General features: G+C 43.1%; 2 protein-coding genes across 5 annotated transcripts; one reads left to right on the top strand and one right to left on the bottom strand.

Annotated features, from left to right (window-relative positions):
* Positions 1-23624: 23624 nt before the first annotated feature.
* Positions 23625-34037, top strand: LOC137675669 (uncharacterized). The gene is given in 7 exon segments (XM_068421843.1): positions 23625-23802; positions 24780-24926; positions 26522-26617; positions 26620-26670; positions 27455-27534; positions 28873-28992; positions 33909-34037. Coding segments are annotated over 7 exon segments (801 nt in total).
* Positions 34038-44573: 10536 nt separating this feature from the next.
* Positions 44574-101405, bottom strand: ABCG1 (ATP binding cassette subfamily G member 1). 4 transcript variants are annotated; one of them, XM_068422039.1, is made up of 16 exons: positions 101176-101404; positions 99929-100122; positions 97857-98100; positions 65383-65500; positions 64491-64623; positions 63014-63064; positions 59085-59230; positions 58265-58388; positions 57068-57182; positions 56222-56370; positions 55937-56038; positions 53341-53509; positions 52467-52567; positions 51700-51858; positions 50183-50301; positions 44574-48791 (listed from the first exon to the last, which is right to left on the bottom strand). In XM_068422039.1, the coding sequence occupies exons 2-16, from the start codon at positions 99938-99940 to the stop codon at positions 48563-48565; spliced, it is 1971 nt and encodes a 656-aa protein (XP_068278140.1). In that variant the 5' UTR covers positions 99941-100122; positions 101176-101404; the 3' UTR covers positions 44574-48562. The 4 variants fall into 4 exon arrangements, with proteins under 4 accessions (XP_068278140.1, XP_068278132.1, XP_068278129.1 ...); XM_068422031.1 differs by having other exon boundaries at positions 101215-101404; XM_068422028.1 differs by lacking the exon at positions 99929-100122 and having other exon boundaries at positions 101176-101405.
* Between the last annotated feature and the right edge of the window lie 42774 nt (positions 101406-144179).

The following is a 144179-nucleotide window of genomic DNA, read 5'->3' as shown; positions in this document are numbered from 1 at the left end:
GATGGTCACCTATTTAAGGTTTCCTTCACCTCCTGCTTCTTCCCGTGGGAGGGGGAAGGCATGGCCGTGCCAGGGGGAGGTGAAGCCAGGCCCTGCATCCCTGCCTCTCCATGGCTCTGCGTCCCCACCTCCACTCACACCACAATAATCCCCGCTTTTCATAGTACCTCTTCTGCAATACCCCTAGATCCTCTCCACCTCTCAAAACCTCTTTCTTGCCTCACAAACCCTTTGCTTTCTCGACTCCCTAAATATCCATCTTCCCTCTCCTAGTGCCACTGGCTGTCCCTCACGTCCCCATCCCATGGCATTTGGCTGGGCAGGAGACAGGACAACCATCAGCTAAACCCCATGCCAAACCAAAGCCCGAGACCTCCCTGCTTTTCCTTCAGTGGGGACAGTCATTCAGATCTCTTTCTTCCTCCCAGCTGCAAAATTGCCTAAAACTTGTCAGATGTTGGTATAAGTGTTTCAATAGTTTCTCCTCCAGTTTCTTTCTCAAATTTATTTAAAATGTCCAATGGGCTCAGGAGCCATTAGGGGACCTGGAAGCCAGGCAGGAGGAGGACAAATGTGTTGTCTGCTTGCAAAAAACAGGCAAAACCCCACAGGTAACCCCAAGGCATGGGAAAGCTTCAAGTCTTCATTCCCTCCCAAAGGCAGCAGCCTTTCCTCCTCCTCAACTCCTCACCTCCCTGGGGCAAAGCCTCTGGTCACGCTGCCCCCGCACCCTGGTCAGTCCTCAGGCATCCTCATGCTTTTCCTGCTGTACCCATGCAGGTGCCACGCATGGCAGAGCCCAGTCCCCCCGCTCCAGGGAGAGGGGCAACAAGCAGTCTCCCGCAGTGGCTGCAATGTCCAGGCACCGTGCACCCCCCTCCTTCCTAGGGCAACCGCAGCCCTGCTGGCCACCTTGTCCTTTGGCTTTGGGGAATCAAGCTTTCAGGGTGTTTGTCTTCTTGGATGAAGTGGAGAAAAGAATGAAGCCTCAAAAAGGCAGATATAGGCTTGAAAACAAACATAAGCCAGCAAACCAACAAAACAGAAAAAAAAAAAGCCTTGGAAAAGTTGGAGAGCGTTATGTTTGTGGTTTATTTCCAGCATCCCTCCAGGACCTCGCTGCTCCCCCCAGTTCACAGCCACCCTCAGCCCGGGAGCAACCCCAAAGTGTGCATTTGGTGGAGATTGGACTCCACAGAGAAAATCAAGCCCAGGCCAGTGACTACAGAGGCAGAGCATGTCTCACTGCCACGGGTGGCTGCAAGGACCCCCGTGGTGGAGCCCCTGCATCTGTCAGAGAGACTCAGGGCCGTTGCCCTCCCTGCCAGCAGCAGGCAGAGCAACCTGGGAGCATCCCAGTTCACATGCTGCTAAATGCAAGGTCTTTACCACTGGCAGCTCTGCCTGCTGTGTAATGCCAGACATAGTGCATGTGTGCTACACTAGGATCAGCATTTCCCACCTTTCTGAATCTGAAGGCCACAGAGTCATTTCAAACAAAGCTGGGGACCATCTTGCACCATGCAGCCAAAATGATTTTTTATTTACAAGTAGAGATGCTTCTTTATTTATGCTAGTTTCCTTTTTCTGTTCACCCACCTGTACATATGGAGACATGTTCATATTTATAAAGAAAATTTTTACCCCTTTTTTTGGCAGCTGCTGTGCAGATCACCCTCTGGTCTCTAACAGACTGGACTGGATGCTCAGAAATGCTGCTCCAGATGATGAATTAATTCCCCTTCATGTTGCAGTAGGATGGTAAGCAAATGCTGACCGCTGACTCCCATGGGACTTGAAGCTGCTCATCCCTGCCTGAGACATGGGTGAGCTGTAGGGCGGAGTGGCACTTGCTGTTCCGGCAGCCCCCTGAGTGCTGCCAGCATCCCTTCCTGAGGCACCAGGGACGGTCACTGTGAGACTCGTCCTTACGGACACCTGTGTGGTGTGGGGGATTTGTCACTCACTAGAATCGCATGAATCACACACACACATTGAAATGTGAAGACTATGACAGAGAAGGGGCAGACCCGGGGCCACCCCAGGAGAAGGCCAGCGCCCCCATGGAGCCAGGGAAGAGCCCCCAGCCTGCACCATCGACTTCCCCCCCAGGAAGGACTCCTGCAGCCCTGGGAGGGCTGCCTGCACCCAAGAGCTGCTGGCACTGGAGGGCTGCCTGCACCCACCTTGTGCCTGCCTGATGTAACCCCTCTACCTGCTCTGCGCAGCAAACAGCAGTGTCACCCCTTTTAGCGCACAGACGTCACCAGCTCTGCGATGTTGACTGAGCCTTTATCAGTCCCTGTGGATAGCATCTGAAACTGCAGTGAGCGTAATATTTTGAAGGCCTTTCTTTAGGCTCTGTTGAAGTTCCTGGGATGCAACAGAAACCACAGACGCATGCAGGAACCTGACTTCTTCCAGACTGTTTTGCTGCTGGTGTTTTTGCAGCATGAAGGAAAGAAGTGCAGCTCCACGTGACACATAGTCCCAACTTTCCCCAGTGCTACACACAACCTGTGTATGCTAACCAGCAAGGTGGTAAGAGCTGCAGTGGACTGTTCCCTTGCCATTTACCTGGGAGCACATATCTACCCGACACTGTTAAAAGAAAGGAGGGGTAATAACAAGCCCCTCTGCATATCTGTTCGCATTTGGCTCTGTGCTTATGTGCCTTACTAAAGAAGAAACACCATTTCTGGCTTTTTTCCCAGCACTTGCAGCCCCTGTTATTTTTGTCCCTGGGCTAAGCATTATTTGAAGGCTCCCCATCACCTGCATAATTTAAGGAGTAAATAAAAAATATTGCTGTACACACACATAAAAGCATTGACTTGATGATTCACTGCGTTGAAGATGATAACTTATTTTGCAAGTGGCAGAACACGCACCCAGTGATAAACGAGAGCCAGGCTAGCCGTGGTGAGAACAACCAATTTGATGGTCGAAGCTCCCTACCACACAGGCCTGACACTGAACTGGGTATGTTTGCCAGCCTTTGCCCAGGATCAGCTGCCTGCCTGTCTACAGGACACCAAATGTGCCAACAACATGTTAAACAAGAGTGACTAAAAACAATAAAAAAGCAAAAACCTTCTCCTCAGGCAAATGTAAATGAGAGTATTTGGACAAGCACAATTGATTGATATAAAATAAAAGCCTCAAAAGTGACTTTTCAGTGGACACACATGCTGCCTAAAGTCTGCAGATGGAGGATAGCCATGCAGAAGATGTTGCTCTGGCTCCTCACCACCTCTCTGGCTGTGGGGCTCAGCAGCACCCCAGAGAGTAAGCATGGGATTTTTCATATCAGCACCCAGCAGTTGTACTGGGTGTAAAATCAAGCCACCTGAAATTAGCCTGCACTATTTAGGGGTGCTGGTAAATAGCATCTTTCATAGAGGGCTTGCTTCATTATCAAGAAATACTAAACATTAAGTGAATATTATGCTCGTAGTTATAAAGCTATGTGCAGAGGTAAAACATAATTTGGTACAGGATCATGAAAGGCATGATGGACACAGCAAATAAAGACACTTTCCATGTTGTTCCTGTCAGAGGAGGGAGAGGAGAGATCAGGACACCAGTGATTTGTGTTTCTCTTAGCCATGGCAGCACAGTCACAGGCAGGTCTGCTTTCCCAGCAGCGTTGCTTTTTCAGCAGCTCAAAACTAACATTTTTCTGAATCTGATCAGGAATTACTTCAGCTTTTTTTTTTTTTTTGAGTTGGTGAAAAGCAGATTTAGTTTTGGATTTAAACCATTCAGCTGCTCAAAGGGAGCAGCCCCATTCTACTAGCAGAGACTCAGGGAGTAAACATCTAGTTGACATGGTGGTGTCAGGGCAAGGGTTGGACTCGATGATCCCAGAGGTCTCTTCCAACCTGATTGATTCTGTGATTCTGATTCTGTAAAGCTATGTAGCTGCTTTCAGATTGTGTATGGGTGCTCCTCACTCTGGTATGTATGACATCAGGAAAAATGAAGTGGCATTGGTAAAATCCCTAAAGGATTACTTTACAAAAGGTCTAATCAATTTTCATTCTCCAAGTTAAATGAACTCCAAAAATAAGCCAATATTCAGAAATAAAGGAGATTTTCTAAATGTTTAGTTAATCTAGTGTTAATAAAATAAGTAAGATTTATTTAAATAAGTTTTTACGGCATCATCCTGTATAATCCTTGCTGTACAGAGCTCAGAAATGTTCTTTATGCAGGTGCCTCCATCTCCCCTGGCAGAGGAATTTAAGAGCTACAGGGTCAGTCAGGGGGTCTCCCAGGTGGCTGCAGCACGACGTGTACGGGCTGTACTCTATGAAATCTGAAAAAAGGATTTCTGCTGGGAGTGTCAGTGCCCAGGCAGGGTGCGACAAGCTGTTGTGACTCAGACCTTGGGACGATGCAAATAGCTCCAGCTGGACCTCTGTTCCCTGGAGCATCCTCAGTGAGGTGGCTGCAGCAGAGTATTTCCAGCGGATGGAGGTGAAGAGGCCTGGCTTCGCCTGGGAGGGGGCTGACAGCAGGCATCCCACTGACCAAGCCCACCATCGCTGGTGCACATCAGTGCCCTTCGCTTTTCACACAGACTGTCCCTGACATATTGCCCATGGTTTCGGTAGCATCACTCTCACGTTACAGCTAAGTCATACCCTGCTTCATGTTTACACCTAACCAGCATTTAACGCCTGCTATTTACAACTTGCCAGCACTGTCAGCATTCTGTTTCCACAAGGAAGCAGAGCAGCACAGTGTCACCCCCTCGGAGGCTCCTTGGGGCCACATTTAGAGGCATACCAGTCTGCACAGCAATGTTATGGCCGTACACACACATAGGTGCTAGGGACTAACGTGAAGAGAGAGAAATCATTAAACTGTTAAGATTAGCATATTCCACTTCTGATAGCAGGCCAAGACCATAACAGACTTCACTAAGTAGCCCTTTGCTTAGGGGATTGACTCGTGTTGGGTCTGTTTGTTGTGGAAGGCAATACAACCCTGAGTTCACAGCTATTTTTGATATTTGATCAAGAATGTCAAACATCAAATGCAACCCTGGAGTGGCTGCATTGATTAGTTAGGAAAAAACATTTACGTATTGTCTCCGTTTAGCCACACCCAAGGCTAAACAATAACCAGTTGTTCTATTACCCGGTGTCCCCTCCCTGGCCAAGAAAGGGAATTGGGAAAAGGAGGGAGACTCATGGGTTGAAGTTGAAACAGATTTAATAAACTAAGAAACCCAATGCCAATACTAATGCTAATAGAAAAAGCACAAAGTTATACTGATCCCATAGAGTTGTGGTAAGCCCTGCCAGGGATAGGAGAGAGAGCAAAAAGCACCCCTCTATCTCTAGCAGCTTTCCCATTTATAGTGAACCTGATGTTAGTGTTATAGAATACACCTGTGGGCCAGCCTGGGTCAGCTGCCCTGGATTTAACTGTTAATGGCCTTGATCACCATACCATGTCTGGCCACAAACTGAAACAAAATGTAACAGAAAATTGATTCTATAAATTTTATCCCTGCTAAACCAGGACATGTATCTCTATGCTCTTCTATATTTTTATATAAATGTATGTATGTATGTGTATGCATATGTTTGTGTGGCATATAGATGTATATACATGTTGTTTACCTTATCCTTTGCTTTAGAAAGACTGTAACTAATGTGATGCACACCCAAAAGCAAGGGAAAACCGCGGGTTTCTAGACCGCACAGAGTCCTCACGATGCTTACAACGGATGTGTTGCTTTAACCCAACCATTGCAGATGTGCCCTGGTGCTTCAGACCTGTCTCCAGGCAGTCAGTGTCCACCAGAAGCACTGCCAGTTCTCCCCAGTTTTTTAATGACAGACCTTTCTGGCCGTGGCTTCCTCCCAGACCTGCGCTATGCTGAGGGCTCAGCACTGGAACACCTGTGCTTTAAGATCCATTGCAGAATGGGTCCCAGGCTCAAGCAAACATCACACCACCTGCAGCTCTGTTGCTCTCTGGCACAACGCCATGGGTTGAAGGAAAGCGGTATGTGGTATATAGATATATGTCCGGCTATCTGCCAACATGCACAGCAGCAAGGGCAAATACAGCCCTGACGTGAACGGGGGGCCAAGGGGAGGCTGCTCCTTCCCCTCCCCTCCGCTGACAGCAGGGCCCTGTGACGTGCAACCTTCAGGCAACCTTAACCACTGTGTGCCAGCGGCAGAGATCTCCTCTGAGCGAGCACAACTAGGGAGCAAGCACAAGTGCTAGAAGGAGCTGAGGGTCATGCATGCACTGGACCAAGCCAAAGGGAAACAATTATATCTTGAGGCCATTAAGTACACGGACAAATTAGAAACAATCGCTTTCTTTCTCTTGCTGCAAGCTGGAGCACTGTGGGGTGGCTCAGGCATGGGTGTGCTCAGCTGGTGGTGGAGGGAGGGAGGGAGGGGCAGGGGGAAACAGGAAGATGGCCCTTCGGGGCCCCTGGTGCCCAGATTACAGGAACTGTTTAAACAAGCAGCATTAGGTCACCTGTGTGCAGGAACCATGACAGGGAAGACACGCTGAGGGCTGGATTGGGTCGCTCACACCTGGGTGTTGGGTGCCCTGTAGCAAGGCCCCCAGGTCCTGTGTGATACTGACCAGCACCCAGGAGTGTTGCAGATGCCATGGGGGAGTGCAGCCAGCACTAGGGGTGTAGACGACCAAATTGAACCCTAATGCAAAGCTCTCAGGGACTGTGGCATGCCCAAACCCACAGGCAAGCACCATCAGAGTTATTTCCTCAGCACAACCCACAGAGTGGGGTTTCTGCTTAAGGAGACCCTCCTACCGGGGTCTGCACCTAGGCAGCTGGGGCAGGCTTCTGTCAAAAGAGGGGCAAGTGGTCTCCCTTGCAGAGAGGAGCCGAAGTCCCTCCAGGTGGGTGGGGACGGCTGGGGAGAGCTGGGCTGGCGGCAGCAAGGCCTAGAGGGGCTCAGGGCAGGCAGAGTCCCCCATTGCCAGCACCTGCAAGCAGCCTTTCTGCACCACCACCATCCCTCCTCTTCCTCCCCCTGCACACCCGGTCCCTATGCCAGAAGAATCACAGAATCACAGAATCAATCAGGTTGGAAGAGACCTCTGGGATCACCGAGTCCAACCATTGCCCTGACACCACCATGTCAACTAGACCATGGCACTAAGTGCCATGTCCAGTCTTTTCTTAAACACATCCAGAGAAGCTCTTCTCAGAAAGGGTCATTTAGACGTTGGAACGTGCTGCCCAGGGAGGTGGTGGAGTCACCATCTCCCAGGTGGTGGAGTCACCAGATGGAGTGCAAAGCCCACTCACAAAGCAGGGCACAGCACTTTGGAAGATCAGCCTTTCCTAGGTTAAAGCGTGCTCAATTTAAAAAGGAAAAAATAAAGACCCCCTATCTCCAGTAGTTAGATCCTTCATATTTCCTGCTCTAATATTGCTGAAGAAGAAAAAGCAGGAGGAAAATATGGGGTTTGCAATTATTGGCCTTTCCTGTGCAGCCCTGAGGGCTGTCAGGGCAGGAGTGGCTCTCTGGAGCTGCAGCAGCAATCTGGGGTCAGGGACAGCCCCAGGTCCAGGGCTGTGGACAGGCAGGGACAGGCAGGGAGAGTCCAGCCATGGCTGGTGCAGCTTCTGCCCTCCCTGTGGCTCAGTTAAAGCTGAACTTCTGCTGCTTGACCCATGAACACTTGTGTTTTCACGGGAATTGGGGCAAAAAGGCTCAGACAGCACAGGAGCAGATGGATCTGCTGACAGCCCAGAGGTTGGGAGCCTGTGGTCCTGACTGTGTTCTCTTGCAGGCAGCAAGATGTTGGTGCAGGCAAAGGCTGGGGCAGCAGAGCTATGTGCTGGCTGCAGGGTTACCCCCTGCCAAATATGAACACTGTGACACCTCCTGCAAGGATCTTGCATTGCAGAGGGGGCTTGCTTCTATGATTTCAACTCTGGGTAATTAACCCTACCCTAGAGCCCATGAAAGAGGATTTCAAAACCAGTTTTGCTAACTTTTAGGTCCAGCAGGCTTTGTATGGAGGACTAGAGAAGAAAGACATCTTCTGTTTAACTACATGCGAAGGGAGTGGGGTAAAGGACCTGCTGAAATCTGCTTTCCTTGCACTCCTTTCTTGCAGAAGGGGCTTGCTGCCTTGAGCAAACTGGGCTAGGGAAGACCTCGGGGGGAAAGGCTGGTACCTGAAGCTCAGGGCAGAGGGCTGATCCATCATGTGTGACCTTGCTTCTTCAGGAGTGAGCATGAACCCGGTGTGAACAGAAGGTCTTCAGACGCCCCTGCTGCCCCCTGGTTTGTGAAGGCAGGAGAAAAGGTGACTAGCCATCTAAGTCTGGGGCTGCTGTCACATTTCCTGGGACACTAGTCCAGGGTGCATCAAATTAAAAGCCACCAGCCCAAGCGGGAACAAGCCAGCAACATTAGCAAAAGACTGGGCTGGGCTGTTTTCCCCGGTGGCAAGAAGTGGTCACATCAAGCCCTGTGAAGCCATTGCTGGCCCATACTGAGCTTCAGGTGACATGTAGTCAGAGGGGTAACCTGTAGTGCAACCAGGAACCTGAAGCCATTAAAGCAAGTATTCACTGTGGCATGTATATTTTTTATTTTAAAATGTCTATAAAGGTAAAAGAATACTAAGATAAAATTATTTCCTTATCCTAAATATCATTCTCCTTCCAGCTGTGTCATGGGAGAGTAATGAGTTCAAAACAAGAATGGCCTAAATGTTAGTGTAACAAAGCACAAGATTTAAAGCACATCTGCTTTGTAGAGGTCTTTATACCCAGACAAAGCAAAGAGAGAGAGAAATAAATAATATTTCAGGGTTTAGTTTCTCCCCATAGGTCTTACCGACAGATGACTCACACTTCTGTATCACAGAGGAACATAAAGATGACAGATGGAGCATCATGGTCATCCTGTCCTCATACACCCATTTTGCTATGACCACCTCACAGTAATTGAACTCTTTAAGAACACACGTAAACTTGTTTTCTCTCTTTCTGTTAAAAGGTGAAGTGAATGAGGTCAGGCCAGTAGCAGAAAGTTGTTGGCACTTGGATGACCCACCTAACGCGAATGGGAAGCAAATATTCATGCTGAGCTGAAGCTCTGACCCTGGTGCTGTTTAAAGCCAGTGAAACTCACCTTCCCAGCTCCCTCCATGGCCAGACAGGCTCTTTCAGAAAGGGAGCAAGCCTCATCGCCAAGGTTAACCCTCTGCAGGACCTCCCAGCTGTCCTGATAACATCTCCCACTTGAAGTCTATTTGGAAGCTATTTTTTTCAGGAGCATTTTAGCTGAGGGTGTCTCATCAGGGTCACTGCTTCACACCAGCTCCAGGTCTGCATTTCCCAAGGGCCAACAATAAGGATCTTTTGGTTTGAACATCATAGAAAAATCTCTGAGACTAATGTAATACCAAAAAATTCATCAAATTAGCCCTTAAAGTAGCAATAATTTTATTACATCACACAGTCACAATGGCCAAGTTTAGTTACAGCATGGGAAGAAAACATCTGAAAATTTCTGACCAGCGTGTTGGTTCCTATAACTGGGTGGGGAATGAACTAATCTAAGTTTGTATAAAGCTACACTTAGGAATGGCAAACAAAGCATTTACTAAATAATAGGTATTCTGAATAGATCCCAACACAAACATTGGGGGCTGTATAGGTAGCAACAAATACTTTTAATTAAATTACTGGCAGAACTTTTCCTTACTGCTAAAGTAATTTCACTAAGCAAAAGTATTTTAAAGGGGCAAAGGGACTGAGCCAGAGATTTACCTCCAGTCCAGGCTAGAGGAGAGAACAAGAGGAAAAACCCCCATGCCGAAACTTTCAGGTGAGAGCACCTGGCCAGAGCTCCCAACTTCCGAGGCTTCGTTCTGACTCATGTAGTTTCTCTCTCTGTTTCTCCCCTTGCAGGTGGCCCTCCTTAATGCAAACAATTAAATGGACATTTGGTGAAAGTGGCTGATCCTATTGCCTAATGCGAAGGACATTTGGCAGGAAGGTAAGGGCGCATGGCTTGTTGTTCAGAAATCAGGCCCTTTCTTATGGGGCCTCATGTTCTCCACATTTCTAAAGCTCTCCTTTGTTATTGAGGAGATGAATAAAGAGGTTTTGAACCTCTCCAAACAAAGTCCTGCCAGCCCGAGACTAAAACCCTGAAACAGCGCTTGTAGAACAGAGTAACAGTGGGTCAGCCCGAGACTAAAACCCTGAAACAGCGCTTGTAGAACAGAGTAACAGTGGGTTCTAGCAACAAGAAATTCGTCATCCAGTTTATATGTAGTTAAACCTTGCTGGCCCTCCCATCAGCCATGGGTGCTGCCATTGCAACGCCCCTGGCTGCAAAGTGCTATGGCTGTGGGGGCTGGCTGGGGCTGTGCACACAGCTGATCCCAGCAGCATTGTCCACACTCCTACAACGATGTCCTCCTTCAGCTCAGGGTGCAGGTCACCTCCAGCATCCCTATTGCATGGTGTAGCTCCAGGGAAACAGCAGCCCCTGAGCTCCCCAAAAGCTCCTATGGAGCTAGAGCCAAGACAGGCTGTTGGGTGGCTGTGGGGGCGGCCAAATGTCACCGGAGGTAACAGAGTGTCCAGGAGGGTCTGGTGCTGTGTTTTAGAATTTGTCTTCACCTTCGGGAGGGATCTGTGATGTTACCGAACAGTGGTGCCTGGTGGGATGGTTTACTGCCCTTTTGGTTAAGCAGAAAGATGCAGGCCTTTCCTTGAGAAAAGGCAAAAGCCCACAGGACATCTCCGATTCTCCCATTGAAACCTCTCCCGAAGTGGAATTTGTTAGTGCTGACACCAGCGTACCCCCAGCCCTCCCCTTCCTTGCCCTCCCTGCACACCAGCATCCAGCTGTCTGAAACAGTGCCCAGCGTACTGCCTATTTCCCTTTTTTCTCTCTATTCTTATTTGTAGTCCCTTCATCATTAGTTCCCACAGGACTATCAATAGCATATTTGTCTGACACAGACAGTTTCACTGCTATAAATTCTCCACAGCCCATTGAATAGAGACTTTTTAATTAGGTTTTAGAATTTTTCCATTAGCAGAGAGACGTTGAGAATTCAGGTCTCAACTCTGAAAAGCAAAATATGACGGAGAAGGAAGCTGCTTGATTTACTGCAATATTAACATTTTCCTCCTTGTATTTATGGGCATGAATCAATTGCTGTTTTGCTACTGTGGACAGAAATGTGTTTGACAATTTACTTTATTGTGCTACAAATGAGAGATTTAATCCAGTGGTCCAACATGAAAGCATTCCTGGGGTAGTGTATTGTCTGTGTGACATATACAGAAAATGGGAAAAACATCTTTTATCATCAAAATGTGATTGCTTTCCTATTTACACCCAAAAGGCCATATGTTCTCACTATTAAAGGGGTTTTCTGGCTCTAGCTCTCACTTTGTCTTGCAGATCTGAGATAGGGCCTTATATGAAAGTGTAAAAGATTGAGCTGGTGCCACCTCCTTGACAAGTGTGATGAGCAAAGCTGTGCTGCCTTCGGCCCTGGACACCAGCCTCTATGGTCACAACAAAGAGGGCACTTCTAGTATACTCCCAGCTGCTGGGTAGCTCGGATGGATTTTCCCTTCACGGAACTGTTGCAAATGGCTTTTTGTTGAGCTGACAGAGAGCCCTCTTGCTCTCTGTCCCATCCCAAAACACCTTCAGATCAGGAAGAACTGTCACAATTGTGTTTCGCCAATGCAGTCCTTGCAGGCATCAAGTTTCTATTTCAATCTACTCATCCTGACAAAACTTTATGTCGAGCAAAATCTCAGCCAACTCTAATGAGCAATGTTTTAATCCTGCTGGGTACATTTGATCTAGTTCTTGCACCTCAGCTATAGTCCAGTGTGTTGCATCAGCTTTTTGTTGGGTTACACCAGGTAAGAAGGATGCAGCAAGGGCAGCCTCAGGTGTCACTTCATCTGCCATGGGATCCTTCATCCCAGCTGGAGACCGCCAACACGCTCATCTAGACCTTCATGGCTTCTGCAATGCTCTCACCAGCAGTAATATATTATAAAAACACAGTGAAGAAAAACATTCTTATTAAGATTTTTTAGTTTCGAGATGAGGAATATATTTTTTCCCTTTTCTGATTCTTGCCCAAACTTTACAGTTCACCTGATATGCTCACTCTCTTTAAAATTTCTAAAAGGAGAGTTTCAAAGGAATTTTATAGCTAGCCTTCTTTTTCCTTTTGAAATTCAAAAAAACAAATCTACTTTTTTCTCTCACTATTTTGTTAACTCCTTTCAAGAATTTATCTATATAGAGATGGTTTTCCCCAAAGTAGCTCTCCAATTAATTCTCATATACTCTTGCTAACATTAGAGCTTAATATTTCTCCCTCTATTTTTAACCACATTCAATTGATACAGAAGAAACCCTTCCTGGCTGGTATTTCCTCCACTCACTATCATCAATGAAAAGGGCAATAACTGAAACTTGCTAAAAGCACCAATTTTCTTGACTCCGCTCTGCCACCACAGTCAGTAATTTTTGCTAGCAGCTCAGCTGAGCCACTGCAGGTCACTTTCTGCCCTCTAATTTTTTTACCAATCATGCCACGTCGTCCCTCCGTCTGAGCCTTCTCCAGTCCTCACTGTTATTTGGAGACAGCAGTTTAGGCAGTATCTTTTTGCTACCCGCTTTTGAAACGGCTCGGGCAAAGCTTCTATGAAATGACCTTTTCCTCCCCCATGATGTCTTAGGCTCACTTATTATTTCCCAGGTTTCCCAATTCTCCTATTTCAAGATTTTCTCATTTGTATTTATCTCTTTAGCTATTTGTGCCAGAAATAACCTTACAGCCCTTTGCCTGTGTTGCCCGCTTTTCGAAGTTTTGATCACCCACTGTTCCCATAGAAGCAAATGAGAACTACGGATTTTTTTTCCTCATGTGTCCTGAATAATATTCAGTCCTTGACATGTAAGGTGAAAAACCAGAGTTCACAACCTGCTCTAAGAAGCTGCAAGAAAACTCAAAGGGGAACACTGACCTTTAGCTTGTAGGATTAATGACTACTAACCCTGCATGCTCCTATTTACGTTACCACCTGCTCTGACATTAATGAACGACTTATGCTAAAAGGATAAAATATAGGCAATATTTATCAGCTGCTCCATGCCATTGCCCTCAGCACATCAGTGTTTGGAGCTGCTGAACAGTCTTGGTGCCTCTTTGTCCCCTGTTCCAGGTGCAGGTGAGAGGTGTTAGCCTGCTAGTACCCCTCGCTGGCTGCACCAGGGGTGATGCATTTCCCTGCACCTGCGAGCATCCTTCGCTCCCTCCTGCCAGTCACTGTGGGAGGGAAGTGACCCAGAAACCCTCCCTACTTCACAAGTGGTGCTAGATTTGGGTCTTTCTTCCAGTAATCACAACCGATCTGCTGGAGTGGGTTTGCTTTGGGTTTTAGTGAGTTTCAGAAGCATCCATGAAAATCCAGCCATCATAGCATTTTCCATTCTCCAAACTGAGACATTTTTACCAGATTTAGTATTAAAAACAGACTAGATTAGATTATCTTGGTTTTGAGCTCGAAACTTTCACCAGATGTTTAAACTCATCAATCCAGGGGAGCTTGAAGAGGTGCTCCTAAGAAATGGTGAAAATCAAAAGATGCAATGATAAAATCATAGGATCAGCCAGACTAAATGAAATCCATCCCTAGCCCAGTTCCCCATGCCATGCCTGGACAGTTACAGGTGCTTACAGGAAAACTTCAAGAAGGAGTACAGAGAATACAGCCATACACCATACTCTTCACATTTACCACCCTTGCCTCATCTTTTCATTGAATGCCTTCTGGTTGTTGTATTCTGAGAAATGAGGAGTAACAATAGCTCAAGTCTAGCCAGCCAGTGTCCTGTCCTCAGGAGTAGCAAGAGTAGTCAAATGGACAGCAATGCTTTCCCAGAATATTCTTCCAACCTCCAGTCGGCTGCAGCTTAGACATTTCCTGAGACAGATGTATAGTTTGGGGTTTAATAGCCCCAAACAATTTTTCTTCAATAAGTTCATCTAATTGCTTTTCAGACCCATGTGAAGTTTTAGCATCCACAATGTCCTGCAGAAGGGAGCTCCACAGCTGAACTGCATCATACCCACATGCTTGGTGAGGAATCATCTTCCTTCACATGCTTTGAATCTTCCACTCAGGCGGTCTGACTTTTATATCATGTGAGACAATGAGCTCTGACTCCTGTGACCTCTATAGATCTCACAGCCTGGAGGGACCTAGTGCATGTGGTCATTCCTGGTGCAGAGGCTGTCCCACACCACCGTCCCCATCACGAGACCTTTTACAGGCTGGAAATTGAGAACACGGCATGAAAAAGTGGATGTACTGTGGGTTTATAAGATAGAATAGCAGTGTTCTCCATGGGGTTCTCTATCCCTTCCCTAATAATAGTTAACCTGCCATTTGCTTTGCTCACGGTTGCTAAGCACTGAACTGGTGTTTTCATAAAACTGTCTGTTATCCTCCATATCCTCATGTCATACTTTTACATCTCACTTGGGCATACCCAAGTGATCAGAATCAGCTCAAGGCCCATAATTTTATTTGTAAAGGTAGGATTTCTCCTTTCCCAGGTGTGTATCATTTTATATTTATGGACATTAAGCATCACCTGACATCTTATTCTGCAGCCATTCAATATTGCACCATCTATAGAATCATAGAATGGTTTGGGTTGGAAGGGATCTTAAAGATCATCTAGTTCCAACCCCCTTGCCACAGTCAGGGACATCTTTCCACTAGACCAGGTTGCTCAAAGCCTCATCCAACCTGGCCTTAAACACTGACAGGGAGGGGGCAGCCACACCTTCTCTGGGCAACCTGTTCCAGTGTCTCACCACCCTCACAAGAAAGAATTTCTTCCTAAGATCTAATCTAAATCTACCCTCTTTCAGTTTAAAACCATTCCCCCTATTCCGATCACTCCATGCCCTTGTAAAAAGCCCCTTTCCAACTTTCCTGTAGGCCCTTCAGGTACTGGAAGGCTTCTAGAAGGTCTCCACGGAGCCTTCTCTTCTCCAGGCTGAACAGCCCCAACTCTCTCAGCCTGTCTTCATAGGAGTGATGCTCCAGCCCTCTGACCATCTTTGTGGCCCTCCTCTGGACTCGCTCCAACAGCTCCATGTCCTTCTTATGTTGGGGGCCCCAGAGCTACCCAAGCAATTGACTCATATCTGCACCACCACAGAAATAATGTTTCATCAACAAATTTTACCCTCTCATCTCCTCTTCCAGATGGTTTATGAGTTTGTTAAGCTGCACGCATCCCAGCGTAGCTCTCTGCAGGAGCTTCTTCGTGACCTCTCCCCACAGTGAAAAACCATCCATTGACTCACGCTCTCTGCTTGTTACACCATTATTCATCCAGGAGAAATCTTCCCCGTCTGTCCTGTGACAACTTAGTTTCTAAGATCCTTACACTCTTCAAAATCTTTTTTCATAGCTGATTGCTCACATGAGCCAGAGGGCTTTTCTCAGCAACTCTTCTAATTACACTTTCTCCTTTTTAACGTGGGGCAACCAGAACGTCACGAAGTGATGCAGGCATGGGAGCAGCAGGGATTGCGGCGGTATCAAAACTATGTTTTCTGCTTTGTACTCAGTCCCTCTCCTAATACCTACTGTAACTCAATTTGCCTTTTTGACACGTTGAATATTCAATTGCCATATCCACAGTGATGCAAAGCTCTCTGAGTGACAACAGCTAATTTGCAGCCCATCTTTGTGTTTATATAATTAGGTTACTCTTCCTCCATGCACTTTACTTTGCACTTACCCACTCTGCCTTTCATTTGCCATTTATCACCCAGTGACTCAGTCTTGTAAGACATTTCTGCAACTGTTCAGTTACCTGCACTTTTGAAACACATGAAAAATAATTCTGAATCATCAGCATATTCATCGCCTCATTATTCACCAACATTTCCTGATCATTTATGAGTATGTTGAACAACAAAAATCCTCTCCTCTCCCTGATGATATCTGACCTTTGTCTCCTATCTTAAAAGAACTTATTTGTTTACCTCTTTATGATTTTTCTTTTCTGCAGTTTGGTTGGGTTTTTTTTTGTTTTCTTTATTTGGCTTTGAAAAATAGTCTTTTTTCTTTCTAGTAGCATCCTTTACTCTGCCATTTACTTGTTCTGGGTCCATATGTGTGCCTGAGGACATCCTTTTAATATTTTTTGTTTGGTGGTAAATATTTACTGTGAGTCTTTCATATTGTGTCTTTAAATAGCACCCTGCTGTTTGCGAGCATTTCACCCATTTTACTCTTCCTTTAAGTTCCATTTAATAAGTTTCTCTGGTTTATATATTTCCCTTTTTAGAAAGTAAAAGAACAGGATTTGGTCTTTCTTGTTGCTTGGGGTACGGTAAACTGGAATACATCATGAGCACTATCATACAGAGGCCCTTCAACGGCCATGTCTTGAAACAGATCTTCGGCATTTTTCAGGCCGAATTCAAGAGTTTCTTCCCCTCTCTGTGTCACTGCAAAGGCTGATGGGGTCTAGAAAAGAGATTAAGACTACATCTTTTCCTGCCTTGCTGGTTACAGCCAGTGTGCCCTTTTCTCCACAGGCTAGTCCCCACCTCATCTCAGGAATGATAAGCATTTTCTGGTGTTCCTTTCAAGCAAAAAAAAAAAGGCGAATACTGGCAATGCAGGTATCACGTGTTGCTTGGAGAACCCAGCAGAATTAGGAAAAATAATAGGCTCGGATCTGTATTTCTAAATTGGCACTGAGCTTTGCAGTTGCAACAAAAACTTTTTGCAAAGTATTGGATGTTGAAATTCAGGATTTTAGGTCTGACTCAGCTCTGAGCTATATATTTAATTAAGTTCAGCTTAATTATTTTTTTTATTTTACCTTGTGCAAGGATGTCGGCCACAGAAATGTGACAAAAACCCTCCTCCAGCACTGCCTCTGGTTTGTAGAAGTGACATATTCTTTTACAAAATTCCCCTGAAGAAGCCTGTACACACCAGGTTGAAGTTGGTTTTGACACCTGCATTAGGATATCTCAGGTAGGTACGTTTATCAAAGTGATGGATCTCAATGGTTACTTTGAACTGTCCATTCCCAGAAGTAAGATGTAGGGTTTTCTCTATTTTTTGAACCCACAGTGTTACTTGGTAGATAAGCAGATAACATCCTGAACTGATGGCTTTGTGTGCTATCTCCTCTAGTTAAAATGTGGGAGGCTAATGGCCCTCTCCCTCATTTACATCAGAAATGCCAGGGTTTTCCCACTGCTCCCAGTGCATGGATCAACACATCTTACACAACAGGTCACCGGAGACCATATAGTACCTCTTAGCCCTACTACTTTCTTTTTTTTTTTCCCCTTTACAGCTCAAGGCTTCTTTCTCTTTGTGTAGTTCCTTCTCCAGACCTGTTCAGTTTTTAATCCCACAGAGGATGAGTTTAGCAGCCTGGGGAAACAAGAAGTGTGGTGGGACACTGCCTGCCACAGTAACCTATATCCAAACTTAGGTGTACATGAGGGTCAAAGAGTTCATCTCTGTGTCCATTTTCTCCTGACTCCATGCCTCCCCTTTTTTCCCTAGAGACATATATCTGCCGCTGCTCTGTTGTCTGATATTTATATGCAACAGGTTTCTCTGTAGCATGGTTTGCAAAAGTAAGCCAGGCAGCAACCATGCAACTGGAGAATTGCAAAACCTTTGGATGGACTCCAGGGGCTTACGTATATAAATGAGTGTTCAAATTTTTCCAAAATCTCACCTGTCCCCTATTTCACCTGTGTTTAACAACATGCACACTTTCAAGCTTTAGAGTCTCATGCACTATAGTTATGTCCGGCTGTGATTTTCCAGGCATGGTATTTTTAATCTTCCCTGTGAAGCGCGGCTTATAGAATCATAGAATGGTTTGGGTTGGAAGGGACCTTAAAGGTCAGCTAATTCCGGACCCCCCTGCCACAGTCAGGGACACCTTTCCACTAGACCACGTTGCTCAAAGCCCCATCCAACCTCGCCTTGAACAAAGCCAGGGAGGGGGGCATCCACAGCTTCTCTGGGCAACCTGTTCCAGCATCTCACCACCCTCACAGTAAAGAATTTCTTCCTAAGATCTAATCTAAATCTACCCTCTCTCAGTTTAAAACCATTCCCCCTCTTCCTATCGCTACATGACCTTGTAAAAAGTCCCCTTCCAGCTTTCCTGTAGGCCACCTTCAGGTACTGGAAGGCTGCTAGAAGGTCTCCCCAGAGCCTTCTCTTCTCCAGGCTGAACAGCCCCAACTCTCTCAGCCTGTCTTCATAGGAGAGGTGCTCCAGCCCTCTCATCATCTTCGTGGCCCTCCTCTGGACTTGCTCCGACTGGTCCATGTCCTTCTTGTGTTGGGGGCCCCAGAGTTGGATGCAATACTCCAGGTGAGGTCTCATGAGAGCAGAGTAGAGGGGCAGAATCACTTCCCTCGACATGCTGGCCACGCTGCTTTTGATGCAGCCCAGGATACGGCTGGCCTTCTGGGCTGCAAGTGCACATTGCTGGCTCATGTTGAGCTTCTCATCAACCATCACCCCCAAGTCCTTCTCCTCAGGGCTCTTCTCAATCCATTCTCCACCCAGACTGTATTTGTGCTTTGGATTGCCCTGACCCATGTGCAGGACCTTGCACTTGGCCTTGCTGCACTTCATGCAGTTTGCACGGGCCCACCTCTCAAGCCTGTCGAGGTCCCTCTGGATGGCATCCCTTCCTTCCAGCGTGTTGACCACACCGCACAGCTTGGTGTTGTTGGCAAACTTGCTGAGGGCGCACTCAATCCCACTGTCCATGTCGCCAACAAAGATGTTAAACAGGACCAGTCCCAATACCGACTCCTGAGGAACGCCACTCGTCACTGGTGTCCACTTGGACATTGAGCCGTTGACCGCAACTCTTTGAGTGCAACCATCCAGCCAATTCCTTATCAACCGAGTGGTCCATCCGTCAAGTCCATGTCTCTCCAGTTTAGAGACAAGGATGTCATGCAGGAGCTTGGCGGATTGCTTCTGTAATGGGGGCCACCCTGAAGGAAAAAGAGAAAGCCAGTCCCAGGCCATGCCCAACAAGGGTGACCCAAGCGACCAGCACAGGTCGTGCTCTGCACGGGCACCTCCAGCTGCAGCACACTCCTGCCTGCTTTGTGGGAAACAAAAATTTTGAGCATGTTTTACAACAGATCTATATCTAAAACTAACATGGTTAGACACCTCCCACACAGAGTTAAAATACTGAACTTTAAGCTTCAAAAGCACAGGGATTTCCTGTGTGGGCTAGAGAATAACCTCTGCTAGGGAAGCCCAATGCAAATCTGAGACCACAGTGCTTGTTACGGGCGTTGAGCTGCGAATCTTACTCAGAACCTCTTCCTGATGCTTTTGCTTCTGTTCGAATATACAATTCTTCACAACACCAACAACCTTTCTGGCCTCTTGAAATTCCCATTCCCAGATGTGTTTGGCACAGAAATAAATGAGTACAGGCTCAGAACAGGAAGGAACATTAGGAATTAGCTGCAACATCGCTTAAAGTTTCTATTACAAATTTTTCACCTTCCAGGTAACTCTAATTTACATCAGGGAATGGGGAGGACTGGGATGATGTCTGCCATTAGCCCAGGATCCCTGCTGCATGCAGAAACCTGTAGCTCCAAATCCAACCCCCTACTTTATTTATCTTCATTTAATTTTCTGTAGGTGTTAATAGGAACAGCAAGGAAGCTCATCACTGTACCATGCCTTGCAAGGACAAGCAGCACGTGGGAATGTGCTTATTGAAAACACGAGGGTCCGCAGGACAGTAGCTGGAAGAGACCCACATCCCTAATTCCACAGCATCTTGTCTAGAGATGCACGCTGAGATGAACATCCTGCATTGGGAGCCCAGACCCTGCCCACAGATGGGGCAGCTGCCCGCTGTGTGGGTTCCCTGTGTGTACACATACATAGACAGTTTGTGTTGATGTCATGCTGTGTGTGGTCTGCCCGTTCCCCTTCTCACCCACTCTTCTGGGCATCGCTGCCACGAGCTGTGTGTGGGGATTGCCTCACCTCCTTATTGCACAAATAAGCACCAGGTCAGAGTTACACACCCGCTGCGTGAGCTGGTGGCTGGGACCTCCCGACACAGGGAGAGGATGAGCCCGGAGTGTAGGCATAGTACAAAGCCTGTGGTCAGGACTGCAGCTCCCTGTGTGCAATGCTCAGGAGGGACGGGGACCCCTGGGAGCTCCAGCCCCTCACTGTCCCTGCCCTCGCTGGTGTCCCTGTCTCCCCCTTTGCACCAGGACAGGGCCAGGTGCCTGCAGTCCCTTGGGGATGCTGTGAGCCTTCTCAAAGGGTCGCCCAGACCCCACAGGGCTGCCACAGGCAGAGTCGTGTCAGCCTCTAGTGCTGCTTTCCTCCTCAGAGGGGTCATCACAGGGACCCTGTGATGAGATATGCCCCTCTGCCACTCATGGTTGAACATTAAAAATTCCATAAGCAAACTGCCCATGTAACTCATCAGAGTAGAGTAGCCCCACAACATGGTCCTACAAGTCCCATTGGAAGCACGTCCTGAAAAATACACCCTTTAAACATTGTGGTCCTACAGGCCATACTGTGGGGGAGAGTAGGCACCTGGGCTGCCTGTTTCTCACACCACCCGCCGTGTACCTGCAAATGGGATGGAGAAAGAGATATAGCAGGGCACCAGTGGCCATTGGAGCAAGGCAAACAGTAAGCCTAACGATAAGGGAGGAGAGTATTGCTCACTTCTATGGTTTCTGGAAACACTCCCATTAAAACCAGTATTGCAGTGAATGAGCGGCATGTAGTGAGGTTCACCTAAGTAGTGTTGTCAAACTATCCCTGCTTCAGAGTCTCTCCTCCTGCTGAGCACCCCTCACAGCTGGAAGAAGCAAAATTGCTGAAGACTCCTCCTTCCTTTGTCTCTGATTTTTGTCTCTTTTATGATGATTTATTTTAGGGAGCACTCAAAACTCGGGATTTATTTTGCAGGCTCACATGCATGTGTTGGCCCAATGACAGATTTCTCAGGTCAGCACTCATACTAACAGCTACCACAAAAGGAAATTCCCTTTAGGACAAAAAACTCCCTTTAGGATGAAAAACTAAGTGCACTGTTCATTGCTTGTTCTTTGTTTTTAGCTGAAAAGAAAAAGAAAAAACCACCCATATCCTTTAAATGTCCTGCAATATCAGAATAAACAGTTGCAGCCAGTTACTGACCTGCAGCAAGAAGGTCCGTACCAGCCATGGTGATTTCTCATTTCCTTGCTGGGAAGGAAGTGAGAGCACCACAGTTCACCTAAAAGCCCCATGGGACCAGAGAAGAGTGGTGAGGGAGGACAGAGAGGCTGGAGAGGAGGAAGGAGCCCTCCAAGCCCCTTCTGGCGCTCGCAGAGCCTGCGTGCCCTACGCCGAGCTACCAAAAGGAGTAGGTAGGTGCCAGCCTCAGGGAAGGAAACACATTTACAGGGAAACCACAGATAATTTTCAACGGTTTGCTTTATAAACATATTAAAGATCTTAAAGTAATCCGCTGGCAGAAAGCAAGAAGGTTATTTCTTCCGGTGTGTTTGTTTTAAGGTGCCAATCAAACGCTCTTTCCGCAGCAAAAACTCAGTGGCGTATTTACCTTTGTGCATGCAGTTGGGATCGGGCCCAAGAGGTGACAGCCAACAGATAAGGGCTTAATTAATGTCCAGTAAGAAGCAGGAGGGATGAATGTTATCGGCAGTTTCACCTGACTCACGTGATGGGCTGATAATCCATTGACAACTCCATGGAGGTCCGAAAGCAGCACGGTCACCCCCTTGGGATGGCAGCTTTCCTCTTGTGCATGGGCTACCTTTCAGCCAATCATCTCACCCCCTGCATCGTGATATGAACTGCTGAGCACTGGAACAGAGTCCTCTTCTCCCTGCAGCGTGGTATCTTCTGAAATGAAGGATACACAAAATGTCTGGTTTACGAATCATGACTTTCAATGAGAAGTGCCATCAACATATTAAATAGGAATGGACATAAATTAAGTCCATAAAGTATTAAATAAGTTAAACAGCAGGAAAATAAGCCCTATTATTTTTCCCCTTGTAGACCAAAATCCCTCCCACAGGGTTCAAAATACTTTCAACAAATAAATTACCTTCAAAACACAACTACAGAAGTTAACAGTTCTCGCTTTGAACTTTGTCAAGGGAAGAGGCACAAAACAAATTTGTATATAATAATCAAAGGCTTGAAGACACAATTCTGTCAAAGATCAAAAAAGCCCAATGAATTCCTTTTTTGATGATGAACAGGAAGAATTCCCTGGTGGTTTTCCCGTGGGAAAATGGGACACTGCAGAGCACCATGGGGGCTGCGTCCAGCCCTGCCCGCTCTGTGGATGCCTCCTTTGGGGAGGGTGCAGAGATGGTCCCACCATTCTGCTGCTTGTCTCCCCCTCCCTGGCACTACTCTGCTTGGTTCAAGCATTGGGAAGTAGCTAGAAGTTAAGAAATGTCACAGTAAATGGTAGAAAAATGTCCAAAAGGGAGATTAAAGCTTGATTGGGCAGTCCAAGTCCCAAGGCCCGTTGTTCTGAAACAGACTAAAGGCTGTCTTAGAGGCCACCTTTGAAACTAGGAGAAAAGCAATAAGGAAATTAATAGGTCAAATGTGGTGCTTCAGAAGGTTTTTTTGGCAAATCACGAGCCCGTGGTGTTGGACGGGTTGCGAAGCAATATGCTGCTCTGGGGACCAGGCAGAGGGGATGGGGGCAGCCCCTACTGCGGGCTCCCCTGGGACAGGACCCACAGGCTGGGAAGGGGTCTGCTCCAGGAGCCTGACCTTCCTCCTTGAGCAGGACAGCAACTCCAAAATATCAGCTGGGGCACTTGGGTCTGATGCCTGGACAAGCACAGTGCCTGTGGGTCAGGCTGAGATCGTATATAAACTCTCCTTTCTTCTTTTGAGTCTCTTTATGCTGTTGTCCCTCTTGTGTTTTTTTTCCTGATCTTACCTCCTTTTCCCATTCCAAACTGGTGCAAATTGCCTCACGTGTGGAAACGAACGGCTGCCTTAGCCGGGCTCGTTTTTTCACGGTCACACCTTCCACTTTCTGTGTTTGTTTCTTCAGGTGCACGTTTTGCCCTGTGGACTCCTGAAGCTTGGAGGTGTCACACCTCCAGCCCTCCTGCCTTAACCATTTCAGAGTAAGCATAACAAAAACCTTAAGGCAGAAAAGATATACTTGTATAAGAAATATATGTACATATTTTTCAGTAGTGGCAACCATTTAAAGCTTCCCAGAGCTCTGAAATACTCTAATGGCAATGAAATCATCTGGGGCTGCCAGAAGCACCCAGAAGCATCCATTTAATAGAACATGGGATCATGTAATAGATGTGTATCTATAGGTACAAAATAGATACGTGATCAATAGCTCACAGGAGCCTAGAAATTTATCTTGGGGATATCAAAATATGCATGGTAACATTTCCTAATTAAACAAAAGAAAACCCAACCTCTGGGTGAAACACTGGATGGAACAATGTTATCAGACCTCACCAGGCAAACACGAGGAGCGTATAAAACAAGCTCCTTCCACGGAGAGTGGCACCTCTCCGCCACCTGCCTTCGAAGAGCAATGGATCTCAAAGCGATCTGTGTGCTCTCCATCATCCTCGTCATAGCCCTCAGCACCTTGGCAGAGGGAAGGATGTTACCAAGTAAGTATATTCATCTGCTGTTGCCTTCACAGGTATGTACGTGGGCCTGATCCTACTGACTGTAACTGCAGCAAGAACATGTCTCCAGTTTACGTGTCAGACAGGGAATGTCTTGCTCTGGTACTATTACCGAAGCTGGAGTCTACTTTTTAATTTTTTCAGAGAAATCTATGGCACAATAAAAAAGACTGCAGGTGAATTCTTGCGTTGATGGAATAACCAGGAACCTGCTGCAAAAGCAGAGGGACAGACATGCCCAGGACCTTGCTAGAACAGGACCAGGACCGGAACAGGAGCTAGCTTTGTCTAACTAGTCTTCTGCCATCATTTGCCATGTGAATAATTTCCAAAGGAGTCTATCTGCCTCCTCAATAAAAGACAAGTCATTTAGACAACTTAAGAAGTGGAAAGCAAGTAACTCAATGACAGACACCTAGGATCATCTCCAGAATTTCTTGGTTGTGGATGACTCTGCAGTAGACTTAAAATGTTAGAAGTATAGCCACAACTATTTGCACGTAATCCTATATTTTTATAGTCACCTGATGAGAATGCAAAGATTTTGTATCTCTACACCTGTTTGAATATCCACGGGACCCTTAACTCTTTCTTTCTTCACATGAGGTGGGCAAAGCATCAAACATTTACTAGCATGACTTTGAAGTTATGGGTTTTTACCATTTGATGTGTTCTATTTGAAGTCCACAGACCCCAGTGTGCTGGGCTGGCTTGGCTGCAAGTGAGACCACAGATTCTCAAAGGGTGGAGTACAACCCTTACTGAAATCAGTGGGAGTTTAAAACCAGGTTTTAAACCACACCAGTTCTGATCTTAGCAAGCGACAGAAAAGGCATGCTTGCAAAGATAGGCAGAGTCTAGGGAAAGATCATTGCTCCCAGTGGACATATGATAAATGCACCCCTGCTAACGAGTGTGCAAACTGACACCCTGTAACTTGCTACTTCTGTCCTGAACAGCCAGATGCCAGTGTAAAATGCTCCCCAGGGAGCGGAGGAACTGCGGCTACCCGGGAATCTCAGCAGTGGAGTGCAGGAAAGCTGGGTGCTGCTTCAACGCTTCAGTCCCCGGAGTTCCCTGGTGCTTTGCTCCTAAAGCAAAGAGAGGTAATATCTCTGCCAGAAACACTGATTTACCTGGTGTTCGATTGTGCAGAAATGTGTACAACTGTGGAGCAGCTCTGCTTTTCTTCTTAGGCCAATGAGCTGGGCACAAACCTCTATTAGAAGACCACTGGTAGTAAAATGCAAAGTCAGATCTTGCTTACCCATCAGTGTTTTGTCTCATCCTCTTCACACAATGTATTTCCTCTTCCTTCAGGCTTCTAGTTATCAAATAACCCGTGCTGATTATTTAAAAACATTTCACTGCCATTTGTGGTCTTGTTCATCAGTAGAGCAAGGGATTCTCAGCACTTATTTAAATGGGTTTTCTATGTGGCTGAGGAGGACTTTTGCACTACATGTCAAAGTCCTGCGTAGATGAGTCCCTCTGTAGTTGTTTGACACTTGTGCAACAGACCACAGGCATCCTGTAACTTTCAGGTTCTTTGCTCTTTTCTCCAGCCTGTGTTGGTAATTGCCACTTCCCTCCTCTCCTGCCTGTTTCCCAGCATAATTACACTTAGTGTTTTTTTTTTCTCTCCCATTTTTTCTCCCAGACTTCATTCAATGAACTCTCCAAAATATCCCAGGGGAAATCCTTTTCTCTGTTAGATTCTTCCTTCTAAAGCTTCTAAGATCCTGCTTCCATTTTTTGCCTTTGTTTTCTCAGAGAGGGTAAGAGCTGCTCTCCCAGTCGTTTAAGGACTGGGTGTATATTTTACATCACTGCTGCATGTAAGCTATATTAGCTGGGCTGACTGCATGACTCCTTCTTAGAACTTCAGGGCAATCTCAGCAGTTGCACAGGTGAAATGAAAAGAAGTGAGGGTGCAAAGGCAACGTTACCCAATAAAAGAACTTGATATGAAACAAGATTGGTGAAAAGGGGTCAGAATTGTTGGAGAAAAAAAAAATTGCTTTTCAACACTGCTTGCATTTCATAAAAATCTTGAAAAACAAATGGCAGCACTTTATAGTGCCATTTTCATAGAATCTCTTTTCTGAGCAGAACTGTTTCAGGAGAGGAAAACTGAATTATTCAGGACGGGTGGTATAACCTTTACCTGTGATTTTACTTTAAACTGCCTGGATGAGCTGTGATTTCATCCTAAATGACCTACCTCCTTTCCATAACTCAAGTTGGCATGCAGAGAAGGCTGGGTTTACCTCTCCTCGCATTAGCCAGACTGCTCTGGGGTTAGCACTGGGTCAGGTCATGAATATACCCTGGTCAGAGGCCAGTGTCTGTGGCACCATTATGGTAGACACAGGGCTTCTCACCCCGTTGCTGGATCTAGGAAAGGTAAAGCTGGGTCGCTGCCTACCAGACACTTCTAGGGGAGAATTTTTCCCCCTCTGGGCCCTGGGGCACAGCAGCAATTCCTCACCCCTTGGTCTTTAGGTCTGCCTAACAGGCGTGGTAAGGATTTGGGCCAACCTGCTGCCTGAAATTGGTATGGAGAAGGTCATTGTGGCTGTCACATCTGCTCACTGACCTCACCTCCGTGGTCTGCCTTTTATTTGTGAATTACACCACCAGGGAAATGAAGCATAAAGTAACACGGCCTCCTTCCTTCCTTCGTTTTTGCTTTACACAGTTAAGAAAGTATGTCCCGCCGATCCTTATGCCAGGATAAACTGTGGCTTCCCCGGCATCACGGCTAAGGAGTGCGAAGGAAGGGGTTGCTGCTTCAGGCACGTCCCGCTGGTGTCCCCTGGTGCTTCTACCAGCGCGTGATGGAGGAAGGTAATGTCCTGCCACGAGGACATTGTCCCCTGTGTCCCTGTGGACGCACCACAGATCCTGGCCCATGTTGGCGTGCTTTGCCAGCCCAGCGCGGTGGGAGGCCACGCTTGAGGGAGTGAGCAGGATGGGGTCTCCCCCCCTTTCCCAGTGTGGGTGAAGAGCTTCCTCACCCAGGATGTGAGTGGCGAAGAGGTGGCTAAACCCTAAAAAGACCAGCTTCTTGCACAGAGGGGTGGGTGTTGCTGACCTGGACGATTCCAACCCACCCCACAGTGTATTTTGTACAGGAAACAATTCACAGTAATTCAGTTCTACTGATCTGAATCATAGTTAGGAAACACATGTACAGACAGGAGGGGAGGGCAATTGCTAAAAAATTGCCTTTTCAATGTCTTGCGTCTAGGCAAACACTTCCTTGCATCTTGTATAAAAAGATTCGTGGAAAAAAACATATCCCTTAACTTGCTTTTAACATATCCCTTAACTCTTTCCCTCCCCAGCTTGTTAAAGGAGAAACTTCCGTAAAGAACGTTGTGATCTTTGGACCTGCTCCAACGGGAAACAACAGCCGGAGGCCCCAGCTCAGACTTTATAGTTTGCAACAGCTATGATTTCTAGGTCAGTTTTACCTTGGATTGACTCCTTCTGGTGAAAAGTTACTTGCAGCTTTTATTCTTTCAGTAGGCTAGTACTGTGCAGTTTTTCACTGTAATAAAAGAACTGAGACAAAATTCATGAGGTCTCTGCTATCTTTATTTTAAAGCTGTGTATTTCTGTTTCCCAGGAAATTCGCATCTTAGCAACCTGCCGATGAGCGAGTGGTCACTAACACTTCCGAAAGGAACATGGCACTCAGTTCTTCGTGTTAGTTACACTTCACACTTGCAAGTGGCTGCTTGCATTTGTTTGCTGATACGTGGCTTCACACAGGTCACTCGCTCTTCTGAATACTGAAAATATTCAGTGTTTCCCTTTATATAGCTACACCTGTGGGTTTGTTTTTTTTTTTTCCCCTTGAGACATAAGGAAGGGTAACTTTGTTAGCTGACCACCGAGCTGGTCTGACTCAGACACCTCCAGCTCTCTGCATCACCATGTCTCTGGTGCTGCCAGTCCCTTGGTGCTGCTACCAGTGGGGCACAGAGTAGCTCAGGAAGGCAGGTACCCACTTGGTACCCTGCCTAACCCAACATGGGCCCCAGCTGCTGATGCAACATGCAGCTGAATCACCAGGCACTCTCCCTATTAACCAGCGACCCCCACAAGCATGTCCCACGGATCATGCTCAGGAAAAGTCTCTGCAACACTAAGAGCAAGACACAGGGCCCTCTGGCCCTGACCTATACCTGAAACAGAGCCTGCTGTGTCTCGCCAGACACAGAAGCTCCTGGTCTCCAGGCGAGTGTGGCTGCTTTCTCCTGGGTGCCTTTAATGCTCGGTACAGCAGCTCAAATGCTTCCCTGCTTCAGCTGAGTGAGAGCGCTATAAAGAGCCTCTAAGAGCACCACTGGGAACAAAACGGGTAACGCAGGAGTGCTATGGCAGAAAGCAGTGCTCAGGGCTTAGCAGGAGCAGGGTAGTGCTGCACGGAGAGAGAAAATGGTGGAGACACATTAGAGATTTCTCCAAGTACGCTTTTGTGATGAGTAGGTTTATCCAAGCAGGTAAAAATTAGTCATTCATAAAACTTCATTATCTTGTACTTACAATAGGCTCAATAACGTGATTGAATGTGGTAGGATATTGATTGTAATATGAGCAATAAACTGACAAGTCTTCTGAAGGTCTTTGCTGAGGAAGGTTTTATGGTATAGCCCAGGTGAGTTTGGAAGGCCTAAGCACAGAGTAACCACAATAATGCTGCATTACTAGATTTGGTGCAACAACTAGCTGCATTCACCAGGTAACGGGGCCTTTGTAGGCATCTTGTTGGGAGAAGGAATGAAAATGCAGCCACACTGAAAAGAGTAACCCTAATTAATGCTGTGGGAAATCATCTGCAGGAACTGAAATTAGGCTGCCGGAGTAAGTGTACTTCCAGGGCAGAGCTCTCACAGAGCCACGCGCACTCTCCAAAAGGCTTTTCCTTCTTCAGAAGCACTTGCTGACATGTGCAACACAGAGTGTAAGGTGGCATGTGGGCATTTCGGAGGGACAGGCTCAGATGGATAACCGCTTTCTACTCTCATCTCATCCTCCCAGATCCCTCCACCGGGGCTGTGCCAGCAGGCGCAGGTCAGTGGTCCTGCTGAGCTTCCCCCGCTACAATGTACTGTGGCTGTATTTGGCTTTGCAAGAAAAATTATTAACAGAAATGTCTCGGTAAGTGGAGTGGTGGTACTGTGGGGTCCTCTGCTGCAAAACCTGATTGGGAAAATCAGCCTGGCAAGGCACAGCAGCTGAAAGCAGTTCCTGGGAACTGCTTAAGCCCCTCTGTTGAAACGGTCTGCATGCTGGCGTGGAGAAAAACAGTGGTGATAGAGCAGGAAAGCCGTGCTGACGGCAGTCTATCTCCAAGGGACAAAGCATGAAGGGCTGAACTTGCTCACTTGCTGTCCCTGGGCATGATGTCCCCTGCAAAAACCATTAACTGCTCTGTGCTGACCAGCAAACCATTCCCAATAGCATGCTAAGCCAAGGCACTGGGTCATGCAGTTGCTCTGGACATTTGAGGTTATAAATCAGAGTTAGTTGCTCATACCACAAAGAATTATGTTCTACGGATTTGTCATCATCAGTAAGTCCTAAGGGACGATGGCTGTTCTGCGAATTTACATTAAGTAAATGCTTGAGGTCTCTCTATGTAGACTGTTATCGACACCCACCCAAATGCACCTGAAAAAACTGCCTAGAATTCTTAAAATTAACATTTTTGGTGAAAAAAACAAGCTGGCGAAAACAGAATAAAAGCCACAGCTGATGAGAATGTGAAGACAGCAGGCAGAGCCAAGGTAGAGCAAAGTGAGATCCCAAAACAGGAATGCACACCGAAGAGGAGTGCACAGATGTGGCTACAGAAGGAGGGACCTTCCTCTCCTCACCTTCAGGCTCACTCTGCAGGCTCCCCACACCTGAGTCAGTCACTATGGGCCCCGTTCACAGCCCTCAGAGAGAAAAGACATCTCTGGGCTGGAAATCATCTGGCTAGTTCAGATGTCCCCAGTAGGGTGAATGGAACTGCCCAGAAAGGCCTCCTCCCTGCCCAGCTCCAAGGGGTGTCTAGACAAGCAGCTGCATGCATCTGCTCTCCTTCCTTGGGTTTTCCCATCAGTGCCTCTTGATGCTGGAGAGAACCACTCAAGGGACAGGGGAGAGAGAGAGAGATGGGGAACACTGCTGCCCTGGCACAGATTTCTGACTTGATGCTGGCGTTCCTAGCCGACCCGGTAGCAGAGGCCCAAGAAAGACAAATCGCTGCACAGGAACAGAGGCATCCTGGCTGCTGGCAACTGCCTGCCTATTAGAGCTCACAGTCTGTCCATCAGATAGACACAAGTAGATATGTGTGGTTCGTTCATTTATTTTGTGTCGATAGATCAACAAGGTTCACTAGCTAAGGCAGTTGAAATAGCTTCACATTATTGAATTATGTGAAGTCTGTCCTTTTCTGTCCCCTCTTCATCTTTTTCTTTTTGTTCTTTTTGCTTGTATGTAACTCTACGCAGCACTAGGAAGATAAATTAAAACAGAAACTTTGAAACTGTTTTTAGTGTTTTAGGCTGGTTACTTTGCCCAGTTAATCTGTATAATGGAAAGAAATCCGAGTGCACCCACAACGCCTTGAGACTGATGGGTGGTTACACTGGGTCATTTCAGATGTTTATCTACCTCTCTGTCCATCAGTGACCAAAAGGGTTGTCTAGAGAGAGGTGCAAGATAAGCATATAACGAGGCTTCTTTTCTAACAAAATGCAGGACTGTCAGAGATGTAAATCAGTTTTAAAAAGCAAATATGAGAAGCCCAAATGAAGACTTAACCTCTGTAACTCTGCAACTCTGCTCGCACACCCACATCACTGTATAATGAGTGCTGAGTAAGTAAACAATGTCCTGAATATTTTTCTGGGGGAAAAAAAAAGTAGGTCAGCTACATGACTTTCGTCAGCAAAGGTGCTAGCGTAACAGGGATCAATGCTCTGTGACACAGAGCATCTGTGCTGGTGAGGCTATTACACAGATAGTGAATGACGTTTAAAATCACGAATGCCTGGTAGTCCTAAACTGTCTGTAACCATGACAGCTGTGTGCAACCCGTGCTTCAGCTTCTAATAAAGGCTAAATAGAAAATGTTTGACATTGCAGATTGATTGCCTGTGTGGTTCTTCAGCGAGTGAGGATATTCTACTGTTTTGTAAAGCAATAGTAGCCAAGGAAAAGGTCTCAGAAATCATTCATTTTGAAGCAATGCAGAAAAGCTGTATTTGGCTGACATGGAGAATTAACAGGTGGGAAAACTAGGACAGACAAGGAGCTCAGAGCAGATGGGTGCTAGCAACAAACATGTAGCAACGTGGAAAAGGGGTATAACTGAAAACACTTCCAAAAATGTGTGTTTTAATATGCCCAGTAACTTTACATCCCATTCCCAAATGGCTCTGGAAAGGGTATGCTTCCTACTACAGCTAGTATCACACACCTCCTCTAGCAAAGCTCCCATTCGGAAGGAAGGTTTCAGACAAGGTGCTAAACCAAAGCGAAAAAGAATACAGAAACTGAAATCTTCCTCTGCTGAGAGCAGCCAAATCGCACGGTTCTGCCGCAAGTCTCTAACAAGCTACTGGGTTACTAAAGCTTGAAAACTTGACCACGATGCCATTAAACAGCTTGGAAAGCAGAAGGTAAAACGCAAGAACCAAATCTGATTCCCTATGTTGAAACCAGGCAGAATGATGATCGTAAGACCCAGATTCAGTTTCCAGGATGTTGCCGTCGCTGCCAGGCTGAGTCCAAAAAGGGGAACTCACTGCTCTGAGGTGCGGGTTGCAAAACCTTCCTTATCAGCAAAGTTCAGGTGAGAGTTCCCCAAGCATCTCTCTATCAGAAACAAAAGTCCTCTTTGGGCAGAACAGTCCATTACTACTCTGTAGACTTCTTTTTCCCCATCTGAACCTTCTTCTAAAGCATTTGAAGGCTGCCATTGTCAGTACACAAAACAGTGAGCTGCCCAACTACCTAAGACAGCATGCATGGTCCCTGTCCCAGTACACTCCACCAGATACACAATGGGAGGATGAGATGACAAACGTGTCCTCAGTACTAGAAGGCAATGGGCAAGCAGATAGACTTTCCTTTAAAGTATGTGTGCTGCAAAGCAATGCACTCAAGTGCTAGCACCAACTAGTAGCACTCACAGATGCTATAGAAGAGGATGCTGTTTTGTTCGAGTGTTTGTTGTCATTTGGTGCTACTGTCCCTGCTAGTGAATGGTAAAATTTCTGTGCCTATCAGAGGCAAGCAGGGTAAGAAAACAAAGTACTTTTCTGCTGGAGACTAGTGTATCTATTCATCTAACTGTAATAACTTCTTGTGCTTTGTGAGCGCCCTTTGTGTACCCATTGTGGTACCCAGAAATTCCCCTCAGGGAAGACAAAGACAGACTCTTTCAGGGTCTTGCTCCCATCTGTCTCTTGAGTTAGGTCTCCCAGGCTTTCTTCAACATGCACTTTGTCTCTGAGTACAATAAAAGGTTGTTTTGGGAAACAGAAATTTTGAAGGATTTAATACTGAAATATCACAATTGAAATGAAACTCTGTAAGTCTTGAATCAAAATATTTCACTGCAGCTGAGCCAAACACCTTATAGAATCATAGAATCATAGAACAGTTTGGGTTGGAGGGGACCTTTAGAGGTTATCTACTCCAACCCTGCTGCAGTGAGCAGGGGCATTTTCAACTAAATCAGGTTGCTCAAAGCCCCGTCCAACCTGACCTTGAATGTTTCCAGGGATGGGGCATCTACCACCTCTCTGGGCAACCTGTGCCAGTGTCTCACCACGCTCATTGTAAAAAATGCCTTCGTTCTGTCTAGTCTGAATCTACCCCCTTCTAGTTTAAAACCATTACCCCTTGTCCTATCACAACAGGCCCTGCTAAAAAGTCTGTCCCCTTCTTTCCTGTAGGACCCCTTCAGGTACTGGAAGGCTGCTATAAGGTGTCCACGGAGCCTTCTCTTCTCCAGGCTGAACAGCCCCAACTCTCTCAGCCTGTCTTCATAGGAGAGGTGCTCCAGCCCTCTGATCACCTTCGTGGCCTCCTCTGGACTTGCTCCAACAGGTCCATGTCTTTCCTGTGCTGAGGAGTCCAGAGCTGGATGCAGTACTCCAGGTGGGGTCTCATGAGAGCAGAGTAGAGGGGCAGAATCACCTCCCTTGACCTGCTGGCCACGCTGCTTTTGATGCAGCCCAGGATACTGTTGGCTTTCTGGGCTGCAAGTGCACTTTGCTGGCTCATGTCCAGCTTTTCATCCATCAGTACCCTCAAGTCCTTCTCTGCAGCCTGTATCGATACCAGGGATTGCCCTGACCCATGTGCAGGACCTTGCACTTGGCCTTGTTGAACCTAATGAGGTTCACATGGGCTCACTTCTTGAGCTTCTCCAGGTCCCTCTGGATGGCATCCCGTCCCTCAGGCGTATCAACCACACCACTCAGCTTGCTGTCATCTGCAAACTTGCTGAGGGTGCCCTTGATCGTGCTGTCTGCTTCACTGATCAAGATATTAAACAGTACTGGTCCCAACACGGACCCCTGAGGGACACCACTTGTCACCTTCATTGCTGAACTTGTTGCAGAAACTCTAGGACATTCCCAGGGTTCAAAGCCCATGAAAGTTAGTTGGGTCTGGCTAAATATAGGAGTGGACTGACGGTTGTTTGAAGGTAGTCATCATCAGTTTGATGATTTTGGTCTGTGGTGTTTCCAAGAAGATTCATGAAAGGTAAATGTAGTAAGTAAACCCCAGCCAGGACACATGTTCCTTTCTGCCACAAAGTAGGATTTCCCCTGCTTGTTACCCTTATTCAGACTTGGCATTATAGCCCATCCAAGGGATGCTTCACCAAGACGTAGGATACGAGTTTCAACAACCAGAAGGAGCAAAACCAAAAGCTTTATTGTAGCTTTTGTTTCTTCTCTAACCACTTTGGGGCTACTTTCTGATTCTTACACTGGCAAAAGACAAAAAGCACCTGTAAGACTCTTGATAAAGCCATGAAATCTACTTAATATTTGATTCTACAGATGCCAGTGGGGATGAGCAAGATGGTCCTAGGAACAGGTGGAGCTTTATTCAACCTGCCCAGCAGAGCAGACGAACTGGCAGTGGGACAAGAGAATGACTATGTGCTAGAAAGAAGTGGGAAAAAATAGTGCAACTCTGAGGGGTGCTTTTGCAGTCAGAGGCTGACAATGGATCAGCTTCATGTTTTGATAATACTTTCCATCCGTGGAAGAGATCAATTATTGACTTCCTTCTCAGACTTCCTATGTGCGTGTGGTAAGACACAAAACTGAAATGTCGGGTATCCCGCAATGCCATCGCACAAAGTTAACAGTGCATAAAAAAATGCACAGATCTTGAAAAAATCTTCAAGGCACAGAAAAAAATAAAAGAAACCAAATGAGGCCACGAAGTTTAAAATAAAATAAAAAAATAAGTTGATGCAATTAGTGCCAATTTGACTAATCCAGCTCTTGACAGCTTTTCTGCCCTAAATAGAGCTTGCAACATACGCTTCCCCACCAAGCCCTTTATTAAGGCTCTCCCGAGGTAAGATGCCAGTGCTAGCGACTGACAGCATGACAGCTGCTCATTGCTCACCTGGGCTCTGCACAGATCCTGGTATCCTCCCCTGCTGAAAGAGTGATCATTCTCACCGCAGCCGCTTCCCTGGCTTCTAATGCCTTTCAACCTGCATTATGAAGCATATTTTAAACAGATAGCTATTAGAAAACAAAACATGAAGTGTCTTTTATTTTCAAACACTATTTTATGAATCCATTTGGAGTATACAGTGGATGGTAACTGCATGTGAGGTATATTAATTTTTTGCAGCATTGCTAATGAGAAGTTTATGGTTGGCTTATTTCATAGCATTAACTGTAATATAAAACACTTAAAGTAATTTACGTTGTCACTCAGGCTATGAAGGACTCCTGTTCCTCCTCTTCCCTTCCTGCTCTATGGACAGTTGGCATGGGGAAGCATCCAGTTTTTGGGACCATAATTCCTTCAATCTAGTATTATTTGCAGGTCTACAAAACATAACATAAAGTATTAACTCTGTTATCATTAGAAAACTGTCTTGCTGTTAGTTCAGAAAATGCAATCCTATTGTGTCCTTAGGGATTTTTTTCCTTTAAGCATCACTACTCATGTTATCTAGGACTGGACACTCAACTAACTTGTAAAAGTTATGGCTGTTATGCTTGAACTGTGGTGACCAACGGAGGTAATTTTGTTGCTGTGGTGGTCAGGAAGGGTGGCACAAGGACAGCGATGTTGTCTAGCCTTGACCTTAAGTCCAATACACAGACAGCTTACTAGCATGAAAAGCCACCGAGCCAAATGAAGTACAAATGAAGTGCAAGGGATACCTACACTGAAACCCTTCTTCTGACACTGCTGCTGTCGGGGCCTTGCACAGGTCGAGTTTTCTGCCCAAGAGTTTCCCTGCCAGTGCAATAGGAAGCAGCAGTCCCAATGCCTCATGGACCATATTTTGGGAGACTCTTCAGAATGGCAGAACCAGTAAGCATGTCATTTCTTGGACAACGTAGATCTTCAGGAGAAACATGAGAGGAAAAGTATTGGCTTTTTAAGCCAGCTGAAGAGACCTTCCATGATGACAGAAATGCACAGGAGGCCACAGAGGAACACAGCACGAGTGTTGTGGCTGAACGAGGGAGAATATGTGTTTCGTAATATGTACAGGTGTAACTGGCAGAATAAAACATGGTTTCTTTTCGTCTGGGAGAAGGGAGGAGGAAATCTATACATTCCAGAGTGCCAAGCAGAAGGTAAAGATGGAATGATCCTTTACTGCCTCCTGTAACGCAAGAGCATGGGGAACATCTGCCAAGACTTGCAGGTAGCATGGTCAAGAGGAACAGAAGGTAAGTCAGTAGAAGAAAAATCCATCAAAGGCAAGAAAATACAAAGATAATCTACTGGCTTGGGAAGTCTTCGAATTGTGTAGGGTTTGTCAGGGAAGCATCCCCTGATGCTTGCCCTGTTCTTGCTCTCTTCCCTGTGTGGTGGTGTTGTTCACTGTCGGGTACTGCGCAATACAGACCTCTGCTCTGAGCCAATGTGACTGCACTTATGTTTTTAAGAATTTTTACTGGATATTTCTGTAACCTACCCGTATTGTGAGTTACCTGAAAGTACCACAATGTACATCTGAAATGGGAAATTTGATGTCCTTGCTGGCAGGCTGTGAAAATGCATCACTACGAACTCACCTGCCACTTCCCTTTGAGAGAGAACAGGGACAAAGGCATCTGTCTGAAAATAATAACACTTTATTTGATTTTTCTTTTGTTACATTATCATAAATGTTCTCTATTCTCAGAAAACAAAGCCCTAGTTTGGAAAATAATGCACATACAAATCTCTTCTTACGGGTATTAAGTATACAGAAATATACGAAGATTTCTCTATTATTGTAATATATCATCAGAATGCCCCACATCCCACATTTTTACTCAGGTCTACTGTACCAGTAAGCATAAACTACAAAGGTAACAAGCAACCTGAAAAAGACATGGTTTATATAACATAATTATACATATGTGTGTATATATATATCTACAACAGTGCAAATATATCACAGCGTGCAGGCAGCAATAGTCTCTAGAGAAGCATAATAAAATTGATTCACTGTAATGCAAATGCATTACAGAAACAAGAGACAACAATGACATATTAGATATGCAGAATATGCACACTTTAGCACGCTGATTTAAAATGATACCTTGCATTGACTCTTGCTTTAAAAACAAAAGAACAAATGTTAAATAATTCAGTAACAGATTCAAGGGCAGTATCTCACAATAAGGTCAACTGATTCATATAAGATGTTTCACAAATTTTTACTGACACAGGTAAAGGCTTGGCTACACTGCAGGACTTGCTGATTTTCTTTTTAGATATATCAATGTAACATTTTCCTTAAATTTCATTTACTTCTACTGTAATTTAAGAGCATTTTTTCAGTATTATTTAAATTGCTCAACAACTAATTCACATTTGTAAAGGTTTGTACAATTATCGCTGAGTCCACGAAAGCTGTTTTTTGGAAGTAATAGAAAGGAGTTTGTATAAAGATTACCCTAAAAGGGCTACTAAAATAAACTACAATGGAGTCGGAAAAAAAAGACATCACAGATGCCACTGAAGTAAAAAACACTGTCAACCTTAAAAGTAAAGACTTCCATGTTGCCTTGCAATCTGCTTAAAAAGACATTTCAGATTTTTTTCTTCTTGAGAGAGAGAAGCCCACCAGAACATTAGGCGTTCGGTAGCTCAAAGAAGTTTAGAAAGTCATCCCTCCACCCCTAACTACCCCGCACTGTTTCCAAGCAGCTCATTTTTACACCCCATCTGGAGAACAAACACAAGTATCTAGCCACAAGCACACAAGCAATTGGTAAGCACAGGCTGAGCTGCATGAAGGCCCCCAGAAAGAAAATGGGTTGACAAAATCTTGATGTATCTTGAAGATAGAAACAATACAGAGATTGCAGGCTGGCAGGCTGAGCCATGGGGATTTCTTGTGCCCAAGGATACGTATTTTGACTGGTCACCCTTTGTTTTCCTGTGCTGGCAATGGGTCTCAACAGAAATCTAAATCTCTTAAAGGAAGGTTCTACAGTTGACAACTGCATAAAGTTTTGGTTCATGGTAAGATTTCAAAATAATCAAAATGCTGAAGCTAGATTTCGTGCTCTACAGAACCATTACTCCTTCACAAACTCCATGTGAAATGTGTACACAAACAGAAATACGCTAACATATGCACAGAATAAAAAGGAAACTTGTTATGCTTGCAGGCTCAACCTGCAACTTTTCGACATGTAACATGCAGAATGATATCCGGGGTTATAAAAACCACTCAGTGGGATACATTACAACTATCTCTTTATACATTATGAAAACAGGTATTTAAGAACAGGACAGTAGGAGTTGATCCCTGAAAATGCTACTGCCCCCGTCCACGAATAGCAGAGCTCATGATTAACTTCAGTGACACTCAGCACTTAATTGATGCACTCACTAGTGCTGTGTGGCAGGATTAATAGGACCCGCATCACAGGCACAGCAATGATCAGCCTGTCACAAACTGCTACAGAGGACATGACACAGTGTCATTTTCTGCCTACTTCCAGTTCCCAGTGGCTTTCCAAAATGCCTTTATTATTATCACACTTTATAAATGGCTTTCCATACAGAACTAAAAGAAAGAAATTCCTGAGCAATTGCACCCTATCGGGCTGTTCTGGTAGGAAAATGGATACACATGAGAAGATCATTTTCTCAAAGAAGAAAGAACACCACGTGGGATGGTATCTCTGCAGCTACCACTGAGATCCCCTCTGCAGAAATACAGACCAATTATCTACCACAGTCAACCTGCTCTGGAGGAGCCCAAGGCTAGCTACTGTCAAAACCAACCTCAGTGTTTTCTACTATTCCTGCTTTTGGCAGGGGTCTTTGCTGCCCTGTGTGAATGTTAAAAGGAACAACAATCCTAACACCCAGAGTTCAGGGCAAAGTCCAGACCTTTTCTAACTTACAGTCGGGCTACAGAAACAAGGTGACTTAAAACATCACATCTACTTGTTAAGTGTGCTATGGTACCCACAATACAAGACCAGTTTTAACAAGTTTCCATTTTAGCAAGGAATTGCTTGAACTTCCAGCTCCAAAGCCAAAGCCTTAAGTTCTAAAGTTTCAATGTACAGGGGCTCATCTCCTCTAACTTGATGTGTCCAGAGCAGGTAGGCAGACTATCTAAGGTACGTTCCTCGGCTCCCTTGATCCTCAGTGCAAGAGTTACGTACCTCCCTGAGGGCAAACCATACATTTTTGTCACATTACCTAATTCCTAATCTTCTGCCAGTGCCCTAAACACATGCCTAGGAAAGACCACAAAGGAGATGCTAAGTTCAGTACAGAGAATTGCCTCTGTAGTTGCCTGTCTAATCCCCATTAACTAGAGAAGGAGCTCGGGAAACCAAAAGAAATGCATAAACTACAGCTCAGTAAGTCCACAAAGCTGAATTACACTGCTAACATTTCAATGTATCCACTTCAGGACTGTTGCAAAAACCAGAACAACGCTGGCAAAACGAGGATCCACTCCTGCTCCAGCTGACATTGCCCTGAACCCCCCCGGGAACAGGCGTGAGTTCAAATGTGGCAACTGCTGTAATAAAAACTTACCGTATGGGCCAGAATTCACGTCACTAGGTGTTGGGGATTGGCTGCATGACAAAGGTCATGGCTCATTGGAACAACTGTATGAGCAGAGCAGATTCTGAGGCGAGCAAGACTAGGCCTCAGGCCCTGGCCGAAACTGCAATTCATGCTGATGATAGCAGAACGGCAAGGATACTGAGACCTTGACAGGGATCGTAAACAACTAACTAAAGGGGGAGTGAGAGCTGTGAGAATGAGAAAGAAGCACAGCTGGCTAACCGCAAGTAGGAGGGATATGCAAAAGTAACTTGTAGAGCTTCAGCCAATCAATAGTTGACTAGCAGGCATAATTAAAATCCACTGTATAAATAGATGCTGTCTGGGCTAATAAAGTGACGCATGCTTTATCACTCATAATGAGTTGTCTGCGTGTTGTTCCTCCGCTACTCGCAAATGGCGCCCGAACGGGGACATGAAGGAAATGAGCAGAAGCAGCGGACACAGAGAAGCACCGGTAGCAGCGACCGGGGGGCCAAGATCGACCCAACGCTGACTGGCGCAGCGTGTCGACCAGCGGAGCCTGAACTGTCCAAAAGGGGTTCGCCGTCTGTGAGGGCTGCCGGGAAGGCTGCATCAACAATTTGTCCTACAATGGAGTGCCTTAACCAAGGAGCACGAGCGCCTTAACCAAGGAGCACGGAGAGATCGCCGGCAATATGGATTTCGAGGTAGCCCAAGAATTATTGCAGCGCTTTTTAGAAAAGTGGGGAGTAGATTGTATCAAACAATTGTCAGGAATAGTTGCCTATGGGAAAGTTAAAGGGTGTTTCCAACAACCCGACTCCTTGTTTGAAGTAGAGGAATGGCGAAAATTCGGTGATATCTTGTGGGACCAAAACCTCCCACGGCCCCGGTGGCTGTACCGGTGGCAGCTCCTTTATCGCCGTCAGTACGGACGGCTCCGAAAAAAGCTGAGGAGCGGGGAGAGAGTAAAATAGATACAGATCCATCAGGACTGATAGTGCGCCCTAAAACACGAACTCGATTTGGACTAATTGATTCAGACGCTGAACAGGAGACTTGGCAGAAACCCCCTCCGAAACCCCCTCCCTCTCATTGATCTCTCTACGGATGAGGCTGAGCAGGAGAACAAGAAGGAGGGTAAACCTGCTTCGTATCCACCTTTACCGGATTCGCTGTTTCCTGAGTCTGTTGAACAAAGTTTACATTCCGGCGCTAAACGACCACCGTTAAGGTTGCCATTTAAGGAGTCAGCAGTACCAGAGTCACAAGGATTTAAAGGACTGTTACCATCACGAAATGGACACGAACTTGACATGACAGAGCTTGGTAGACGACTGGAAGAATTAAAGACAGAATTGCAGCAGCATCGTTAAGCCAACGCCTCGGGACACGTGACTATGTCTCCCCCAAAACCCCCCTCTGTGTTAGGGACAAGTATTAGGGCCACCTCAACCTCCTTTACAACTCCCTACTCCACCTTTAGATCAGGGCAGGGGGGGAGGTTTGCGTCCATCTGGTAATGTGGGAGGTGAGGGAGAGGGTCAGCGTCCGCCCACGTATACAGGGGAAGGGGGGGGAGGTGAGGGAGGAGTGAAATGGAAAGGGGTCATTCGAGATGCGTTATTAGAAGGAGTTATAATTCCACAAGCATATCCGGTGATTGTGGGTGCGGATCCTGAGGGGAGAAATATTTGGCAACTGTTAGATTGGAAAATTGTAAAAGAAGCATTGCCACTATAGTTAGCGAAAGACAACACAGATGAGGACTGCAGAAAAGTTGTTGCAGGGATGGCAAATAGTAATGCCACCTTAACTGAGCCAATGGATGCTTGTGAGAAAGTAGGAACCACCACATTTCAGATGGAGTATTTAGCAAAACTTTTGTGGCGGCAGTTAAGGTAGTTCATCGTTGTTATACATGCGAGCAGGAAGGTCACTTTAAGAAAAACTGCCTTAAGAAGTTGAAGCTGAGTGGGAGAGATAACTCTGTTTTGATGTGTCATTGCTGTGGGAAGCTAGGGCATTTTGTGAAGCTGTGCAGGTCTCAGTATAATGCTCAAGGTCAGCTGATAACAACCAGCTGCAGAATGCAGGGTGGGGGAACCGTATGCTGACACAAATGAATCTTCCCAACCAGTTCCAGGCCTATGCAGTTAACTCGCAGCCCAAACCGCAGGGAGCGCAGGACTGGTGTTTCCACACGGGGTTAACCTGTGCGGCTGCCAATCCTTGGACCTGTGGCAAACAGGGATAATGCTAATGCTAATTGTCAAAAGATCATTGAAGCTTTACCTGGAAAAACAGATTTGAATGTTATGATAAAGGCACGTGCAAAAGTGGGTACTGTGGAACATAAGGCTCAAGTTATGGCTGCGGCCGTACTTGGGGCTTACGTCGTCACAATTGCAATCTCTATTCCAATTGTTAGCAGGGGACACAACTTTAACAGCACCACGACACACTACTTCAGAGGTACAGCAACTGATTACAGAAATAGAAAGCAGGCTACGTTCCAAATTTGTACATCATATTGATTTGAATCAGGAAATACAAATTATCACCTTGTTTGATAGGCAAATTCCGTATGCAATAATTGGTCAATGGAATTCAGAATGACCAGATTCGTTACAGAGCTATTGGCACAGATTATTCATCAAAGGACGGATGCGATGTCGGGAGCTTGTGGCCAGAGATCCTGCATCACTAACTGTTCCTATTGCAGCTCAATATTTTGAGTGGTGTGTGGCTAATAGCTTTGCTTTGCAAACAGCTATGGAGAATTTCTCGGGACAGGTTGTTGAGTGCGGAACTTCCAATTGCCACTGGAGTGTGGTATACAGACACTTCCATGGATGGAATTACCATTTTTACGGATGGATCTGGGAACACAGGCAAGGCAGGCCTTCTCTGGTATTCTGATGGCAAGTGGGAATCTATGGTAGTACAACAAAAGGGTTCACCTCAGGTGGTAGAATTACGAGCTGTATTAAAAATATTTCAGAATTTTCCCATTCCCTTTAATTTGATTACTGATTCAGCATATGTAGCTGGCATTATAAAGCAACTGGATAGATCTGTTATAGAGCATATATGTAATCAGTGTGTTTTTGAATTGCTGCGAGCTCTGTGGCAAGAAATTCAAATCCGAACTGCATTGTTTTATGTTTTACATGTAAGAAATCATACTAATTTGCCTGGGTTTATTGCAGAAGGCAATGCTCGACCGGACTAGACGTTACTGGACTAGACTCAGATGCTATCTATTTACCTATCAGAAAGGAATATCTACAGTGGTTAACAAATCAGTCAACTCTTTTTCAAATGGCCTTACAGGACTTTACTGGACCATTGTTAACACATTTATCAAAAGATAAAAGCTACAGTTTATTTGCAAACAGGATTGGGAAGAACAACCTATCAGATCAGAGATACCTGTGACTGGACTAACTGTTTTTACTGATGCTTATAGTTATTATGTTAATTTCATGCCTGTTCTCATGTCTTCGCAAGGATCTCGATCAAATGATGAACCTAGCTCTGCTCATACAAAAAGAAAAAGGGGGAATTGTTGGGGATTGGCTGCATGACAAAGGTCATGGCTCATTGGAACAACTGTATGAGCAGAGCAGATTCTGAGGCGAGCAAGACTAGGCCTCAGGCCCTGGCCGAAACTGCAATTCATGCTGATGATAGCAGAACGGCAAGGATACTGAGACCTTGACAGGGATCGTAAACAACTAACTAAAGGGGGAGTGAGAGCTGTGAGAATGAGAAAGAAGCACAGCTGGCTAACCGCAAGTAGGAGGGATATGCAAAAGTAACTTGTAGAGCTTCAGCCAATCAATAGTTGACTAGTAGGCATAATTAAAATCCACTGTATAAATAGATGCTGTCTGGGCTAATAAAGTGACGCATGCTTTATCACTCATAATGAGTTGTCTGCGTGTTGTTCCTCCGCTACTCGCAACTAGGAAAAATACCTACCTCAGGGAACTATGGAAGTACCTCAGGTCCATTTGTCCCAGAGATGGCCGTTTCTTCCGTTACAGAGAAGAGTAGATGATTAACTTAGACTGGGCCTTAGACAGCTACGGTTCTGAGATAAACCATCTCCAAAAACACTATCCAATTGATGAAATGAAAAAGAATTGAATTTCATTGGCTGAATCATGGTATGCACAGTTAAAAGCATCATGCATGTAATTTCCTCTTCACACCTGGATCCTAACAGGTAGGCCAATGCTGCGGTTGGCCACCTGCACCCCAGGCTTTACCTGTGCATTCAGAAGGAATCTTTGCCTCGCTGCTACTCTTGCAACTGATGTCCCTTCTAACCACATTCACACCAACTCACAAAGCTTGGCCCAAAACAAACACAGGTCAAGAGAACTGTTCTGTTTGAGAAAGCATTCGAGCTTGTGCTTACATCCCTCTCAACCCAAGACAGCTGATGCACTTCAAAATCCTCCCTGAATAAGGATACACCAGAATAGAGCCAGTGCCAGACTGGGACAGAAAATGCTGTGCTCAACCCCCTTGACGAAGACTCCAAGCCAGCTTCTGCTGCGCTAAGATCAAGGAGCATCAGAGCAGATCCCACAGGTATGAAAAACTCCCCACAGCACTAACTTGACCCCAATGAAGAAGCTGATAACCAACCCTGCAGTGCTGGAGGGCTCTCCTGCATGATGCAGGACAAACATGCGTGACCCTCTCTCCCACAGAGCCACCAAATGAGACTGGACCTGAAGCTCAGTGAGCAAAGGCAATGTGGAATAAGGTGCATCAGGCTGCAGAAAGAGGTATGCATGCCATTTGCACCCTCCTCACACACATTTTCTGAGGAGCTGTTTGGAAAAGTCATCATTGCACCTTAAGTCTCTCCCTCTGCCCTTTTTTATCGTTCCTGAACATGATCGTCACAGGGCAGGAGACAAAAGAAGAAAATCATATTCCAATACAAGTTAACACTGAAAAGTAATTAATTAAGATCCATTCCTGCTTAGTTCAGAAAGTAAAAATAAATGCTGACATTGTTCAAATGTAAAGCAGTCCTGAATTGGCATTTCTGTTACAGAATGAAAAAAAATAGGAAGTTAATTTTTTCCTTACCAAAACTATGCAGACAACAAAAGCAATTACGCAAAGCAACAGTAAATATACAGAAAAATATACACTCATCTCCATGCTTGATTTTCATTCTCTGCTTCCCCTCAAAATAAGTATTTTGTGATTAAGAAAAAAGATTAGTTCAAGATCACTGTAAAGCTGTAGTCTCCTAGAGACTAACCCAAAGCAAATGAACTTTTCAGTATAGTCTCTGAGTCTGTTTAGACAGCGAACATCTCAGTCTTCCTGTGCAATACAGCCCTCACCCAGCAAAGCACTTAAGCCTGGACTTTATTTTAAAGACATTAGATGATCCTTTGATTCACATAAGACAATGCAGATGTGAGAAGTTATTAAGATACTTAAGCACTTTATTGGAACAGGGCTTCAAAGGATCCCATCAGAGTCAAAAACATCCATCTAGTGTTGAGTAAACAGGACAGACAGGACCTCCTCTGTGAGGAACACTGGGGTGGTACAGGTCAGTATGTACCACACTTCTTTCCAGAAACAAATGTTTAATTAAACATTAAATTCTGTTACAACATAGACTTTGACACAAAAGAGTAGACTGAAATGCCAGTCACCTGATACATCCACTACCTGGACTCAAGTGTTCATTATCTCCCACTCACATAACCAGCTCTCCCTATTATGTGTATATACATTCCTCTCCTTTAATTAAAAAGATACCTTGGGCTCCAAATATTAAGGAGTGAACAGGATTTCAGCATCAGACTTTCTTCTGTTACTCCCTTTGATCTATAAAGATGAAATTTTCTCAATTTCTTATGTGAGTAGAATCTGCTTTCTAAATTTTTTATTTAATTGTAAATAATAATGTATTAAGTTCTTTTCAGAAACTGTCAGGGTTTTTCAGATTATATGCAAGTTGCCACAAAGAAAAACAACAAAAAAACATTTGAAACACTTAAAAGTCTTAACTGATGCACATAGTAAACCAAAGCAACCTGTCAAAACAAGTCAAAATAATACAAGGGGGCCAACAGAACACTAAAGTCTTCCTGTAATTCCAACAAAGATCATACATTCAGTCAAGAGACCTTTAAAAAACCTTTAGCCTCTTACACAATTCTAGCCGATTGTGACTGGTTCGAATGGTAATAACGGCATTGATTTCAATCTGTTTATGGCTATTTATACATGGCTATATAAATCAAGGATCTGAAGTCTTTAGAATCTTGCTGGCCTCATTGTTCTTCCTCATGAAGTCTCCAGAGCTTCACAATGTGCTTGCTTAACACTACAGCACATGCATGCTCAGTCCATTAACCTGGGAATGCGTTTTATATCAGCCTGTGAGAATTTATTTCCACATAAATAGAAAAAAGCCAAGTTGAGACTAGGTTAAAACTATTTGCAGTATATAAAAACATAATTGAGATGGACTTTAAATACTTCTGTTGCACAGCAGTGGCAAAAGAGATATCATTAGTTAATTTTAGAGCTAAGTAGGGATAGAATGATTATCCCATTTATGTGTAGCACTGAGTTTCAACAGATTTTATTTCTTTACTGGGATACTACAGTCTGGAAGTGTTCCTCAGAATAGTAACTTTCAGCTAAATGCTGACAGCAGATGGCTGGGAAAAAGCATGTCTAACAAAAAAAAAGGAAAGACAAAAAATAGACAAAGTTATAGTACAGGAGGACATGTTGCAGGCTGAAGAGGTAAAATAAGAAAGTCTACAAACAGAGGAATAGGCACAGACAACAAGACAGTATCCAAGGAATTCGTACTGTTAAATTGTCTAGATGGGAGAAGACAGCATTGTCATCGTGTAAGTTAACAGTGTTGAAATGTCAGCTTAGTTACTTCATTTGGTACACTGCAATGGATTTCCAATGTGGTGTTTGGTAAATGGTGTTGGTAAACAAAAAACATGAACCCTGAAGGTATTCAATGCCATGGACATCACACTCTTTCATACTCAGGTAGCTTACAACTGGACCAGCAGCGTGCCACAAAGGAGTAATTTGACACAGGTAGTCTTTTGTCTGCTGCAAACAGCATTTGAACTGCCTGTAATATACACAAATATTTTGAGTCTTGAAATAATCAAGGCACATTGTGCCAAGGGATTTCAGCTTGTGACTTATTTAAAAAGTGTTCACAGTTATGAGTATTATTTAGAATAGCCAAAATTCTTAATTTCTCATATCTGACAGCCGTATAGGTCCATACCTGCTTGTGAAAAACGCCTGGAAAAGCTGCAGAGCTGTATAGAAGCTTTTTGTGAAAAAACAGCAACAAAACTATGCAAAGAGGTTGTGTAAGGATTTGTTTTTTCTACAGTAAAGATTGACCTTGCTTTCACAGGTTAATCTTATTTTCAGGGAAAGTTCAGCTAACCTTCCTAAAACATGTGACTTGACTTAAAGTCTTCCAGAACACAGGCTTAATTCAAGCTTCCTGAGTTTAACAGATACACGCGGTCTATGTCTGTATTGGTAAACTAAACAGAACCTGGGCATGGGCCAGGAAAAATGGGAAACAATTGTCTTCACTGCTAAATGGCAGAGCTGCAGCCCAGAACAGCCAGAGCTTTTCCAGACAATGTTTGGGCTCTGTTTAGAAGTTAGTACAGTACAGGGACCACTCCTATTAGCCCCAGTTGTCTGAAGACTAACAGAGCTGGTCCTGGCACTATTTAGTTTACTAGCATAGACGTAACCACGGAGCCTTTGAAAAGAGTCTGTGAATTGTGACTGCTGGTGGCCAGCAGATGCGCAAGGTCTCCTTTCATCTGCTCTCCTGTCATGAGCTGCTGAGCTCCTGAACGGTTTGCTGACATTGAGCTGCTTCTACAAGACTTCAGCATCCTGATAGGAATAACGCATTTACAGAATTTGTAGGTCTGACTCAGAGGTCTGTGACACTAAGGTAAATGAACAGTAATGGCAGAAGGTAGTTGAATTAATGCAGAAGTTCACCAGGGTGTCCAACATGGGTATGGGCCCCACAATTTCATTTTGAATTGAAAATCCAAACCCATGAAAATCAGTGACAAAATTCACATCAACTTGGAACCAGAATTTCCCCTGCCAAGTTTACAAAGGTGAGATATGCAAAACAAATGCATGCTTCTTTTAATGCTTTCATTAGTGTTTAATCAATTAGCTATGAATTCCCATGTCGCGCATGTAGACTTCGGGATGAGAATAAAACTGCTTGGCATAATTAGACATGCAGTATTACAAGGTCATTTGCATATTTTGAGGAGACTCCTACATGTAGTGTGTTGCAGATATAATGAACACTGTCACATGAGGCAGTCACAAGTGTTTTAACACAATACCCCAAGTTTTGAGCTGTGGATAGCTCTCGCGCTCCATCAGGCTTTAACAGTTGCTCAGGCTTTAGGGATAGATTCTGCTTTCACAATTTAAGAAAAAATGAGCCTTGGAGTGCTTTGATTTTTTCTTTCACAGGAGGTAGATCAAACAGATAATGAGCAGAGTTAGTATTTTAATTATCACAAATACTGAGGATTTAAAAGACTCTGCAAAAGAACATTTTTTCAATCATTCAGCAACAGCTTGAACATGTCTGACTGTCTGTGCTATCTGCTGTTGCTTCCAAATACAGACCACAGGTTTAGTGCAGATTCAGAACCTGCCTTTTCCTCCTACTGTTATGATTTTCAGATATGAGACCAGCTTGACAAGTAAAGCATCAGAATTCTCAATTTAGGCAGAAACAAAAATAATTACTTAAATCACGTTATGTGTGTTTCAAAAAAGTATCCATATTAAAAAGATATCTTTATCTTATTAATTAATACATTTACAGACTTTTGGCCAGAAGGGGTAATTCTGTAGAAAAGAACTGCAAAATAACACATAGAAAACTGCAAAGATGGGACTCTAAATTTAAAAAGATGAAAGAATCTTATTTTCTTTGCATTCCTCATTTTGCATCTCATTACCTTGTCACCTATAGATGACATTACACTATTCTGGCTACCAGGACTAGTATTACTTTTTCTCAAAATTGGTTTTTATAAGGAAAGTTCCTGTGGCCAGGATTTTTATTACAGTTACACTGCCTCGGTATTGATATTCTGTGGTGTAAAATTCCCTTCTATTTCTTCTTCCTAGTTAAAGCTAGAAAGTGTAATGAAAACATGACCCAACCCAACTGGACTGATTGGCTTAACACTGTATGTCCACTATCCCATTGTGGTTCTCTATGGGCTAGGTCATAACAGCATCTAGCTGGGCACTGGCGACTGGCCTGCCACAGTGAGACAATGTCAAGTGCCCTCTACTGCATGTCTAAAGATCTTCCTACTGCATTGTTTTAGCTTTTTTTCCTTTACCTCTCTGCTCGGATTTTGTATCTGAGAACAAAATAGGCAATTAGGCGCAGCGAGAAGAAGAAAATTCCAAGAACAATGAAGTCCAGGTAAAGTTTGGCATTTTCTACATCCAGTTCTCTCAGAATGGCCTCTGATTTTTGAAAATGGCAAGTGTCATCTTTGTCACAATGCAGATCTTCTCGATCCAGTCCATAGATTGAGAGAATAACTCCTTCGAACGCATATCTGGAAAGAAGAAGGATGGATTACAAGGAAAAGTCCTGCTGTTCTCTGTTTAGAAGTACTCCACCAGCGATACAATCCCTGTGAGAGCTTGGCTGCACACACTGAGGGGTTCAATATCTTTCTGACACACGTGTCTCGGGGCAAGTTCTATCCCTGTTACAATCAAGCAAATGACATGTCACTGGCATTTTATGAGACTGAACAAGGACAGAAGTTTTGCCTTTAACTGCTTCCAGTTAGTGTATACCGCAATTTCTCCAAAGGAGAATGTTAAAATATAAAGCAGACTAATTGCACCTCGTATTCAGAAATTCCCCTTTTCAAAGTGACATCGTTAGTTCCAATTTTTAAAACTAAGCAACAGAAATACAATTATGTTTGAAGCTAGGAATATATTAAAACTGGCATTAACCTAGAATGTCTCTTCTCTTTCCTTCCATGCGCTATAGTTTCACTAACAAGGCACAGTTCCCGTGTCTCCCCTGGTACTGGGTGCACTTACGATTTGACTTTGCGAGCAGATACACCATCATGGATCCCATGCATATGACAGCTCCCACTGGCTTCAGGAGACTCCACATGGGCTAGACAACAGTTCAAGGCCTCATCTTAAATTCTAGCTACTAATTCAGGGGGTGTGGTGTCTTAATCTTTGATAGGTCTCTGTGTAAGACCTCATTTGCCAAATGAAAGGATATTTCAGCTTGGGTTTTCTCAGTAACAGTGCAGCTTGGGCAGGGTGGGGAAAAGGGCGATGGGAAAATTCACCGCACCTAATTTCAGCTATGAACATTTAAATGTCTAGTCTAAACTATCCCTCTGTGCTAGTCTCCAGAGGTTTCCTGATGGTAATCATCCCATCTTAAGACAGCTGTCTCAGCAAGAGTGACAGACATAGATAGGATATAAGGTGCCTATGGTTCTCAAAACACTAGTTTAGATTAGAGATGACACAAATCCCATGCCTTTTGTGGCAGTGCTACTGCAAAATTTAAAACCAGGTCTCTATCAAAGAAGTCTACCTAGGATACAGCATTATCTGCCAAAATGAGGTGCTGGCATCAATTTCTCAGTTGGGCATACTGTCCCTATTATTTCAGATATCCACTAGTGCAAAATCCAGGGAGATTTGTATGCTGTGCAATCCCACTGAATTCATGGGGACTGACATGGACTTGTGGCTGATAATCTGTACTGAATGTTCCTATTTATTTCACATCATATACAACAAAAAATGCAGTGAGATAATGTGGTATACATCATATGCACGTTTATACTCTAAAAGAATGTGCTGTGAACGTAGTCTCTTTGGCACCCAAAATAACCAACCAAGCAAAGACAAACAAACAGCATTTCCAAGATGGGAGGTTAATGGCCTCCCTTAGCAGTACCTGACATAGGAAATGTAGGACATCCACTGGAGGTATGTTGGGATGGTATCAAAGCTGACAAAAAACCCAGAGAACAGAAGCACTGGGATGGCAGTAACTGGGCCCACAAAAGTGGCCACCTGCGAAGAGAAGGAATAGACAGTCTCTTGTCAGACAGTCAGAGAAAAAAAATAAAATTAACTTGCTCTTTCATCTGATGTCCTGACCTCCAGTGAGGAAATCAGCCTTCAAAAGAGCAGACTTATGGCAAATCCTCTGTTCTGTGCCAAATCCAAATACGCAGTGCAAACTTACTCTTTAGGCAGTGGGGAGTGATGCCATTCAAGTTGTTCTTATAATGTTACTCCCCAAAATTATCACAGTTCCAAATATCAGGAAATTGCTATATTTTTGACAAGGTTTCTTGCGATGAGGAGGTTAGATGCTGTTAGTGGAGGAAAAGGAGTCCCTATCCTCTTCCTAAACCTTTCTACTAGTTGACAATGCTGCTGTGGTGGATTTGTCCTTTAAAGGACTTGAACCCATCAAGAAGTTTACAGAGCAAGATGGGCACTGTGATTCCCTTGCTTCTCTGGGTATGAGACCCCTCTTCCTAAATATTATCCTTTCTCACTCATTTTCCACTGAGGACACACAGACCTCCTCCTCAGTAACACCACATGAACAGTAGCTTCAACTGGTCCTAAAACATGCTGAAGAGGGTAAGGGACATCTCCAGCTGGGTGGCTTTGGTGGGGGAAGATAGATCTTGACCCAACTCCAGCCTGCCCTCTCTACATTCCCTCCAGGGCAAAGGGCCATACAGGTATCTCTGGGGAGGGCAGAAGCACAGGGATCACACAACAGAGCTATGCTGGTCTCCACAGGGTGGCACAGAGAGGGAATCAAGTCTTCTACTGCAGAAATCTTGAGAGCATCAATGCATATTAATGTCAATATCATCCGTTATCACGAGCACCACAAAACAGTTCTGCTGTGGAATGGTCACCTCAGCACACCTCCTGCCAGGAAGCAGAAGGGAGTTACACGGCCAGCTTCCAGTGTGAGAGTCATGCCAACAGCTGCTTCTCTCCCTCCTTCGGCAAAGGTTTAGTTTCTGGGCAAGCCTTTTCATACCTTACCTCCTGCAACCTTTTAGTATGTGTATGGAAGAACCTCCTCCTGAGCTACTGATCCTCATGGCCTACCTCCACTTTGTAGATACACAGAAATATATCAGTCCTACAGTTTCTAAGACCTGCTCAGCCTGGGATGAATAGCAAGTGACAATCCACTCAAGCAGGGGCAGGCACAGTCCCATTCGGATGGGGAAGTAACTTCATATCCTCACATCCGGTGGGCGTACATGCTGTTTAAGTTGATGCTAGTGGGAAGCATCAAGCAGCTGTGTTAGACCAAGAGAACTTTTTGCCTGTTGCCTCCCAACAAATGTCTTGGGGACATAGCAGCAGTCACAGTAAGCAGTCAGTGTTAGGAGACAGCAGGGTTCCTGTGAGACCGCAAAACACCATCAGCACCTGGAGGGATGTAGAGGCTGCACCTATGAGAAGACCCAGTGACTGAGCCACCAGGGATGTCATGGTTCCCAACGCTGAGAAGAGGACAAATCGAAGTGCATCAGATGGCTGTGAAGTCATCCAGTACACAATGCTGCAGTAAGCCACAGGAAACACTATCTGCAAGGAGATACACTTGGAGTTAGTCCATTAAAGCCAAACATTCACTGTTACTCTGAATAACATAAAAACATGGAGAGTTCTAGTTAATCCACAGCTGTCAGCCTCTCCATTACATGACAGGCATGGCTGAGGAGAATGAATACATCTGGCACAGACTGTGATATCTATCTTACTACTTGGGCATTAGAAAACAGATCCCACTCACTTACAGCCCTTTTCAATTCCCCTTCTGCACAAAATCAAAGATGGTCATCTGTTTATTCAAAAAATATTGGGTCAGGTCTCGGCTTTTGTGAAGTCCTCCTGTTTCTCCACTATTCAGGTGGTAAAACACTGGAACAGGTTGCCTAGAGAGGTGGTAGATGCCCCATCCCTGGAAACATTCAAGGTCAGGCTGGACGGGGCTCTGAGCAACCTGATCTAGTTGAAGATGTCCCTTCTTACTGCAGGGGAGTTGGACTAGATGACCTTTAAAGGTCCTTTCCAACCCAAACTATTCTATGATACTATGGTTCTATGATAAAATACTAGTACTGATCTTCTTGGCAAGTGGACTTGCCATGAACTTAGATGTTTCTTGCTTTACTGAGGAGTAGAGCACATACCTGAAAAGGAACATCAGCCATGGTTTTGGCGAGATAGTAGGCTCTCAGGCTATACCAGTAGTTCAGATGCTCTCTAAGAAATACTCCCATCTCAAGAGGAACTGCAGAGAACACAAATTAGTAAGTTAGGTTGTCAGTGTACAATACCCTTGCACATAGTAACAAAGTTTATCCATATCTAATCCTGAACTGCTGCAGTCCCATAGTGGCACTGAACTCAGAGGCCTTTGACAGGCCAACAATAGTTTCAATGATTTGTAAAGAAATGGAAGAGGTCAACCGCGAGAGTTGCTCACTGTCCAGGATATGTACCAGTCTACTCAGATGACGTGAACCTCCCTCAAGGCAGCTTTTTGAAAGAAAAATGATGCTAAAACTTAAAGAACCCGGTTATTCCTTTTGGTCCAACAGGGAATCCAAAGTAACAGCGCTCCCAGAGGAAGTACAGAACAGTCTATACTGCAAGAGTTTGCTTCTGACACCACATGAACACACTGCTCTCATGCAGAAGTCATGACTTAGAATTCCTAGAGAAATTATTACATCTTCCCTGAGACCATCCACAAGCTCATAACACATGTGAGATGCACTGGCACCTTAGGAAAAGGGGAAATTCCAGTGCAGGACTGTAACAGTGAACTGTTGGGGTTGAGAAACACTGGCAAAACTGGGGAGAGAAAGGTGCCACTGGACAAGCCTGTCTCTGTTTGCCTCTACACAGCAGTTTAGTGAGTGCAAGATTTACCCCCACACCTGTCTTAGAAGTAGAAGCACAAGTAAAATGTTATCTTATATGAAACAGATACACTACAACACCCTCCTAGCTTATTGTAATCTCCTGGTCCATTGATGCAACAGTGTGACTGGTACTCACATGTAACGACAGTTGGCATGAGTGCAGCAAACATAAGAAACAACATGGAAAAAAAGAGGAAGCCAGAGTTGCTGAGCACCTTCTTCGCTTCATTGCCAATACCTAAGTAGAGCAAGCCGATGAGCAGTGCAATGCCAATGTGCGAGGTGATACGCAAGTGTGTCAGGACCTACAAGCAAGGAAAGAGTAGTATTTCTGATCAGAAATTCTGGGCTCAAAAACAATGGCTATATGACTGAAATTAGATATACAGATTGCAGAAAAGGAGTACTTATGCCCAGAAGAAATTACATAGAAATGTTCATTCCCTACAGGCAAATTAGGTGGCTTAAGCTAAGGAAAACTTATAAGCTTCCCAGTGTCAATCAGACACATGGGTATTACAGTACAGAAAATTTCTTCCTGTAATAGAAGGCTGAAACTGCAAATGCTGCAACCTGAAATCTTATTGTCTGACAACATCACGGAGCCATTGGCCCTCACTCATCAGGAGAAGCAGACTTTCACTCTGACTAAAAGATAAATTTCCCAGAGCAGAAAGGAGGCAGAAGAGGTATTTCAGGCTTGTATAAACCAAACTAACTTAATCAGGCATAAATTAGCCTTTTGTGCCTTCTCTGCAATACAGTATTCTTACAAGAGGTACAGAAGAACAAAAGAAATAATAAAATTGGAACAACAGCCAGCCTTCGCAGTTGAGCAGGAAAAAAATCTACGCATCAGAAAACAAGTTACAGTTTCCCCTTGGTGTAAACAAGGAGAGGACATTATGATCCATGGTTAGTGCTTGTACAACTCTTGAGATATGCTCTCCATGTGTACCAGAGACATTCTGATCAGCTAGTTGAGCAACATGGAAAATGTGAAGCTGTATGTATGCTTTGGATTACAAGAGCCCTCCTACATGAACACCTCAATTTATTTTTGACCAAATATTTGTTACTAGACCAGATGTGCAAACTATTCCAGACTGCACGAAGGCAAAATTCAACAAATTAGTTAATCCTTGAATGACAAACGCGCTATAATGTAAAACAGCAAGGGAGAAGAACAAGTTGCGACAAAGAAATGTGCTGGCAAAACAACAAATGGGCATAATATATATGGTCTGAAACTAAGAAGATGGTTCCCAACCACTAGAATTGCATGGTTCTTCCATATCTTCCCAAACAGAGCAGCGGGGAAAACGGCTGATTGCTTTTACTATGGCATTCAATATAGTGTTTCCCTTTCCAAAAGGGAAGGAATACTGTGGTTGTCTGACAGCAGAGGCCTAGACACAACAGTCCATAGGCTTCTTCCAGGCCTGTAGTTCTGTGTGGACATGTCTACACTGGAAATGGTAGGGTCCTAAAGAGATACCTGCCTGGGTGCAGGGCCAAAGCTGTGTAGTTGCAGCATCTGGAGCTCAGTGAAGCTCAGCTTACCCTGTCACAAGGGTAACTCACTCGTGCTGAGCTCCACATGGCTCAACTGTTTTTGGTTTCCAAACTACCTTATCTGAATCTACCACATGCCCACCAGTATAGCTATATTGTTTGGCTTTCCCCTTTTCCAAGTACAAGTATGTCAAATTAATATATCAATATATATTAATGTATATATTGTCCTTTCCCCCCTCATGTAAAGCACTGAAAACCTTCCGAACCTCAGAAAAAGCAGCAGATAAACCCTGCTCAGATTAATCAAATTGCAAATTTGCCACAGAGGAAAGCACTTGGCCAACCAGTACCAATTACACTGTACATGGATGAGTCCCTTGGAAAGGTGTATGTGTAAGGTCTGGTTGAGGAAGCTCACCTCCTTAACTCATGCCTGTTAATGAAGGGACAGTCCGATCTAGAGAACATTTCAAAGCATCAATCAGACAGTGTAAATAATCCTGTCTCTTAAATTCACAAACAACTGAACTACTTAGAGATAAGAAAAACTTTCCTGAGCAAAAAAAAAGTCCCATTGCATTTTGCTAACGCAAATTAGGCACGCAAAACATTTAATGAACTTACGTGATAACTGCAGGATTTCGGATTTTGAAGGGGCGTGTTTATTTTTAAGAAAAAGGTGAAAGATATGTTTTTTTCCTTGGGAATTAAGAGTTTCTTTATGATACTTACTCCATCTTGATTTTAAATGTATGAAAACAGATATGCTCCCTTTTCAAAGAAAGAAAATTTTTATTCATAGATTTTCTGTTTCACAATGAAAAAGAAAGACTTCAAGTATTAATCTTACACCACACTGAAATTATTATCTCTGCCACCCCAAATTTTCTGGAAAAACTTATTTTGTGGCACATCAGTACAATTTCCCACTCATTTTTTACCAGGATAAATATAAGGGACTTGCCAGCACAGAGGGGATGTAGGCTTTAGGTTTTTAGTCCAGATGCTTCTGAGTTCCTCTGAAGAGAACTGTTGTTCACAACGAAGATGGTACATTTAACAAGAAGACTGAAAGATCAGACTCCTTCCTTTGAAATTTGGTGACAATCTTCATGCATGGGATGTTGGACAGGACCTCTGAGGCGTATTACACTACCTCACAACCAACTGAATAGACCTTTTGGCTACAAAAGTTATTACAAAGGCAGTCTTACCGAATCCCTCATGATTGTGAGAAAAGTCCTTTTGAAGAGGATAGAGAACTGGGTTAGGCAGCTGGCAGAGAAGCTGTGGCAGCCTTCTGTGGAGGAGGAATCCTGCAGAAACACATAAAAGAATAAACTTCTTTCTTTGCAGTATCTTGCTTAGTTTTCATTCACAAAACCCCACTCTCATCAGCTGAATGTGCCCAGAAACCTCCTCCATTGACTGAGGATTTAAATCCTCTTCCTCCCCCTCCAACCTCAAGCCATGCCCATTAGTTGTGACATACAAAATACCTCTTCAGAGGGCCGTTGCCAGAGGAAGGGATTCAACTCATTCTCACCACCAACATCTCTCTTGTAGTCCGTGTCACATATCCTCTCCTGTACTGCCCTTACCAGCCGGTCGTTTTGGTCTCCATATTCACCAGATGCTACTTCCATAACTACACAAACCAGAAGGTAAGTTACTGGTTTACACCACTGACTGGTTACAAGCCTTATTATTAGATGCCCTTGATTCTGTTTCACTGACAGAAATACGAGTTTTGCGTAAAACAGGCTGTAAAATGCCACATGCAAATTCATATGTATGCAAACATAATTCACATGTATCTTTCCATAAATCTTCAGAGAGTTCTCTACATCCTGGAAGTTAAATGAATCATTTTAGAGGAAAGGGAGTGAATATGGGATTGTCTTAGTAATCAATAATTACAAATTCTATTTTTGTGGTCCTTACTGATTCTTCAGAATTAAGAAACAACAATGAAAAAACCCTCCATGCTATTAGCTGTACAATACCACAGTGGTATTGTTCAAGATAAAAAAACAGAATACTGGAGCCACTTTGAAAAGTCACTAAGATTAATTACTATGAAATACTAAACAGTATGTTTTATCTTTCATTTCCTGGACCTGGACTTCCACCAGAGAGAATTATTCACTAAATTTTGCCACTAGATGGCATTCAAATTACCTAGAAAAAATTTTAATAATTTTATTTTGAATTTTGGTACATACATGTACACATGCACATAGGTATATATGTACAAAAGTATAAAACACACCATGGTCCCCATTACTCTGAAGGTGCTAATAAAATACATAATAAATTAAATAAACTATTCAAATTGTCCTTACCAAAATCTGCTGGATTGTGGTAGGTTGGGCAACTCAAACCCAAATCTCTCAAGTAAGGAACTAGGTTTAATACCTTCCCACGGTAAATACATTGACCTTGACTTAAAACATAGAGCTGGAAAACAAGGAAAAGAAAAGAAAAAGAAAAAAAAAGAAAAAAGAAAAATGTGAAATAGTATCAAAATATTTGAACCTGCTACCTGTATGACAGCAATCCATGAACCTAATGACCTCTTCTTGTCCCGGTGGGAAGAACACTTTGGGAAGGTTTGTCACCACTTGGAACTACCTTTGCATGGAATTACAACTAATGGAAAATGAAATGCTTAAGGTTTGAATTCTGCAAACATTCCCTCCAGGACTTAAAGCACATTAACGCAGAAACAGACTAATTCCAGCCCTAGGCACATGCTGAAAATAGGCAAGAAGCTGTATAGGTGAGCCATCTACTTTCCACACATTATGGATATTTTGGGCTGGGAGACGAAGCTGGTGAATGTAGGAAGGGAAGGAGAGGTGGAACAGCACAGCAATGGGAAACAGCTTGATTATTCTTACTTTCAGCCACACTATTGACTTTACATAAACCTCTTTGCCAGACTGGCAATCTGCAAGAGCTTGTTCACCTATGTTGTAGCAGGTTTTCTCTTAGCTTTTGTAGGTCTAATTTAAATCTCCTAACAAGATTAAAGTAAATTTAAATCTAACCTAAACAAGCATCGTCCACATTCTGTTGTTAGGTTTGTGAAAAGATCTCCAAATGACTTCATTTAAATTATTATTTCACATGAATAAACTCTTCTGAATTTACACCTGTGTAGCTAGGATGAGAATGTGTACTAGCAACATTGCAAACATTGGTACGAAAGCTCTCTTGCTCCTAAATTACTCTAATTTACTTTACTGACAGCCCTGTGCTCAGGAGCAGTGGTAGGCAAAGGCATGAAAATCAGAATTCCAATAATCATGATTTCACAAACATAACAGCCAGATTCTTTAAAAACATTACATGTAAATAATGGAAATGGGCAGAGAAGAAGAAAAAAACAGAATAAAAAAGTTTATTTTGTGCTTACTTATTTACTTTCTTTATTTGATTTGGAACTAGAATTATTCATGTTTTTACTTAAAGAGTGTAGCCTTGAAAGTATAACCTACCTAAACCACACATAAAGAGAAAGAGTTTGAGAATAATACCTGATCAAACAACTCGAACAGTTTAGCACTGGGCTGGTGAATCGTGCAGATGATGGTCCTGCCACCTTGGGCTAAAGCCTTCATCAGAGAGACAACCTGAAAACATGACGCACTGTCCAAGCCACTGAATAAAAGGACAGAAGCAGCTTGTTATCCGCAGGTCCATAGGCACCACTCAAAACTAGCACACATATTTGCTACTTTGGTCTTTCAGTATGATCCTTTTATACATTTTCTCTGTAGCAGTTTAATTTTATCATATGCCAACCTTATCCTTGTATTTCTCTATCAGTCTTTTAATTAAGTTGGAAGCATGCCTGAGAATGAAAAATAAAGAGTATTCTCAAATCTGCCTTAAGGGACTTCTACATTTTAGGACTGCAGATTTAAATGCTCCCAACTTTAATGAATAGATACATATTCATAGCTCTCCCAGCCTCCTCCTAGACTGATCACAGAATTTGATTCTAAATATGCTACATTCATTACTAAAAGTCACACTTTAAAATGCTTATATTCAAGCTATCTTTGCTTGAAAAAGGAAACTCATACCACAATCTGGAAATAATTTCTTCTCTTCCTTCCTGTTTCAGTTTGTGCGCCCCTTAAAAATTATTTATAGTCCCATGATCTGTCAGTTACAGCAGTGACCCAAGGCACTAAGCACCCAAGTCAAATTATTTCTTGTGGCCTTATTCAGTACTTACAGGTAACAGAAAATGAGCCTTTTCCAAGGACTTACAGGTGACTAGCCTTTCTGCAGCACTGCTCTACTATATCTTTATATCTGGTCTATCTTTAATTTTTGGCCTTGAAGTACCTGGTTGGTTCATCAAAAAACATGACAGGAGGATTGTTCACCAGCTCCAAAGCAATGGCAAGACGCTTTCTCTGGCCTCCAGAAAGACTCCCAGTCCTCGTATTGGCACATGCCAGCAAACCAAGAGCTGTCAATATTTCCTTTACCTAGAGCAAACACAACAATGCATCATTTAAATTTGTTAGCACAAAAGAAAAGCCTCTTTACTGATTTTCCTGGAGAATGTAAATTAGCTCATGACTTTGTTGTACCATTCATACACTGAAGCCTTTTTCCATCTAATGTAGCAAAGGTGCATGTTAAACATTTATTAGGTTCAGTGGGGCTTAACAGCCTACCATTTACTATTTTGACCCAAATTCTACTTGTTTGTCCTACATGACCTGTCTCAGTATGGAAGCCTTGCCTGTGAAAACGAGTGGCAATCAATCAGTTCTATGGCACCCCATGGACATGGCACCAATATCAAAAGAGCTTTTGCAGCATGTGAGGAGTTATTACACAGTGAAACCAAGCAGCTTCTTTCAGTAGAACTTCTAGGCTGTATTTACAAGGGACTGGAAACATGTATAATAAAAATCAGTTGTTTATATAGAGCAATGACCTGCTCTTCTCTCATCTGTTCTTCACAGTCTATACACATTTAAAGTGCGGACAATGATTTTAAGTGTTTTCATTCTCCTCAGAGCCAATTCAGTTGTCACATGTACTCAGATGTTTCAGATTTCCTCAAGGCACAGCCTCAGGAAGGGCACAGCTTGTCCCAGGGTCTTTGGAGCAAAAGGAAAACAATCCCAGTTGCTATGAATTTTTCTGTTTCAGTGATTGTAGATCTGGCCTGGTAGCCCTATATGAGGAAAATAGCTCTTTGGCATCAGTAAAAACATGGACATAAAACTGAGTGAATCCAAGCTACATTGCTCGTGCAATTAAAAAATCTACCAGTTAAAAGGTAGAAAGCCCAGACATTTAATACTTCACTGAAGTACAGGAAAAGGAGCCTGTAGTTGCTTGGATGGAGGGATTTTTCCAGAAAGGGTGGCTAACATCGGAAAAATTGTTTAGACCAACCAGGGCCTGATCCTTCACTTGTCCCGACTGATTTCCAGGAGTTACCTCTCTCAGTGAGAGGGGGAGAAAAAAGAACAAAACCCACTAACCCTTGTTCTCAGAGAGAAGAGCCCAACTACTTCCTTCCCTTTACCTCTGAGAAGGGTCCTAAGGCACATGGGCAGCACAGTCTAGGTCAACTAGAAACATAAACTATGGCTCACTAGAGGATTTTTTGCTTGTCCCTGTTTTAAACAAACATCTGTAATCTTGCTAACACAAGTGCATAAATCATAAAATTTATCTATGATAATCATTCACCTTACTATTCACAACAATAACATGAATGATCTAGTCCAGCACAGGCCAGTAACACTAACCAGAAAATTACTGCCCTTCTACTATGTGTTGAATAAATGCACATAGCACAGTTTTTTCCTCAAAGAGCTGTTTGTAATTACAGTGACAGTGTGAACAAGTAAATTAACTTGCTTGTCTTAACTTACCAAAGTGTAAATGAATTAAGACTTTCAAAGTACAAATAAAATTAACAACTGTTTCTAAACAAATGTATTTTTCAATAAAAAAAAATCTGTGTTTAGCTTATTTAAAAAAAAAGTATTTCACAGAATCAAAGCAATCTTAAGCTACCAAACATATGTTGATTCCTGTAAGTTTCCCTCTCTGGAGCTCTTTCTGATTTTCAAGGATTCTCTGAGATTGAAGTAATGCCAAATGTTCCAATTTGGAAATAAATATGGACAAAAGACAGCCACAAAAATGGCTGCTCTACCTTTGAAGTTGCCATAGTTTCCACATTTCAGGCAAAGGGTATACTTTTCACCAGGTGGGTCAGAAGCAGTTTCACCTTCTCCTTTATAAACCTCTGCTTAAGAATCACATGTCGGTTACTGCCAGAGGCATCTTTTACTAGAATAAGAGACTTCTCTGAAATGGTTAATTCCAACAAGTCAAGTTCAGGCCTCCATCAGATAAAAAAAAATGAATTAAACTGGCGTCTGGGGAAGACCAGGAAGCCTCTCATGTTCCTGAGATAGCAAGCCACAACTTTCTCATATCCATGCTCCACTTCCACTGCCCTGTCCCCTCATCTCCTCCTTCGCCCTGCACAACTTGGTTTCAGTTGACTCCTGCAAAGTGGCTTCTTCCAGTCCCCTGTGTGATTTCCTAATTTACCCACGGAGGGTCTCCTCAGTGCATGGCTTTGGGAGCACAAAATGCACCAAAATTAAAATCTAACCCTTCTGTTTATGAAAAAGAACACTGAAAAATCATGGAAAGCCCAAAATTTGAATTTTACAGGAGTAAGTACAGCAAAAACATTGGGAGGTTCCCATACCAATAGTAACTCTCTTTTCATTGGTGGGACAACTGAGTTACTAAGCCACTGGAAGACTTGTCCAGAGTAACATACATGCCCCTAACAAAGGTGGAAGGAGCAGCCAGCTTTCTTGGAAGGTACATCTCAATGTTAGCCATGGGGCCACGTCATCACATGAGCCCCACTGGCCCTCAGCATAACCCCCATGTAAGAGAGGCTTCCTTTTCAAGGAGGCAGTGTATGAGAGAACATACTGTGTCCTTGTTGCTGCTGTCTTATGCTGGACTGAAACACAGCTTGAAGCCAGAAACAGCTCAGAAACCTCCGCTTTCTGAGCTGTTTCACTTTTCATGACTCTCTCAACAACCTAAACCATCTCTGCTTTCACCAGTGCTGTGATTTTTTGTTTATCTTTAGCTCCAGGCATTATCCTCTGTGGGCATATATGGTTTTGAAACACTGTGCAGCACTGAACTGTTCCTCTCCTAGGCTTCAGCATGCTCTGGTAACTCCACCCAAGCAGAGATAGGCTCCTGAGCTCTGAGTGTCGTTAGGAATACACAGGCCCAGACATTTTAAGTGCAGAATAAATGTGTAGAAAGGACACATTTCCAGTCCTTTAAAGTACAACTGAGGTAACCAAATTCAGTTGAGAAAGCCACCTCGTGCACAAGCTAACACGTCTGAAGCCATTTTGTCTGGTCACACACCTCCAACATTTCTTCTTTAAAAGAACAGCCCTGTGTCAGATCATACGATGGGGAGGAATCATGGCAATCATATGGGTGAGAGGAGCACACTTCCTAGCACAGGTCCAGCTGGGTTATAGGTTTCCATGGGCAAAAACATACCAGGACTTCTCTCCCACTCAGGAAAGTCAGATGTCAGCCGCAGGCAGAAGCAGGACAGTGCAGCAAACGTGCAAGAGTAAATTGTGCAACTCATTCCCAGTGTTTTAGAAAAGATAACGTGCAAGTTTTAGCCTGGTTTCCCACTCGTCCAAACTCAGTCATGCAACACAGCTTCAAAATACATTAGTTTGTATCTTAACTGCAACTGCATTAACTTGTCCAGTGCAACAATATGCCCACCAGCATAGCCATAAAGATCAATGCTTTCAAACACGAGCACAGAAATTTCTGCAGCAGTTACAAGAACTGCTGCGTTTTTCACTAGTCCTTGCAAAAATTAAGGCCTATACTCACCAGTGCCAGACATGACTGATTTATCTCACCACACACAAGATGCCTGAGCCCTCAAGACATGCATGTAACAGAATCTACGATACTAAGGTACATTGAAAGGAATCCTACAAAACCTGTGGATTTATTTCAGCAGATCTTTTACAATTATCTACTCAGTCTCATACTGAAAGCAATTTTCATATAGACTGTAGTAAACATTCCCTCATAATGATACCTGTCAACTTTGAGGTTAGGATTTATTCTATCATTACAAGTGTCCACTTTACAGAGCTCACTTCATGGACCTTTTTGGCACGCCCAAAAATTCTCAGTTTGATGGACTGTATACATACCATTTCTCTTCTGCCTTTGTCTTTCTCCTGAAGTTTCAGATGAGCAGATACCTGGAATGCAATATGATGGAATTTGATTTTGAACAGGTCTGAAGCACAACAACCAGTTACAGTGGTTGTCTCAGGAACAACATCCCAATGTGCCATTTAAACAACTTCTTTCAACCCAGTCAGGAAAGTTTAAGTTGAACTATAATGTTCTAATCACAAGCATCACATATGCCTGTTCAGTAGGTAACTGAGTATAACCTGACTTAACCAATCACTCAAGCATCTGACAAAAAGCGTATTAGAAAGAAAGGCCACTCTGCAAGTCAAAGAGCTTGAGAGGAAGATAGGAGAGTCATGTTTTTTGCATAGCCACTAACTTCCCAGGCAATGCTAGAATCACAGGTTACTTGTGCTTCGTCTGTATCATAAGGATAACCAAAAAACTCTGCCATTCTCCAGGATGTGAACAAATGAGTACAGAAATAAATAATCTTGTGAAAGATGTCATCTGCTGTCCTAAGAGGCAGCTCCACAAAACATTATGATGAACCCTTATTAGAAGCAATTAAACTGTTAAGTAATTATTTTTGTCAGAGCCTTGATTGATTAATTTAGACAGCAAGTATCATCTGGGCCCAATTCTACAAAAGTGTTCCTATGGGATTCTAACTACAATGTTCAAGTAAAGAAAAGAGAAGAAAAACCTCCTCACAGAGAAGAGACTTTGCAGAAAATTAGCCACATAAAAACTACAGTGATTTCTTCTGGCCTTAAAATTTTTGAATTGATGCTGGCATACAGTGTGATCAACCTTAGCCTTATTTTCGTAACATCCTCTGAGAAAAACTGGATCATTTCTCAAACTGAGCAACAGGCACTTCTAGATTGATTGGTCAAGCTGGCAATTAGTAAACTTCTTGATGCTATGAAAAACAGTAAGAAGAATCTACACTGCCTGTAAGTCTTGGTATTATTCTGTTCCTGTTTTCCTGTGAAGAACTGGAAGAGATTTTATACAATGTTTTTATTAAAGAAAAGGCATGAAAGAGTAGAAGTAGCAAAGAGACCATGCTCAAGTCAAAATAGCACTTTGCAGTCAGAACATGGAAGGTGGGGAGAAACGGAGAGACAAGGTTACTCCACCACCATCCAAGAAAAAAAATGGTGCCTACAAAGGCTCATTCTGTGCAGAATTGCAGGTTCCGTTCTCTGGGAGGTCTAAGGAGTACAGCATTAGATCTTCTTCCAAATCATAATGCTGGTCATGAATTGAAAACGATAAAGCTAAAGATGCTCAGACAACTCCTAGAAGGATAAGCCTGAAATGGAATCCAAGGCAGCATCGCAGTCCAAGCACTTTCGTTGAGTGGGAGCAAATAGAGATAACGGCTCATGGCATTACCAGGAGTAAGAACACGTGCACAATACACAGAGATTGTTCCATTTTCTCCCACTCAAATAAATTAGAGCAAGAAACATAGCTCACCATCATAGCTTCTTGGACAGTCAGATGAGGAAGGAGCATGTCATCTTGCATGATGTAGCAGGAGACTCTACAAAAAGAGCGCAGGTCACGAGGCTGTCCATTGATAAGAATTTCTCCTTTCATTCCCATCTCTCTGAAATGAAGCAAGAAAATAACCAGGGGTGAATCTTGCCTTCACTTGTACTGCCACAGGCCTCAGCATGTGGAATTCTTAGGTAATCGTTGCCCACTATGGAATAAATCAGATACTGTGGATAGAAACTAATTTATTTCATGATTATGCTCTCTTTCATAAGAGGCTTCACACAACGTTGCTGAAATTTTCACTCAAAGTTAATATAAAATGTGTGCTGTCTTATACGAATGTCTGAAAAAACATCAAGCGATTCAAGGGATTTTTAGGTTTCTCTATCCTGTTCCTTATGCCCTAATGACAACAACACAGAGACACTTTGTATTTGGCCACACAACAGGGAATCCAGGAAGCTGAACCACAGTCACTTCACACATTGCAGTTGGGTCAAGAAGACACCAACATTATGAAAGTGGCAACTAAAAAGAGCCATTTTTTCAAGTGTTTATAAAGTGTGATTTAAAAAATATCACAAACATAAGACAGAGTCAGATTTGTTACATAGCTAGAAAGGAGGATTTTTTTTGGTGTTTTGGACTTTAAATTGCTTCCTATTTTTGGATCTGACTTTTAACAGACAAATCCTAAGTGATCAGAACAGGACAAACAGAAAAAATATAAGCAATAAGAATCTAATTCAAAATCTGTGAAATACCTGTTTTTCTACAAACACTGGGGTAAGATTTCTTCTGCTGTTTTCTCCAAGAAGCCTTCAGGCTAGGTGATTCTGTCTTACTCAGGATTTTCATTGTTACTGACCTGTATCCTGCCAGAACGTTCATGAGCGTTGACTTCCCAGCTCCTGAAGGACCCATAATTGCAACAAGTTCTCCACTGCTGAACTTCCCTGAAATTCCTTTCAAAAGGGTCTTATAACCTGAAAGGAGAAAGAAAAGTTCACTGAACTCTTCACAACCATGTCTGGCAGGCAATGAAAGTTTATTTCCTCTAAACAATGATGAAAAATAGGCATTAGTAGGTACCTACTGAGAAGCTGATGCTAAGACCAGCACACTGCAATAACTATCAAAAGCCAAATTCTGAGCAGGAGCGACAGCCTGCTCCCACTACAGAAGTAGTATGGTGAGATTACAGGATCACACACTCTTGATTCACTCTAGGAATGTTCAAACAGGGCTAAGAAGCCTTGCTGCTGTTTGCTAAGTGTCTTCTCAGAGTATTTTACTAGGATGTTGGTGTCTCTGTTACCATATCTAATACTCCACAGCTAACATAACTCCACAGCCTTGGAACAGACCGTCCTCCAATCACTGCAGCTTCAATGCTAAAATTCTGCGTGCCCTCTCACCAAAACAACAACTTCTTGGAGAGTAATTGGCATGATCTCAAAGGCAAAGCCCTATGCTTCTGTCCATTCCTTTCTAAAAGCGATATGACAAGAAACACAGCAAAAGGAGATATACAGGAAAAGACAATCCTGCTTCATTCTCTTACCATAAGGACTCTTTTATCATAAGAACTACAAAGGCTTGTCTTAGGCAGGGAGACTGACCACAATAACTCTGTAAAAATAATTCCCAGGGAAACGCTTATTCCAGATTAAGAACATACAGTTTTTTTCTCATTTAGATTAATCCACTTCACAAGCTTATGCCACAGTAAATATGTCCTCAGGCAAAGGTGTCTAGAATAACCACACCCCCAACTTCAAATATCTCACCTTATTCCTGAATAAATTACCTTTGCCAATAAGCCTGAATTTAAAGCCCCAAACTCCATGTTACTCTAGGTGTAAGCAAACAGGACTTCAATCAGAATTCCAGATTCAGACTTAGTTGTATCCATCTGCATGATTCCCATTTTAAGGCATAACGACTGGGTGGGGAGGGTGGAGAGAGCCCTGACCGGCATTTAAACTTTTCAGGATCTCTTTCCCTTTTATTTTTTTTTGCTTTCTTACTTTAATTTAATTACCAGCACTTTTAGTTAAAACTTTTAATAATTAAAAAATGTTAAGTAAGGTGTCAAAAACCAATCTCATATGTTGAAAATGTTTCTGTAATTAAATTAAAACCAAAACAGAAGGGTGGAAGATCCAGTTACAAGCAGTGCTGGGATTTGGCAATCCATTTTGCCATATTGGTGTATATGCAGGCAGCATTTATATGCCACATGTAAACTATACCAGTGCTGTGATTATCATTAGCATAAGTTGTAGCTGGAAGGTTGAAATGCTGTAAAAAAATAACCTTGTCTGCAAGCTCCTAGAAAATGAATGGCGGATTATCTTCTCTTTCTTCCTAATTCCATTATTTCTTGGTTTCCTTTCATCCCTGCTTATGATTCTCCTTAAATTTTCTCCTTTTCTCTAGTCTCCATTCACACCCTTTCAATGCCATGGACAGCAAACTTTTGCACAAAAACATTAACGTAATGCTGCCATGAGATGTCCCAAATCCACAGCCAATACTCTTCTCCAAGCATTCCCCAGCCCAGGAGGAAAGCAGTAGCCACAAAAAAAATCTCTCTAGAAGTATTTGATCCTACCATTTTCACGGCAAATGTCCTAGAAAACAGCAGTGTATTCACATTGCCTGTTTATGGAGCAAATCCTAAGAACAAAAGCAAAGACAATCTATCAAAAGGAGTAGCTATTTCGAAGAGAGAAACCCATGGCACGCTGACAAGGTCTAACAAGTTTGTCCCTCACGTCAATGTCACCAGCCATTGGAAATCAGCATTTGAAGGAAAAGTGCAAGGAAGAGATCAGACCTTTCAAACATGACAATATTTACTAAATGGGATCTCTAGAGACAAAGTCATTCTTACTATCCCTTAAGTGCAATGAGAACCAACTACCTCCCAAGCCTATTAAATTTGTAAGGGACTCAAACATTAGACTTTACCACCAATTACTTGCACTATGCACACACCCACCACACACACAAGTTATGCACAGCTGGGAAACTCTTTCTCACACTGGTCAAAAGCTGGCCAAGTTGGCCTGTCATTAACTTCCACTGGGATAGGATTTCTTTCACCGGGTCCCACATGTAGTGCACGGAGTAAAGTACTCATTGGTGTCTGTCTCTATTCCCTGTCTGCCCCGCAAAGCAGTTCAACATGACAGAACATTGTACGGTAACTCCATTACAACAATTTCTATCATATGGGCTTGTTCTGACCTAGATTTCCAGGGCAAAGGGTTCTTGTCAGAGTTTCGTAGTAGTCAGCCCATTGTGAGTTTCAAGATCAGGACAGTAAATATTGTACAAACTTATAGAGGCGCACAAAGAATGTGTACTGCCATGACTACTGAGGGAGGTACAACCTAAAAGAAACACTCATCGTCTGAAAACATGTATCAACATACATACCATTACCTAAAACTGAAGCCTTTCCTCTCACTATATATGACTGTGAGACCTAATGCTACATCCTTTAAAGGCACTTTTCCAAACATAATTTCACAAATGATAACCAGTTTACCTTTAATTGTTGTATCTTCCCCCTCATTACCTGCACTTGTTTCTGCCCCTCTGATGGAGATTTCCATTTTAAGTATTCTGCACACAATGTTAAATCAGAGCAGGCCACATTTCTGCAACTCATTTGCAATGCCGTAGAGGAACATGATTTAAGAAGCAACACAAAAAACTATGAATTTTAGATCAGGATCCCAATCATTCGCATTTTAAGTTGCTATAAACTCAAAGCCATCTCTTCTTTTGACTGGAAGCACATAAGAAGCCTTTCTATTACAAAGGTTAATTTAGCAAACCCACAAAAAGATTTGACACTGTAGCAGTAGTGTGGTGCCCAGTATAATCCTTTGTAAGGAATTAAAGTCCATAAGTAACCACAGTCTTTTCTTTCAGAATATTGAGGCTAATCTTTAACTGAATCAGGTTGACCCAAAACTTCTATATTGGGCCACATGTCTTTCACGAGAAACAGATTACGCATTTGGAGGGGATTGTATTCGTACAGTGCAGTGACTGTTTGATATCCATCTGCCGTATATGAGAAATTTCTGACCACCTTCAATCCGGGTTTACCTGGCTGACCTCATTTTCCTTAGGCCATCAGTTCATGATCCATGCAGCAAGGAGTTTTGGAACGCCAGAGTTTAATGAAACACTGAACCTCAAAGGGAACTCACCCCAAGATGGATGGATATTGCAGGCCATTCAGTTCAAGCACCGCAGTGACTGTCTCCTTTTGGACTGGACTTACATCACGACCAAGTTTAACATCATGACTTTCAGTTATTTCTCTTAAAACTGTTTTGATTTCCAAAGGAAAATAGCTTGGATCCTTTCAGTTTTCCAACGTCCCCTCCTTGAGTTACTGTGGCCTCACCCTTAAAAATATATTTAGGGGCCGACGCCCATGGGAATCCAAATATCGGTTTTCAAGAACTACTCAAAATATGAATTTATCAACAGGACATTAATACACTATCACCAATCAGAAAAAGCACTCAGCAACCTTCTTAGTCCAACCCACTAAAAACAGAATACAAGAAGTAAGAAATCAAAACTGAAACAGAAAATTCAAGCGATGCAAAATTTTTTGGTCTTAATTTCACCTCACATTACATTCTGGATTTCAACTGCTTCTTCCGAGAAGCAAAATGTGTTTCATTTTCCCGTGTTAGGATTTCCCATTGAAAGCAAACACCAGGCACTGTGATATTAGACAAGACTCATAGCCAGAAACACATGACTGGCCTGAACAGACTCTCATTCAAGAGGCAGATTTCCCTCACTGCCTGGCTGCAGCACAAAGCCCACAGCAGCCCCTTGTTTAATGAGCTGATTGAGGGTGACCTCTTGTATTGATGAAGATGCTAGGGGAGCTCTTGTTGTTCAAGTCACCAAAATTTTTGCTAATGGATTCAGAAAGGGAGAAACGTGTTGATGGTTTTATCTGCTTCCTCATGGGTTCTACAAGGATTTTTGGGGAGATTTGGTTTTATCATTCTCACAAAAATTCTCCCCATACTTAGGGTAGGAGCGCATCTGTCTGAATCAGCACCAAAAAAATCATAACTAGAACTCCTATACTTAGAGTGAATTTCCTCAGGTAAATACAGTCTCTAGGTTTTTGACTAAAATGCTTCATTCATTTGCATTTCATTGCCAGTAATATACTCATTTGTTACTCAGAGAAATGTCACACAGACTCTTAGAAGTTTCTAGGCGTAGTAGCCTAATTCTGCAGCCATCAAGAGCCCATCTCAGGTCCCAGGTAAGCACAGCAGGCTTTCCCTGCTCGCTGCAATTAGAGCAGGATTTGCCCTTCCCAATATATCTGAACGGTTTCTCTTTCATCATGAGCTCTTCCGAAGGTAGGAAATAGCTGTTGGTACCCTGCAAGTACCACTGGCCTGAAATTGCTCAAAGGTTTCTCAGAAACTTCACCATAGCAAATAGGTAACATAGGAAATTTCAACTCAAACAGCTCAAGTTTGGCAGAACTATAAACAACTGAAAACCGAGACACAAAATAATCAGTCTATGCACTTAAATGTCAAAACCAAAGACATCATAACTTGCTCTTTCCACACGCCCCACCTGCAGCCAGGTAGAAGTGCACCATTTCTTTATTAAAAAGGATTATATTTCTATGTCTTTTTGTGGTGTTTTTTTAGATCAGATGTGATATATTCCTGCTCATAAACACCCAGCTGGAAATACAGAAGACACCTCTGGCAAGTACTATATTACTAACCTGCCTTACTTTAATACCTTCAACAAGCAACATACTTTTTAAACAGCAATTTCAATTTAAATACACAAATTTGTTCGTTTACAGTACCATCAGTCAAATTATTTGTTAAATCATGAAGAGAAACCGCAGCAAGTTCTTGGCACTGTATACCAACCCTGTTCCATTAAAGAATCTCCATTGCATTTTCCTATTCTAAAATTTATAGGCTTAACCCTCATCTCATTCCCTCTTGTTTCAATCAAAAAAACTATGCCAAAGTCCAGGGAATTCTCCAACACAAAATCCAAATAAGAGAAGTGGAATCAAGATGCCACATCCATATCTTTCCCCTTGAGGCAGGAGTAGAGAGTCCTCCTATTATGGAAAAATGCTCCTAGCAAATCCATGACTTTGCCGCTGCCCCCGAGATCTACCATACCCATACCTCAATGGGTAAAGACCATTCCCTGAATTACCTACTGTGCAACAACGCAAGTAAGGGAAAAACAGACTGAACAGGTCACATATCATATCAAATGGACAGTTAGTGACTTATGGATGAGAGAAAGAGCTTGCAGAAGTCCATACAGACATGGAAAGCATCCTCATGGTATCTGGCAAACATTTCATTCGTAGACTCTTAAGATTTATATCAGGAAACTGAACAGCTGGGGAATGCTGGCAGAAACTCCACACAGAAGTACAAGATGAGAAATACACACACAGATAACAGCCCAAGGCCAGATTTACACTAGAAATATTTGTAGATATAACAAAACATTAGCTAGGAAACATATTTATCATTTTTACACCAGCAAAAAAGCTTTTTCCATATACCTAGATGTAAATACACCAACAAGAAGTCCTCTTGCCCAATTCTTCTCTAATTATTAGTTCACTTTCTGCCTCTCAACCCTTGTTCTCACTCCTGAGAAGAAGCCACTGTCATAGCAAAACACCTACATTTTTACCCTGGTAGAGACTATGCTGTCCTGCTTCATCTAACAGAGTTTTGTCCCCATGGGGCAGGCTAAGCAAGGAATCATAGAATCGTAGAATGTCCTGAGTTGCAAGGGACCCACACAGATCAGTGGAGTGGCAGCACAGAGATTTACGTGAAGTTCTTGGAGAAAGCTACTCCATATCGTCATCTGATGGGAGTCTCTCTCGGTCTCCTCATGCTTTATTTCCTCTGCCCCTCCCTGCACTGACTAAGAATCTTCCTAAACCCCAGAAGCAAGTATGCACTTACAGAAGACCAGCAGCTTGGCGCCGCAGAACACTGAGGGCAGTGACAGTAAATATCTTGCATTTATTGTTCTATTTTCTGAGCGCACAGTCACGACCACATAGTCTATTTGCACATGAAAAGAGGTGCAGCTTCCTCTTCTTTGCACATAAACAACATAATTGTGCGTGTAAATTAGTTCCTGATGATTTACACTTCCATTTTACAACTCAGCAGTGACACAGTCATCTAGTTTGTGCATGTAAACATGATAGCTGTACGTATGCCAGGAGATGCATGGAGTGACTAGTAGCCATCGCAAGGTCATGGCCCAGTTTGTGGGCCTGGGCTATTAGGAGCATATAGTTTCAGAAGCAGCTGACAGCAACAGAAGATGATTTTGTTACTGAAGGGGTCAGTGCCCTTTGCCCTCTCTTCCCAGGACACTTTCCCTTCACTTTCCCTGAGACGGCTTTCAAACGCGACCACACAACCAGTGAGGAGAGCAAGGCCGTCCACCTGGAAACCATTCCTAGGAAATTAACAGCAAAGAGGGCTTGTTTCCAGTTGCATGGGCTGCAGGACTGTCACTGCCAGGACAAGATGGCATGGTTCACAAGCAGGGCGGGGAGGTGGGACAGGCCCTTCAGCAGCTGGGCACCTTCCAGAAGTTTGTGCCACCCAAGAATCCATCTCTTGAGATTCCTTTTCTTTTCCATTCTGAAACAAAAACAGGACTTAGTCGAATGAAATTACCCCTTATGCACAATTCATGCTGGGCCATTTCATTCCAAACTCGATTGCTTGTTTATTTTAGTATAAAACAAAAATTAAGTCACTTCCCAATGATAAAATGAAGATACTTGGGGCTTCTCATCTAAATCAAAGCCAAGCTGTTTCCCTAAGTTGACATACCATCAGGGAGATGTTTTCTGTGTGTTTCTGACTCTGCTATTAACCAGCCAGGGCATCGTGTTCCCCACTAACAACAGGAGTACAGAACACTATCCTATCAGTGGTATGGACAGGGTTTGCTAATGTTTAAGTAAGAGTTTGTAGATTCTCAGATGAGAGGGATTATCTGTATCAATTGGTAATTATTTAAATAATTTGAACTTAAAAAAACGCTTGATGAGGATTATTTTAAAAGGACATATCTTTCCCAAGCTCCTCACTGAGCTCAAACAGGCTTAAGTCAAAGTCGATTACAGGTACCAATACTTGGGAAGAGGCATCTTTTAACTTCCAGAAAATGTGTGGGACAGAAACCACTTTCCTGACAAACAGAGTAAAAAAAATATATTGCTTTAATAATATGAACTTTCCTAATTATACATTGGCCTGAACTGTACCTCTAAAATGCCTGGGGGGCAAAGACACACTATAAATAATAAACATGTTTAAGGTAACTGTGTACCAAATAAAATCTGTCTGTAAACTCACAGGTCAGTGGTTCATGGTTTCCATGATCATTTGTGTATCACAAGTGAATAAACCTTTTTATGAATAATTTTTCTACTTTAGCTTTAGAATCCACACGTCCATATATTTCTATTCTACTCACGCATCTCTCAGGGACACAGAACAATAGGATTTTCCATTGTCTAAGCTCTGAGCCCTGCTTTAGGACAATTAGGGGAATTTACAATTGTAATGCATTCTTGTACCTTGCCTCAGAGAAACGACCTTCGTTATGTAAATGTGTATAAAACAGCATGCCAGGCACCGAAACATCAGGACAGAGAGGGCAGAAAAGCTAAGTGACTGCTTGAAGGAACCAAATCAAATTCCTTTGCCTCGAAGTCCTTTCCAACTCAGAAATGAGGAATCCACTCCTCTCAACCTAAAAGTATAATAAGCCTTTCATGCTTTACACAAAAAAAAAGAAAAAAAAGAAAAAAAAAAAAGAAATCCCCCTGCACAGCAAAGCTCTTTCTTTGTGGTGGACTCAACTGTATCTCTTAATATAGCCCACAACTAGGCCTTCTTAAACATACGGCTCTTGATCCACAGCCAACTTCCCACTTAGTGATCATGGGACGGATTATTCATAACTTAGATGGAGATCTTAGCCCATGCGCACAGCAAGCCTTGTAGCATTCAATCTACCTAATTTTATACATCTAAGTGTTTGACATCTAACCTAAATTCATTGTTTAGGACCTATTCATTACCAATAGAGAGAAACAGGCAGGCACACCTAACAGGCAATTAATTCTACCTATTTTGCATTCCTATTCTGGGAAGGGGTAAATAACCCTCTGGAAGTGCATCTTTCTTTTAACTATAGTGGGAGCTCAGGACAAATTGGCTTAGGCTATACACCAAACCTCTAGATATTGTGATAAATATCCTTTACCAACAAAATCATGGCTGATTTCAGTATCAGTCACAAATAAAATGGACATCAAGATATTTTCTGTATTTTTTAAATGTCAATTTGATCATGGTGCCTCATTTGCTTGCATGACTGCAGTAATTAGGCACATAAATCTCACACTCAAAATATTCAGGTTGGATTGGCACTCCACATGTTCGAGATGCCTCCTATGAACATATCAAGAAGAGCATCCTGCCCATGTTCAGGATGTACAAATGTATTAGACATTGTATTTTTACTTTATCATTAGTATTTAGCACTTACTTCGCACTCTGATACCGGGGGACAGTTAAAAACTCTACAAATTTTTGCTTCAAGCTATCTACCAGCTCAAGAACACATGACTGTATTGGTAGCACTTGGTTCAAACTTAACCAGAAAATATCAAAGCCTGAAAAAAACAAATGTGCTTTGGAAGATTAGATGTTAATCAAAAGCTCTATCTTTGAGAACAAACTTTAAAGCAGTTTTTGAATTCTGTTTGTGTGAGTGCCTATGGTCTGACTTCTATCAGCACACTTCCTTTGTGCTAAACGTATCAGCTAACTTCCTTCTGTGGCAAGTCAGTAAAACATACAGTTAATTGGAGCCTAAAGAGAGATCATAAGCCCCCAAGCCAAGATTTATAATATGAAATCCCTAGTTACTGTAGGACATGTATAATAAAAGAGAATACATTGATGAGAAGATGGCAAACTAGTTGAAAAACTAGTTCTAGCAGAGGGAGAATCTTAAACCAAACTGTAGATTATAAAGAATCTGAAAAGACCCTTTAATGTCATTGTTCTCTCAGATCCCTGGACTAGGTATTAAACTTATGCAAGACATTGGATCTGACAGTCCACATTGTGCAGTCAAATAAAAAAAGCCCTGACTAAGTAAAGATCTCACTCTTTCGAAACTTCAAAATGAGGGTCATGTGCACCGTGCTCTTTCTGTGTTATAGTGGCTACTCATTCCATTATTTTAGTATCTGAATACTGCTTTTCTTGAGAATAACTAATTCGATATGACAGTCTGTTAGGCTGCAAGATCTGCAACCCCATAATTTCAAGTTTGAAGGTTTAATAGACTGTACAAACTCACTCGCCTTGTCTGGCTGTATCACATCTCCTGGGCAGCCAATGTTTCTCTAAAACAAGAGGGGTTTTATGTACACAGAACCCACACCACCAAATAACAGGAGACTGAAGTGCTTGCAGGTGGACACAGAATTTACAGACTTTCTTGAAACACACATTCCTCCAACAGTATAGAGAAGCAGAACAGGAGTCAGTAGCATTGTGGGCACACCTCCTTGCTCCTGCAACTATTGATTACACCTCCCCACCATGCTGTGAGATGAATGGGTTTTGTGCCAGCCCCCTTTAAGATTATGCTCTTTACAGCTATGACCGGGCAGAGCTGAAGTACATAAGTAATCCTTCAATGCAACCTGAGCCAATAACAGGCCCAGCTAACTACCAGACATCCTTCTTTTTAAAGAAATATCTCATATTGATTGATACAAGTCCCACTGGAACAGCTGCTCCGAGACTTATCCTTGTGTTCACCTTTTCTGTATAGCTCCCTTTAGCTGCTCCTACAGCAAGGTTACAGCCTTCGACTGAGGTTTACAGGATGATTAGGATTACATATGGGTCCCGACTACTCATTTTAATCAGATACATCCATGGCAAGATTCGGTTCTTGTCTGTTTCTCTGTTGAATGTTTCTGCCTGAGAGAGTTAAAGCTGTTCATCTTCCATACGCATGCACATGAAGCCATATGCCTGCAACTGAGGATAGAGAATGACAATTAAATGGGTCAATGAACGAAAGTAACCTTCAAACATGAATGCAAATACATCTGTACTTGCAGCAAGACCTGATGGCTTCAGCAGCAGTATTTACATGTTGAAGCATTTGGAGATCTGGGGCATAGCTTGCACTTTGCCTGCACAGAAAATAGCTACCCTAATTTATCTTCAACCCTTAGGAAACATGAAAGGGAAAAAAAAAAATGTATGAATGACGCACAGCTTCATCTTTCTTCTGAATCTAGTGGAAACGTCTTTTCAAAGCAATATCCATAGCCTAATCCGTGTTTGATAATTGCTTTTTGCTGTCTTTTTTTTTTAATTGCCTTTGTTTCTGTTACTTAAGCACGCAAGAAAGGTCTTTCCTGACAAAAGAAGAGCCAACGCAATTTCAAATGAAAGGCTGACACATTCCCTTGAATGACAAACTGAAGTCACGAGCCTGATACACACATTTAGAGATGAAAGATGTTTACGTATGCCAGTCAGGCAGAGAGCGATTTCTCATAATTGCAGTACCTTTATACCTCAAAGTACAAATAGTATTATTCACAGTCTTACAAACAGATAAAACCAGAACTCTTCGCAACATCCCTTCCCTTTTGAAAAAAATCTTCAAATAGGAGATACTCCAGAATAGCCCAGCAGCTGTTATGAACTGAACTGCCCCGTCTGCCTTCATTTTGAAGTGAAGATCCAGCCGGGTCACTCTGCAACAAAGGAGACAGAAACCCTTCCTTCCTCAGAGAAGATTACTTTGGGTCTCCTGTGTTGATGTTCAGAGTCACCACATTTTTTACTGTTGCTCTCTCCCTTCCTCCTCCCAGCCCGTCCTGACCCACAGGCATGCACAGAGCAAGAAAGCGGGAAGGGGAAAAAAAGCAGAAGTAAAACTTTGGCTCTCTCCTCCTACCTACCTGTATAAGGCCTGGAGAGGAAGGCCTTGGCGCTTTCTAGAGTTACAGCAGAAGCAGCTGAAGCTGGGTCCCATGGCAGTATCTAGTCTGAAGAGCTTGGTGTATAAAGAAAAGCTTTCCCTAGTACTTCTGTATACATCTTTATCACAAACTCTAGGTTAAACTGGAATGTGATGAAATGTCTCCTGCAAACTGCATGGGAAAAAAACATACCTCTTCCCAGACTATTAGAAACAAGAGTTATTGTTTAAACGCAGACTTCTGAGATGATTTACATGTTCACAAGACAAGATTTTGTCCCTAGCCCTTACCCACATGGGGAGCCACATTTCTTGGATTTTGAGAACTGCTTTCAGTCCTGGTCACTGCAATTTAAAAGCTGCCAGAGTGTTTGACCATTAAAACATCACAGTTCACAAGTCAGCTTCAATAACTCAAAATATTACATTTGACTCCAAACAAAAAACAGTTTTTCACAACAGTCTTACTCAACTGCAATAGTGATGACAGTTCACTGCAGGAACTTTCTCTGAAGAACAGGCGACCGGCGAGCACCTCGGCCATCCGACCTGAACAACTTCTGCACATCCTTCTCCTGCTTCTTCCCACCCTCCCAAACCAACTCTGCACTGCAAAGCGCAAGAAGCACTTCCACCTACTCACATTCCCATGGCTCCCATCCCATCCTCTCCCACAAGCAGGCTGAGGAACGTTTGAAGCCAGGAAAATCCTCTGAAATACACTCAGAGGCGAATATCCAAGGTGTTTTAAAAAGTTAATTTTAAACTTGTGCATTGAGTCTTTAATTCTACTATATGCACCCAGGAGCAGAGACATGGATAAACTTCAGCAATTGGTTTCCAGAACTGGAAGAGCTCAGTGAAGGAGAACAGGAGTTGCGTTCAGAAGAACGTCTGAGGCTGAAGAAGCTCCTACAGCAGCAGGACGTCCCTGTGGACAGCCACATGGACGGCTGGAGCATGTGTCCTGAGAGACCTTTATTTTTAGAAATAGCCATACTTATTCTGCCCATTTCTCCTCAACGCTTTCATGAAATAGAAACACAGGATAATATTTACTATATTCTAGCATTAATCTAGTAACAGATATAGCCTATGATCCTGAATGTAAAAATAAAGAAAAACCTGAAGCATGTGCAGAAATAAACTCTGGATTACCTCCAGTTCTCTTATTTTCCTTAGAACAACTGTGTTTTTATCTTCCTTCTTGAATATTTACACTAATGAAGTTGCCCAAATTAAAATACTTTTCGTTGTCAGCAAACTAAACATAAAATTCTCTAAACACCACTGAATTAATTATCATCTTCTGTAGCATGTCAGTGCTGAATATGTTACAAACAAAACCCAACTGCACAGGGCATTGCTGCTTCTGGAACGAAAACAAGTTAGAATAAGCGGCTTTCAGCAGTCTGATTTCTGCTTTTTTCGCAATTCGGAACTGGAGAAGTTGGCAGCCTTGCAGGGACCTACATCCATTGAAATATCATAAACTACTAAATTTCCATCTGTTTTAAAAAGCTGCAGCTGACCTACATTTTATGTTATGGATTAGCTGGAGCTTATAGAGCAGCATGAACAAAGCTTGACTCTCGCTGCTAACCATATATCCTAAGCAATTAAATGTTTTATCAATAATATGTCCCATGTAAAAATGAGAGTTTTCAAGAGGAAAACTCTTTAACATTTCACACTCAAAATAAAAATAATCATTTGATAGATAAACTTAGACTGCAGTATAAGTATCATAAAATTGATTACCTTCTATTTCACATACTACAAAAATTCAAATGTACACATTAAAATTATTTGAAATTTAAAAAAAAAGGCTAATGAACTTTAATTCACTATTTCAGGACATGCTAAAATAAGGCATCAGAATCATTCAGCATTTTGGAAACCCTGTCTTTTCTAAATTATCTACAAAATTATTAGTAAAGCAAGTTGTGAAGCAATAATTCATTTCACAAAAGCATGATTTCCACCTCAAGTTTCCATTTTATTCTTATTCTGATGTGGAGAGAAAACTCAACTTTGAGTTTTGGTGGCAGATTTTTTGTTTGGTTGTGTTTTTTACAAACCATTAACAAGTCATTTCAGAGGCCAGTGGAACACACTGAGATGAGGGTGAACCAACTCTGTGTCCTTGAGTCGGATCAAGAACTCAGACTCGGATGTCTTACATTTTCAAGTGCCCTGGTCATCAGCTTGATTGGGTTTTCTCTCTTCCTAACTAGAAAGTCCTCGACCTGACAAATCTCCATGAAAATGGAGTCAGAAAAATACAGCGAAGAAACATGTTTCTACTCTGATGCACTACCATTTTCCAACAAAAAGAGGGTACTGAAAATTTCCAGATGGATTTTCATTATAGGCTCATCAGGAGACCCTCTGTGTTAACAGCCCTTTCACTTATACTTTATCTCTGCATTGGTTCATTTCCCTGTAACACCTGTAACTTCTTTTGACACTTTTTGTCCTTCTTTGCAATTAGGTTATTCAACTGTTCAATGAAAAAACAAGGGGTATGTTATGGGCAGACTTAAGCTGGACGTTGGCTGATCCAACTGGTCTATTGGGACAGTAAAAACTTGGTAGTGAAAGCAGTTGCTTCCTCCACAAACTGGAAGTACATCAAAAGAAATAAGCTATGTTAATGGCCTGAAGACTCATGTATATCACTAGTAAGAGAGACTCATATAAAGAGTGTTGGTCTTCTCACATCCTTCTAATTAGATGTCCTTGTAAACCATATTCCAAAATACATCTGTTTTCCAAAGTCAGGACAACATGTTTCCATCTTTTCCAAACAACCAACTAAACTGACAATGACATTTCAAAAAAATGTCAGCTGGATACATTACCAGAAAATTAAACTTGACTTGTCTCTTAAAGTTTCTTTATTCTCTTACCAAATGACTTCTATATGACTGGTCTACTTATGCTTAACATACTTCTGTAAGTCATTTATCTATACTACCTATTAACATATCAGTACACACAGGAAAGAAAAATGAGATAAGAGTCCAGGCTTCCTCGCAAATATTGTCGCTTTAAATGAAATAATGAAGAGAGACAGTTAGAACAACATCTGTGTTTTGTTTTGATCCTAAAAACCACAGGCACTCTCCAGACTCAGTGCCTGTAAAACAACACACCACCATTAAAATCAATACAACAGCACAGTTTTACGCTAGTTCAGTAGCTGACACAAGCTAAGGGATCGAAAGCATCCATGTAGGAATACCGACTGATATATCAGGAACTCAAAACCTCAAGATGGGATGTATTTTAACCAGCTGCAAACATCTATAATGTAAACATCTGCATGTGAGCTATTCTTACTGGGTGTAGAATGGTTCTGTGTTTTGGATTTGTGACTAAAACAGTATTGATAACACACTGTGCTTTGGCTATTGCTGAGCAGTGCTTGCACAAAGTCAAGGCTTTCTTTTTTTAGAGTAGGCTGGGGTGCACAAGGAACTGGGAGGGGACACAGCCAGGACAGCTGACCAAAGGGATATCCCATAACATATCACATTGTGCTCAGCAATAAAAGCTGGGGGAAAGGGGGAGGAAGGGGGGACGTTTGAGGTTACAGCATCTGTCTTCCCAAGTGACCTTTCCACGTGCTGAGGCCCTGCTTTTCAGAAAGTGGCTAAACATCTGCCTACCGACGGGCAGCTGTGAATAAACTCCTTATTTTGCTTTGCTTGCACACACAGCTTTGCTTCACTTATTAAACTGCCTTTATCTTGATCCACGAGTTTTCAGCTTTTGCTCTTCTGACTCCCTCCCCTATTCTGGTGGGGGACACTGAGGGAGCGGCTGTGAGGGTGCTCAGCTGCTGGCCGGGGCCACCGCACCACAGCTATTCCTCCTAGTAAACGTGGAGTCACTTGTTTGGCTCATTTTGGATGAAATTAATAGTAACCTACACTCCATTGACCATCAGTGAAATTTTTTGTCTATAAAGAGAGCCTTGGTTCTTGTCTAACTTGGCCACTGCCTCTTACACAGTAGAAGCCTACATGGACTCAGACGAAGTTGACTGTCAAGCCTGTCTCTCACTGCTATGAGATGCCCAAGGGAAAATGTGGTCTACTGTCTATTAGGTATAACCACTCATGCAATCCATGTTTTTAAAAATATCTGATATTTGTAAGGATAACATAAAATCTCATTGCGAGATGAGCAGCTTCATTACACACAGTGATACAGCAATTGCAGTCTACCGGGCTACAGACAGTCCTTTGAAGGGCAGTGCATTCCGCACCACACAGGAGATGCACAAATTCAAAGTTACATGCAATTTTTTCTCAATGTATGTGACGGAGCAAGGGGAAGTAATGACAGCTATAGCCTGTGTGCAAATGGAAAAATGAGCACACCTCTAATATCTTTAGCTTTCATTTCAGTGCTAGCTAAATGCTTTTGACCGTTGGGTGCAAGTGGTGAATGCACCACCTGTGTCTTTGTCTTTTTGCCAAGGGGTGAAATTACATTACAGTGACACGGGCTGCAACACCCTGGGTAATGGCACAAGCACAGAACATTGCTCTGTCATCAGATCACAACATTTTGCAAATATTATGATTTTTTAAAATTCCTGTATGCACGTGTTAAAAATGAATCACCACTCCACTTCCAATGAAGACCTAACAAACTGCTTTTGAGCTCTGCTATCTGCCCCTAACAGATGAGTTTCCACTTCTGTATCTGTAACATTTGTAAGAGGAGTTCTGTATTTCACAGTTGATGTTACCATTAGCACATAAGCCTCCACATGCCCTGGTCAGATTCATGGTCCCATGTTCTTAGTCAACTGACTATTAAGATCAAGATCTTGGAGCAGGGACAGAATCTGATCTACTCTATTCTTCTCTCCCACACTCTCCATTTATTTGCTGATGATAAATCGTCCCAATACAATGAAAGGGTTTGCTACAGTATGTTCTACAAGGATCCAAAGCACTTTTGTAAGACCCTTATACATTAATAAAGTGAAGGTCACACCAGGATTAGTTTCACATAGAGTGGTAAACTCAAAACTTAATCAAACGCATACTTTGGATTTGCCCACAAAAATCCCACCATCTGTTACATTAGAAGAATGCTTGGGGAAACTGCAAAAGACATGCTCTTCTAGAGGGATGTTTGCTGAATCTAAACCAGTAAGTAATTTTGCAACTGACGCAGAACCAAAATCACAGAATCAGGCACAAGTCCCAGTGTATATAAACCCCAAGCATGGGACCTGTGAATTGTGTGGTAACAGCCTCAGCGGCAGGATCTCCATATATTTGAACAATCTTGGCCATTTTCTGCAGAAAGGCAGAGCAACTACTAGATGACAAGAGTCCTTTTTCAGGTAAACGACCTTTTCTGTCAACTGGGAAGAATTCCCTGCTCCCTCCCATTCCCCCTCCATCCAGCTTATCTGAATCACGGCTCCAATCCCCTGCTAAAGGCTACCAGTGCCTGTAATAAAATAGCATGGATGATTTGAAAACAGCAGACCCTCTCCTCAGGACCTGACCCACTGAATTCCAGCAGAGCTGTTGTCTCTGCACTGGCAGCCCAGGGACAGCAAAGGCAAGGGTCACCTGTGGGGACTGTCCAAGAGTCAGTGGTTCAGAGGGGCAGAAGTCTCTTTAACGGAAATGTGTGGAAGGAGAAGATGCAACTACCTTTGGGAAGGTTTACATCTGTCACTTTTTCCATTTTGCAAAGCCGCAAAAAAAATGGGTGTAGGTGGACGGCTGAACATTGCTCTTCTCAAAGGCCTCCTCCTGAAATGAGTGCCTACGCTCTAACACTGACTAAGCCGCAGGGCTTTCCTTCTGATCTAATTAGATAATGATACCGCGATACAAAAGGAGAGGTTAATCTTGACTGTATCTTCAATCTCCTTTCCTTGTGTACAGTTGTAAACACCTTGGAAGCACTTGGAGCCACTTATTCCTATGTGTTTTAGCATCAGCAGTTGCACAGAATGGCTACAAATGTGGATAATTAGGGGAGCTGGAGGAGACAGGAGAGACAATCTTTTAAAACACGCTGGGAAATTCACACAAATCCTGAGGTGTATTAGTGCCAGTCTGGATAGCAAAATAGACGATGACAAAAACGCAGCTCTTGCCACCTCTATTCCACTCCCCTCATCCCTGTGAAGAGGAGATCACAGACCACTCCTGCTCACACCTCTGAGATTTGTCAGATGTAAGGGGTACGCAGCATGGATCCTCTCGAGCCTGACCACAACCAGACAATATTCTCATCAGCCCTTTCCCTTCCCCACATCAGAGGTGCTCAGGAAAGGCAAATGCAGCCACAAGGGAACATGGACAGCCACTGCATGCCCAGAGCTGTTTCTGGGAAGTGCCCTCCATTTGCAGATCTCAGGTGCTCACCCTGTTGTTTGCCTTCCCCGGCGCAGTCAAGGGACTTTTCTAGCCCCCAAGAAAAACATCCAGAAGAACACCTGTACCAGATTCCTGTTCTTTGCACCACTGTCTCAGTGGCTCTTGCAAATCAAACCACACGTTCCCATTAGTTTATATAAAACCTTGGCATTTTCCTTCTGCTCTCCAAGATACACGTTCCTTCCAGTTTTCTGTCACCAGCAAACCACTATTCAAACAAACAGAAGTAGCACACATTTATCTGGTACGTAAGCATACTTTACACACAGCAGGAAAGTGAGTTGCAATAACGCTCAGATTAATAAAAAAGGAAATTCAGACAACAACGTCGCCAGTTATAAACAGGGAAAATTGCCCAAACAGGTATGAACTGGACCCACCATTGATATACATACGAGAGCTCCAACACATTCTTTCTTACAACTTCTAAAGAAAACAAGAACAAAGCACAAGCAATCTGATTACGAGAGAAATCACTGAGAGCAGAAAATTACTCAACTTATGTAATGCAATAAGCCCCTATTGAAAAGCATCAGCAAAACGCTGTCTTTTCTTTATACCATTCTTTACACCACTGGCACTCAGGTGGACAAAACAGCTTCCATTTTACAGTCATTTTTCCTGCTATTTTAGCTTGTTACACTGTTAATGCAGTAGCAACAGACTTGAACCACTTCTAAGCAACCGATACTCTTTTGCTTTTCATTTTTAAAAAAATCAGGTTGTTACTGCTTTTCTATAATTATACCACCTTGTCACTACAAAGGAGGAGGAATATACACCTCTATAAAAATGTTATCTTCAAAATATTTGTTACAGTGATACACAGCTAGTTTTGGTACATAAAATAAATATACCCAAGTGTATGGGTGTATGTGCATATATACACATATATATATGAAAACAGAGATAATATGTATGTATACATATACTCACACACTTATATTTAAACATATCTATATAAATATATTAGATTTATCTATATACACACATTATATTTAATATATATATAAAAAATAAAGACAATGCACATACAATATACTCATAGATTACTAAAAAGAAAATTTGGAAATCTTGGTAAGAAGCAATATATTACTCTTTGCACTCTGAAAGGGGGGCCTCTGATGCTCTTAGACATGCCTAGATTGGATGATGTCTGCTGGTGCATTTCCACCAGCATACAAACATGCCTTGCATTCTCTCATTTGTAATGCTGAATATCTGGACAGGAGTTGGAATCCAAGTTAGGACAAGTTTTCTTAGGTTAAAACTGTGGGAGATGGGAGGGAGTGGGAAAAAGATGAGCTTTGCTTTATTACGCTGGTAGTCAAGTCTAGTTTGGCCCGAACAGCACACTGGTTGGCATTCAGCACTCTTGACATTTCACGTGAACTGCATCAGCTTCTCTATTTTTTAGAGCTCAGTCTTAGCATTAAACCGTACTACTGAGTGAAAAAGTGTCTTTTAGGTAGTAGGCCATACTCCTCCTTCATCAAGCTTTATTCATTTCAGTTAATTTATACCAGGATGAATTTGGCCCAAAATGTACTATTGTAACACAACGGCCCTGGCAGGCTGTCGATACCTATTCCTTGGACAAGCTCTATCTGTTACGCCATTGCGCTGATTTCAAGGTTCATTTGGCCGTGTACTTTTAAAGCGGTATAGTATGAACGTCTGAGCTGAACCGCACATTGGCCTCAAAGTCAGTTTTATTTATTGCAGAATGTGTGCCACTTTCTCCCCCAACTCACTTTCCTTAGCCAGTTTATTTTTGCTACCTGTCAATAAGAAACAAATGCTGAGTATTAAAATGCCACAGCCATGCCCCGTATGGGAAGGCCTGCTTTGTTTTTACTTACCTGTTTGTTTTTATAATGTGTACACAGCATATTTAGAGTACATGGCATTCAGGAGAACAACGCTAATGCTTCTGTTTGGAGGATAAAGAGTAAATATGTTAAGTATTATTATGCATATTCTGGAGTTTCTTTTAGTGTCCCCAGGTGTCCTACTATTACTGGACAAGACACAATCATTCTCTATGAACACCTAATCTTACAGTAACCCCAGGGTTCATGGAATTGTGACTCCTTCAGGTAATGTATTTGTCCTTGAGGTTTACATCGTCATTTTCCCAGACAAGAAATCAAATAGTCAACCTTCTTCAGGAATGTCTGTCAAGCTCCTCTGACTGTTTTTATTATAGCTGCTCGCACACACAGTCATAACTCAGCCTTTAAGACAGCAGAACCTGATTTATTACAATCATAAATGGCAGCAACTAGATTCCCTGTTTGCAGTTACTCACAACTTTCCTGAAACTTTCACACGCGAGGGTAAGAACATGCTGCTGTGAGTTCCACTTCAATGATGATTTACATCACAGGTAAACTTCCCATAGGCTTAAAAAATAGACTGGCCAGGCACACTATTTCATTTGTTTTTCAACAGAAAGCTTAGAAAAATCAAATCAGCCAAGAAGGTCTAAAAATGGTCTTTGGTCAGTTACTTTACAAAGGGCCAGTCACATTGAGCACAGAGACCGAGTCGAGGCTCCGAGGACCAACCCCACTAACCTCCCCAGTGCAAACGCAGCCCCCTGAATCAGCCACTCTGAAGACGCTCAAAGGAAAAGGACAGCACCGCTGATCCTGGAGGAAAGACCAACAAGATGTGTCAACAGGGAAACTCTCTACCTGGAACACCGTGCAAGCGAGAGCAGCCGACAGCCTGCAAGGGAATAGGACCTACTATGCCATGCAGGGGGAAGAGAAGTTTGGGATGGTGTAAAACCAGCCATGGGGTGGGTATGGGAATTACAGAGAGGGAGAAATACTCATCACAGGATGTTTAGGGGAATTGCCAAAGGCAGGGAAAGGGATGCATCAAGGACTGAGAAGGAACAAGCCTGAGAAAATAGATAGGAAAGGGGAAGAAAGAGGCCAGACGCTTGTGAACAGGCAGCTGGTCAGTACACCTATCTGACAAAGCCCTGCCCCTGATCACCGCAGTCCAACCTGTACTCCTGCTAAACACTACTCCCAACTATCTACCGTGTGAATGCACTTCTCGACTGCGAGCCCGTGTGTGTGAATGCTATCAAATATCATGATGGTCTCACCACTGGAGCGAGAGGCTGCAAGCCTGAGGGCTTGTAGATCCAAGTGCCAACAACTGGAGGTGACCAGAGTCTGGGCCAATGATTGGATTGACAGAGTGTCCAAAACCCACTGGTGGAGAGACCTGTCCTGTGTACGTGTACAACCCACAAGCAGCCAGCAGAAAGGAACAGCAGAGAGCAATTGGTGGTGGCCAGGTTTGCACAAGTGCTGCCTGTGTTTAGGTGGGTGCCATAAAGACACTTCTGTGCTTGTGCAGGTCCATATGGCTGTCTGAGTGTATGGCACATATGGACATGTGCCTGTGCCAATTGGGAACATGTGCCCTGACTCGTTACTCACTGGGCCTGTAAATACAGAACTGAGGTTGCCAGGCACCAATTGGGCTGGGGCAGGAGGAATCCATGTGGGTCCTGAAGCCCCATCAGATGCGGCTACTGCCAATAGTCTTGTTTTACAATCATCACAATTAGAAACTCTTGCAAACTTCTTGTGAAGAGCTCACAGTTCCAATTACAAAACAGATCTGACCCAACTGGTTTTCAGAAAGGTCTCTGATCCAGCATCTGCACGCTTAATATTTATCTACTGTCAACTGGATCCTCTGGGGCAATTTCTCCTTCAAAGAATTCTCCAAGATTCAGGGTCAAAACTAAAACCCAAGAAAGTAACTTTTCATGGCCAGCTGTGCACAGATGCATCCCTCAACATTTTTCCTTGTCTTTCTGACTCTCACATTTCTCTGGTAGTAGCATATGACCTTCACCTCCCCAAGTACAGAAGGAAGAGGAACTCAGTCTCAGATAGCCACCCACAGGCTCCAGCTTTATAAGCCTCTAATAGTTATTTTAGGCAGCTGGGCCTCAATATTCATATTCAATAAGCTGGTTGAAGTTCATGGCTTTTTGAATCATAAAAAAATAACTGCACTTCCTCCAAACAGCAAATATTTACCTTCAATCCCCTTCCTTTTAATTGTGTACTCATTTAACAATTCTAGCCCTGCCATGCTGGTGCTATTAGTGTGTTCAGTTTCAGAAGCACTTGAGGCAATAGCTGGATCATGACTAAAAAAGTTTTACTCACCACGCTCTGTCAGTGCAGCCTCATCCACTTGACTGCTTCCACAAGCACAAAACAAATGCAACAGGGCAGAATTTAACTCCACTGCTTAACAAGAGTATTAAAACCTTCAGATTTTTTTTTTCCTTTAAATTTTGTATTACCTAGGTGCACCACTTCATTTGAAATTCCTTTCTTCTCTTGTCTGGCATAAAAGCCTACCCTCTCAAGATCAGCAAGAGACAGAGCAGAGGTCCCATTCCCATTTACCCAGGAACCTGACCACTGCATGCTCCATCTTCTCCTCTCGTGTGTAGCAGATGTACTGCAATTATAAACAACATTTGTTATTATTCTAAACATGCAATGCAGGAAGAAATATGATTCTTACGCAAAAGATGTAGGCTGTAGATACTAGATGAGAGGCAGATGGTAAATTATCTTGTAAAGCCAAGGTCTCTGCCATTTATTTTTCTCTGGAACAGATATGTAATGAAAAACAAACAACTATGTAATTCCACATACTTCTTCCTGATAAGAATTTGGATGGCTTCATCCCTATCCTCTCTGAAGAGAATTAAGTCTTCAGAGTGCATCTGTTTCTCAAACTGAAATCAGCAAAGTCTAAATGAACTGTAAATGAGAATACAAGCCTAACAGCGACAAGAAAGTACAATTGGGAAACAATTACAAAGGTTCCTGCAGCGTGACTCAAGACATATTGCAGCATGCATCTCCAGCCACATCATTTCCTAGACAGAATTATTTTGTCCTCATTCCAGAGACACTTACACAGCACTAGTCCTTCTGTATTTTATACTACCACTGACATTCTGTATCAAATAATCATTCTTAAATCTTCTTTCCTAAGAGACGAAGTATCAAAAGGCCAAATTAAACTCAAACATCTGCACTAAAGCACACAATTCACACGGGAGCCATTTTCAAATATCTGAATCATCACCAATGGGATATTTCAACAGGCTGCCTGATAATTATTTCCGGAACAAATGAAATATGTAAGAACATCTACTTGTAGGAAGCTATTGAGATTCAAATAGTTACTGAAAACAACCAAAATTGCTTGGCCTTCTATGTATGTGCTGTGACCCTTTTCCATCATACTTAACGTGCTGTTTTGGGGATGAACAAGTTAAAGAATTGGTAGTAACCAACAAGTTAAAGAAAAGGGCAGTAACCCTTCATACATATTTTATTATACCGTAACTTCTCTTCATGTATTTGAAAGTTGGTGAAAAAGTGACTACATTTGGATGGATTTGGGGATCCTCAGTCTTTCCATTTCCTAATTAACACAGGCTTTGATATCAAGAAGAAGATGCCTGATACAGCTTGGTCCTGGGCTTGATGAGGACTCTGCCAGTCCTAGGCACTACAGCTGTGCTTTCATACTAGAGAACCAAATTTTCCACATGGTACAGTCTAAGTAAGGGTTGGTGGTTTTGCTGTCCTCTATACCAATGGTGTTAAAAATTGCTAGCTTCTAGGTTCAAAGCCAGCACAGTGGGCAGGCAATCTGAACCACTAACATCTCAGCTTGTTATTGTCCCAACGCTTTTGATAGAGAAGAAAGACAGACCTTGTGTGGAAGTCTCTTGATACAAGATTTGGTAATATAAATTGCATGCGGTGTCTTTTGGAAGTAATACCTTAAAAAAAAAAAGGGCCATTTCGTCATCTTACAAGGATGTCATGGCAAGTTTCAACAAAGCTCTTTTAATAAAAAGTTCTTAAATAAATGAATCTGACAAGAAGGTAGATGGATCGTTCCCAAATGGGAAAGCAGATAAAGCAAGAGGAAACAAAAGAGTAGGAGACAGTGGTCAATCAATGAAGAAAGCTTACCCCTGAGTCTCAGGGAATCTGTACTGGGCTATGTGCTGTTCACCTTACTCCTGAATGATTTGAAAAAGGAGGCAAATAGTGAGGTGACAGCATGAACATCAAAAGCCTGCTTAGGTTCAGAATGCAAGTGAATGGTTTTACAAAAGAAAAATCCATCAAGAGCTAGTAAACACAAAGATACTACACCTGGTTCAGGACACCTCTGAGTTGCAAGCTGCAAGAACCCCAGGAAGTATTACTACACGCCACCCTGTTCTTGAACTCTTCGCCAAGCATTCACCCTGCCTGCTGTCAGAGAAGGGACACTGGGCCACTTGGACCTTCTCTGACTTAGTACAATGGCAAACTGACCTAAACTCCCACCTTATTTTTGTCAAAAAGTCAGTCTTATGTTAGACATATATCCTTACCTACCTCAACAGTGCACAAGCCACAGAGGTTCTGGGGATAAGCCATGGCCTTTTTGGCTAATGCATTTAGGCTTTGCCTCATCTTGAGACTGAACACCCACCCTTCAGTTTGCAATGCTTTCCTTTTAAATCAAAATCAGTTCTTTCCTGTGTGCTAAACTATCATACAAATTTTGCTGGGTTTCTCCTTGCATTTTGTTTGAAGTAAGTCTTGAGATGTTAATTTTCATAGTAAGACCAAACACTGTTTTCTAATAGAGGACAGAGGTAGCCATCAGTTTAACGGGTACAGTTATGAACTATAATGCAGCTGGGTATACCCAGTAAGGGTCTGCCACATTTTGAGTAGTATCATGTTCCTTGAACTCTGTCTTCCCAAAGCCAGCCAGTTTACCTACAAGAACAATGGTATAAGGAAGTGTGAAGTAACTGATATCTTAGAGAACACATAGCTGAACTCTGAGATCTTAAATCCCCTGAGAACAAAAGACCTGCCAGGTAAGTTTAGACTCCATGGACTTCCAGAAGGCACTTTCCAACATGGCATGTAAATACACAAGTAAAAATGGACTCCAACATCATTTTTACTCTTGAGCTAGCTTCTATTCTTGGTTGCTTTTGTGATCTCTCTTCCCTTTTACTGAGGTTATGGAGAACTCTGATCAACCATTTGATGGCTGAAGCCTTCAACTGCAAAATGACTCTTGCTCCTTCTTCCTTCAGACTTCAGATGTATCTTCAGACTATGGACCGAATTCTACTTTGAAATGTGAAAAAAGTACACGCATATGATGGTGCATGCTGTCTCTACCTCCTCAACACCTTGAGCAAGAGATGACTGCTTATGGGCAGAGGACACCAAAGCATTTCATCAAATCCCACTCAGTGTACAGAAGGTTGTAGTGGAGGGCTGTCAGGGTGAGTTACAGCCAGCCCCCAGCACATGCTTACTGTGAGATGGAAACAGTGGAGACCATAGCTCAAACTCCTGACAACTCATCATCACCACTGCCATCACCACTTCCCTGGCATATACATTCCGTAATGTTTTAATTGGGAACTCTCTGAAACTTCCTTCCTTGGCCACAAGTTTTCACAAAAGCAACTAATAAAATTTTTTATACTACAACATTAGCTAGAATGAAAAACAGTCAGGTCATTGTAATGTTTAGTTTCAATAAACAATATGGCAAAGAAAAAGAAGAAAAATATGTTCTACTCACACAAAGACTCAGTGATCAAAACTCACTGAGTCAAACTCAGACACATTTCAAAAAAAAGCTTCAGGTACCAAAAAAAAGCCACCAAAAACCAAAACCAACACAACAATAACAACGGGTTCAACGTGGAGGAAAAAAGCATTGCTGAAGTAAGGTCATACTCAGCAGGGAAACAGCAGAAGGATCAGACAAAGGGGTTGACCAAGACTTGTCCCAAATAACCTCTATTTTATACAACCCATGCAAGAGGATGCTAGGAAGAGTTACATATCACTTAATAAAATGCTGTGAACAATTCCAGTAACAGTGACTACTCAGTGTATTTTTACCATCATGAGACAGCTTAAGTGTTAAAAGAAAAACTGCATGGACTTTATCAAGGTTGAAACACACATTTAGAAATCCTCTGCTAAAAATCATGTTTCATTTTCATTAAGTTTGCTAACATTTTAAGTCACTGAAAAAGAATCCACAAAATATTTGCTTAAAGAGCTTTTTACTAGTATCGCAGTTCATTTCAACCAGCTTAACTCGTTTGTTCTTTCTAACATATGGATCTTAATTTGCATACACCCTGCTCTCCGAGATGAAAACACGCTCTCAGACAAAGCAGGCAAAAATGGACGGAAACAATACAACCCATCTGTCAGAGAAAGGCAAAAAAAAAGAAAAAAAAGAACAAAACACTCAAACCTTCTCTCGGAAAGCGGGTTTTGCTCTTTACTGTTCTGCATCTTTTCCTCCCATCTTAGCAACAGCGCCTGGAGCAGCCAACCAGGGCCCAGGCGGCGGGGCGAGAGCATCACCGCCGGGTTACTGCAGTGCATTGCCCGCCAGTAACCGCGCCGGGCGAGACCCACACCGTGCATGCGGCACCTCTTCCGCAGTGCACCTGCTGGGGATGAGGACAGGCTTTTTCCGACGCCTCCAGCAAGGATTAGCAAATAATTTAGGGCAAATCCTCCCCTCTCCGCTCCCCCCCCCCCTCCACTTTTTCATTTGGGTCTTCGGATATCTCTGGGGGGTGGTGAAATCTTTTAAATGAAGTCACATAAAGGATGCAGCAAAAAAAAAGCTTCACTACATAAAAAGAAACAGGTCTGTCCAAGCACACGTACCAGAACTAATTTGTAACAGAGCACCAAAGCAAATCAGTGAAACCCAGCCTGTTTAAATCTCTGCTGATGATTTGACAGTGGGTTAAGTTTCCATCTCATGCAGAGATCAGTCTTAACATAATATACAGACCTCCTAGCTGAAATGTAGGTATCTAGCTGTTCTGATGACACTAACTCAGACTGTGACGGGCACTTTTTGCGTTTCATGAGTATCAAACAACCTCCCAAAGACTCCGTATTTCCCCATGGGACACAACGGAGCCACCCAGAATAAGCAAGGTCCTTCATTCCCCTCCTTCCACTCCTGCTGTTTAATGTGCTGAATCTCAAAGCTATGAAGCAACAATCTTGAGAGAAAAGACAGCACCTCTCTGGCTGGTTGTTTCCACAGGGTCTGAGCCATTAGAACAAACTCAAAATAACAGAAATACCACATTTTCTGCTGAGCACGAATTTCTGCATTGCTACTAAACGGCTCCATAAAAATACCCGGCTGCATTTTGACCAGCTGGAGCCCGTTCCCTCGGAGGTTACTAAAGACCAAATCCTACCAGAACTTACACTCGAACGCAGCACAAATGAGTCATTATGGTCCTAAAAATAACAACGGAGAAATTTCCAACTAAAATGTTGCCTAATTAACCATGAATACTGACAAGTATGAGAAAAAAAAAAAGTAATCCCTGAGTTGTGGAGTTTTGAAAGCCAATTTATTACTACTTTCTTCCTGGATGCACTCAAGTTATGTACGAACAGTATTTCCATTCCCATCCTACATTATAACAAAACCACCTAGAAACAATAGGACAAATGTCCTTTGGTGGGTATATAGAATGTATTTATCTTTTCAAAGTAAAGCCGAATGAATTTGACCATGACAGAAGGCTCCAAAGTACTTTTTGTGCCCTCTTTGTATTTGGGACTATCCATAATTTTATCCCCAAACCACTCATTCTGTTCAGATTACTTTACGGTGCCTTTAACAAAAATGGCAAAAGCTAAGGCACTGACTTTTCTCCAAAACTCTCTTGTGAACAGTTTCCAGGCAGTCCTAGAATTAAAACCTACATGCCTGTTAATTTTTCTATAAACTGGTAAAACCAATACACGTTTCTGTGGTTTGCATTTCAAACTGCAGTTTAAACAGGCAGTTCAGAAGCCAAGATAAGATTCACTTTCAGATCTCTTTCTCAACTCTTAAAGGCTTTGTGACGAGACACTGCAATTTAGGCCACGGTTTGTTCTCAAGCTCTGCGGATCTTGCTTTTCCTCATTTAAGAAGCCCATACTGGATCTAACAGAGGACTCTCCTATTTTTCTTCCCCTCCAAGCCAGCCAGCTCCCTCTTCCCAAAAGAAAGGAGAAGGCATTCTCGGACTAAGCGGTCCTATTATTTCCTTGTGTGCTGAAGTTTCCTTTCGCTGGCTTTGCCAGTTCATCTTAATCTTACAACACACTGTTTCTGCCTCAGCAGTCCTGCAGCTCTCTTAGGTGGATCTGGAACCTTGCTGTCCTGCAGGAGACCCCTGGCATGTGATTGAACAAAGGCTGGATTCAAAGACTGAGACACAGTTTTGGTTCTGGAAGATCCTTACCCTCACAAGATCTGGATTAAGTCACTTACCAATCTCTTTCCTTCAAAACTGAAGAAACAGTTGATTCTACCAGTTGACTGATTCCCTAAAAGCTTTATGGAGAAAACACCAAAGTATTCTGAGACCTTCTGAAACTTTCACCTCTCTAACCTTTTCCAAATTCCCATATTGCTAAGAACTCCTACTGAACGAAATGGGTCAGATACAGCTGCTTTGATCAAGGACTCACCTGCCAGGTTCCTTCCCTGTTAACACCACTGACTTCAAGAGGAATTACATCATGAATGAATCAGGTCCAGAGTCATATCAATCTTTGCTATGAATTTGATAAAACCTCATTAAAATGAGTAGAACAGCATTTATCATATAAATCTGAGAATGAAAATGCCCTTCCTTATTTTTAAAGAGAAAATGAGATTTAATATATAAATTTGGCATTTTAAGGCTGAGACATAAATCAATGAAAAATTCTGATTTGAAGTCTACGATGTCTTACTTAGCTTCTTTGTTGTTGACAAGCAATGCAAATTCACATTTCTTTGTGCTTTTAATAAAAAGTAAATGATGTTACGTACCGTGAGTTTCTTTGTCTGAACAATACAGCTAAGTACAGAACACAATGGCAGCATTACTAACTATTCCTCCTTTTGTTAATTTAGAGTCTAACCTTAATATTACTTTGCAATACCATTTTTACTGAAGGGAGTACATTTTTTGTTGTTGCTCTTTAGCTGAATTTCTCTCCAACATGCTGGCACAAATTGTCTTTGCAAGGGAACTATACTTCTACTTTTGTCATCCAACACTCATGAAAGGTTTTAACTAATTCATTACAGCCTTGGAGAAAGATGTAGAAACAGCAGAATTTTTTTCCAAGCTCCATTTCAGAATAGAAACACCATTAATTTAAATGGCACATTTTCATAACAGCATCCCTTATCGCTTATTGCCACAACCAGCACCCAAGAACAATGTGAACTGAGAGACATCTCCCACTTGTGCACACAAGTTTACTGTTTTTTAAAAATCAGTTGCATTTCCTACACTGGAATTTGTACCTTCAGGAATGTGTTTTCTGCTACCTTTCTCATAAAAAAGTTAATTTAAAAATTTCACATCACAGAAATGACAGATCTTTTTAGCACAGGGAACCCACAAGACGCATAGAGCTAAAACATCCACCAGTGTTTCAAGGCACCATATTGCCCTCTTGTTGAGCAGAGACAGATTAAAATCCATTGCAACGTCCCAGTTTCCCACTGGAGGAGAAACCAGTATGAGGCGTTCAGCATAGTTTTATGTCTAATGTATTCATCCACAAGCCCACTGGTTTTAAATTGAGATATCCCAAATTGCACACAAACAATTCTATTGCAGAACCACTAAAACGATTCAAGGAATCTGACAGTTAAGTCCTTATCTTCATTTGAGACAATTTAGACAATTCAGTTTTCTATTTCTCTAATGGAAAACCTTTTCTATTAAAACCAATACATTGTGTCAATCGCTGGAGTAGGGAACATGACTGGGAGGAAACTTTGTTTATAGAAGGTTTCTATAATCTGGCTAGCAATTCACTGAATCATAGAAGTGTTGCTTAGAAGGGACCTCTGGAGGTTGCCTAGTCCAGCCTTCTGCTCAAACCAAGATAATCACCAACATAAGATCAGGTCAGCTGTGGCTCTGCCCAGCCAAATCTTCTACAATCCCTGTCATGGAGAAAGCACACTGTCTCGGGGTGACCTGTCCCAGTGCTGTACCAACCTCCTGGTGAACGGATATTTCCTAACATCCATCATAAGCCACGCAAACTGCAATATGTGGCCATTGGCTCTTGTATACCAGCTAGCAGTACTGAAAGGAGTTTGGCTCCACTTTTTCTAACTGCCCTCTAGGTAGTCATACACCAGAATGAGACCATACTCCAGCTTCCCCTTCACTAGAGTAAACAAGCCTAGCTTCCTCAGCCTCTCTTCGTAGGTCCCTTGACCAATTTTTTACCCTTGACAGACCCTTTCCAGCTTCCCAATATCTCTGTTGATCTGGAGGGCCCAAAACTGGATACAGTATTCCATTTTTTCTCTCACCAATGTCAAGAAGAGAAGGATAACTTGCCTCCATCTGGCAATGTCCTCCAAAGCTAGCTCATTATAAGGTTTACCTTCCTTGCAGTGAGAGTACACTTTGTCTCAGCTTGGCATCAACTGTAAGCCCCTCCCCCCCCCCCAAGTCTTTTTTTAGATCCTTGGCTAGCAGAAGAGCGCCAAGACCTGCTGGCAGACAGCATGCCTCACGGGTGCTCAGAGTCTGTTCTTAGTGGTCCAAGGAAAGACATATGGTGCAAGATCAGGTGAGGAGGGAATAGGAACTCCTGCTCACAGTTAGCCAGAAAAGTTTAATCATCTCTTTCAAATCTAAGCGTAGTGACACAGTCATAGCCAGCCATGCCCTAAAGCTAAATACCACAATCGGTCCTTTTCAGCAGCAGGACATTTTGTCAGGATGTGCCACTTTGTTCAAGCCAAGTCACTCAGAAATGTCAGCAAATGCGGACAGAGGTTTTTGGTCTAGAACTCCTCGATCACTTTTGGTCAATAAGAAAGAGATTCAGTTAAAAAGGTTGAGTTTTTAAATCTTACATGAGACACTCTGGCATAGTTCCATTTCTTGGGGGAAAAAAACCTTCAACATATGAGTTTGTTCTGATAAGATAAAAAATAATTTTGAATGTATGAAAGTTGCTGCCAAACCAAGTTGTTCTCCTATGGACAGTATGGCTACATGCAATTTTAATAAAGAATTAAAAGAAGGCGGGTGTGTGCACATACAGTTTTGTATTGAAAAAACCATTAAAGCCTCAAGTTTGCACATCCCTCAACAAATGAATAACTGTATGCACAGGCTGCCCACGTACAGTAGCACTTCCATGGCCATAGATCCAGTGTTTTTCATACCACACATTTTTAGACTACTAAAGCCTTGGCATTGTGATAATGACACAATTTCCAGACAGCAGCAAGGTACTTTGTGAAACAATTTCAAGTGGAACCTTTAAGCCAGTGGATTTATAGATTCAGAGCAAGTGCAGGTATCAAGTATGGCTCAGGTGAGCAGTACATTGGCAGGGGCTTATCTCTTAGAAAGAACTAAAGCACACAACCATATCAAATTATGTTACTAAGAGAGAATTCCTCGAGGAAAAGCAATTATGTCATTTAGTACACAAAATTCTCCTGAAGATTTCAACATTTTCTCTTGGGCTTACTTCTTTTGCTAGCAGGAATCTACTGCACAATCTAATTTTCCTTTCAGAGATGACTAGTCACACACATACAAAACCCCAAAACTCGCTAGGAAACACATGGCTACACAAAGCAGATGAAGGTATAAAAAGAACAAATGCATAGCAGACAAAAAAAGGACAGAGCCACCTTACACCCACCTTTCAGAACTGGAACAGACCAAAAGCATATGAAGAAGAGAGCTGAATATACCCTCCTTACTCCCATCAGTAAATCAGCACCAGAAGAATGGTCTCAGAGCCAGCTAGAAGTGAAACTGGATTGTGAGAGGAAAGTGGTAACACTTCACTTCCTTGAGATACATCCAATATCTGTATCATTTTGGTGTGCCCTGTGTTATAGGCTGTGAACTCTTTGCTGGGTATTATTAGCAAAGCAGCTAGCAAGAGCATCCTGGTCCTTGACTAAACCTCAGGATTCAGTCCTAGCAAAAGCTAGTGATTTAAACAGTTAAAAGAAATGGTAAGCTTAGAGAGACCCATCATAGAACACCAGCAGATATGGATGGGCTGACATCCCTACAGCTCATAGCATTTCTTTCCAAACACAGAGTTTTAAGACAGTAATTTTTATCCTGGTTTCAAATGCCTTCCGAAATTCTGAGATGCTTGCTGTTCTGGAAGAGTACCGAAAAAATAACCATTTCACAAAACTGCGAATTGCAAAAGTAAAAAAAAGCATCCTCTTTCCCCCCCACCCCCATCTTTAAACTACTGCATGCTCTACCCACCCTCAACAATAAATTGCAGACATGCAGGATCACAGGACAGATATTTGGCAGCACAGCAATACTATACTTACTTCAGATACTTTAGAACTGGAAGGCAAAAATAAGGAGTTGTATGAACTACTGTATCTACAGTTTCTTGGAATGCAAGGGGCCTTACACCCCACTGCATCAGGCTCCAGGAAAGTTCCCCGATGCTGGCTGGGGGGCAGTGGGTGTATCAAGAAGCCAAGAAAAAAAACTGTGAAAACATGCTCCCTTTACTCACCTTGCTTCGCCATCCACAACAGACTCATTCCACCTATCATGACCACCCACATGGGCAGTAACGTTTGCACGTTAGCCAAAACATTAAGTTTTCCTCACCTTTCTTCCCCCACCATGGCCCTTCTTGGACAGAGTATGACAGTTCTTTAAACTCAATATTCACAGCTGGTCTGCGGGGTAGGTAGGAGAAGCGATGAGCTTCTGTCAGAGTATTGTCCACCTTTTTTAAATGCGCATTCACCAGTCGAATGTCTTGGGTATCTGTGCCATTTGAGACCACTTCATCCACCGAAACACACACTGACTTCGTCTCGGCCATGGTACAAGCAGAATTGCTGCTGTTCTAAAGGGAAAAAAGTTGGAGAATGGACAAAGTTCAGAGACTTTTGTCTAGGAACACATTTCAAAACCTTCTATATTAGAAGAACTATTATTTATAAATAACACAAGAATACAGCACAGCAATGCAGTGAAAGGGAAAAAAAATAAAACAATCTTTCATTTTTCTGCCAGTGTCTTGACAGAAGAGGTAAAAGAGCTCTTGCACTTGCAGCACACAAAGGGCAGTTCTTTTAGCACCAGTTTTCCTTCAAAGGGTATATACACAGCACATGAGTAACTTCAGAACAGAGTAGCTTTTGCATCAGATTAACACAACATTTATAAGTTCACTTCCCATTGTATTTGGTTTCTCACGCACTCAAAGAATTTGGTTATAGTTACTCTGATTCCAGGGCTTGTATTGGGACAGAGCTAAGTGGGAAGGGAGCTAGATGAACTGTTATTTGTGCAGACATTTCAAAAGACGACCACTCAAGAAGTCTAAGAGCTCTTATTCCTTTGGATCAGAATATACTTCTGTAAACGTGAAATTGCACAAGTTATATTTCTGCTAATTTTGAAATGTATTTTGTGCCTTATTTGCTCCTGCACTGATAGTTCTGGAAACTACAGTACAACTTCTTTCCTAGGTCTGTTAGGAAAGCACTGCACTTTCCACCCAAAATCCCTGCACACTTTCCTTGCTTGACAGTGATCCCTGATGGAAATCTTATCAGCTACATAAACATATTAACCCTTGCTCCAGTACTTGCACCGTTGACACTGTAAGGTCAATGCTTTAAGCTTACAGCCCTACCTCTTACTACGCTTTGCCCATTGTAGCACTCAGTGCAACTCCACTCGGCGTTTTTTGGACTGAATCTCTTTCCCCTCCTCTCCTGACCATGACAATGGCCTGCCACCTGCCTTTCTCTTCTTTTTTATTATGCACAAAAAATCTGAACTTTTTCCACTCCTTTTACCTGCATGAGCATCTTGCACCAATATCAACAGGATCAGTATAAAGCCAGAAGTAAAACAATCATGAATTTTCTTCAGCTAAACAGAATTTTTAACAGTTCAGAGGTTGTTCATTGCCAGCTGCTGTTTGGAGTATGTCATAAGCAGGGCCCAACATCTGCACAGTTGTCTATTAGAAAATCCAGTATTTTTAATGTAGATCTGTATTGGAAGAGACTTCTGTAGCCGGCTTATGTGCTAGGCTTTTCATGCTGTCACATCTGCCCAACAATCTACATGTCCCCAGAGGTATCTCTTGGAAAGCATATGTGCTTTTCAAGGCATCAGTGTTGAACACCCTCAAATAAAGAGCTGTAGGTCATGCCACTGTCTCCCCCTACTTGTCCTCCTATGCAACCAAGAAGTCACATTGCCTCCTTTTCACTGCGCCATTTTTACCCTCCCTGTCATGGTTAGTGGTCTTCCCATTTATGTCGTAAAAGCAGTGCTGCTCAGATCAGTCACTTGTCATGAATGCTGATGAAAAACATTAAAAAAAACAGTCCTACATAACCACTATATAGTTAGTGTCTTCAGGTTTTTCAAGCACAAATCCCAAGTTCTGGATGCGAAAATTAGCTCCGCTTACCATGTATTCTCAAGAAAGCGATTTCAATTGTGCTCTCAACTTACTCAGAGGTCAGGTATCCAGTAACACTTACTCCCAATTTCTTAAATAGTTGAATGTAACGGCATGTAATTTGAACATAACAAGAGTAATGTGAAACACCTTAGAACTGAACAATTGAAGTAGGGGAACCTCCCTCTTCCCTAAAAAATATGAGAAGGCGAGTTAACAATATTCTTTCCTGAATGTTTTCAAGGCTTACTTGGGCACTCATAAGCTGTTTGGTCCACAGGAACCACGGAGCACCTTCACACGTCAGAGGGAATATCCAAAAACGAAGACTCAATGAGCAGGTCACCTTGAGTATCCAGAGGATGGTCAGAGCTTCCCCAGGTTAGATCAATTCAAAAGGAAACCTCCTTTGGACAAGGTCCTTGTCTCTGTCTACTCAATCATCTGTGAGTACAAGGCCAGAGACTTTAGCTCCTGGTACATTAAACAAACCATTTCAATCACCCAGTGGACCGAAATGCCTGTTTTCAGTAGATGGTGACATAGTCCTGCCAGCCCTCAGCCACATGCCTGCCTCTCCCAGGGACCACCTGCTATGGGAGAAGGTCCCCCCTGAGCGCCTGGCACAGCAAAACCGGCTCCCGGTCGTGGGATCACCTCGGCTTGCTAAGAGGTGGCTACGACTGCCACAGACTGACCCGAGCCCTGCGTAACTGCTCTTCAAACACACCTGAACTCCCTCTGTACATCCACTTAACACCAAACAACCGTCCGTTTCTCCGCTGACACACCGATCCGTACGCACAGCCCTGCATCCCAGGCTGCCGTCCATCCCAACCCTGTGCACCGCACACGAAGAGCTTTACGTTCTCAAAGGCTGCGCTCCCCTCTTCGTTGGTTTCACAGTTTTATTTCCCATACACTTTTATTTTGCCCCTAAGGAGCTGGACCGCTTCCCGGTGCCCACCGTGCGCGGCAGCAAACGCCCGCCCGTTCGCAGGGGCAGGACGGTCCCGCAGGCTCGGCCCGCTCCTTCCCCAGCCGCCTCCCGCTCACCGTGTATGTCCCCCCCCCACCCCAGCTCCCGCCCCGGGTGTAACGCGAAGGTTACGGTCCCTCCGCAAATCTGTTTTGAAAGCGACGGGGCGCAGCGGCGCAGGGAGCATGCTCGGAGCGGCGCTAATCCCCCGGCCTGAGCTACAGCCCGGAGGTAACCAGCGGTCAAGCCCCGCCGTGCGCCGCCGTCCCCTCGCACACCCCCGCCGCCCATCGGGGGCTGCCCCGCACCCCGTACCTGGCAGCCCGCGGCGGGACGCAGCCCCGCGTCCACCGACCGGCCCCGGTTTTCCCTCAGAGAGAGCGCGAAGGCGCCCCGCAGAGCCCTCGCTCCGTGCCCCCCAGATCCACACCTCGCCCGCCCCGGCCGCGCAGCACCCCCCGCCCGCCCCTCGCCGCGGCCCCCGCGGAGGGAGGCGGGGAGGGCAGGGTGCTCCTTACCAAAGCGGTGCCCAGGGAGAAAGCCGCCATCAGACATACCATGTGCCCCGCTGCCCGCCCGGTTGCTGGCGGCGGCTCCCGCTCCGCCGGCGCCGCGCGGAGCCCTCCGAGTGCCGCCTCTCCGCCCCGACTGGCTGCGGGAGGGAGGCAGGCGGTCAGGGAGGGAGCGGCCTCCCGCCGCGCTGGGACCGCCTCCGCCCCGGCCCCCGCGGACCCCGCCGCGGGGCTGGTGGAGCCGGCGGGGCGATGCCGGGGGGCCGAGGGGACGCGTCGGCAGCGTCGCCCGGTCTGCGGGGCGGGCGCTTCGCCAGGGGACTGGACGCTCACTGGGACGTCACTGAGGAGGGCTGCCGGGCGTGGCCGCCACAGTTGTAACTGACAGGGCTCGCAGCCCACCTTCCTAACGAGCTCCCGGAAGGGACGCGGGCTGGCATTCCCTGAGAAGACGGGGAATCGAAGTGTTACTAATACTTAAGAATTTTTTTAATCATAAGATGATAAGTTTAATAAGATAGGTATACTGGGAAAAAGGGGTACTGTGTTTGCTATAGAGTCTGCAGAGTTAGCCATAGGATGTTAAATTTTAACAGGTTACCGTGTCACCGAAATCGGGAATAAAACCTCTTAACACCAATGTAGCATTAAGAAGCAGGCACACCTTTATTGCAGCTGGGCGGCACGGGGAGGTAGTCCCTCCAAAAACCGTGCGCGCCTCCCTTGAGAAATCATTCTGTATTTATGTAGTAAAATGTTACATATTCCATGAATTCTTATACATATGCATAACTTTTCCGCGAAAAGGTGGTCTTTATTATAATGAGTTCCGAGAAATCATTTCCATAGTCTCCGCCTTTAACTCCTCCTGGTTGCGCATGCGTATTTTCTTCTGGTGGTCGTGGGCCGGGGTCTCTGCGATGAAGGCCGTATGTCTTCCTCGCTGTGCACTTTTCACCTCTCCTTCTTGCGCAGGCGTATTAACACCTTGGCTCTTGGTCAATCCTCAAGACCAGTTCTAGCTAGTTCTAAAGCAGGAAGTCCAGGCAACCTTATTGTATTCAACTACTGTCCATGACGGTCTCTTAGGTCCAGTAAGTCACCTAATGGGATTTCCACGGTAACCTGTTAAACTTTAACATCCTATGGCTAACTCTGCAGACTCTATAGCAAACACAGTACCCCTTTTTCCCAGTATACCTATCTTATTAAACTTATCATCTTATGATTAAAAAAAAATTCTTAAGTATTAGTAACATTTCCCCCCTTTGAAAGTTTTGAAAATCACTTCAAGACTTTCACTTCTATTTCTGAAATTTATCTAGTAATACAACTTATTTCATGTTGTTGGTGGGAGCCTTTAGAACATATTTTCATAATCTTCATCTTGTGGATTTTGTGGTCTGGTTATTGCCTGAATAATCATCTGGTTGAAAGCAGTTCTGCTGTTTATTTGTCTCTTCAGACAATAATAGACCAGAAAAATAGTCATAAAGACTATTAGTAAAACTAATGCAGTGTTTATCAGCGATTTGACCCATGAACTCAAGTTCCATCCTAATCCACTAAAAATTTTGTCCAACCAACTTTCTTTCATGTCTTCTTGAAGTTCATGAGTGTCAGTTTTTATTTTTTCCAGTAAATCTAAATCATGTTCTACATCCTGAGTTACGTTAGGAATATGTATGCAGCAATGATCCACTCTGTCTTTCAGGAATCCACAGACCCCATGCTCTTTAAGTAAAATCATATCTAATGCCAGCCTATTCTGCAAAGTCATTCTAGATGTTGCCTGTAGTTGAAGATTCATGTCTCTGAACCCTTTCCTGGTCACATTTGCCAACCTCTCAACTTGCCCTGTTAATCGATATATCCAATCTCTATTCCTGTAGGATGATAGAGGTGTTAACAAGGATTCTAAGAACCAGCTCACTCTTACTCCGGCTGAGGGTTCATTCCATTCATTATCACCTTCTGATCTTTTTACACGTTTTAGCTTCAGAGTTTCAAATTCGCCTTTGAAAGGAGATTTTTTCCAAATTGGGCATAATGTTGGCATACCTAATGTTATCTGTTTCACTTTTCCATCCATAGGTAAGTGAGTGGTCCAAGTTCCATCACTCATTGCCCAGACTAAATGTCCTGGACTTTGAATTGTCTCTTTTCCACAATTGAATTGTTTGCCCCTAGGTATAGTATATTTGTCAGTTAGTGGAAGGTCATTCTTAAGGCCTCGACACAGACATCCATATTTTAAGGCTGCTGCCAACGGGGGAACTTTCTGGATTGCCCAATCTATCGTGTTACAATTGTAAATTTTTTTGCAGTTCCACCAGGGTACAGAATTTTCCTTTTCCCGAACTGAGCTTCCCTTATTATCTACTGAGGGCCATGTTGTGAAGATTGTTCCGTCCCAGACAAAACACCAGGAGGTGTTTGCCATATATTGAAATTGGGATAGTATGGTCATGGACCAGACAGAATCCCAAATCATTCCTTTCTCTTGTTGTGTTTGTGTTTGGTCAATCTTTTCACATTTTGTTTTTGTTATCCATGTGGTGGTGTTTTTCTGTTCCATTTTAGGGTAATAACACCATCCCCTATGTCCTGGACCTTCATATAATCCAGGTTGGGCCACGAATCGTCCCTTACATTCCCAACTGGTTGTAGATACTGGCATTCCTTCCCCAGTTTTAACATACTCCAATTCCCATGTTTCTTTAAGTTCCTGTTTACACCTCATTGTTCTATTATTGAATTCCAAGTTAGTCAAATTCAAAGTTAAGATTCCCCATGGAATTGGCTCACCCACTGCCCTTGGTATTGGTAAACAAGCTGTAATCTGTGACACATTTTGCAAATTGGCAAATTCCTTGATCAATCCTATCATTAAATTTTCTTCTGGATTTTTTCTTGGAAGATAAATTGCCTGATCTGTTTCTGTCTGAGGGTCTGTGTTTCCATATCCTTTTGTCACACCATTTCCAATTTTTGTCTCTAACCTGGCTCCCACTAACAAAAATCCCTGAATCAATATCATTTCAAGCTGATACTGGAAATTAGACATGTTTCAGAATCAATTTCGATGTTTTGTCGTCCCTGTTAACAATTTTCCAAACTGGTGGGGCTTTCTTCACTCTGGTGTAATGTATCCACGCGTCTGCTTCCGCAATCTTTATAGCAGTAAATGTGGTTAGCAACACCTGGAAAGGTCCTTTCCAACGTTCCTTCAGAGGTTCAGAGGTCCATGTCTTTACGTATACGTAATCTCCTGGTTGGAAATCATGAACAGGATTTTCCAAAGACAATGGTCTGTTCCACACTATCACTCTCCGAAGTACGGTTAGAGTTTTTCCTAGAGAAAGCAAATAATTACATACATCCTGTTTTCCTTTTAAATGCATGTTTACGTTTGGTTCAGGAGATTCATAAGGTTTCCCATACAACAGTTCGTATGGACTGATTAATGTTTCACCTTTTGGTTGAACCCGTATTCGTAACAAGGCTAGCGGGAGGGCCTGAGGCCATTTCAGATTGGTTCCTGACATATTTTACTGATTTGTCTTTTGATTGTTTGATTCATTCTTTCTACTTTTCCACTAGATTGTGGTCTCCAGGGTGTATGTAAATCCCAAGTGATTCCCAACACCTTACTGACATTTTGCACTACCTCTGCAATAAAATGTGGACCCCTGTCTGAAGAAATTCCAATTGGTACCCCAAATCTTGGAATAACTTCCTGTAACAACCATTTGATTACCTCTTTAGCTTGATTAGTCCGACAGGGAAAGGCTTCTGGCCATCCTGAAAAAGTATCAACCCCTACCAGAATGTACCGAAACCCATTTTGTCTAGGTAATTCTGAAAAATCAATTTGCCAATAGTCTCCTGGTTCCATTCCTGATTTTAATATCCCCATCGGAAGTTTCTTTTTTATCAATGGATTGTTTTTCAGACAGATTTCGCATTTAGCGATCACCATTTTTGCCATTTCTAGCATTTTTACTGATACTAGGTGTCTCTTTAAGTAAGTTACTAAGGCTTCTGCTCCCCAATGAGATTCCTTGTGTTTCGTCTGTATTATTTCCCTCATTAAAAGTGGGGGAATCACTATCTGACCTGTCGTGGTTACCCACCATCCAGCTAAATTTTTCTTTGCCTTCAGTAAATTTGCTAACTTGTCATCCTCCTGTGAATACCTAGGTTTTTCTCTGGGTAGGGTAATAGTTTTAGTAGGAACTATTGCCATCAGAAAGGCATCTTTCTTTGCTACTCTTTTAGCCGTTCTGTCAGCCAATTTATTTCCTGTTATTTCTTTTGAATTTCCAGTTTGGTGGGCTTTACAGTGCATGATTGCAACCTTAGTTGGTTTCTGGACTGCTTGTATTAGTTTCAGAATTTCTTCTTTGTATTTTATGTTTGTTCCTTGGGAGGATAGTAATCCTCTTTCTTTCCACAGAATTCCATGAACGTGTACTACACCAAAAGCATACTTTGAATCAGTCCAGATATTTACTTTCTTTTCTTTGCTCAATTCCGATGCTCTTGTTAGAGCTATTAATTCTGCCTTTTGAGCAGAGCTTGTGCAAGGTAAGGAATCTGCTTCTACAACAGTGTTTTCAGTTGTCACCGCATATCCTGCGTATCGAATTCCACTCTCCACAAAGCTGCTGCCATCTGTATACAACTCCCAGTCAGGATCCTCCAATGGTGTATCCTGCAAATCTTCCCGACTGGAGTATACATACTCGATGGTGGTCAGACAGTCATGTTCCAGTTGTCCTTCTTCCTGTACAGAGCTCAAAAAGACTGCAGGATTGGTCAGGTTAGTAGTTTTTAGAATTACATCATCTTGTTCGGTTAAGATCACTTGATATTTCATCATTCTGCTAGGGGATAACCAATGACCCCCCTTTTGTTCCAAAACGGTAATTACCATATGTGGTACATATACCGTTATCATTCTCCCCAAAGTCAATTTTCGGGCTTCTTGTATGAGCAGTACCGTGGCTGCAACTGCTCGAAGGCAACTTGGCCATCCTTTACTTACAGTGTCCAGTTGTTTGGAGAAGTATCCTACCGGTCTCTTCCAGCTTCCCATTCTCTGAGTTAACACTCCTAGTGCAAGATGTTGTCTTTCATGCACAAACAGTTGGAAGTCCTTAGTCAAATCTGGGAGTCCTAGTGCTGGTGCAGTCATCAGGGCTCGTTTTAAATCCTGAAAGGCTTTCTGTTGTTCTGGGCCCCAGACAAACGGTGTGACTTTCTGGGCTTCATACAGCGGCTTTGCTATCAGTCCATAGTTCAGTATCCAGAGGCGGCACCACCCGGTCATTCCTAGAAAAGCTCTCAGTTCATGCACATTCTTAGGTTCAGGTATACCACAGATTGCCTCTTTACGCCCTGTTCCTAATTGTCTCTGTCCTTGGGTAATCTCGAATCCCAAATAGATTACAGTCTGTTTCGCTATTTGAGCTTTATTTCTAGATACTTTGTACCCACTTAGTCCCAGAAAATTTAAAAGGTCAATGGTTACCTTTACACAGGCAGGTCTTGTCTCTGTAGCAATGAGAATGTCATCCACATACTGTAAAAGTAAATGTCCAGGCTTTAATTCTGGATCACTTTGTTTCCATTGTTCAAGTTCTTTTGCCAGCTGATTACCGAAGATTGTTGGACTGTTTTTAAATCCTTGTGGTAACCTTGTCCATGTCAGCTGCATCTTTCGTCCTGTCTGCGGATTTTCCCATTCAAAAGCAAACAGCTTTCGACTCCCCTTCTCCAGGGGTATGCAAAAGAAAGCATCTTTCAAATCAAGCACTGTAAACCACCGGTAATTTTCTCTTAATGCGGTTAAGAGTGTGTATGGATTTGCCACCACAGGATGTATATCCTTAGTCAATTGGTTTATTGCCCTTAAATCCTGAACTAATCTATATTCACCTGAAGGTTTCCTTACTGGTAGAATTGGGGTGTTATATTCTGACTCACATTCTTCTAAAATTCCATATTTCAAGAATTTGTCTATTGTTCCTTTAATTCCCTGTCTTATCTCTGGTTTAATTGGATATTGTTTAATCCTTACCGGTTTCACTTGATCCTTTAATTCAATTCTTACAGGTTGTGCTAATTTAGATTTTCCAGGTATGTCTGTATTCCAGACTATTGGTATAACAGCATCATCTACTTCTTTGGGTATTTCTGATTCTTTTATTCTTTCTTGTATCATCAGTATTTCCCCTGTCTTTGACTCCGGAATTTTCAGAAAAACTTCACCTTTCTCAAAAGCAATTTGTGCATTTAATTTAGATAGCAAATCCCTTCCTAACAACGGTATCGGACAGTCTGGTATATACAAAAATTCGTGTGTGATTACCTTGTTACCAAATTTTAAGTCTAAGGGTTGTAAGAACGGCCTGTTTTCCTCTTTCCCTGTGGCACCAATTATTTTTGCAGATTTATTTCCCAGTTTTCCTTTACAGACATTTAGAACAGAATATGTTGCTCCAGTATCCACCAAGAATTTAACTCCTTCATTTCCCAGCCTAATCATAACCAGAGGTTCAGCTGGGTTCCCCTCCGGTCCTCCTCAGTCATCTAAAGTCATCATTCTTCTTGCCTCTTTTTGATCTGCCTCCTGTCTTTTATTGGGACACTCTCTTTTCCAGTGTCCCTCCTCCTTACAATACGCACATTGATTGATCCCTAGAGTATTTGTTCCTCGTTCTCCAAAATTTCTAAAGCCTCCTCTTCCCCTCGCCCAGCCTCTGCCTCTAGCAACATTTCCTGTCAATGCAGCTATAAGTCTGCTTTCCTTAATTCTCTCTCTCTTTTCTTTTCTCAGTTCCTCGCCCTTTTCTCGGTTGTTATATACCTTCCAGGCAGTTTCAAGCATTTTATTTAAATTCCTGGAATCCTCCCCCTCCAATTTTTGCAGTTTTCTTTTTATATCTGGGGCTGATTGCCCCATAAATATTAAAGCCAATTGTTGTTGTTCTGCTTCTGTTTCCAATTTCAAATCCGTATACTTTCTAGCTGATTCTTTTAGTCTCTCTAGGAACACTGAAGGTGATTCATTTTTGTCTTGTTTTACCTCATATAATTTAGACCAATTTAATGCTCTCGGCATTGCATGTTTCACTCCGTACAGCACCCATTTTTGGTACTGGGTTAATTTTCTTCTATGCTCTCTTATATTTGGGTCCCATTGAGGGTCCCCTGCAGGAAAATTTTGTTCCAGTGTTCCAGTAAGCATATCGTTTATGAGTGCAGCCTCTGCTTGTGCTTTTCCAGTTTTTAACACCATCTGCTTTTCCGTACTATCCAGTAAATTATCCAATATCACTTGTATATCATTCCAATCAGGATCCTGTGTCCTAACAATTGTTTCAACTACCCTTCCTACCCTCTCCGGATCCTCCCTATATGTTCCTGCTGCCTGTTTCCATGCCATCAAATCCATTACAGAAAATGGCACTTTTACATATACCGGCCCTTGTGGTCCCACTCCTTGTCTCAAAGGAGCTACTATCTGGGTTGGTTTCACTGTCCTATCTTTAGGATTTTTCATTACTAAGGGAGCCATTAATCTAGATTGTTGTCTAGTTCTCTGGGCAACTGGTGAATAAACTCCCGACAAACCTTCTCCAGGATCTTCCTCCTCTCTCTCTGTACTATCAGGTTCGACTACCCTTGGTATAAACCCATCTACTCTCCTCTCCGGGGGTGCTATTTCCAAATCTAATTCCACTTCATCTTCCCTAGGTGCAACACATCTAATACATCTCCTACCAATGTCACAAGCGGAACAACAACTCTTTTTCTTATTTTCTTCTGAGGCAAGCGTCATTACCAAATTGTCCCGGCTAATCAATTTACATTCATCTTGCCAATCAGTTCGTTGTCTCAGATAAAAGAACAAATCCACATATGGTACTTCATTCCACTTTCCTTCCCTTCGGCAAAACAGCATTAATTGTAGTATAGTATTATATTTCAGCGTTCCATTTCTTGGCCACCTTTCCTGATCTTCTAAAACATACAATGGCCACCAATTATTACAATACTCTATCATTTGATTTTTACGCAAATCCTCATGTATTTCCCCCCAATGTGACAACAAACATCCTAACGGTGAAGTTTTTGGTACCTTTTCCTCTCCTGTTAAACTCCCCACACTTTTGCTCTTAAACAGTTTTAACTTTGCAAGTCCTGATGCCATTTTACTGATCTTTTTATTTATTTAAAACACAAATCAAACGCTTCGTCAGTCTCCTAATGGGATTTCCACGGTAACCTGTTAAAATTTAACATCCTATGGCTAACTCTGCAGACTCTATAGCAAACACAGTACCCCTTTTTCCCAGTATACCTATCTTATTAAACTTATCATCTTATGATTAAAAAAAAATTCTTAAGTATTAGTAACAACCGTGGAAATCCCATTAGGTGACTTACTGGACCTAAGAGACCGTCATGGACAGTAGTTGAATACAATAAGGTTGCCTGGACTTCCTGCTTTAGAACTAGCTAGAACTGGTCTTGAGGATTGACCAAGAGCCAAGGTGTTAATACGCCTGCGCAAGAAGGAGAGGTGAAAAGTGCACAGCGAGGAAGACATACGGCCTTCATCGCAGAGACCCCGGCCCACGACCACCAGAAGAAAATACGCATGCGCAACCAGGAGGAGTTAAAGGCGGAGACTATGGAAATGATTTCTCGGAACTCATTATAATAAAGACCACCTTTTCGCGGAAAAGTTATGCATATGTATAAGAATTCATGGAATATGTAACATTTTACTACATAAATACAGAATGATTTCTCAAGGGAGGCGCGCACGGTTTTTGGAGGGACTACCTCCTCGTGCCGCCCAGCTGCAATAAAGGTGTGCCTGCTTCTTAATGCTACATTGGTGTTAAGAGGTTTTATTCCCGATTTCGGTGACAGAAGCACCATCTAATTGCGCCTTGTGCCATCCAGCCTGCGTGAGGAGGAGACGGCTCTTCAGGCCCTGGGACCTGCACGCCATTGAATTATAAGCTGAGCAAGCCGTTGTGGTTCAGAAATGGAGAGAAAGGAAGGTTGTCACTGAGTTTCCATCTTCACTCATTTTTTCCTCAAATTGAAGACCTACATTTCATCAAGGTCCTGCAAAGATGGGGCCTGAACCACACATTTGCCCATGAGGTGCGATGGGTGGTGTTCACATGCCATTAAGGTTGTGTTGGTGCTGCTGACTTGAACGTAGATCTGCGACAAGGTTTTCAGTTAGATTCATTAGCCATGCTACCCAGTGACAGAAAGCTCTGCCCAACCAGTTCACCAAGAAGCCAGATACTGGAAGACCCACCAATCGTCTGAAGTACCTCTGAAGTTACGTACATGCTGGGCCTGGTTTTGGCATGTGCTGAAGCTCCCTCTCTATTCCTCTGGAAGCAGCAGGAAGAGGGGATAAATTATAGCAGGGATCTGCGAACTGGATTCAAAGCATCTGCCAAACGTTATATACATGAGTTCATAATCTGTTAGGAATCTTCTAGCCAGGGAGCTTGCCATAGCGCTTGGTGTTCACGTAGCACTGTAAAGACACAGAGGTAATCCTCACAAAGCCCCTGGAAGGTAGGTAAGTATTTTATCCTTGCTGAGCTGTGGAGGGGTGTTTACCACAGGCAGTACAGCACTGCAGGGAGGAACTGCTGCACAGAACATCTGTGCCGGGTCAGACGGGGGCCCATCTCCCTTAGTACCTTCCCTCCTGGCAGTGGCTGGGAGATGGATGCTCAAAGAAGAGCTTAAGCACAGGGCTGGCTTGTATCAGATGCCTCCTTGATATTCTCCCAGCCTACAGCTGTTTTTGGCTCAAGGACTTCCTGATGTAGTTGTTGCTCCTGAATGTGCTAATAACCTTCAGTAGATACCTCTTCCATGAGAGAAAACTCCCACTTGGAAACATATGAAATTTTACCATCCAGTACATCCTATTGCCAAGGAATAGAGTGTGGAGTCTCACTGAGCTTGACCTTGGATTCAGTCTGTAGATGTTGCACAAAATTATTTACTTATAACTCATGTATTGAGGAAGAAATACCTATCTGCTGTGAAATACCAGACCAAACATGGATGGGCCCATCCAGAAGTCCTCATTGAAGCCTTGAACTCTGTTTGAGAAGAAATTTGAAATACAATTATCTCCTAATATTAGAAATAAAGAGAAATTATGAAGCATTCTTCCAGTGAGCGTCCAGGGTTTTAATTAGCTTGTTTTGGAGCATGTGTCTGTATCACCTAAAATTTATTCAAGCTTGTCGCCTTTATTTTCCCTTAGAAACACTGAGAAGGCTGCATTATCTCCCTATGGACATGAAAAGGACTGTGAAATACTGCTGTATATGTTTAAGACATTTACAGGGTAAAGCAAACTGCTTAAAGACGTCATGTATTTTAACTATGAGGTGTAACAATACAGAGAGAGAGCAAGAGATACTGTGATCTCGGTGAATGTGTGATACAGACCCAGCATGATGCTTACTGTCCTCAGTTTTAACTTCTTAAAGGCTCAGGAAGAAGCAAGGAAAACAACTAAAGGCTGTAACAAAACTGAAATGTACGCTACTGAAATCTGCTGCACAAACAGAAGTTTTAGCTCCATCCGTAAGCAGCTTACAGTGCTAAGGGCTGAACTGTGCCTTTCACGAACCAGTCCTTCGCAGGAAGGCATGCGCTGCCTGTCCGCTGCAGGGCTGCCCACGCTGCCTGCCTGGGCTCGCCGGCATCACCAGCTAGGTCATGTTACTGCCCCTCCTTCACAGGCCAGCAGTGTGCAAGGAGGAGCATTGCACTGAGTTCATGCAACATTACATGCCCCTAATTATATGTAGAGAAGTGATGGCTTCTCTACAGTGTTACGGCTGAAGTAGTGTGGGCTCAACCGCGCATTTGCCATACTGCTTTTGACAGTGGACATGAAAACGACCCTACATTCTCTGAAGTGGCACAGAGGCACAGACGTTAGGCATGATACAAGTGATGGCTCGACCCTGCAGCCTCAAGCACCGCTCCCGTCGCCTTCCATGAGAGTTTTTCCTGAGCAAGAGTACATGATCAGGTCCCGAGGACTTATTTTTTCATGGTGACCACAGTATCAGTATCCAAGGGAGCTTCTTGTAAAACACTGAGATGTAAAACAGGTTTCTCAGAAAAGAACTTCTATTTGGTATCTATTTTGATACCACACAGGAAAAAAATGATTACATAAGATGAAGCGTGCTAAAAATAGCAGTCTCCTGCATTCCTACATTCCCTCATTAACTCTTCCATTATCTTTACAGGTGATCCCCTGGTCCCTGCAGACAAAAAGATCAAGAACACAACTCTGTGGGAAAAAGAAAAAAAAATTGAGAGAGATATAAAACCGTGTTAAGAAAAAAATCCAGGACATAAAGAAAAGGAAGCTACAAATGAAGGTGAGAACAAGCAGGCAGGGACAAAACTCCAACTCCTAAAATAGATGAAGAAATAGTAGTAGCTTCCAGGCTTTACAGCAGGGTAAGCATTACAGACAGTAGACTGGTGCAGCCCACAGGAAAGAAAAAGGACATTGCAAGCAGAAATGCACTGGGAAGGGCAGGGCAAAGTGGAAACGCAACAATGGCGAGAGAGGGCAGATTTACAGCACAGCCACGGGAAGCATTTTAGTGCAGCACTGATAGCTATAGTGTCTCTGCAAGAACTAGTTCTTGTATAGAGGCGGTATAGCCTGAGGAAGTGCAGAGGCCAGCATGGACTTAACTGCTGAGATACAATACGTAGGAAAAGTTCAACCAAGAAGTGTGGAAGAGGCAGATGAGGAAAAGAAAGTCTTAATTATAAAAAGCAAAATATTTTAGATGGAATTTTCATTTAAAAAATACCTCAGCTTTAACTATTTGCAACTTGCTGTTAATTTAAGCAGGTCTGGGCAGAGTTTAAGGAATTCTATGGAAAAGATTTAAGGAACTTTTGAGAAAAATGTCCTTTTTTAAAAAAAATGTTTATCAAAGAAAAATACTCAGGGTTTTCGTCTCAGAATTGTGTTTCTAAGTCTACCTAAAAAGTCAAAGGAGCTGAGAGCACAAAGAAACATGTCCTACTGTGAAACGCTCCTGCAATTATTGACCTAAATAAAAACCCAATAACAGTTTATCCCAGATGGAGTGTCACTTTGCTGTTTGAAAAATACGCTGTTTTGGATGGTTTCTGAAGTACGTTTTCTCTCTTCTTATGCCCTAGCCCAATTATTTCCATAGGTTTAATGAAATAAGAGTGGAAAGAATATCAGTAGGTTTGAACAGCCTAAAGATGAAGTTGAGAAAAACTTGTGGTCTGATCCTGAGAAAGGCTGAGAGGCTGCTTTTCTGGCAGCTAGTAGCTGTGAGTCTGCATTGTGCTTTAAAAAATAAAGGACAGAAGAAAGCATAGTGGGGAAAAAATTGGTATCTTACTGGAAGAGAATTATTTTAACTAAAGAGATACTACTCTCTGTTTAAGTTCCCATGTATTAGGACTTGAAAGACATCAACATGCATATTACTTTCAGGTGATCAAAGAAACCACCAGTGGCATATCAATACTAGGAAGTTATTACGAGCTTTGCACCCGGTCACCAACTGAAAAGATGATTCCAGTACTTTTTGGCAGTGGGCTGGAAATTTGAAGAAGCATCTTACTAAAATATAATAAATCCCTGACTTAGATCACATTTTTCTTCTCCCTTCCTGTTGTTCCCCTTCCCTGTTTATTGGAACAACAGTCATAACCCCTCTCAGTTTTGTCATGTCTTTTTGTATGTGACATTAATACATCCCTATCTATACTGGAAATATTCACATATTGCTATTTGAGAAGAATGTGATCAGTCAGTTTAAACAGATCTGCCTTCAGATCTATTTAATATTGAAGAACATAATCAGTCATTCCTTTCAGGTTAGGTATACTCTGTATAATGGGTGGGATTTGTTTCTAATTTTAGCTGCCTAGAAAATTGGTATCTCAGCTAGTCATGCAGACTCTCTTTCAGTCAGTGGAGGGAAATTGGCATCCCCAAAAGAAAATTCAGTCTTTCCTTCCTAAATATTTACCTTGATTTGGGATGGATTCTGGATCCATCTTGGCTTCCCTATCAACTGGGGAGGGCTCCAGAACCTAACCTGGAATAGCCACGGCCAGTGTTGTAGAGACTGATACCACCTGAATTGTGTGTTATGCCACTTTTGTCTTCAACTAACATTTCCAGGAATAACACAAGAGGTTTCACATGTTTATTTTACATGAGATTTTATCAGTGTTTTTACACCTAGGTACTCAAATGTCTCTCTTCTGAGATCCAAAGGCAAGAAGTTCAAGAGCAAAACACCAACCTATTTCTGACCAATTTTAGCTGCAATTCATTTCTATGGCTACTCTCTATTGTACTGATGGGAATCAGTAGGGTGTACAGTGCTCACTTTGATGGAAGGGGGTTACTTGTCTGAGCATTTTGGCTCAAGCAAACTGAGGGGGATAATGCTGGAAAGAAGTAATAGTAGGTGCAATGGATTATCTCAGCTCTGCAAGAGGTGGTGGTCCATTAGTCTGTATCTAAGTAGCCCTCAGTTGCCATAGCCAGCTGATCCCAAGACGTGCTTGGAGAGAGCAAGAAAACACATCATCAGTCTTCCTGCTCGAACAAATAGAGTTATTTTGTCAGAGACAATTGAGCATAATTTATATGAACTCACTATTTTCAGTTGATGTCAAGGTAGCACGTTCACAGCAAATTTACTTTCCCTCAGTTATAATGAGAGGAGAAATAGCAAATTTTTCTGTCACCCATATGTCATGCTGGAAGTAGACAAGGGCTCTAGGGAAGAGGTCCCCAGCACAGAGGCTATTTCAGACATATTTCTGCATTCCTACAGTGCAGTCCCCCTCAAATCACATTGCCCTCATTATAACCAGATATGTGGACACATTGCTCAGACTAATGGCTGGAAATTACAGCTAAGAGCACCTGGATTTTAGGCATCATGTCTCTCTAGACTGCACCTTCCCAGACTGTAGCCTCAGGGTCTGGGCACAAGGGAGCAAGTGATAGCACTCATGCAGAGACAGCCAAGGGGAAAAACCTCAGCAACTGTGTCGTGAGCAGATTAGGTGGAGAAAATATTCTTGGAGTCTGATGAAAAGACTGCAGACTCAAATTAACAAGGCAACTTGAAAATTAAATGTGGCACCAATCTTCTGAAATCCTTTGCCAGCTTAGGCTCCCTATACAGTGCCAAGGGAGAGAGTCAGGTGCCTGGGAAAGGGATACACAGACATCAGCAGGAAAAGTTAGGCAGAAGGAAATGCCAAGGAAAGACTCATGCCTGAAGGACTTGGACTTAGTCCCTGAAAGTTTCCAAAGGGGATTCTTAGCCATGACACCAACTCATGATTTTCTCACAGAAAGCTGCAAACAGCACCTATACCGTTACACCCAATAGCCCTGTGACTGAGTACTCGTCCTGGTGCTGAAAAGTAAATTTCAAATTCAGTCTCTGCTCGTTTTCAAGAAAAGTTTTGTGCATGCCTGTTGGGACAGGACAAGGTCTGAGTCACTGAAATTAAGTATTCTGTGGGGAGTGTTGTGTGTCTCTCCCCTCGCAGTTGTTCTGTGTTGGAAATGCAACTAAATACCAAATGGGAATGGGCTGTGTATGCCACCCTCTCCTTTGTTTCTGTGTGAAATGGAACAACTTCATGAAGTCCAGAGTTTCACCCCAGGATATACAGCTCTTCTACAAAGGACAGGAGACTCCAAATAAAACCCCCTGCTCCAGGTTAGGTGGAGTAGTTACTGTGCCTGCCAGAAAAGCACTCTAACCATCCATATAGTAAGGAAAAACAGTCATTTTCCCAATTCTGTCCACCTCAGGTGGTTTTGTATGTGACTGGCAGCAGAAGCGCAGAAGATTTGGGATTTTCGACTCTTTCTGAGAGATGAGACTCAGCAGAGAAACCTCAATTATTCTACACGGTCATGCCATCTGGCACATCTCAAAGATCATTTTATAAGTGACATGAACCTCCCTCTGCGCTCCCTGCAGATGTATACATTTATTTCCTGCGGCACTGAAATCCCTGGGAGATAACAACCATGATTCCCAGGCAACAAAACCAGTCTGTTGGAGTCTCAGTCTCATAGACAAGTTGCATGTTCTGCTTTAGCTCAGGGGAAGAAAGCTAAAAAAACCCTCAAAACTGTCGAATGAGGCATTGGAAAAGTTGTCCCACTTGTTCCTTCCAGTTGCTCACGAGACTGACAAGGGAACAAAGCACCGATACCCTTGTATCAGCCACCTATCAGGACTACATGCATAAAGGAGCGTAGTGGGAGCTGGTAAGCTTGGTACATGCTTCTTTGCTTGTTACACATACTTGGTAATGCTTTTGTCCAAAATTACGTCTAGAAACAAGAAATCAGTGTGATGCATTCTACAAAAGGTGCCTGGTCACCGGGAAGCCTCCCAACTAAGCAGGACTGTCATTACCTGTGAGGGAACCAAACTGCAGGCCCTGAACTACACTCAAATTTGTCATGGTTATCAGAGTGACAGTCTGTCAGTTTGGAGCGATGAGCTCCGTGGAGTCCCTGGCACATCTAAGAGAGGCTTGAGAGTGGTGCACTTGGAACCCTGCAAATAATTTGGCACCATTACAAACGCCACGGCCATAGCATTCAGTAGTGCCTGACTTCCTTGGTCAGTCCACAGGCCTGACATGAAAGCCTTACACTATGAGCCTTTCCTAATTCACTTGTATTTGGCCATTGATAGACTGATACATTTCAGACTAAAAGGCCATATCTGCTAGTCTGGTCCCTTGTATGTCACCGGTCCTTCAGTCATGCTCCGTTACCCTGTATGAGAGTTGGTAATGTTCAGCTCTTTTCTGGACAGGTATTCTGGCTTTATTCGAAGGTACCAAACCAAAGAAGGGCAAGGTTACCTTTGATAGTTTATTCCACCAGTTTGTCATTTGCTGTAAAATAATTTGTATTTACATGTCTACCCCAGTTTTCAACTATTTGTTTACATGTGTAATTAACCAGGTTAAAAAGCCCTTTACAGTATGGTACTTTTCTTACCCCAGTCCCAAGAAGGTAGATACTTAGCCATAATAATCAAGTTGTATCCAATCTTCTTTTTGATAAGCTAAACACATTGAACCCTTTAGGGCTCTCTATAAGGCAGTTTCTCCTGCCATCTAATCATTTGTGGCTCTTTTTTTATACCTTTTCAGCCTCTCTTTTTATACCTTTTCAGCCTCTCTTTAGAGCAGTTGATGTCAAAACTTGGTGTAGCATTCCAGCATTGTTCCCACTAATGCCATGTTCAGAGTTAACATTACCTTATTTCTGCCCTGCTTATACGCTGTTAATCCAAGCATCCCGTTAACCTTTTTTGGCCACAGCGTAACTGTGGGAGCTTGTGCTGATTTGCTTGTCCCTCAATTGCCAAATCCTTTTCTGAGCCCATTCCTGCTGGGATACAGCATCCTCTTCTGTAGGCATGACCTTCATTCCTTATTCCTAAAAGTGTATCTGTGCAGTCAACTACTTAAATACATTTCACTTAAGTGGGTCAAGTTTATCAAGAAGTCAAGATCGTTGCATGCAACAGTTCTAGCGTCTTTGTTTACCATTCTGCATAAGTCACACACCTTAATCAGCAGAGGAGTTTTATTTACTCCTGAATCACCGATGCAAATATTTAATCACTTCAGGCCTAACACTATCTCCAGTGCAATCTTAATCAAAATGTGCCCATTAGAAGCTTCCCCAGTGATGACTGCCTGGAGGAACATTAATTTACCAGTTGCTGAACTATTTATCTTATTTTATGGTATCGTACAGTATTGGACAGGTTGTTGTAGGACACCGAGTCAAACCTCACAGGAATGTAGTTATATCACATGTGAGCATGCATATATTTTCATAAATCACGCTGGTACCTGCTCATAGAAAAGGGCTGATCTGGCTAGGACAGACTCAGAAAAGAGCAGTCTTCTCAGCGCATGACATTATGTATCGTGTTTGATATTATATTTCGTTGTTAAAGCCATTTTGTTATTTTGACTTGAGCTGGTGTCACAGACCTCAACCTAATCCAGCCATTGCTCTGTCCTTTTCTGGATTCTGGTAACATTTTTAGGAATAATGATGTTTTCCCAGGACTCCAAACTTTATTCAACATGATCAAGGTTCTCTGTAGAAATATTTTTAGGAATCGTGACTGTAAACTATCCAGGCCCATGATTTACAAGTTTGGTGCCAGCAAGTGCTATGTAGCTTCATCTTCCATCCTAAGGGCCTGAAAAGTACTTCTTTGTCTTCATTGATTTACTCCTGCCATGCAGCTCCTTTCTAGATTTTATTAAATTACCCTGCTATTTTCTGCAGTGCTATGAGTCACGTCAGGTTCATAGTGGGTCTGTCCCATATACAGAGCACTACTGGGACTCTCCTCTATTTGCCTTGCCTGTAAGCAGGCAGACTGGCATCAGTGGTCCCTTAGCAAGCACTGGCTTCCAGTCCAGTGAGACAGAAAATACCTAGCTACTCTGTGTTGGGCACAGTGCTTTGAAATGTTATCAAATTGGTACTTTAAAAAATCCCAGCAACAGTTCACTACTGACAGCTGTAGAATACAGCACATCTCCCATATTACAATCTTTCTACTTTTATTTCCACCAAGGTGCACTCTGTGTAGTTCACGAACAGTGAGCATCCCTTTTTCTTCTTTTTTTTTTTTTTATTTTGAACCATTCAGATCTACTTTCCACATCATCTGTGCATACACTGTGGACATCTGGAGTTTCCAGATGCAGAGCACCCTTGGTGAGAAACTCCTTGCAACCATGCCTGCATATCCTCATGGTATAATGTATGCTTAGTGGCATCGGACTGTGTCATTAAGGGCAAGACCACACACCTGGGCACCCCGAACTAGCATAGCAATTCCTCAAACTCGGTCCAGATAACTTTTCTGAGTAGAAGAGGACAGGCCTGAGGGATAGAACAACATGACCCCACAGTGGACGCAAATGTCTCAGCATCATTTTGTTCAAGACTTACTTTGAGTTTTGTAGCAGCCTACTAGCTTTTTGTTGGGAAAGGTAGGTGAAGAGGAGAAGAGGGCTGGGGAAGAAGGAGCCTTCAGGCAAGTAATGGATGGAAGTTTTCACTGTCCAGCTTCCTGCCAGCCTAGCTGGCGAGGTGGATTGAAGGCCAGCACCTGCAGCCTCCCTGACCGGAGTCTGAGCAAGCTGACAGGAAAACAAGCAAGTTCCTACAGAGACATTTGACTTTGGCAGTTTTCCAGCACAATGCTTTTGGTCTGAAAAAATAACAACCAGTTGTGTACTCTGTGACAGACATAATTCTAAAATTGGATAGCCATTTCACTCCCTTTTAAGCCCCTCAACTCCCCCAGCTCTTTTAAGAGCTGAGTAGTCAACTAAAAAAAAAAAAAAGCACTAAATGCGGTGCTTGTAACCTTAATGAAAGAACGACTAATTAAAATCATCGTGAAATAATTGCAAACTGCATTGTGCAATGTAGAGAATGAAAAGGGAGACTGTTCCCAGCTACCCACAGAGAGATCGTTTAATAAAAGGGAATGAGACAGAGACAATTGCAGTGCAAGCTGTAGGACAAAGCAGGAACCTCCATTTCCTCATATTTAAGATATCAATCACTTCTGACATTGCACAAGCAGAATAAAATCAGATTACCCTTTAGAGTGACTCAAGAGCTTCCTTTGCTGGGGATTTTTTTGGCAGTGACAAACTAGACCATATTTTCCTGTAAGTGAACTGTAAGTACACCTTGCACCGTTGTCTTGTAAAAGGCATTAAGGAAAACCCAGCAAATACCAAGTTATTACAGTGAAGCAGGAACCAGTTACTAGCATAAGACTGAGCAACTCAAGGAAAAGGGAGTTTTCAAGCATGGCATAAGCTGCAAATTCACTCTCTTTTCTAAGTAAGTTTTTCAGAACTTTTTGCTAGAATTAAGGAAATTGTTCACAGAGCAGTGTGACCACATCCATTGTTAATAACAGGCCAACCACAAGGCTTCATGCCCATACAAAATATAAAAGAAGGGGAGGAGAGGTTTGTCTGGTTTCCACCATGCTATCAGATGAAACATCCGCTGCTGCCAGCTTGCTCGTCTGAGGCAGGCAGGTTGCTAGCAGAGAGAATCAGAACAGGCGTCTCCTGTCAGACTTGCACAGTAATAACACGTCCCTGCTTCCCTGCTGCTCTGAGGGCTCCATGCAATAGGCACAACGAGTTTGCAAGGCTGGGCAGTGATCTGGCAGCTGCGACCCCCCTTCAGCTCTTCACTCGTAAGCAGTGAGGAATTCATCAGTGACCTTGGTTTCTCTCAAGAACAAGTACAGCAAGAGCCTTTCTGCACAACATCCCTACCGGTGCCTCAGTGATAACTACAAACTTCGAGCGTTATCAGTCCTGGAAGCAGACACTGTCCGCAAAAACATGCAGTTAGTTTCAGCAAGTGCAGTTACTTACAGGAGACTTAGCTGAAAGTAAAAATCACTGAAAGGAAAATCGGCCTGGTTTAGGCCAAACCAGGACATTCCACCCCTTATTCCATACCATTCACGTCATACTCAGATCACCACTAACTTTTCATTTTAAAATATATACAGATAACATTAGTTTATGATTCATCTCTATACAAAAAAAAAGTTCATCAAGTTCATTTAGTTCAGGATTGTGGGTTTCCATCTGGCTAGGAGTCTCCCAGGGTAGGAGAGATGGTAGGTTATCTCTACTTCCCAGTCCGAGTCCTCCTGTGATTGTTCTGCTTTAGAAGGACCTTTCTTGTCCTTCTTGTGTAATGGGCCTTCTTTAAAAAGACGATCAAGGAAACCCCCCTCTGTGTCAGGCCCTGACTCTGACTGAGAAGGGCCCTCACCTGGGTCCCGTGCTGGCTCTGCCTTAGAAGCCTCTGAGTCATCATCCTGCACTTTACTAGCTGGTGTTTTCTCCTGGTTACAGGGGCAGCATGATACCTCCCGCTGTTGCTGCACTGACATCTGATCACATAGCACACCAGTAACACATTCAGGACACACACAAATAAAAGCACGCCCTGTTCGAATTTTGCAGGAATCAGCTTGGCAAAAAAGGAGCAGATACTATCAAAATCAGTTAAAAGACGCCCGGTGTGCGCAGCTACCGATTCGCGATTAAAGCTGCCCATCATTGTATCATAGAGATAAGAGATCGGAATAATGACTGCCCAGTTTATCACGACATAAATCAGTATCACAACCCATACCGAAACAACACATTTTGACCAGCACGCCCTGTTAAACCACATGTAAGCACTAACACACAGCGCATACGGCAAGTAAGGTATGATTACACTTAACTGTAAAACAAGCTTTATAAAGAGAAGAGGTAACACAAGGCTCACAAATGACATTACCATCTTAGCTATCTGTTTTAATTTCCAACCCCTCGTAAATCTCAAAGGAAGAAATCTGATACTCTCCCGGCTGAGCTCTCCGGATCTCCTCCCACTGGAGCTGGGATTCGACTTATCAGAGCAACCTGTCGGAGCTTCTCTCGAGCCCCACGTTGGGCGCCAATAAATCTGTCACGGTTTAAAGCTGGGCTGGCGATTAAACCTGCGGCAGATGCCCTCTGTTATCCCTCCCCCTCCCCCCAGAGGGAAAGGGAAAGGGAAAAGGGAGAGAGACTTCTGGGTTGGAAAATTAAAACAGTTTTAATAAACTATAATAATGAAAAAAAAAGTATAATAATAGAAATAATCAAATATATACAAATATATATACAAAACCAAGATTGAGCTCCCCTGAAGTCAGCCACGTCACCACCGGCACTGCAGGGCAGGCTCCGGGAAGGCCCAGCCTGGGCCTAGCGACGGTCGAGAGCTGGATTCAGAACGCACGGATCGGGATCGGGGGCAGCAGGAAAACAGACGGAGTCCTCCCTGGACACCGGCCATAGCAGAAAGAGAGCGAGACCCTCGTGATCCCCCCGCTTTATACTGAGAATGACGTGTATGGGTTGGAATACCCTCGTTGGTCAATTTTGGGTCACCTGCCCTGTCCGCTCCCCCTTGCAGCTGCGACCCCCCTTCGGCTCTTCACTCGTAAGCAGTGAGGAATTTATCAGTGACGTTGGTTTCTCTCAAGAACAAGTACAGCAAGAGCCTTTCTGCACAACATCCCTACCGGTGCCTCAGCGATAACTACAAACTTCGAGCGTTATCAGTCCTGGAAGCAGACACTGTCCGCAAAAACATGCAGTTAGTTTCAGCAAGTGCAGTTACTTACAGGAGACTTAGCTGAAAGTAAAAATCACTGAAAGGAAAATCGGCCTGGTTTAGGCCAAACCAGGACATTCCACCCCTTATTCCATACCATTCACGTCATACTCAGATCACCACTAACTTTTCATTTTAAAATATATACAGATAACATTAGTTTATGATTCATCTCTATACAAAAAAAAAGTTCATCAAGTTCATTTAGTTCAGGATTGTGGGTTTCCATCTGGCTAGGAGTCTCCCAGGGTAGGAGAGATGGTAGGTTATCTCTACTTCCCAGTCCGAGTCCTCCTGTGATTGTTCTGCTTTAGAAGGACCTTTCTTGTCCTTCTTGTGTAATGGGCCTTCTTTAAAAAGACGATCAAGGAAACCCCCCTCTGTGTCAGGCCCTGACTCTGACTGAGAAGGGCCCTCACCTGGGTCCCGTGCTGGCTCTGCCTTAGAAGCCTCTGAGTCATCATCCTGCACTTTACTAGCTGGTGTTTTCTCCTGGTTACAGGGGCAGCATGATACCTCCCGCTGTTGCTGCACTGACATCTGATCACATAGCACACCAGTAACACATTCAGGACACACACAAATAAAAGCACGCCCTGTTCGAATTTTGCAGGAATCAGCTTGGCAAAAAAGGAGCAGATACTATCAAAATCAGTTAAAAGACGCCCGGTGTGCGCAGCTACCGATTCGCGATTAAAGCTGCCCATCATTGTATCATAGAGATAAGAGATCGGAATAATGACTGCCCAGTTTATCACGACATAAATCAGTATCACAACCCATACCGAAACAACACATTTTGACCAGCACGCCCTGTTAAACCACATGTAAGCACTAACACACAGCGCATACTGCGGCGGGCGGCAAGGAAGGTACAGACTCTGAGATCGAGGATGCAAGGGCCTGAAGCCGAAAGGCCTAAGGCTTTTTATTGTTATGCTACTACCCTATTTAACTGCTACAATGCAGGAGCCAGACTAGGCAGTTCAAGATAACATCAACATTCACACACTAAGCACTCATCACCCATTCTGGGAAGAGCCAGTGTTCTGGACTCAAAACATCAACAACCATTCCTTGTTTTCAGCTCTGTGTTCAGAACTGACCTTCCACACATGTTTACTTCTTTCATGCCTCAAAAAGCCCTGTGAACTGGTCTCGGCTCCTTTATCTTAGAAGCAAGCAAAAACTATTCTCAGTGCAGTGTTCCCAAGCAAATCTTATGCTCCCCAAGTAAAGCACAGCTGTTTGCAGACTGAGGGTCTTCCACATTTCCCCCTTTTTTGTTTATTTGATGACAAGGGTGGTCATGATGTGGGCTTCGGCTTTTCAGAGTCCTCTGATTGCAGACCAGGTCTCTGAAGCAGCACTTGGGGCAAAGGCACACAAGCAGGGACGCAGGCACCGCGGAGTTCAGTTCCTGCTAGAGAGAAAGTGAAAGAGATTCCGGGCCTGCTGCCTTCGCCTGTATATTAGGGATTTCTGGCAGGCGGCATTTTTCCACTGTGCTTTGATCTTTCTCACAGCAGGGCAGGAATCTCGGGCATAAAAATTAGGTGCCCTTGAGTCTTATCACAGGCCTATGTTATCTGAATGAAGATGCTCTACTTGTCCAGCACACAAGACTAAATAACAGTTAGTAGTATGATATATGTGTTTTTTGACACCCCAGGTGCAAGTCACTTGAGCGTGTTTACAATCCTCCTCGCCCATCTTCCGTTATATTCCCACATTCTACCCCCTCGCTCAAGAGACTGCTTCTCCTGGGGAGTGCAAAGCTGGACGTGCACATTTGGCTTGCGGGGTGTAGAGCAGAGCAATATACAGAGACATGCAATAAATACATATAGAAAAAGGAATAAACATAGATATCTATACAATAATGCTGTAGCATCACTAATTACAAAGAAGGGCCAAAGATAAATAAGACTGTGAACAACATCCCTGTAGTGTCCAAATTTACTTGATTCACACGCTCTAGAAGAGATAACTGCTGTGAGAACCAAAACAGTATCTTCTCCTCAGAGCCACCTGCATGTGTCAACAGAAAGGCCTTAACCACACTTGCGTGGAAGCGAAGTCACACAGCGGACAGTACAACTATGGGGGGACCACGACCACCAAAGACCACCCAAGACCTCTCGCAGCATGCTACTTGCGTGCTCATCCAGTCATTTCAGCATTCCCCAAGTAATGCCCGGTGTCGGGTTGACTGTTCTACGTCACTTGCGTGGTCCCTGTGCTTTCAGCGTCTGCATTTCTGGTACCGGGTTCTGGTTGTGGTTTCTCCAGCTCATGGTATGGCTTCACGCATCTCGCAGGTAGCCAATGAGGACCTGTTGGGAGTAAAACACAAGCATATCCCCTCCCCCATGTCAACAATTCTACTGGTCCACACCAATCAGTTGGGCCTGGCAGATCTTTATACCAAACCTTAGGATTTTGTGTAAAGGGAACTTTAGCCTGAAAATGTCGTTCCACTGCCGTGGTATCTAATCGAGAAGATGACCGATTTAGAAAATTTAAAGTGAACACAGCCATATCTAATTGTTCTTGAGGAGCTGTGGCTACACTCCCCCTTTTTTGTTTTTGCAACATGTGTTTCAAGTTTTGATGTGTCCGTTCAATTATGGCTTGTCCGGTGGGGGTGTGCGGGATACCTGTAACGTGAGACACACCCCACTGTTGTAGGAATAAGGCCGCTGCTTGAGATACATAGGCAGGTCCATTGTCTGTTTTTATTTGTTTAGGGAGGCCCATAAGTGCAAAGCACCTTGTCCAATGTTTCTTAACATCCTGAGTCCGTTCCCCTGTAGCTGCAGAAGCAACAACATAACCAGAAAAGGTATCCACAGTAACATGAACATACTTTTGCCTGCCAAAAGGTGGATAATGTGTAACATCTGTTTGCCAGATTTCATTAGCCTTCAGTCCCCTGACATTTACACCATCATGATAAGTTGCAGTATTATATAGTTGACAATCGTTACATGCCCGAATAATATCACGAGCCTGCGTTTTTGTGAGAGCAAATTCTTTCTGTAAACTGCGAGCATTTTGATGGAAAAAGGAGTGAGATAATTGTGCATGTTGAAATCGTTGAGTAAGGGAAGATGATGTTATGGGCAAAACAGTGTACTTATCAGCTACTGCATTCCCTTCTACCAGAGGTCCTGGCAAGCGAGTGTGAGACCTAATATGAACAATAAAGCAAGGATGCTGTCGTTGCTGAAGCAGAGTTGTAATAGCAAGGAAAAGTTTATACAGCTCTTTATTGCTAATTTCTTTGATAAATGCAGCTTCTAAGCGGTTAATAGCGCCAACAGCATATAGTGAATCTGATACAAAATTAATAGGTTCGCTTGCAAACAATGTCAGAGCTAAATGTATTGCAGACAATTCAACAATCTGAGTGGACGCTTCCACAGTAACTGATGTGTGTTGCCATTGTGCCTTTTCTTTCCAGGCCACTACGGCCTTCTTTGTTTTACCTGAGCCGTCTGTAAAAACCGTTTTTGCATTTGGTATAGGGTGAGGCACCATCACTCTCTGTGGTTGTAAACAGAGGGAAGGTAAGGCTTGCAAGATTTTATTCCGTGGCAAAGTAAAATGGATATCATTCAAATAATCAGCCAGAGCAGCCTGAAATTCAAGGCTGTCCCTCATCAGAGTAATGTGCGTTTCCTTATGAAAGGGTAGGTAAATAATGTCAGGGTCTCGACCTGTCAGCTGCTGTATCCTGAACCGTCCTTTCTGAATCACCATAATGACCATCTCCAAAGGAGTCGTAATTGTTTTTGTAAAGGTGTGTGATAAGAAAATCCATTCCAGGGTAACTAATTGCTGTGATTCTGTCAATTGAGCAAATAGCCCATAAGGCTGGAATTTCGTGTGAATCACAAAAAATAGAAGAGGCAAGTGTAAGATTATACGTCCTGCTTGGGAAGCTGTAAGTTTTTGAATTACCAATGCCAATTCCTGTTTTGCTTTGTCAGAAAGGATTCGAGGCGAAGTTAAATCTGAATCCCCCTTCAAGGTGTTAAACAGGGTACTTAACTGTTCAATAGAAATACCCAGCACAGGACGAATCCAATTAATTGTCCCTAGTAGTTGCTGCAAATCATTTAATATAGAGATATTATTTACCAAACGAAGTTGTTGTGGCCGTAAGGTTCTGGTAAACAGTACCCATCCCAAATACTTCCAGGGCGGTTCTGTTTGTATTTTTTCTGGGGAAATATGAAGCCCAAATTGTTGTAAAGAGTCTTTTAGATGATTTACAGTTTTCATCAGTTCTGTCTGTGTCAAAGCTGCAATGAGAATGTCATCCATATAATGGTAAATAAGAGACTGTTTAAAAATACTTCGAGTCGGCTCTATTGCAGCAGAGACCACTAACTGACAAATTGTGGGACTGTTCATCATGCCCTGTGGGAGAACCTTCCTTTCTGCTCATCTTTTTTCTTTACTGTCGGCTTTGGGCAGTTCTTTTTAATATGCCCCATTTGATTACACTCAATACATTTCATTTCTGCTCGTCCCACAACGAGTTGCTGAGCCAAGGCACTTGCAAGTAAAGTAGCTTTATGCTCTTCAGAACCCACATTCTGACAAGCTTTAATAAATTCTGCTATACTTTTGTAAGAGTTTTTTAGAGGGCCCAAAATTCTTTGACAATCTGCATTTGCATTTTCATAAGCCAATTGTAATAACAGCGTTTCTACTGTATTTTCATCATCAATCTGCCTGCTCAGTGCTGTTTGTAAACGATCAATAAATGTAACATAGGGTTCTTGAGCTCCTTGCCTGACTGCCGCAAAAGAGGGCTGGCGTTTCCCTGCCTCTGGAACGCGTTTCAGGCACTTTAAAGCCAATGCAGAGATCTGTTGTAAATGCTGCCGAGGTAACCGTGCCTGTACCTCTGGTGTCTCATACTGATTAACTCCCAAATATTCTTGCCTATTTTCCAAAGTGTCTGCAGAAACAGCCTCCTGGTACTCTGCCAGCCACACTGAATACTGTGCAGGTGTTAAAATCATCCGTAAAAGTGACTTCCAATCATGTGGTGTCATAGTATAGGATTCCCCAATGACTGTTACTAAATTTGAAGTATAGTTACTGTGCAAACCATAGTCTCTCACCGCGGCCCGTACTTCCTTAATCATTTCATAACTAAGGTAGCGATACTCAGGAGAATGATTTGGACGATAGATTACCGGCATCGCCGTCAGCATGGCAAAATCTCCTTTACGAGCAGCTTCCTCTCTACAATTTTCTGCCAGCGTTTTGTATTTCGTTACATGAGACTCTGATGCCTTTTCAGCAAAGCCAATAGGTGGCTTGGCAGATGCAGGATACGGAGGAGCTGTTGGTGTTAACTGTGCTCCGTCCGTAGCCGCTGCCGCTGCTGCTGCCGGCTGCGAGACCCCCCGTGCCGAAGGGACGGCCGCAGCCGTTTCTTTTACCGATGTTAATGGTGGGTATAAATTGGACTGTATGTCTGGATCTGTGAAATCAAGATCGTAAGGATCGTCTGATTCTCCGGAGACTGTTTCATATACAGGCTCCTGTTGCTCCTTCACATCCACTAAGGTGTTAATAGGAGTGGATGCCAGAGATTGCAAATACTCCTCTGCAGGCCGGAGTGCAGAGAGTGCTGTAAAAACAACCCTCCACGTTGCTTCTAAATCCTTTAGAATATCAGACTGCAACGCGTTCCGTTTTTGTATTTCTACTCCCACTTTCGCCCAGATCTTTGCATCGTAAGTCCCTGATACAGGGAACCAGGTACAGTTGTCTTTGATCCATACTAATAACTGCACCAATTTCGCTAATTGGACCTTATAGCCCTGTTCGCGTAATATACGCTGTAATACCTCAGTGTAGAGCTTATGCTCTTGGGAACTAGCCTGTCCCATGTTTATTGCGATCGCGGAACTCACTGATTCTGGGGACTCTCCGGTCCTGGGGATTCTCCGATCCTGGGGATTCTCCGATCCTGGGGACTCTCCGGTCCTGGGGACTCACTCTCCGGTCCTGGGGACTCTCCGGTCCTGGGGATTCTCTGATCCTGGGGATTCTCCGATCCTGGGGACTCTCAGGTCCTGGGGACTCTCCGGTCCTGGGGACTCACTCTCCGGTCCTGGGGACTCTCCGGTCCTGGGGATTCTCTGATCCTGGGGATTCTCCGATCCTGGGGACTCTCAGGTCCTGGGGACTTTCCGGTCCTGGCGCGCGCTAGCCCCTGACAATCCTTCGATCAGAGTCGCCGCCGCTTCTTCGTTAATCTTCAACCTTGTTCGGGCGCCATTTGCGGCGGGCGGCAAGGAAGGCACAGACTCTGAGATCGAGGATGCAAGGGCCTGAAGCCGAAAGGCCTAAGGCTTTTTATTGTTATGCTACTACCCTATTTAACTGCTACAATGCAGGAGCCAGACTAGGCAGTTCAAGATAACATCAACATTCACACACTAAGCACTCATCACCCATTCTGGGAAGAGCCAGTGTTCTGGACTCAAAACATCAACAACCATTCCTTGTTTTCAGCTCTGTGTTCAGAACTGACCTTCCACACATGTTTACTTCTTTCATGCCTCAAAAAGCCCTGTGAACTGGTCTCGGCTCCTTTATCTTAGAAGCAAGCAAAAACTATTCTCAGTGCAGTGTTCCCAAGCAAATCTTATGCTCCCCAAGTAAAGCACAGCTGTTTGCAGACTGAGGGTCTTCCACAGCATACGGCAAGTAAGGTATGATTACACTTAACTGTAAAACAAGCTTTATAAAGAGAAGAGGTAACACAAGGCTCACAAATGACATTACCATCTTAGCTATCTGTTTTAATTTCCAACCCCTCGTAAATCTCAAAGGAAGAAATCTGATACTCTCCCGGCTGAGCTCTCTGGATCTCCTCCCACTGGAGCTGGGATTCGACTTATCAGAGCAACCTGTCGGAGCTTCTCTCGAGCCCCACGTTGGGCGCCAATAAATCTGTCACGGTTTAAAGCTGGGCTGGCGATTAAACCTGCGGCAGATGCCCTCTGTTATCCCCCCCCCTCCCCCCAGAGGGAAAGGGAAAGGGAAAAGGGAGAGAGACTTCTGGGTTGGAAAATTAAAACAGTTTTAATAAACTATAATAATGAAAAAAAAAGTATGATAATAATAATAGAAATAATCAAATATATACAAATATATATACAAAACCAAGATTGAGCTCCCCTGAAGTCACCACCGTCACCACCGGCACTGCAGGGCAGGCTCCGGGAAGGCCCAGCCTGGGCCTAGCGACGGTCGAGAGCTGGATTCAGAACGCACGGATCGGGATCGGGGGCAGCAGGAAAACAGACGGAGTCCTCCCTGGACACCGGCCATAGCAGAAAGAGAGCGAGACCCTCGTGATCCCCCCGCTTTATACTGAGAATGACGTGTATGGGTTGGAATACCCTCGTTGGTCAATTTTGGGTCACCTGCCCTGTCCGCTCCCCCTTGCAGCTGCGACCCCCCTTCGGCTCTTCACTCGTAAGCAGTGAGGAATTTATCAGTGACGTTGGTTTCTCTCAAGAACAAGTACAGCAAGAGCCTTTCTGCACAACATCCCTACCGGTGCCTCAGTGATAACTACAAACTTCGAGCGTTATCAGTCCTGGAAGCAGACACTGTCCGCAAAAACATGCAGTTAGTTTCAGCAAGTGCAGTTACTTACAGGAGACTTAGCTGAAAGTAAAAATCACTGAAAGGAAAATCGGCCTGGTTTAGGCCAAACCAGGACATTCCACCCCTTATTCCATACCATTCACGTCATACTCAGATCACCACTAACTTTTCATTTTAAAATATATACAGATAACATTAGTTTATGATTCATCTCTATACAAAAAAAAAGTTCATCAAGTTCATTTAGTTCAGGATTGTGGGTTTCCATCTGGCTAGGAGTCTCCCAGGGTAGGAGAGATGGTAGGTTATCTCTACTTCCCAGTCCGAGTCCTCCTGTGATTGTTCTGCTTTAGAAGGACCTTTCTTGTCCTTCTTGTGTAATGGGCCTTCTTTAAAAAGACGATCAAGGAAACCCCCCTCTGTGTCAGGCCCTGACTCTGACTGAGAAGGGCCCTCACCTGGGTCCCGTGCTGGCTCTGCCTTAGAAGCCTCTGAGTCATCATCCTGCACTTTACTAGCTGGTGTTTTCTCCTGGTTACAGGGGCAGCATGATACCTCCCGCTGTTGCTGCACTGACATCTGATCACATAGCACACCAGTAACACATTCAGGACACACACAAATAAAAGCACGCCCTGTTCGAATTTTGCAGGAATCAGCTTGGCAAAAAAGGAGCAGATACTATCAAAATCAGTTAAAAGACGCCCGGTGTGCGCAGCTACCGATTCGCGATTAAAGCTGCCCATCATTGTATCATAGAGATAAGAGATCGGAATAATGACTGCCCAGTTTATCACGACATAAATCAGTATCACAACCCATACCGAAACAACACATTTTGACCAGCACGCCCTGTTAAACCACATGTAAGCACTAACACACAGCGCATACGGCAAGTAAGGTATGATTACACTTAACTGTAAAACAAGCTTTATAAAGAGAAGAGGTAACACAAGGCTCACAAATGACATTACCATCTTAGCTATCTGTTTTAATTTCCAACCCCTCGTAAATCTCAAAGGAAGAAATCTGATACTCTCCCGGCTGAGCTCTCCGGATCTCCTCCCACTGGAGCTGGGATTCGACTTATCAGAGCAACCTGTCGGAGCTTCTCTCGAGCCCCACGTTGGGCGCCAATAAATCTGTCACGGTTTAAAGCTGGGCTGGCGATTAAACCTGCGGCAGATGCCCTCTGTTATCCCCCCCCCTCCCCCCAGAGGGAAAGGGAAAGGGAAAAGGGAGAGAGACTTCTGGGTTGGAAAATTAAAACAGTTTTAATAAACTATAATAATGAAAAAAAAAGTATGATAATAATAATAGAAATAATCAAATATATACAAATATATATACAAAACCAAGATTGAGCTCCCCTGAAGTCAGCCACGTCACCACCGGCACTGCAGGGCAGGCTCCGGGAAGGCCCAGCCTGGGCCTAGCGACGGTCGAGAGCTGGATTCAGGAACGCACGGATCGGGATCGGGGGCAGCAGGAAAACAGACGGAGTCCTCCCTGGACACCGGCCATAGCAGAAAGAGAGCGAGACCCTCGTGATCCCCCCGCTTTATACTGAGAATGACGTGTATGGGTTGGAATACCCTCGTTGGTCAATTTTGGGTCACCTGCCCTGTCCGCTCCCCCTTGCAGCTGCGACCCCCCTTCGGCTCTTCACTCGTAAGCAGTGAGGAATTTATCAGTGACGTTGGTTTCTCTCAAGAACAAGTACAGCAAGAGCCTTTCTGCACAACATCCCTACCGGTGCCTCAGTGATAACTACAAACTTCGAGCGTTATCAGTCCTGGAAGCAGACACTGTCCGCAAAAACATGCAGTTAGTTTCAGCAAGTGCAGTTACTTACAGGAGACTTAGCTGAAAGTAAAAATCACTGAAAGGAAAATCGGCCTGGTTTAGACCAAACCAGGACACGTCCTTTGTCTGCTGATGACCCACAACTAGCTACAGGTCTGAACACCTCCTTGCTCTAACCCATGCCAACTAACCATAACCATAGAGGAAAGGTGTCCCTGCCTGTAGCAGGGGGGTTGGAACTAGATGATCTTTAAGGTCCCTTCCAACCCAAACCATATCATAGATTCTATGATTCTATGATAACGTAATCTGCAAAGAGAAAGGGCCTGAACTGTTTGGGGGGCATGAGCCAGGGCCTCAACATCACAGGATATTCAGTGCCTCAACATCAATGCTGAGCATGGGTATACAGACAAAATACACAGACACAGGGAGAACTGGTTTGAGAATAAGTACATAAATCCTACTGAAAATATGTACAGCAATATGCTGTCCTTTATCATTTGTTCAAGATCATGTTCCAAGCAGAAAAAATACACCACAGGAGAAACAAACTGTAACTTCACCAGGACTGCAGCTAAGAGTGGTGAAAACAGGTAAAGGCCATTTCTTTTCGTTGCTTTAAAGCACAAGGTCTGGTCCAATGCTGTAGGATCCTTCAGGTTGCTTTTAGCAGACTCTACTTCAGGATTATCAAGAGCAAGGCAAGATAGCACTATATGACACACCCTTGCCCAGACAACCATTTTTGACAGGCAAAAATAGGTAAGTAAAATACTTTGGCCCAAATTAACATTTGTCTCCTCCCATCTAGTAACATCTTAAGGCTATGCAATTACTGATGTCCTATTAAACCACACCTCTATTTAGCATGCTATACATTTGTCACATAAAGGCAGTTGTTTCTTCATAGCCCAACAATTAAAGAAACTAACCTTGAATTCAGAAGCCTCCAGATCAAATTCCTGCTCCACCAGAGACTCCTCTAGCAAGTTCATATAGCCCAGATCTATCCCACTTTCCTTCAGACTCCGAACCAACCTGCACGTGCTAGAACGCTAATTGCCCTGGGCTCATTCTGCAGTCACTAGAGAGAAAGAGGCATCTTCATATAGTGATAACAATCTCAGGTGAGGTGAATCACCCTTAGGCAAGTGAATAAAGCCCAACAGGATGACTCTGGGCTCAGCTGTGTATTCAGGTGACCTGACATAGGTGCTAAGATCAGTCACTTCATTTGCTGTGTCATCTAAATATAGGAGAGTATTGAGTAGTTCGGATCCTGTCCCTATAGTCAATGGTTACAAATCATTGCAATACCTGTAGTGGACAGTCTGAACAGAAGTTTCTCTGTGCCTCACTCCACCACATGTGCAGTGGCAAAAATTCCCCACTCCATACCTAAGAGCAATGTTAAAAGGAGGTTTTAGGAGCTCAGGAATGTGGTGAATGTGGTGATGGACATTGGGAAGGAGAGGGTAGAGTTGTCTTAAGTTAGTATAAACAATTAACATAGAATTTTAAGACAAACATATTAATTTTTCCCCTTACCCAAAATACATAAATGAAACTGATGGTTTATCTTATAAGTAATTGTAGACAAAATTCCCCAGGAGTCCTGTGGGTTCAATGAAATATTTGCCCGATCTTTTCTTCATATAGATGTAAACTGATGTTACCAGAAGAATCAGCACTAATGCAACTCCAAGTAAAACTCCAAGGACAATCACTGCCACTTTCCATGTGGAACTTTTTCCAGTTGATGGCTGAGCAGACAGAGCTGGAAATTTAAAACACATTTTAGAAATGTTAGCTAGAAGCAGTAAAAAAGTAGATGTAAGAAAGCTTGGAGCCCTAAGTGACAGCTGCATTTTACTGTTTGGCAGCTTTGAAACTTTTGAATCATATTTAAAATGTTTTTGTATATAGTAAAGATTTGTTAACTAGAAAATTTTATGGACCTTTCTCTCTCTGAAGGTCCTTGTGATCTATTGGTGACATCCATAATCAGCATCTCAGAATCACAGAATCACAGAATCACAGAATCACAGAATGTTAGGGATTGGAAGGGACCTCGAAAGAACATCTAGTCCAATCCCCCTGCCGGGGCAGGATTGCCTAGACCATATCACACAGGAACGCGTCCAGGCGGGTTTTGAATGTCTCCAGAGAAGGAGACTCCACAACCTCTCTGGGCAGCCTGTTCCAGTGTTCAGTCACCCTCACTGTAAAGAAGTTTTTCCTCAAATTTAAGTGGAACCTCCTGTGTTCCAGCTTGCACCCATTGCCCCTTGTCCTGTCAAGGGATGTCACTGAGAAGAGCCTGGCTCCATCCTCTTGACACTTGCCCTTTACATATTTATAAACATTAATGAGGTCACCCCTCAGTCTCCTCTTCTCCAAGCCAAAGAGACCCAGCTCCCTCAGCCTCTCCTCATAAGGGAGATGTTCCACTCCCTCAATCATCTTCGTGGCTCTGTGCTGGACTCTCTCTAGCAGTTCCGTGTCCTTCTTGAACTGAGGGGCCCAGAACTGGACACAATATTCCAGATGCGGCCTCACCAGGGCAGAGTAGAGGGGGAGGAGAACCTCTCTTGACCTGCTGACCACACCCCTTCTAATACACCCCAGGATGCCATTGGCCTTCTTGGCCACAAGGGCACACTGCTGGCTCATGGTCATCCTGTTGTCCACTAGGACCCCCAGGTCCCTTTCCCCTACGCTGGTCTCCAACAGCTCTGCCCCCAACTTGTACTGGTACATGGGGTTGTTCTTGCCCAGATGCAGGACTCTACACTTGCCCTTGTTATATTTCATTAAATTTCTCCCCGCCCAACTCCCCAGCCTGTCCAGGTCTCTCTGAATGGCTGCGCAGCCTTCCGGCGCATCAGCCACTCCTCCCAGTTTTGTGTCATCAGCGAACTTGCTGACAGCGCACTCTAATCCCTCATCCAAGTCATTAATGAATCTATTGAATAGAACTGGTCCCAGTACCGACCCTTGAGGGACTCCGCTAGACACAGGCCTCCAACTGGACTCTGTCCCACTGACCACTACTCTCTGGCTTCTTTCCTTCAGCCAGTTCACAATCCACCTCACTACCCGATCATCCAGACCACACTTCCCCAGTTTAGCTGCGAGGATGCTGTGGGAGACCGTGTCAAACGCTTTACTGAAATCGAGATAGACCACATCCACAGCTTTACCATCATCTATCCACCGGGTTATGTCCTCATAAAAGGCTATCAAGTTGGTTGAGCATGACTTCCCGTTGGTGAAGCCATGCTGAGTGCCCCTAATGATCCTCCTATCCTTGATGTGCCTAGAGACAGCACCAAGAACAAGTTGCTCCATCACCTTTCCGGGGATGGAGGTGAGGCTGACCGGTCTATAGTTACCCGGGTCCTCCTCCTTGCCCTTTTTGAAGACTGGAGTGACATTCGCTTTCCTCCAGTCCTCAGGCACCTCTCCCGTTGCCCACGACTTAGCAAAGATGATGGAGAGTGGCCTAGCAATGACTTCTGCCAGCTCCCTCAGCACCCGCGGGTGCATCCCATCAGGGCCCATGGATTTATGGACGTCCAGGTTGCTTAATTGGTCCCTGACCCAGCCCTCATCAACCAAGACATCTCCAAGGATTTGTTTGGTGGATAGTATCTGGAATGTTCTGGGAGGAGAGAACTCCAGTGTGTACCTCAACAAAGAGTCACTCCAAGGTCTGAAAAAGGGCCATGAAATGGAGCTATACATAATTAATTCTCACAGTCCTCCTTATACTTGCACAAGCAACTTTGTGAAATTAATCAGGACCTGATCTGCCAGCTGTACTCACACCTACTCATGTCTTGCTCCATGAGACAGTCCACTGAAACCAAAGTCTCTAAACTGATCGGCCAAAACCAGAAAGCTTCCCTATTGCCAGATAAAGGCAATGAAAGGTCTGTAGCACATGTAAGCATACCTCATCTCTGTGGTAAAGATGCATGTAGTAGTGGGGGAAAGGCACATAGACTAAATTATAGTGCTAGCCAGCATTTTACAAGGAGAGGGTATTAACTGGGGCAGAAGGAGCATCTATGTTGCATGAAAAGCCTCCAACTTGTAGCAGCTCAAGGCAACAAGCACATTACCACTACCATGAGCATGACAGATACTGTATTTTGGATGAATATCCTTCTGCACAATTTCTACTTTCCCTCTCAGCTGCTCTGCATCTCTGCAGTACTTTGTGTTGCTAAATCCACACCACCTCCGGCCAGGGAAGCAGGGGCCAAAGGTTCTCAAGGGTTGTCCAACAGAAGAGGTGAATCTTTCCTTCACATCTCTATCCAGAGAGAAGTATTGCAGATGCCCCTACAGGAGAAGCCTCCACTTGCCATCCAGAGGGACCTTGACAGGCTTGAGAGGTGGGCCCATGCAAACCACATAAAGTTCAACAAGGCCAAGTGCAAGGACCTGCACATGGGTTGGGGCAATCCCAAGCACAAATACAGGCTGGGTGGAGAATGGATTGAGAGCAACCCTGAGGAGAAGGACTTGGGGGTGATGGTTGATGAGAAGCTCAACATGAGCAGGCACTGTGCGCTTGCAGCCCAGAAAGCCAACTATATCCTGGACTGCATCAAAAGCAGCGTGGCCAGCAGTTCAGGGGAGGTGTTTCTTCTCCTCTACTCTGCTCTCATGAGACCCCCATCTGGAGTACTGCATCCAGCTCTGGGGCCCCCAACATAAGAAGGACATGGAGCTGTTGGAACGAGTCCAGAGGAGGGCCATGAAGATGATCAGAGGGCTGGAGCACCTCTGCTATGAAGACAGGCTGAGACAGTTGGGGTTGTTCAGCCTGAGGAAGGGAAGGCTCCGGGGAGACCTTCTAGCAGCCTTCCAGTACCTGAAGGTGGCCTACAGGAAAGCTGGAGAGGGACTTTTTACAGGGGCATGTATTGATAGGACGAGAGGTAATGGTTTTAAACTGAAAGAGGGTAGATTTAGATTAGATATTAGGAAGAAATTCTTTCCTGTGAGGGTGGTGAGACACTGGAACAGGTTGCCCAGAGAAGTTGTGGATGCCCCCTCCCTGTCAGTGTTCAAGGCCAGGTTGGATGGAGCCTTGAGCAACCTGGTGTAGTGGAACATGTCCCTGCCCATGGAAGGGGGGTTTGAACTAGATGATGTTTAAGGTCCCTTCCAACCCAAACCATTCTATGATTCTATGATTCCATGATCCCCTTCTCCGCTCAAATCCAATCTATTAGGATCAGCATGGAGGGTACAAAGGTGGTACACACTGCAACAAGAAGCTCACCTAACCCTCCTTATATGTGAAAAGAACCCATCCTTTGAGTTTGGAACTGGGTATGTGCAATGGCTCTTTAAACTAGATCCATAATCTACATGATATCTGGGACTATGTGTTCTGTGAATGTTTAAATAGGTTGTCTGAAATACTTAAATCTCTTGAAAGAAATAAGTTAATTTATCAGCTTTTGTGAAGAGCAGGGGATCTGACCCTTTAATCCCCACACTGTCACAGAGAAGCTGTTTCAACATCACTTACCTTGTACAGTTACTTCAGTTTGGTCACCAAATTTGCTCTTTAATACTTGACTTAAGTATTCCTGCATAACATTCACATCAATGGGCTCTTGTTTTTGCAGTAGAGAAATAAAATCAGCAATCACACTCCCAGGTCTGAATCCAAGTATAATGATGTCGAAGTGGTCATCTTTCAGTTTATTGCGCATTTCTCTAACAACCTGTGTAAATTGAAATTGATATTTGTTCTATGTGTCAGTTAACTGAGGCAGAGCAGGAATGCACAGATCATGCACACATCAGGACATTAATTTTCTGCACTTATCGTTCTTTCAGGGTAATCTCTTTGGAATAACAAATAACTGAATGATGACAGTAATTTTTGTCTATACCACTAAATATCTTACTGAAGGAGGATTCCAGAACAACACACAGTCTATGATTAAAAATATGAAACCAAAGTTTGACTTCCAAAGCAGTAACCTGTTCAGCTATCTATCAATGGATAATGCATTGAAACTAGTTATCCTCCTCCACAGGCTACAAACCCGTATGGGCCCCTGACTGTATAACATTTGGAATCTACAAAGTGCACCTAATATTTGTAAAGTTATCTCCTGTGTCCCCTAGCTTTTTTCACTTGTACAACTAAACTTCAAGCATGGTCATGAACACACCACCAGTGCAGAACTTGACGTTAGGGGTTTAGAACAGCTAAAATGTTTTTATCACCAGATTATCAAAATCATGATGTTACAGAATAACTATGCAAAGAGAGACAAGGGTCTGATTTGTCTTTCAATCATTCTGGCATAAACTAAGTGTAATCCCATTAAACCAGTTGGAATGATTTCAGGTTTACAGCGATGTCTCCAAAAGTACAGTCTTGCCCAGTACTTTCATGTGAATATAGGTCAAGAACAAGCAGTTCTCTCTTCTAAGTAAGACTGGTTGAAACATTTCTGCCAGGACTGATCTTTACAGAAAAATAGATTTTTTTATTTAACCCACTATGAAAAAGGTATCTTCTTGCTGTGGAAAAGTATGATATTTTACCTGAAAAGTCTGAAAGATTACTATTTTTCGTATGTGATAACAAACTGTTCTGAATCACTGGTCAGTTGTCTACCTCTGTCTTTCTCTGTAGGATAAACTCCCACCCCAAACGACATGTCACATTAAGTTCTCTGGTCAGAGACTCCAAAAATGCTTTTCTTTCCTTCACCATGATGAGCGGTCTAGATAGGAAACCCGGCCTACGCACGTGAAAGTGTATAATTTCAAAACTACAACTACAGAGTGATAGTACTGTGGAATTTTAAATAAACAGTTCAATATTCAAATTGTAAAAAAAAAATCAACACAGAAATTGACTACATTTTCAGTCATGTTTCAGCCTCTCCTTGGTTTTGCCATTTTTTAAAGAAAAGTGTGATAACAGTCATGCTGGCATGTTGCACAGAGCCTGATTGAAAGCTTATTAAATGGCAGTAAAGGGAATCCTGTTGCATTCAGTCAGGTTGGCGGAAGCCTTTTAAATTCACTAAAGTAAATTTTCCATCCATGAAATGGAGATGCTAGCAGTTGTAAGACAAGGTTACAAGGAGTTGGCGTTGCGAGAACAAATTAATTACTGCTTATGGATCCATGGAGACTCTTAGCTAAAAGGTATGATAATCACACTAAAAATAATTTTCTGTGTTAGTTGTGTAAAAGCGGTCTACCTCAATCTTACAGTAGTTTTACCTTTCCAACAGGCTCATGTATATCAGGATTCCTGAGAGGTGTGTAAATTATTTCTCCTTTTCTTTAACATCTTGCTAAAGACAGACTGCTGCTTCTGCATGTCAGCTTTACTAGGCTCATCCACTGTCTCTAAGCTTCCATATTCTCTCTCCATGTTCCATGTTTCTCCCTGATATGGTCCCTTTGATACCTTCTCCAGTCCAGCAACCGCTACCATGAAGCAAATTCACAATGATCTGGACTAACAGTACACACCTGTAAAGATCTCACTTTTCCAAGTATGTGTTGAAATGTTATTTTTGAGTACTATTCTTTTTCTATATCCACAGGCATCTGCTTAGTAAGGTGGGAGAAAATAAACAGAACGGGATGTTCTTTGTGCTTATAACAATATAATTTTAAAGTCCCTTTCACTAAATATCTTACATTTGAGGATGAGTTAGGGAACATACCCCTCCTCATTGGACAATATGCTTTCTCTCCTTCAGTCAAAACAGTTCTTGTGCTTCCTATGCTGTTTTCGCCTGTCACAGTCTTCATTTAAGAATGAATCTAGGAGACTGATGTTGCTAATTGCAAAACTTTTCTTAGTCCATTCATAATGACAAAGGAGCTTACAGCAACTTACTTCTGTTTTGATACTTTCAGACATTGTTTTGTAGCCTTCACTATCAGAGTTATAAAGCGTATCATTAAATGTCTGGCTTTTTAACAAAACACTGCCGGCAAATGTTTGGTAACCTGGAAAAAAAAAAAAGTGAAACAATTAGGTGAATCCCAGGATGTCACTCCACACTTGCTTTTTGAACTTTATTATCACATGTATTTATAATACTAATTGATAAAAACAGAAACTAATCAAATAATAATGAAGGTATCATCATGTAAGTGTACTTAATACACTGGCTTCTGAACCTTCAAGAGCTGAATCTCTTCCTTTTCAAATTTGTCAGCCATCACAATTCTCACAACTTATTAGTCATTCCTGTATTATTCAAGGTGCATCCTACTCCCTAATTCAACAGCCACTCTCCCATTGATTTCAGCAGAAGAAAGATCAGTGTGCAAGACACTGAGTATGTTTCAATCCTCCTAAGGAGGTGGATGAGCCCCAGGCCAAAAGAAGTGTGCTTTACATAGAAAAGTCCAGGCTAAAAATAGAGCTGGAAGATGACACTGAACTTTGATGACGGCAGCTTCCTCACCAAAGAAGTGTGAACTCAGATACTATGTGAAGTGACATAATAAAGCAGATGGAAAAATACTCATGAAAGATACTACATTGTGAAATGATACCCCATAGTTATGAATAAACATATTTTAGAATTCTATAAAACTTACGTGAGCATACAATATATTTTAAGTCAGGACAGCCAGTATTTTGTTGTAAGCAAAACTCAGTTCTGTTGAAACAGGAAACAGGATCTGTAAAGTAAATTAAAAAATCAAGATGATTGCCTCTGTGCACACATGATTGTTGCTAGTAAGAAAATGATGGGGTAAAAAAACCCTCTTTGCGCTCCACCTAGTGCATCGCACTTCCAAACTGAAATAGATGAAAGCATTTAGTCATGGCCAGAGAATCACCGAAGCAACAGTTCCTTTTGCCCAGTGAGAACTTAGAACTGCAAATAATAAAAATGGAGCATATCAGAAGAGAGGTAGGTGGTGGGTAGGTGGTATTTGAGATAATGTTGAGTACTCTAATTTCTTGTGGGAGTTATAGGTTTTGTGCTTATGTGCTTGTACAACTCAGGTAAACTAGATGGAGTTTTCAGAAGTAAAAGTCAGCTGCAATTTCATTTGAAAACAATATGTATCATGGAGTCTCAAAACCTTAGTATGCTTGTCTGGACTGGCTCATCTGAATTATTTATAAAGGGTCAAAATAGTAGTAAAGGGTGGTACGACAGTTTTTGTATGGTTAGCTCATTGGGTGTAGCTTTAATTCTCCTCACAGAATTGAACATAATCTTTGACTCCACGTAAAATCCAGATGAGAATTCCTTGGCTCTGTGGTCCTAAAGCCTAAGATAGAGAGTAAGTCCATAAGAAGGAACCTCACGTTTAACTGCTAGAATAATTGCCCTGGAAGGATTTTGAGAATAATCAGACAATCCACTAGAGAACCGAAAAAAAAGGTTACAACAAAGAGAGTTATGTTTTAGAGGTCAAGAAAAGCTGGAAGAAAGTATCAATTGCCATAAATCAAGTTAGATCTTTCAAAGGATATTAAAAGAAATAATGAAAATTTTCTCAGCCACAGAGAAAGTATGATAAAGTGCAATACAGTTTTATCAGAAGTGGATCATGCCAAAATAGCCTAGTAGCTTCCTTTGACAAGCTGACTTTCAGATCTCTTCCAATGACAGAAAAATGATATTATATAGTGCCAAGTGGTAATTTTTTAGTGGAAAAAGATTTGTCTAAAGGAATTGGCTAATGGGGAGATGGCAATGGGTAGCTTTAAAAGAAGAAACCTTACTTTAGAGGGATATTACGTGTGGTGTTCCTTGAGAATCAGTCTGGGTGTAGAACTTGTTCACCATTTCCATTATAGATCTTGCCAGAAAATGCAGGAATTTTTGCTCATAAAATTTGCTGATGGCACAAAGTTAGTAGGTGTCATTAACACAGGGGAGAATTGAGATACCTTCTAGAAAGAACTGGATGAAGCTAAGACTGGAGCAGCAGCACTGAGATGACATTTCCTGAAAGCTGTGCATTTAGGGATTAATAATAAAAATGTCTTCTCTAACCTGGCAGAACAAGCATTGAGGAGAAAAGGACTTCAGTGCCTGAGCTGATCACAGCTGTGATGCAGTTATGAAAAAAGCATGTGTAGTTGTACGACACATTGTTCAATACATTTCCAGTAGAGACAGGAATGCTAATGGTATGGTAAGCACAATGGTCCAAGCTTGCCTGGATGGCTGAGTGTAATACCAGTTACCCACATTCAAGAAAGATGCCTTCTATTTCAAAACACAAAGAGAAAAGTGATGGGGGCCTCCAAGGCAGAGAAGAATTCTTCTTAGGAAAGGAAACTAGGAAAGAATGGCTTGTCTAGTCTAGCAAACAAAGGCTGAGAACACTGTCTGTAGGAAAACTTTAGAATTATATCAGGGAGGGAGAACACAATATGAGGAAAGGAAGAGAGAGGAACTATTTAACTTAGAGGGCAATGTTGGCACAAAAGCAAATGGATATGGACTTGCCATGGATACTTTTAGACTGGCAATTTGATAATGTTTTCAGAACATCAGAGCATTGCTTTTCTGGAACTGCTTTCCATTTGGAATAGCTGAAGAAAAATGCCTAAGGCCTTTCAAGACGGCTTATAAATGAGTTGATGAGAACACTATAGTTTTTACCTTGTAACTACATAGCTATACTTAACAGACCACTTGTATACCTGGTTAAGAGGCAGGTATGAATCTCAGGCTCAACATTGCTCTAAGGGCACTCCTACACAGCTTTTGTGTGGTCAGAAGAGGGCAGAGGAAGATCTTTTGAGAAAAGCGGGTTCCTGTCAGCCTGCAACATTTTTTGCAGAGGTACCTATGACATGATGACTATCAGTACACAGCCGTTTCAACTAAGAAGGACCTGTTGAGTTCCATGGAAGCTAAAATGTTGCATCCAGGTTATATGTGCAATCCCTAAATGGTTTGTAAGAAAGGCAACATCACCTGGGAGGCCCTGTACATGATATTAAAAGTTTAGTCAAAAACATTTGGCTGAGGGACAGGATGTAAGCATCCAGGAGTCTATACTTCCCCAAAGATACTTTCCAGGTGTATCTGAAATATTGAAAAAAAAAATATAGCATATGTTTTACTTTTTATGATTTAGTACAGTGATACAATTAAACAGTGTCTTAATGTCTATATCCTAGGATGAAATTTAAAAGATCACAATGACAATTAAGGACTGCCTGCATTCACAAAAGCATGTACAACCTAAACTTCACATTACCAGAATATTTACTGATAAGTTTACAACCAAAATATTTTGACTTCTGTACAGAATTGTCTGGTTCAACAACACAGCACGGTCAGAAATTTCACAGAATAAGCACTTACTCTTGAAAAATCCTGTTTAATCCAGGTAGTCCTATCCAAGTAAGGGGATGAGTCAGATATATAAAGATGACTTACAGGAATAATAGTCTATGAAATCAAATCCAAATCATATTGTAAAAAGATATTCTGAGAATATATTCATTAAAAAAGGAATGACAGGATGATTGAGGAAATACCTGTTCGGACACTGACTGAAGTCCAGCTGTTCTCAGCACAAGATAATACTGCCACAGATACTGTGTATACGTGACCAGGAAGTAAATGTTTAAACACAGTTTTTATCTCTTTTGTAGTGGTTTTATTTATCTCCCGATTTCCATCCATGAGGGAGATGTTGTAGAGGCTGCCTCTCCTGCCACCGGTCCAGCTGAATTGTATTGCTTCCCCAGTCACATTCTGAACTTTGATGGACACTGGCACTGCAAAGTGAAAAAGTTTAATGCAGCTGAGGGCAGTCCATTTCACTTCTGCAATTCTACACATTTCACTTCTGCAATTCTACACATTTCATATAGAAGCAAAAAAATAAAAATTACATCAATATACATCTTTGTGAGTTTTCTTAGGGCTGATTTCAGACTTTCACCCCATTCTCCCACAAGATCAGAAATAAACTGTTTGCTCTACAGATGTAAATAATACATTAATGTATTTTATTTGATGGCTTCAAAACACAAATGGGTGACATTCTACTTGCTTCTAGTCTTTCTCACTGCAGGCAAGGCAGCTGTTCTGATGAGTGTTCTGAGGTGGACTGCTATGTGACTGATACTGATATGATCAGAAGGATGGATTACTAAAAAGCC

This window comes from Nyctibius grandis, chromosome 2, assembly GCF_013368605.1.
Source record: "Nyctibius grandis isolate bNycGra1 chromosome 2, bNycGra1.pri, whole genome shotgun sequence".
Classification (NCBI taxonomy): Eukaryota; Metazoa; Chordata; class Aves; order Nyctibiiformes; family Nyctibiidae; genus Nyctibius; species Nyctibius grandis.
This window is presented reverse-complemented; position numbering and strand designations above follow the sequence as displayed.

Coding starts and splice junctions, on each gene's coding strand:
- ABCG1 (XM_068422028.1), bottom strand. CDS start 101,217: ATGGTATGTCTGATGGCGGCTTTCTCCCTGGGCACCGCTTTG. Junction 58,389..59,084: donor TTTTTTGATGAACCAACCAG/GTACTTCAAGGC, acceptor CCTTTTATTCAG/TGGCTTGGACAGTGCGTCAT. Junction 53,510..55,936: donor TCACAATCATGAGGGATTCG/GTAAGACTGCCT, acceptor CCTTGCTTGTAG/GTCCTGACACACTTGCGTAT.